Source organism: Eleutherodactylus coqui, chromosome 12 (genome assembly GCF_035609145.1).
Source record: "Eleutherodactylus coqui strain aEleCoq1 chromosome 12, aEleCoq1.hap1, whole genome shotgun sequence".
NCBI lineage: Eukaryota > Metazoa > Chordata > Amphibia > Anura > Eleutherodactylidae > Eleutherodactylus > Eleutherodactylus coqui.
In genome coordinates, this window is record NC_089848.1 from 80703322 (window position 1) to 80845418 (window position 142097).

General features: G+C 44.9%; 4 protein-coding genes across 8 annotated transcripts; 2 read left to right on the top strand and 2 right to left on the bottom strand.

The window, feature by feature from the left end:
• Positions 1-5605: 5605 nt before the first annotated feature.
• Positions 5606-56409, bottom strand: BZW2 (basic leucine zipper and W2 domains 2). 3 transcript variants are annotated; one of them, XM_066585736.1, is made up of 13 exons: positions 56330-56409; positions 30476-30540; positions 27963-28139; positions 23180-23283; positions 21113-21178; positions 19692-19827; positions 16626-16735; positions 14356-14526; positions 9677-9823; positions 9210-9348; positions 6877-6999; positions 6013-6070; positions 5606-5981 (listed from the first exon to the last, which is right to left on the bottom strand). In XM_066585736.1, the coding sequence occupies exons 2-12, from the start codon at positions 30531-30533 to the stop codon at positions 6042-6044; spliced, it is 1260 nt and encodes a 419-aa protein (XP_066441833.1). In that variant the 5' UTR covers positions 30534-30540; positions 56330-56409; the 3' UTR covers positions 5606-5981; positions 6013-6041. The 3 variants fall into 3 exon arrangements, with proteins under 3 accessions (XP_066441833.1, XP_066441832.1, XP_066441834.1); XM_066585735.1 differs by having other exon boundaries at positions 5606-6070; XM_066585737.1 differs by lacking the exons at positions 5606-5981; positions 6013-6070 and adding an exon at positions 7283-7374.
• Positions 56410-56656: 247 nt separating this feature from the next.
• ANKMY2 (ankyrin repeat and MYND domain containing 2) lies at positions 56657-102503 on the top strand. Its single transcript, XM_066585206.1, has 10 exons — positions 56657-56812; positions 72178-72242; positions 80462-80600; positions 87720-87818; positions 91290-91450; positions 92627-92835; positions 94557-94692; positions 95820-95948; positions 97111-97252; positions 101670-102503. The coding sequence occupies exons 1-10, from the start codon at positions 56749-56751 to the stop codon at positions 101861-101863; spliced, it is 1338 nt and encodes a 445-aa protein (XP_066441303.1). The 5' UTR covers positions 56657-56748; the 3' UTR covers positions 101864-102503.
• A 4433-nt stretch (positions 102504-106936) lies between these two features.
• On the bottom strand, positions 106937-129816 carry LRRC72 (leucine rich repeat containing 72). Of its 3 annotated transcripts, none has more exons than XM_066585208.1 (9): positions 129724-129816; positions 128765-128838; positions 126055-126124; positions 124245-124326; positions 118425-118538; positions 114461-114550; positions 109694-109846; positions 108589-108619; positions 106937-107386 (listed from the first exon to the last, which is right to left on the bottom strand). In XM_066585208.1, exons 1-9 carry the CDS (start codon positions 129733-129735, stop codon positions 107221-107223), a joined length of 792 nt encoding a protein of 263 aa, XP_066441305.1. In that variant the 5' UTR covers positions 129736-129816; the 3' UTR covers positions 106937-107220. The 3 variants fall into 3 exon arrangements, with proteins under 3 accessions (XP_066441305.1, XP_066441304.1, XP_066441306.1); XM_066585207.1 differs by lacking the exon at positions 129724-129816 and adding an exon at positions 129621-129715; XM_066585209.1 differs by lacking the exons at positions 114461-114550; positions 129724-129816 and adding an exon at positions 129621-129715.
• On the top strand, positions 129754-141126 carry SYF2 (SYF2 pre-mRNA splicing factor). Its single transcript, XM_066585210.1, has 7 exons — positions 129754-129888; positions 130408-130515; positions 134492-134617; positions 134749-134866; positions 135435-135525; positions 137166-137264; positions 140849-141126. Exons 1-7 carry the CDS (start codon positions 129862-129864, stop codon positions 141012-141014), a joined length of 735 nt encoding a protein of 244 aa, XP_066441307.1. The 5' UTR covers positions 129754-129861; the 3' UTR covers positions 141015-141126.
• Positions 141127-142097: the final 971 nt, after the last annotated feature.

Below are 142097 nucleotides of genomic sequence, written 5' to 3' on the forward strand. Positions count from 1 at the left end.
TTGTTCCAAACTTGTTCCATTTAAGAATTATGCAGGCCACTGGGCTCTTGGGAACTTTCAGTGCAGCAGAACTTTTTGTAGCCTTCTCCAGATCTGTGCCTCCACACAATCCTGTATATGAGCTCTACAGCCTGTTCTTTCCTCCTTATGGGTGATTTTGGCTCTGATTTGCATTGTGAGCTGTGATACACACCCCTGTCTACATAAGATATCTTAAAATTATGTCCAATGAACTCAATTTATCACAGGTGACTTCAATTAGGTGTAGAAACATATTGAAGATGACCAAGAGAAAAGGGAGGCCCCCAGAGCAACAAAAACTACATTTGGCATCAATGTAATTGTACGAACCCGCAGAGAAAAGTTATCATGTAACATATTGGAACACAGGTCCCAGTAGCAGCAAAGTGGATAAGAATTTACATTCACATGCTCTATAAAAAAAACCTGTGTGGAATCGGCAGCGAGTCAATTTATGCCCTTTGAGCAGCACATGATCAGGACAGGTCTTTAGCCTCTGAATGCAATCAGAAAGTTTTCCACTCATTGCCAGCAGGCAGAGATCTTGAATGTGGTGTAGAAGAGAAACACAATTTATATTAGGAAGATGCAGAACTTTCTATTATACAAAGTATAGGCAGCAAACAGTCGCTCACTCGGGTCCTTTACATCTGGACCCCTACACTTCACTTTAGAAGCCCCTCGGATCCATAATGGAATATAAAACTCCATAATTCAGGTAATAGTGAGAAAGTGCTCAGATTAGTATTGAGGGAACATCAGAAAAGTTCAGTTTTGCAGTTTGACTGAATTTTCGCAAAAAGTTCAGTTCAGTCCAAATCACCAATACCCCTAAAACTGGTGTTTAACTCTATCTAAGAGTCATGAACGCAAAGAAGGGAAAGGGCGAAGGCAAAGAAGGGAAAGGGCGAAGGCAAAGAAGGGAAAGGGCGAAGGCAAAGAAGGGAAAGGGCAAAGGCAAAGAAGGGAAAGGGCAAAGGCAAAGAAGGGAAAGGGCAAAGGCAAAGAAGGGAAAGGGCAAAGGCAAAGAAGGGAAAGGGCAAAGGCAAAGAAGGGAAAGGGCAAAGGCAAAGAAGGGAAAGGGCAAAGGCAAAGAAGGGAAAGGGCAAAGGCAAAGAAGGGAAAGGGCAAAGGCAAAGAAGGGAAAGGGCAAAGGCAAAGAAGGGAAAGGGCAAAGGCAAAGAAGGGAAAGGGCAAAGGCAAAGAAGGGAAAGGGCAAAGGCAAAGAAGGGAAAGGGCAAAGGCAAAGAAGGGAAAGGGCAAAGGCAAAGAAGGGAAAGGGCAAAGGCAAAGAAGGGAAAGGGCAAAGGCAAAGAAGGGAAAGGGCAAAGGCAAAGAAGGGAAAGGGCAAAGGCAAAGAAGGGAAAGGGCAAAGGCAAAGAAGGGAAAGGGGAAAGTCAAAGAAGGGAAAGGGGAAAAGTAAAGAAGGGAAAGGGCAAAGGCAAAGAAGGGAAAGGGCAAAGGCAAAGAAGGGAAAGGGCAAAGGCAAAGAAGGGAAAGGGCAAAGGCAAAGAAGGGAAAGGGGAAAGGCAAAGAAGGGAAAGGGGAAAGGCAAAGAAGGGAAAGGGGAAAGGCAAACAAGAGAAAGGGCAAAGGCAAAGAAGGGAAAGGGGAAAGGCAAAAAAGGGAAAGGGGAAAGGCAAAGAAGGGAAAGGCAAAGAAGGGAAAGGGGAAAGGCAAAGAAGGGAAAGGGGAAAGGCAAAGAAGGGAAAGGGGAAAGGCAAAGAAGGGAAAGGGGAAAGGCAAAAAAGGGAAAGGGGAAAGGCAAAGAAGGGAAAGGGGAAAGGCAAAGAAGGGAAAGGGCAAAGGCAAAGAAGGGAAAGGGCAAAGGCAAAGAAGGGAAAGGGCAAAGGCAAAGAAGGGAAAGGGCAAAGGCAAAGAAGGGAAAGGGCAAAGGCAAAGAAGGGAAAGGGCAAAGGCAAAGAAGGGAAAGGGCAAAGGCAAAGAAGGGAAAGGGCAAAGGCAAAGAAGGGAAAGGGCAAAGGCAAAGAAGGGAAAGGGCAAAGGCAAAGAAGGGAAAGGGCAAAGGCAAAGAAGGGAAAGGGCAAAGGCAAAGAAGGGAAAGGGCAAAGGCAAAGAAGGGAAAGGGCAAAGGCAAAGAAGGGAAAGGGGAAAGGCAAACAAGAGAAAGGGCAAAGGCAAAGAAGGGAAAGGGGAAAGGCAAAAAAGGGAAAGGGGAAAGGCAAAAAAGGGAAAGGGGAAAGGCAAAGAAGGGAAAGGCAAAGAAGGGAAAGGGGAAAGGCAAAGAAGGGAAAGGGGAAAGTCAAAGAAGGGAAAGGGGAAAGTCAAAGAAGGGAAAGGGGAAAGGCAAAAAAGGGAAAGGGGAAAGGCAAAAAAGGGAAAGGGGAAAGGCAAAGAAGGGAAAGGGCGAAGGCAAAGAAGGGAAAGGGCGAAGGCAAAGAAGGGAAAGGGCGAAGGCAAAGAAGGGAAAGGGCAAAGGCAAAGAAGGGAAAGGGCGAAGGCAAAGAAGGGAAAGGGCAAAGGCAAAGAAGGGAAAGGGCAAAGGCAAAGAAGGGAAAGGGCAAAGGCAAAGAAGGGAAAGGGCAAAGGCAAAGAAGGGAAAGGGCAAAGGCAAAGAAGGGAAAGGGCAAAGGCAAAGAAGGGAAAGGGCAAAGGCAAAGAAGGGAAAGGGCAAAGGCAAAGAAGGGAAAGGGCAAAGGCAAAGAAGGGAAAGGGCAAAGGCAAAGAAGGGAAAGGGCAAAGGCAAAGAAGGGAAAGGGCAAAGGCAAAGAAGGGAAAGGGCAAAGGCAAAGAAGGGAAAGGGCAAAGGCAAAGAAGGGAAAGGGCAAAGGCAAAGAAGGGAAAGGGCAAAGGCAAAGAAGGGAAAGGGCAAAGGCAAAGAAGGGAAAGGGCAAAGGCAAAGAAGGGAAAGGGCAAAGGCAAAGAAGGGAAAGGGCAAAGGCAAAGAAGGGAAAGGGCAAAGGCAAAGAAGGGAAAGGGCAAAGGCAAAGAAGGGAAAGGGCAAAGGCAAAGAAGGGAAAGGGCAAAGGCAAAGAAGGGAAAGGGCAAAGGCAAAGAAGGGAAAGGGCAAAGGCAAAGAAGGGAAAGGGCAAAGGCAAAGAAGGGAAAGGGCAAAGGCAAAGAAGGGAAAGGGCAAAGGCAAAGAAGGGAAAGGGCAAAGGCAAAGAAGGGAAAGGGCAAAGGCAAAGAAGGGAAAGGGCAAAGGCAAAGAAGGGAAAGGGCAAAGGCAAAGAAGGGAAAGGGCAAAGGCAAAGAAGGGAAAGGGCAAAGGCAAAGAAGGGAAAGGGCAAAGGCAAAGAAGGGAAAGGGCAAAGGCAAAGAAGGGAAAGGGCAAAGGCAAAGAAGGGAAAGGGCAAAGGCAAAGAAGGGAAAGGGCAAAGGCAAAGAAGGGAAAGGGCAAAGGCAAAGAAGGGAAAGGGCAAAGGCAAAGAAGGGAAAGGGCAAAGGCAAAGAAGGGAAAGGGCAAAGGCAAAGAAGGGAAAGGGCAAAGGCAAAGAAGGGAAAGGGCAAAGGCAAAGAAGGGAAAGGGCAAAGGCAAAGAAGGGAAAGGGCAAAGGCAAAGAAGGGAAAGGGCAAAGGCAAAGAAGGGAAAGGGCAAAGGCAAAGAAGGGAAAGGGCAAAGGCAAAGAAGGGAAAGGGGAAAGGCAAAGAAGGGAAAGGGGAAAGGCAAAGAAGGGAAAGGGGAAAGGCAAAGAAGGGAAAGGCAAAGAAGGGAAAGGGGAAAGGCAAAGAAGGGAAAGGGGAAAGGCAAAAAAGGGAAAGGGGAAAGGCAAAAAAGGGAAAGGGGAAAGGCAAAGAAGGGAAAGGGCAAAGGCAAAGAAGGGAAAGGGCAAAGAAGGGAAAGGGCAAAGGCAAAGAAGGGAAAGGGGAAAGGCAAAGAAGGGAAAGGGGAAAGGCAAAGAAGGGAAAGGGGAAAGGCAAAGAAGGGAAAGGGGAAAGGCAAAGAAGGGAAAGGGGAAAGGCAAAGAAGGGAAAGGGGAAAGGCAAAGAAGGGAAAGGGGAAAGGCAAAGAAGGGAAAGGGCAAAGGCAAAGAAGGGAAAGGGCAAAGGCAAAGAAGGGAAAGGGCAAAGGCAAAGAAGGGAAAGGGCAAAGGCAAAGAAGGGAAAGGGCAAAGGCAAAGAAGGGAAAGGGCAAAGGCAAAGAAGGGAAAGGGGAAAGGCAAAGAAGGGAAAGGCAAAGAAGGGAAAGGGGAAAGGCAAAAAAGGGAAAGGGGAAAGGCAAAAAAGGGAAAGGGGAAAGGCAAACAAGAGAAAGGGCAAAGGCAAACAAGAGAAAGGGCAAAGGCAAAGAAGGGAAAGGCAAAGAAGGGAAAGGGGAAAGGCAAACAAGAGAAAGGGCAAAGGCAAACAAGAGAAAGGGCAAAGGCAAAGAAGGGAAAGGCAAAGAAGGGAAAGGGGAAAGGCAAAAAAGGGAAAGGGGAAAGGCAAAAAAGGGAAAGGGGAAAGGCAAAAAAGGGAAAGGGGAAAGGCAAAGAAGGGAAAGGGCAAAGGCAAAGAAGGGAAAGGGCAAAGGCAAAGAAGGGAAAGGGCAAAGGCAAAGAAGGGAAAGGGCAAAGGCAAAGAAGGGAAAGGGGAAAGGCAAAGAAGGGAAAGGGGAAAGGCAAAGAAGGGAAAGGGGAAAGGCAAAGAAGGGAAAGGGGAAAGGCAAAGAAGGGAAAGGGGAAAGGCAAAGAAGGGAAAGGGGAAAGGCAAAGAAGGGAAAGGGGAAAGGCAAAGAAGGGAAAGGGGAAAGGCAAAGAAGAGAAAGGGGAAAGGCAAAGAAGGGAAAGGGGAAAGGCAAAGAAGGGAAAGGGCAAAGGCAAAGAAGGGAAAGGGCAAAGGCAAAGAAGGGAAAGGGGAAAGGCAAAGAAGGGAAAGGGGAAAGGCAAAGAAGGGAAAGGGGAAAGGCAAAAAAGGGAAAGGGGAAAGGCAAAAAAGGGAAAGGGGAAAGGCAAAGAAGGGAAAGGCAAAAAAGGGAAAGGGGAAAGGCAAAAAAGGGAAAGGGGAAAGGCAAAAAAGGGAAAGGCAAAGAAGGGAACGGGGAAAGGCAAAGAAGGGAAAGGGGAAAGGCAAAGAAGGGAAAGGGGAAAGGCAAAGAAGGGAAAGGCAAAGAAGGGAACGGGGAAAGGCAAAGAAGGGAACGGGGAAAGGCAAAGAAGGGAACGGGGAAAGGCAAAGAAGGGAATGGGGAAAGGCAAAGAAGGGAAAGGGGAAAGGCAAAGAAGGGAAAGGGGAAAGAAGGGAAAGGGGAAATGCAAAGAAGGGAAATTTTCTTTTACATAATAATCACCTTTATTTATATAGCACTTACATTTATTAAGGAGGTGGAGAAGGAGGATAATGAGAAGGATGCAGAAGAAACTTTAGTAGATTTGGTTGAGATTCCGGTTCATGTCAAACTGAACTTTTAGCAAAATTTGACCTGAAACAAAATTCGACTGTTTCGTTTCACTGAACACTACTCAGGATTTTAGCCCTGTGCAATTCTTACAAATGACCAAATATAATGCCGCTGTTCTATTCTTCAGCATCAGGAGCCTATGCGTCCCACGTCTCATAAAGAAGCATCTTTACTGTATGCCCTATAGAGAGAACACGGGCCGCACACGAAGAAGAAAGACATATGGCATAACAGACTCAACCATTAAGTTAAAAAGCCTTTATTCAAAAGGAAAAAAAGGGATTAATCTTAAATGACATCCACAAGCGGATACTGAGCTACGACCACACACTATAGACCTGTACACAAGAGTCGGGACTGTGCTGTTCATTTGGTGCTTGAAAATACTAACAAGTATGAGGAGTCCATTGAGAAGTGTCGCCTCTTCCTGAATGGCTCCCGGATGGATGGCTTTGCCTAAGATCACGAGACTGACCAGAGGTAGACTTCCAGATGAAGGATCTAATTGCCTGAGTGCACCAATTCTAGACCGATTCTCCTAGAAAAGACGGACGAATTGTAGCTCATATATTCCTGCTGCATTACCGCCACTCGCCTGCAGACCCCGTCGCATTACCGCCTCTCGTCTGCAGACCCCGTCGCATTACCGCCTCTCGTCTGCAGACCCCGTCTCTGCTCATCAGTTCTCTTCTCCTTCAGATTCTGATTCTAGAAGACAGAATTATACAATTTTTGATGGGCAAATATGAGATATCATCCAGAAGACTTTGGGCATGTGCTGCCGCCTGTGCTGTTTTCTTCAGCTCATTTAACCCCTTACAGACTAAGCACAGTAAGTTTACGGCGCTTCGTCCTGGGCTTTAATCCCAGCTGATAGCAAAAATACGGTGCGGGATTAAAGCCTCTCTCCTGCAATCACATAGAAGCAGGTCGGGTCTTCGGCTGTCAGACACAGCAGAGGACCCGGAGGAGAAGAAAGAAGCGCAGCAAACAAACACACCAATTGAAATGGGTAATTAGTTAGAGATGTGTTCAATTTCCAGCAGAATTACACAATCTTTCATGCATCTACTTGCGTATTCCACGCACATTTACGCCCCCCATTGACTTCTATGCACAGTAAGATAGAACATGCTCTATCGTTTTTTTGCACGGCCGAAAATGAGCAGGCAAAATAGGCAAATGTGAACAAACTCATTGAAATCAATGGGTTCTATTCAAGTCATATTGTGTGCGCAAATCCGTTTGTGTGAAGGGGCCCTAAGTGTCTGCTGTCAGGGAATGTTGTGCAGCTGTAGCTTGTTTAGGAAATGTTATTAACTGTGAGTACCACTAGGTGGCAGCAAACCACAACAGTATGCAATGTAGGAATGTACACAGCACATGTGGACCAGGCGGAATTTACTAAACTGGTATCTCTCACAATGCACTACAGCACATACAGCACAGTTTTCCACTAAAGGAGTGCCAGTTTTCCACTAAAGGAGTGCTCATTACTGATAATATATTTTTACCTTCTTCCGCATTTTGCAACCACTCGACAAATTTTTTCATCTGGTCAAGAAAGACGCTTTTCCCCTTGGCGACGTGCGCTTCCTTGTACCACTTCAGAATGGCTTCTTCTCCCAGGACATCAGCTGAAAGCCAGGACAACATTCAGTAAGCACATAGCATCATGTGAAATGGGTCCTCAAAGAGGTTTGCAAGACATGTTGGACAATATTAGACTGCAGCGATTCAACTCTTCTCTCTAGGATTGTCTACAGTGTTAGAAAAGAAAGCTGCAAATAAGACAACTGCACTCCACCCCCTGCCATACTGGCACTGGGGGGAGAAGGAGCGGACTCATATAGAAGGATGGCTGTTACTATTAGTTTACAGAAGAGAAAGATATAGGAGGAAGGAAGAGGAGGACGTTACCAGCAGATTTCTTTTTAGACTTTATTGGCCTTTTAAAAAGTTACATTGGCTCTCACATTGCGATCCGAGGGATTGTAAGGGGAAGGAACACACTGCAAATAAAATTGTGATATCTGGTATAAAACGGAAGTAGAAATGTAACATTTTCTATATTTTAACAGGGTCTTATTTAGAATAGTTCTGCAGCAAATAAACCATAATATAACAGCTGAGGTCATGACGTCTATTCACTTATATCAGAACTCTCTCCATTTATGTAGGTAAAGAGATTATGATTCAGAATAATGACCAAGAGTAATCTATCTATGCCGATCCAATGTACACGAATATAATATTACTATAATACTGCCCCCTCTGTACAAGAATATAACTACTATAATACTGCCCCCTATGTACAAGAATATACCTACTATAACACTGCCCCCTATGTACAAGAATATACCTACTATAACACTGCCCCTATGTACAAGAATATACCTACTATAATACTGCCCCTATGTACAAGAATATACCTACTATAATACTGCCCCCTACGTACAAGAATATAACTACTATAATACTGCCCCCTATGTGCAAGAATACAACTACTATAATACTGCCCCCTATGTTCAAGAATACAACTACTATAATACTGACCCCTATGTACAAGAATATAACTACTATAAAACTGCCTCCATATACAAGAATATAACTACTATAACACTGCCCCCTATGTACGAGAATATAACTACTATAACACTGCCCCCTATGTGCAAGAATACAACTACTATAATACTGCCCCCTATGTACAAGAATATAACTACTATAATACTGCTCCCTATGTACAAGAATATAACTACTATAATACAGCCCCCTATGTGCAAGAATATAACTACTATAATACAGCCCCCTATGTGCAAGAATATAACTACTATAATACTGCCCCCTATGTACAAGAATATAACTACTATAATACTGCTCCCTATGTACAAGAATATAACTACTATAATACAGCCCCCTATGTGCAAGAATATAACTACTATAATACAGCCCCCTATGTGCAAGAATATAACTACTATAATACTGCCCCCTATGTACAAGAATATAACTACTATAATACTACTCCTATGTACAAGAATATAACTATTATAATACTACTCCTATGTACAAGAATATAACTACCATAATACTACTCCTATGTACAAGAATATAACTACTATAATACTGCTCCCTATGTACAAGAATATAACTACTATAATACTGCCTCCTATGTACAAGGATATAACTAGTATAATACTGCCCCCTATGTACAAGAATATAACTACTATGATACTGTCTCCTATGTACAAGAATATAACTACTATAATACTGCCCCCTATGTACAAGAATATAACTACTATAATACTGCCCCCTATGTACAAGAATATAACTACTATAATACTGCCTCCTATGTACAAGAATTTAACTACGATAATACTGCCCCCTATGTACAAGAATATAACTACTATAATACTGCCTCCTATATACAAGAATATAACTACTATAATACTGCCCCTTATGTACAAGAATATAACTACTATAATACTGCCCCCTATGTACAAGAATATAACTACTATAATACTGTCCCTATGTACAAGAATATAACTACTATAATACTGCTCCTATGTACAAGAATATAACTACTATAATACTGCCCCCTATGTACAAGAATATAACTACTATAATACTGCCCCCTATGTACAAGCATATAACTACTATAATACTGCCCCCTATGTACAAGAATATAACTACTATAATACTGTCCCTATGTACAAGAATATAACTACTATAATACTGCTCCTATGTACAAGAATATAACTACTATAATACTGCCCCCTATGTACAAGAATATAACTACTATAATACTGCCCCCTATGTACAAGAATTTAACTACGATAATACTGGTCACCTTTATAGAACAGGACCACAATCTTCTGGAAGGCCTTCATGAAGTGGATGTTATCATAACAGTATTCTTGAACCTTTTGAAGCAGGACGAGCTCGGAGTGACCTTGGGTGCTGAATACAGCCAGCAGAGGAGCGTATTGCTGCAAGAGAAGGTGATGATGTGTGACCATCTGTCCCACAATACGATACTGGAGAGATACTCTGTGATTTCTATTATGTGATATTTTACACTATATAATATTAGAGCAGAGAAATAACAATATCTCTCTCCAGCATTATCTTGATGGATAGATGGCACAGTGCGGATATCAAGTCCTAGCTTAAGGTGCTTTTAGATGGAACGATGATCATTAAAAAAAAAGAATCGTTCAAACTGGTGAAAGTCAACCATAATCGTTGGTCTAAACGCGAGCCAAGGGGAGGTCATGGATGTAACATGAGGGGTGACGTTTGCCTTCTGCTCCTTACCTTCAAGTGCTTCAGGGCTTGCTCTGCCACCAGCTCTTCCTTCTTGTTCCACTCCACGGCGTTCATCACACAGGTCCACAGGAGCCCAATCACGGCAGGCTCTTGTAAGTCGTTACGTTTCATCTCCTCTTTTAGGTACACCACTATCTGTAGACAGCGAGACGGTCAGATGGTAAGTACAGACAGGAAAGGTCGGAGGAAAGAGTTCAATGAGTAAAAAGTACATTGATAGTACTAAGGGTGCAAAGAAGAGAAAAAAGAAAAAGGCTGCTGCTAGTGAGACAAGTGAGGTTGTCAGAGCAGATCCTGAGGTCCAGGCTGAGATAGCAAGAGAACGCTTGTTTGAAATTCAGGAGGTATTTGCACCAATGCAAGCTTACATAAAGTTTCTTGTGGAAGCATTGCAAACGGCTAATAAAAGATATGACACGCAGTTGGAGAAAGAAAGGGCCAACTTGTGTCTACTTGGAGAAGAGGCCAAGAGGCAAAGGCTGTTAGAGGTGCAGACAGATAAATTCCTAAAAGACAAGGAAAATATTCTCCAGGAAGCTCAGCAGCTGAAAGCAGAGAATGCAGCTCTCTTAAAGGAGAATGAGCACCTTGGGAGTTTGGCTAAGGGGGAAGCTAAACACAGGGTGTTGCTGGAACAGAAGAATGTTCAGTGTGAACAGAGCTTAGAAGAGACGAGAAGTGAGGAAAAGAAGTATGAGGGATGTCTTTTAACAGCCCATGAAGAGATACAAGACCTCAGAGATGTAGCCAGAGATGAGGCTGATCACAAAGTATGTCTGGAGGCACAATATGTGCAGTGGGAACAGGACTGTAAGAAACTGCATATGAAAACCCAAGAGTTGGAGATGATGTGCTGCAAGTTAGAAAGAGCTTCTACAGATGCACGGAATCAAACTACAGGTTTGCAGAATCAAGTTGCAGAGTTGAAAATGCAGTTAGCAAAGAAAAAAGGTGAATTGGAGTCCCAGCTAAGTGAGCTCAAGCAGGAGCTGGAAATAGAGAAAGCCACTTGCAGCCGGGCAGAGAAGCAAGAAGAGATCTTGAAAGACAATTGGGTTACAAGGAAAACCAGGAAGCACTTCATGAGCAAGTGGTGATCCAGCTACAGATGAGTCAGGACGAAGAAGCTGAAGAATATGAAGCTCAAATCCAGGAGCTGGAACTGAGTCATGAGCTAGTTGTGGGGGAACTGTCGAAGCAGTTGAAGCAAACTGGAAAGGTGAAAGAAAGCTCAGACTGAAGAGTCTCAGAGACTGGTGCAAGAAGAGACGCAGCAGAGGCTTGGTCTTAATGCACACCTGAAGATAATGGAAGATGAGAGAGATGTCTTCCTTAAGCAGTTAGAGGAAGATGCAGAAACTAAGAGGAATCTGTCAGAGCAGATTACAAACTTCAGGCGCAGGTGTCTGAGATGGAAGAGAAACTGGATGAGAACCCTGCATGAAGGGTCACGGTTGAAGAACAAGACAGTGAAATCCTAGAAGGAGTGGAAGCGATAAATCAGCTGTTTTGTCTTCAAACTGATGTCTATGATGAACTTGAGAAGTTTACAGTGAGTCTTCAGCAGGAAGTAGAAGACATTAGTGTGGAGCTTGGTTACCAATGTCAGATGGTGTCCAACTGGGAGAAGAAACAGAAGATCTGTGAACAGTGGCTTACTGAGGAGAAATCAGTCTCCTAAAGATGCAAAAGAACTGCTTAACAAGCGGGTGCGAACTGAAATGCAAGACTGGATTAGTGCCAAGACAGACGCTGAAAAGAGAACCCTGATACGGAAAAAGCTAAAAGGTGTGTTCCAACAACCGGTAGAAGGAATAGAGACCTTGTTGGAGAAGATTAAGAAAGAGACCGAAGCGCTAACCTTGACGCACACCCTGAAGGTGGTATCAGAAGAAAAAGTGGTATTTCAAAAGTCTGCTAAGAATTTAGGCGTGAGGATGAAACCCTAGGAATCAGAGGGTCATATTGCTGAAAAGAAGGTTCAGAGACTAGACAGGTCTAGGGCCCAGTTCAGACAAGTGAAAAGAAAGAAGATCCGGTTAAATTCTAAAAAGGAGATAAAAATTGTGAAATTCATTAAGAAAGTGAGAGCTGAGCTACAGATAGAGGGTGAGCAATCCTCTGAAGTTCAAGTGACCAAAGAGAAGGCAGAAGGTGAAACTGCAGTAGCAGAGAAGGCCACGAAGGTAGCAGAGACTGCGGAAAAGGCCTCGGAAATTACTACTATCCTGGATAAGGAAGTTGTGCAAATGAATGGAAGTGTCTCTGTGGTAGAGGGCACACAGACGGAAATAAGTGCACATGCCGCTACTGAAGTGCAGACTGAAGAAATGGAACCTGTAACAGTTGAACAGATAAGTGTTGTACAGTGTAAAGTATCCAATATGGAAGGTGAGAAGGTTGCTGTTTCAGATGAGATGCAGGATAAGGGAAAAGCCAGTACTGCTGTAGGTCAGGTCCAGAGTGAAGTTTCTACTGCAAATGATGTACACACTGAAGAAAATGTGAAGGTAGTTCAGGCTCAAGCAAATGGAAAGGTTCTTAGTGTTAGAGAACATAAAGTTGAGCTTGAGAAAGTGCCAATTAGCGCAAGAGACCCCTGAGCCTGAAGTTTTGACACTGGAGGGCCAAAAGAAAGTGTGATACGGCCTACGGCCTATATCAAAGAAGGAGATATGTAGTAGTGCAGTACACAGAAGGGCCTGTAGAGGGCTGCAGACAGGACTTCTGAAGAGATAGGGTTAACACCTGATGGGTGTGGCAGGAATTAGTTGCATAAAAGCCAGTTCCTGCCAGAAGCAAGGGAGAAGTTACAGCTCAGGTGAGCTGGAAGGGCTGAAAGCCTGGGGTCCAGTATGGACCAGTGGAAACTGTGGAGAGACCGCGTCAGGAACTGGGAGCCTGATCCGTGCGGACTAGTTCTGCGTCAGTCACACGTCTGACAGAGAAAGACTCCCTCTAGACACCCCGGGTGGGGTAGTGACGGCGAACCAGTGGGTGGTGAACCATGTATTACACAAGAACTGTGTTTGTATGCTGTTTGCTGTGAAAGAAAGGCTGGCAGGAGCCAGAACTAAAGCAAATCCACATCTCTGGAGCATTTCTACACGTGTGGTGCGTCATTTTTATGCATGAGAGGTCAGCGATCCGTAAGCGAGTGACCCCCCAACTTGCTACAAAGGGTACATGGGCACTAAATTGTGGCATTATGTAGACATGCATGGTAGTACTATAGTAGTAGTGAATTGTGGCATTATGTGGGCACGTATGGTGGTACTATAGTAGTAGTGAATTGTGGAATTATATGGGCACATATGGTGGTACTATAGTAATAGTGAATTCTGTATTTATTTACTGCACAGTCTAAGGTGGCATTTTGTAAAAGGGTAGTATACAATTTTAGGGTACCATGTGGGTATTGAATGGTGGCATTATGTGGGCACATGAGTAGTTATTACAGTGTAGCATTTTGGTGTTGCATTCGTGCAGGGTTCAAGTATGGCACCCTTCACGGACGTCACCAACACGTCAGACCAAGACGTAATCAATGTCTACCATGAACAAACAAAAGTATATTGTATCACGAAAATGCAGAGAACAGAAAATAGGGCAAATAACGGTAACAGAAGTACAGGGGTGAGAACGCTATCCCTAGCCACCTTTGGTGTGGAAGACCCTGCCTAGAAGCAGAGCCATTGCCCTGACAAGGGTGGCCGCACCTCAGGAACCTGGGGACCTAGTCTGTTCCTAGATGGGATGATAGAGAAGATGTTTAATGCAGAAGGAAACGGCAATGTATAAAACAAAGTTTAAGGTAGAAGTGAATAAGCCCCACATAGAACGGATAACCACAATTACTTAGATGACAGGAGTCTGCTGCCTCACCAAATATCTCAGGCAGCACAATAACTGGCGCCCATATAGGGGCGGGACCAGAATACATACTTCCCATTTGGCCAATTGGCTGGCTTGGCAAGGTTGTGAAAAAGGGCCACTGGATATTGAGTTCACTGAGGGATTCCCAGACGATGGCTTAGGGACCTTCAGCATTGCCAGGAATACAGCACTTCTCATCGCTCAGCGTGAAGCACAGGGTGCCTATGCCAAAAACAGTCACGTGGGCCGGGGCAGACGTCCTGACAGCTTCACTTCCTGATTGCAGTCAGTATGCCGCAACAATTGGCTTTATTGACTCTAGAGGTTGTTAGGTCATCTTATCAAAGTATATTTTGTGTACTGTGGAGTGGCACAGGGCACTCTTTGGTGGTATAAGAGTAGGCACTGTAAAATGATATTATGTGGGCAATCTGCATACTATGGTGGCATTATTTAAAGTAATATAAGGTTATACTATGTGGGCATGTATACAGTTATTAAATCAATACATAGTGCTAACATGTGGACAATCATGCAGTTACTACAGGATAAAGGGTACTGTATGGTGGCATTTTGTGGGCACTTGTATGGTTACCAGAATCACAGCATGTTGGCACTATTTTGGAACTTGTTTAGTTACTAGAGCCCTTTTGTGGCATTTTGTGGGCGCTTGTGTAGAAATTTCAGTTCTGTTTAGAAATAGTATGTGTCTACTGTATTATGTCGGCAGTGTATGGTGGTATTATGTGGGCATCTCCATATCGCTGTATAGTTATCAGTGAGAGGGTTACCTCTTTGATTGGACATTCTTGAGATAAACGTTCTTGTAGCTCCTTCTGCAGCTCCTTCCGTGTTCCCAGAGACTGCTGGACCCGCAGAAAATCAGAGAGCTCCTTCAGATCGGCATCAGTGAAATACTTAGAAAAATGTTCAACTGTCTGCCGATTGGCTGGAAACAGCTCCTAGGATATCAATGTGATACATTATTGAGAAAGCGACTTCAAGGAGTTATCCTTAAAGTTACAATATATTCTACATACAATCAATCAGCATGGACATTTCACTGGTAAAACACATGCATTACTGAAGTGCATGCACTGATTGGCAGTCTACTAGCGCCCCTCTACAGAACAGTGTGGTACTACATGTACTGAACTGCTGTCGATCTGTGCCAGGAGGAGTTGCTCCTTTAGACACCAGGTGACTGTGGCGACCGATAGATTTGGTTCACAGGGTTTACTTTACAGGACCCTCAAGATGCTCTTATCCTTTACATAGAAAGTGATTTACATCTTCCAGCAGCTCTTTCTGACTTTTTACTTATTTTTTTACTTTATGATGCATTTCTGAGCACACAAAATCCTAAAAGAAACATGAACTGAAATGTGCAAACCAGATGCAAGTTATATTCTTGTAGATAGGAGGCAGTATTATAGTAGTTATATTCTTGTACATAGGAGGGCAGTATTATAGTAGTTATATTCTTGTACATAGGAGGGCAGTATTATAGTAGTTATATTCTTGTACATAGGAGCAGTATTATAGTAGTTATATTCTTGTACACAGGGAGCAGTATTATAGTAGTTATATTCTTGTACATAGGGGGCAGTATTATAGTAGTTATATTCTTGTACATAGTTGTCAGTATTATAATAGTTATATTCTTGTACATAGGGGGCAGTATTATAGTAGTTATATTCTTGTACATAGGAGCAGTATTATAGTAGTTATATTCTTGTAAATAGTGGGCAGTATTATAGTAGTTATATTCTTGTACATAGTTGTCAGTATTATAATAGTTATATTCTTGTACATAGGGGGCAGTATTATAGTAGTTATATTCTTGTACATAGGAGCAGTATTATAGTAGTTATATTCTTGTAAATAGTGGGCAGTATTATAGTAGTTATATTCTTGTACATAGTTGTCAGTATTATAATAGTTATATTCTTGTACATAGAGGGCAGTATTATAGTAGTTATATTCTTGTACATAGGGGGTAGTATTATAGTAGTTATATTCTTGTATATAGGAGGCAGTATTATAGTAGTTATATTCTTGTACATAGGAGGCAGTATTATAGTAGTTATATTCTTGTACATAGGGGGCAGTATTATAGTAGTTATATTCTTGTACATAGGGGGCAGTATTATAGTAGTTATATTCTTGTACATAGGGGCAGTATTATAGAAGGTATATTGTTGTACATAGGGGGCTGTATTATAGTAGTTATATTCTTGTGCATAGCAGCCAGTATTATAGTAGTAATATTCTTGTACATAGGGGCAGTATTATAGTAGTTATATTTTTGTACATAGGGGGCAGTATTATAGTAGTTATATTCTTGTGCATAGCAGCCAGTATTATAGTAGTAATATTCTTGTACATAGGGGCAGTATTATAGTAGTTATATTTTTGTACATAGGGGGCAGTATTATAGTAGTTATATTCTTGTACATAGGGGGCAGTATTATAGTAGATATATTCTTGTACATAGGGGGCAGTATTATAGTAGTTATATTCGTGTACATAGGGAGCAGTATTATAGTAGTTATATTCTTGTATATAGGAGCAGTATTATAGTAGTTATATTCTTGTACACAGGAGGCAGTATTAAAAGTAGTTATATTCTTGTACATAGGGGGCAGTATTATAGTAGTTATATTCTTGTACATAGCAGCCAGTATTATAGTAGTTATATTCTTGTACATAGGGGGCAGTATTATAGTAGGTATATTCTTGTACATAGCAGCCAGTATTATAGTAGTTATATTCTTGTACATAGGGGGCAGTATTATAGTAGGTATATTCTTGTACATAGGGGGCTGTATTATAGTAGTTATATTCTTGTACATAGCAGCCAGTATTATAGTATATTCTTGTACATAGGAGGCAGTATTATAGTAGTTATATTCTTGTACATAGGGGGCAGTATTATAGTAGTTATATTCTTGTATATAGGGAGCAGTATTCTAGTAGTTATATTCTTGTACACAGGAGGGAGTGAGCCATGATGGTTTTCAAACTTTTAATTACATTAGGCTAATAGTAATATACTGACTAGTAATCTCTTATCCAGATTGGCTTTTCTTAAGGATGATGTAACAGAGTTGGCGTCCTTCTCTGACATCCAAGCTTTGAAGAGTTTTACAGCAAAAGATGCAGAAATACCTGAGGAGGGGAGAAACAGAAACACACTTTAAGAGAAGGCATGGACATCCTCTTCATATACAATAACTCAAGAGTGGGTCTTGCTGCATAACTAAATGCACAGTAGGCCCTATCCATGGATTAAAGGGTTCTCTGTGATGGAGAGATGATGGGTGACAGTATGTCATAAAAATAACACCCATTAGCGCCAATATGGTTGACAACAGTAGATTTCAGAAAGTTACATCTTGCCTAGAGTTGGGCGAACCAAGAAAGAAAAAGGGAGGAGGACAACAACTACATGGAGTTTGCATGTTCTCCCTTTGGTTGTGTGAGTTTCTTCTTCATAATAATCACCTTTATTCATACAGTGCAAACATTAATGAGGAGGAGAAAGCATGGTGGCTCAATGGTTAGCACTGTTCCCTTGCAGCATGGGGGTCTTAGCGTCAAATCCGACCAAGAACAATATCTGCATGGAGTTAAATAAAGGTGTTTATTGTGAAACACAAATAGAACATACAAACTCCATGCAGGTGGTGTTAGACGTGAACCTCGTACTGCAGCACTGCAGGGCAACCGAGCTAACCGCTGAGCCACAGGAGAAGAGCCGCCATCAGCATCACTGTCATTTGACCGGGATCATAATTATTGATGAAGGTTGGGTTAGAACTCATTCGGCTTAAAGGAAACCTCTTTTTTCCGAAATTCGGTGAACTGGTCAAACCGAACTTTTGCAAAATTTGCTCCTCTATAGTTGTGTTTACAAAATGTGAGCCACCCTTCTGCTGCCTTCGAGTGGATGAGCTTAAATAACAGCATGTAAGGAGTCTTGTGAGCACGCCATTTTTTTGTCTGTTAGCTTTAACCCCTTAAGGCACAAAATAGGCTTGTCTCTAAGGACAAAGCGATTTTCATCATCACATTGCAAGAGCCTTAACTCGCTGACATAACCATATGAAGGCTTGTATTTAGTGGCCTGAGTTGAATTTTCTAATGGCCCCACTCAAGGGTACATATAATGTAACTATTATTAGGCCGGCTGCACACGGCTGTGATGGGCTCCGCCACGGAATTCCGCGGCGGAGCCCGTCACGGCGCCCCCCCCAGAGACCCCATACTTACCTGCGGATCCGGCGTCTTCCCTTCCGCATGACGCTTCGGCGCGCATGCGCCGCAGCATCATGTGACGCGGCTGGCGGTGGGCGGGAAAGCGGTTTCACGCCATCTTCCGCTGTGCTACAGCAGAAGATAGCGTGACGGACGGGCTTCTATTGACTGCAATGGAAGCCGTCCGCGCGTACACCCGCGGCAAATAGAGCATGCCACGGGTGAGGACGGGTGATTTCACGGTGCGGAATTCCGCGATGGAATCCCGCACCGTGAGCATTGAGCTATTAGGTTCAATAGAACCTAATAGCTGCGGGCAACGCGGCAGAAATCCGTCCGTGGGAAGGAGCCCTTACTTTTTTTAGGGGGGGGGGGCTGTTTTTACAGTGTTCACCATTTGGTAAAAATACCATGATAATTTTATTAATGTGGATCAACACGATTGCTGCAATACGAAGTTTATATACAATTTTTATTTTTTTTACTACTTTTGTATCATTAAAACATGTTTATAAAGAAACACAATTGAATCTGCATCGTTCCATTCTAAGGGCTCATGCCCACGGCCGGGTCGGATACTGCCTGCGAAATCTAACAACGGGATCCGACCCAGTGGCCCCCCCCCCCCCCCCGAAGGAAGCCGTCGTGCGTTTTTCTGCACAAATTAGAACAAGCTGCGATTCTCTCCCCCCGCGAGAGGAAAACCGCTCTTGATTTCCGCTCATGGGCAGCGAAGAATCGTTTTACAGCTTGTCTATGGGTGGACATTCCTGTGGAAATCACGGTGGGTGTCTGACCGCGAATTCCGCAGCGATAACCCGTTTGTGGGCATTCGGCCTAAGACCCATAATATTTTTATTTGGTCAGTAATGTGAGGTCCGTTTTCTGTGGGAAGAGTTGTAGTTTTCATTGGTACCAGTTCGAGGTACATGTGACTTTTGGATCGCTCTTGATCGCATTTTTTGGGAGATGAAAAAGAAAAACAACAATTCCGGTATAACTCTTTTAAACTATTTTTACAATGTTCACCATGCGGCGTGCACAAAATATTCTCATTGTCCGTGTCATTATGAACGCAGTAATACCTATCGTGTGCTGATTTTAGAAATCTGTTTAAAATATTTTATCCATTAAAAATTGATTTTTTGGGGGGGGGGGAAAAATGTATATTGTTTTTAAACTGGAATTTAAAAAAAAAAATCTTTTAGACTTTATTATTTAGTCCCTGAAGTGGACTTGAAGATGCGATTGTTCGATCGCGAGAATAGTACACCGCACTACTTATGTAGTGCATTCTACTAAGCCTATGAAAGCAGCTTATTATACTCAGCAGGAGGCGGAGCCTAATCGGCTGAGTTACATGGCAGACATGGAGGCCTTTGTCAGGCTTCCAGCTGCCATGGGCACTCATTGGTACTTTGCAGTCATATTTAAGGGGAGCCGATGGGTGACAAAAGGAGCCCCCTCTCACTATCATCTGCCTACATGCTGCAGTTGATATGGACTGTGGCATGCAAGGATTGTGGCTGTTAGAGCCTCGCTGTCAGTAGTCAGTCAAGCCACCGCCTTAAAAAAGATGCATGTGCGGGTTTAAAGCCTATTCGTGAGGTCAGTAAAAAGGTGTACTGCGGTTCCTAATGGGTTAATATTTACAATGCATCATTATTTGCATATAATATGTATTCACGGTGCCAGACAACGAGCACAGAGTTTAATGCTATGCATAGACCTAGAGAATCAAGCTAAATTTGCCTGCAGCTTTGGATGTGACTGGAGTAGGACTGCTTTACGTTTCTTGCACTGATTTCAGCTATGTATTTTTACATTGACTCGCCGCGTTGCAAGGGTTAACCGCCACTTACTGTACCTTCTTTGACTATATTTTCAGTAAACAGGCTCGTTAAAATGGTGGCTGGGAGCGTTCCACTGGCCAGTAAGATCCCGGTGAGGACGGCCAACTTGGTTTGCTCCGCTTCGGAAAACGCCTTGAGAAAAAGCAGCAGCTGTATAGAAAAAGGACAAAAAGAGGCATATTAACGCTCTTGGGTTTTGGGCCGTGCGCCCTCCAAGCTCTGCACGTTGGAAAGGAAAAAGAGTTAAAACGATGTACTAATGAGGTCAACGAGCCCAACAACAACTCTACCTGTCGGAGCTCTGTGGACTCTTAACTCTATCCTTTCCAAAGCACCCAGGTTAGAGGAAATAAGAGGTTTGGGAAGGATGTGCAACAATGTCCTGGCAATGTGAAGGAAGTAGGGGATTTGGAGCTCTGCAGCTGTTAAACCTTAAAATGCCGCTGTCAGTTCTAATGATCAATTGGGATTTAATTGTCCTGAAAATCCCCCCCCCCCCCGTGATAAGATCATTTGGGGGCTGTCTGGGTGTCACGGCAGCCTGGAGTCTTCTTATGGCCACCAGGGTTACCATGATTGTTTGTCTATTATTAGGGATGTGCCTGTGGCATGTCTTAATAGGCAGCTTGTTAAAATACAGCAAAATGCAAATCGTTTAAAGTACTAATAAAATACTAATAAGAAAGTAAAAATAAGTAAAGCTATATAAATAAAAATATTTCAAAATGTTAAAAAGAAAAACAAAAGCCTTTTCCCAGTCGTTGCATCAAATACAAAAAAAAAAAAATCGGTATTGCTACATTTGTAAAGGCCCAAATTAATCAAATATCACATTATTAATCCTACATGGTTAACTCCGTAATAAAAAACAAAATAGAAACACAATGGCTGGATTGCGCTTTTTTTTTGTGTCCTTGTCTCAGAGAAAAAAATGTAATAAACAGCGAGCAAAAAGTTGTATGTTCCCCAAATTGATACCAATACAAACTAAGGGCCTAAGGGCTCCTTCACACTGGCAAGGGCAATATTAGGCTGTGAATCCCGCTCCCATATCACCCTCGCCATCCATGTGAAACCCGTGGATGCGAGGTGTTTTCATGTGAAAACAGCATTGCATCACTGCAGAGATGAAGGGAATCCCCACCTCGGCCGTCACAGCCCCGCAGCAGAGATCTGCAGAGTTCTCCCATTGTCTTCAATGGGGCGAGTGCTGCTGCCGCCGACTCCATTGAGAACAGTGGGAGATATCACAGAAAGACAAGATTCTTTTTTCCTGCATAGCATCACATCGCGGGGCCGTGCGGGGAAACATCGCTAATGAGGATTAACCCATTCAAAAGAACAGGCTTCATATTTGTGTGTCTTGCAACGCACAAATCCCGCACCATTCCCTCACCAGTATGAAAGCGGCCTAAGAGTTATGGCCTCTCCTTACCTTTTTAATTTCTTCTTCAAAGGCTTTCTCCAGATATTTGTATCTTCTGATCAGTTTGCTGAAGACCTAGAAAGAACAGTAATAAAAAGAGGAGTCCCATTGATGTGGACAGAAGCCGGTGGTTGGACTGGGTCACAAGTCCAGTACGGTGGGCACAGCCACTTCCTTACGTGGCCTTCAACTGTTGATCATCACACCACAATCCTTGAATGGTTAACGCTACAGGGACCTGTTACCTGACTATTTGCACCCATAGCTTTGGGATACCTTCCCGACCACAGTGCCATTTTTCAACAAGACAACGCCCGTGTTGGAATTGGTTAGAGGAACATGACAAATGCATTCTCCACACTACCTTAGCCTCCAAACTTGCTGGACTGTGACCTCATTAAACATGTCTGGGATATGCTGGAAAGGGCTGTGAGATCTGCTCCTACGTATCCACAAAATGTACCAAAAGAGCTGCTGCAGTGGGATTGGGCCAAATTGAGTATGGAGTTGGGTAGGGGTATGAGACAGGACTGCTCTCTGTCCCCTGCCTTGTTTGCCCTTGCTATACAGCATCTTGCGATCTAGATCTGAACATCACCGACAGCAAAGGGATTTAAATGGAGTAACTACGAAGAGTGCATAGCGCTGTATGTGGATGACACCCTCCTTTGTCTCCTGACTCTGCACTAGCCATCTTTGACGCATTTGGCCTGCACTCTGGCATTAGGGTTACCTGGGGCAAAATCCACCTATTGGCAGTAGACCCTGCGGCGGCTGGGCTTCCTCTGCTCGCCCTGCTGAGTTGGACAACTAATTTAGGCATAATGGGTGTCAGTGGAGGTCTCTACTTTTTACGACCTTAATCTAGCCCCCCTCCTCAGCTGGGCTGATTGAATGGCGGTGCGCTGAGCCTCTTTCCTGCTTACTCTAGTAGGCAGAATAAATCTGTCAAAAATGGAACGACTGCTGACATTCTTGTACGTCTTGCGTAACTCCCCTACGCTAATTTCAAATAACTTTTTTACCATGCTTCACGGGATTGTACTACGTATTTTGTGGAGGGGCACCCTACCCAGGATTAGACTGGAGACGCTATGCCATCCGGTGAACTGGGGAGGATTAGCCTTACCCCACCTCTACTACTATTATCTGGCCGGCCAATTGGTATACGCTGGATGATGGCTTTCTTCATCAGATTATAACCCAGTGGTGGGTCTGGAGAGCAGGATGGTGAGCCCTAACCAGAGCCTTAGGGGGCTGCTGATGTGTGGCCTCTCATTTTCTATTGTCCGCTTGCCCATTCCCATGCTGGTAGCACTCAATATTTGGCGCCAGGCCTTGCAACTGACCCCTGAGGAGAGAGCCACATGGTCCCCACATCCCCCTGCGGAATAACCCCAATCTGCCGCACCTGCAAATTTTTCCGGAGTCTGCTTTTTGTAGACTGCAGGGCGTTAACGTCCCTTTTGACATAGTCAGTGAGGGTATCTTCTGCACTTTCCTACAGCTGCAGATAACCCATGACCTGCCTGAGCATTCCTATTTTAGATATTACCAGCTACGGGATATAATCCGGGCTCAATTTGGGGGCCTATCCATACCGCTATCTCTGTCACGGTTTGAAAGCTTGGTTCAAATGTGTAACCTTGTTAAACCATTGTCTAGTTTCTATGCCCATTTAATGCAACAACTTGCCCGGCTGAGTGACAAGAAAAAAAAAAATTGAGTACAGAGTATGTTTGACAAGGCCTGTTCCCTGATGTCTGAAAGACGTAAACTGCCCAAAAAGGTGGAGTAGGCATTTTGAATGTAGTGGTCATTCAGTGTATAAAACTGCAAGGGCTATAAAAGAGTTAATAAGTCAAACAAACCAACAAGGAATGCTCACCAGGATGTAAATATGTAGTACAAAACCTACACAAGAGCAAGATAAAAAAAGATCCGTCAACAGCAGCATGATGTTGGTTTCCACATGAATGTTTGTCACTGCACAAAGTGACATAGAACGGCCTCTACTAGGAGCATTTGCCCAAATAGGGCAACAGACAGGCGGTGTACTGATGATTCAACCCCTACCTGGGCATAATTACGCATGGTCTCATAGTCCTCATTTGCTCCAAAGACACAGTGACTGGTAACCTTGGTTTTGTCTCCATCATCGATTCGTGTTCCTCCTGGGGCTAAGGAAAATAAATAAATCAAGGGGAATAAAAAAAAACTTCCAGTAGGTAGACAATAGTTACCAAATTCATAAACCTATAGCAAGCAGATTTATGGCTTAGCTGGGAGTCCGGGGGTGGTGAGACATTTGGCCTTCTATGCTGAGTTAAAGGGGCTCTCCAGATGTAGAAAAAACATGTTTACTTTTGTGCAGAAGAAACACCATCCATGTCCATGGTTTGCATTTGGAATGACAGCTCAGCTTCATTCAAAGGAACGGGTTTAAATTGCAATACTACATGCAACCAATGGACAGGTGTGGCGCTGTTTACAGAAGAAAGCAGCTATGTTTTTCGAATGTTGCAAAACCCCTTTAATGAAGAGCTGGAACTTATTTTAGATTGGGGGATAGGTCTTAAAGCATACCTGAGTTTTCAACAGGTTTCTTATTTAGAACCTAAAGAATGCTTGTGCCAAATTTCACGCTTATACAACACAGAGAAGTTAAAGAATTAGAATACATACATTACATAGGGGTGCCAATACTTTTGCAATTAGCACTGAATAATAAAGTTGTGAATGCTTTACTTCTCCTAGTTAGGACCTAAAGAATGTTCATGCCAAATTTCATGTTTGTACGACACCAGAAAGTTGGAGAATTAGATTAGGTACATTTACACAAGGGTGCCAATACTTTTGCACTTAGCAGTGTATAATCAAATTCTGACCCCTTTACTTTTCCTATTTAGGACCTAAAGAATGCTGCTGCCAAATTTCATGTTTGTACGACACCGGGAAGTTAGAGAATTAGTTGCGAGTCAGTGAGGGCTTTCACCTTTATACGCGCGTATATATATTAGATATAGTGAATTACATCATCACATGTAACTCACTGAAGGACCTGTGATGACAGTTGGAGTTGGTCAAAATATTGAGAGACCTGTGATCAGGGACGGTGTGTGAAGGACAGTTATGTGATCGGGGCAGAGCTCAGTGCTCCAGTGATTCAGCTGCTGTCTGAGGTGAAATCGTGGCTAAGATGAAGGACCTGTGATGCCGTCAGCAACATGTGATCGGGGCAGAGCATGTAACTCACCCTCTCGATGAATGACCTGTGATGATGCCAACGTCATGTGATCAGGGGCAGAGCATGTACTCACTCATTCAGCCACTCACAGACAAGTGGTCATTAGTACTTTGATTTGCTGCTGTTTGCACCCTGTTTCAGGTCTTTAAGTTCCGATTTTCAGGTGGTCTTCCCCGTCTTTCTGTTCTGCTGTTTGCAGCCCACTTTCAGGGAGGGTATATGTAGCAAGCCTAGCACTCTGTCAGTAGTTTACTGTCCTGCACTTCCTTGCTCTTACTTCCTATGCTGCACTGCATTGTCTCTGGTCCAATCAGCAGAGGGGCAGTATACAAATGCCCATCTCTCCATTTCCCCAGGATGATTCAGGCATTAAGAGGCAATATGGGCAAATGGTTAGTAAACCCACTATAGAGTAGGTGTAATGTGTAGTTTGGCAAAGTACTCATGTGTTTTCAACAGGAGAAAGCTACAACCAAGGAGTTCGGACAGCAGCTTAAATCCAGAGGGGACAAAAGGACAAAAATTCAATGTACCCAATCCTTCTATTTCCCGACAGATAAAGTTGGGTTCAGACAACTTTGAATAATAGGTAGGGGTATATTTACATAATATCAATAATGCACCAAGTCAACCTCCACCCAATAAACACAAAGACTATCCTGTGATTTTTTAATTAACCCCAAAACAAGAAGTTTCATAAATAATCACACCCGTCATCATTTAGTGACGATGCGCAGACAACTGTAATTTAAAAAATAGATATCCTGCTTTTTTCCCGGAGGATGGAGTGATAGATTCATAACTTGGTCTGCAGCTCAGAAATACTGTGAAAAACATCTCCAGGCCGTGTCAGACTTCCCATTACACATATTACATTATTACTGGCTCCCGGCTGTCACGTCTTCACTCTCCTTCCCCTATAAGTATTTTAGAACTGCAGCTCCATCTGCTTCTGACAAGGACATTAGTTTGATCTCACTCCATCTCTGGAGACACAACCTGCTTTAGCATAATTCCCAAATAATGTCAGCTGGACTGGAAATCTAATAGAAACGCAAAATGTTACAATGTACAAAGTAGAGAAGCTCAACAGACCAGTCAGTATATCAGAAGATAGCAAGTATAAGCAATGTTTCTACTACAGCATCCTAGTATTTATATTCTTGTACATAGGGAGCAGTATTATAGTAGTTATATTCTTGTACATAGGGGGCAGTGTTACAGTAGTTATATTCTGGTACATAGGGGGCAGTATTATAGTAGTTATATTCTTGTTCATAGGAGGGCAGTATTATAGTAGTTATATTCTTGTACATAGGGGGCAGTATTATAGTAGTTATATTCTTGTACATAGGGGGCAGTATTATAGTAGTTATATACTTGTACATAGGGAGCAGTATTATAGTAGTTATATTCTTGTACATAGGGGGCAGTATTATAGTAGTTATATTCTTGTACATAGGAGGCAGTATTATAGTAGTTATATTCTTGTACATAGGGGGCAGTATTATAGTAGTTATATTCTTGTACATAGGAGCAGTATTATAGTAGTTATATTCTTGTACATAGGGGGCCGTATTATAGTAGTTATATTCTTGTACATAGGAGGCAGTATTATAGTAGTTATATTCTTGTACATAGGGGGCAGTATTATAGTAGTTATATTCTTGTACATAGGGGGCAGTATTATTGTAGTTATATTCTTGTACATAGGGGGCAGTATTATCGTAGTTACATTCTTGTACGTGTGAAGTAGTATTATAGTAGTTATATTCTTGTACATAGTGGGCAGTATTATAGTTGTTATATTCTTGTACATAGGGGGCAGTATTATAGTAGTTATATTCGTGTACACAGGGGGCAGTATTATAGTAGTTATATTCTTGTACATAGGGGGCAGTATTATAGTAGTTATATTCTTGTACATAGGGGGCAGTATTATAGTAGTTATATTCTTGTACATAGTGGGCAGTATTATAGTTGTTATATTCTTGTACATAGAGGTCAGTATTATAGTAGTTATATTCTTGTACATAGGGGCAGTATTATAGTAGTTATATTCTTGTACATAGGAGGTAGTATTATAGTAGTTATACTCTTGTACATAGGAGGCAGTATTATAGTAGTTATACTCTTGTACATAGGGGCAGTATTATAGTAGTTATATTCTTGTACATCGGGGCAGTATTATAGTAGTTATATTCTTGTACATAGGGGGCAGTATTATAGTAGTTATCTTCTTGTACATAAGAGGCAGTATTATAGTAGGTATATACTTGTACATAGGGGGGTAGTATTATAGTAGTTATATTCTTGTACATAGGACAGTATTATAGTAGTTATATTCTTGTACATAGGAGCAGTATTATTGTAGTTATATTCTTGTACATAGGGGGCAGTATTATCGTAGTTACATTCTTGTACGTGTGAAGTAGTATTATAGTAGTTATATTCTTGTACATAGTGGGCAGTATTATAGTTGTTATATTCTTGTACATAGGGGGCAGTATTATAGTAGTTATATTCTTGTACATAGGGGGCAGTATTATAGTAGTTATATTCGTGTACACAGGGGGCAGTATTATAGTAGTTATATTCTTGTACATAGGAGGCAGTATTATAGTAGTTATATTCTTGTACATGGGAGGCAATATTACAGTAGTTATATTCTTGTACATAGGTAGCAGTATTATAGTACAGTGACATACAAGTTTAATCCAGTCCGAGACAGAGCTCTTAAGCCGAAAAACTTGTATGTCAAAGCACTTTTCCCCATTAAAATACATTGAAACGCCATTATTGCATTCCAATGCATTTCAATGGGGAAGCTAACTACAAGTAAAAATAAATAAATCAATACTCCCCTACTGCCGGCGTTTAGCGATGATCTGCGGTGCTGCCGCAGCCTGTTTAGCCCTCCTCCACGCTGACGGAGCATTGCTTTCTTTAATGCGGGGCTTGAATGCCCTACCTTCAGCAAGGTAATGCTCTGATTGGTTAACTTAGCGCCACGTCAGCCAATGAAAGCTGGAGCTGGATTAACCAATCACAGCCATTCAATTATGTCATTGAATGGCTGTGATAGGTTAATCGATTGCCGTCTTTCATTGGCTGATGCGGCGCTCAGTCAACCAATCAGAACATTAGCTTGCTGGGATGCGTGTTATTCAAGCCTCGCTACCAGGAAGAACTGCTCTGTCGGTGTGCAGGAGGACAGGGGAACCTGCAGCACTGCTGCAGCCCAGCGCGAAGACCTGAACGCCGGCTGCTAGGTGAGTAGTGTTTTTTTGTTAGTTTTTTTTTTTTACATGTACTGTTGCTAGGGCTTAAATTTCAGCCCCCCCCCCTCCCCAAAAATAAGGGTAGGGCTTATTATTGGGGAAACATGGATAGAAGGCAATGCTCCTCACAAACTTTGATACCAATGTCTGCAATGTGTACATGTAGCCTCTTGGTCACAGTGGGCGTATAGGTCTAATTTTTTTTATAACTTTTTTTCATGAAAGCCTTTGCTTTTACTCCCTGTAATTGAACAATGACAAAAAATGTGATCCCAGACACAACCCCTGCATGACAACGGTAATTACCAGATGTACATTCATAGGCTCTTACCCAGCATGCTCCCAGCTATGAGAATGTCAAACAGTGTATCGGCATAGCGGCGATAGTCCAATCGCGATCCGGTTGTATCAAGAAATTTGGCTACTGCTTCCAGTTCGTTCCCTGCTTCATTAAGTCCCTGGATGATGGTGTCCCGGAAAACTGTAGGTTCAAATTTCTCTTTTTCATCTATCAAGTAAACATTAAAAAAAAAATAGGATTTTTGTATGAAGCACCAGATAGACATCTTCCTCCTCTTCTATGGTCTGCAGGTCATTAGAAACAGGATGGTGAGGAGTGACACATGAGACTACAAAAGGGATGTTTGAAGTCAATTCATGGGCATAAGAGTAGCATGTACAAAACGTTGCAAAATCAAGTCACTGGATCAAGTAAATAAAAATTATTAGTTTTTTTAGTAATTAAGAGAAAAACAAACAAACAGAGTACAATGAAATGAAACCCCCCTCCCTCCTAATAGCTTCACTCCCCCCCCCCTACGAACTGTAAAAAGTCTAATAAAATTGAAAGACAAACAGATACATGGATAAGATACGGCGGCAGATTTCTTTTTCAATTAGCTTTGTGACATCAATTTTAAACAAATAAAACCATCCAAATGCTAATAACATCAGGCTGGTGATTGTCATAAAAAAAACTATTTCAAAGACAAAATTTGACAAAACCGAAAAAGGGATGGAAAAAAAATGCCTCCTATCAACCTTGTATCTGCGGAGCACAGCAGGAGGCGGATTGCTTGCGGGTATGTTTGGAAGATGAAAGCGACAGGCTAAATAAATAAATATATATAAAAGAAAACTAAAGGCAACAACATCCAATTCTGCAAAAAAGGTGGTGAGGCATGACTGCTCGAGATATGCAGTGGGCTGGAGAATGGCGCAACCTTGCAGCATATTGTATTCTGCAATATGGTGGCAGGACAGTGCAATCTTAACCTCTTAGACCACTCTCGCACACAGCGTAGGCAAACTGCACTGATTTTACCACCGTTCTGCGTCCAACAGCGGAGGCCCCATTAAAAAACAATGGGAGCGATCTACTGTGATTTGTACCGCGAATCGCGATACAAAGCGCATCTGTGAGAGCGGCCTTAGGCTGGGCTCACACAAGTGCAAGTTTACCGCGTATTACGCCCGATGTATGTGGTAGTTCGCAGGCAAATACACTTCCTTACTCTGTTTCGCTCACATTTGCGTGTATGCATTACGTAATAGGAGAACCCAAAAAAGAACGCAGCATGTTCCGTTTTACCACGTGTTACGCACAAGAGAGCCCATCGTTCTTTATGGGGCACAATCAACGCCGCCTATATGTAATGTCATTGTGTATGAGCTGAATATACACGCGCCATTACTTCTGCGTAGCAAGTATTTGCTGGATACTAACCAATCCCTAGCCTCAGAATCTGAATCCAGGGATTGGCCAGCGCTGGTCACATGTCCAACACACACTCGCTACCCAAAACGTAAGAAGGAACAGTCTGGAGAGGTTTGGGGAGTGCAACAGGTAAGTGTAGTTCTTTTTACTACCCAGTTTCCCTGAAAATAGGACATCCTCGAAAATAAGCCCTAGCATGATTTTTCAGGATTTTTGAGTATGCTGACGAAAAGTTGGTTAAGACCTGGCTACTTTAGACTTGCTGTGGATTGGAGAATGGTGCAAACTTGCAACACCCTGTAACATGCAATAAGGTGGCATGAGGGCGCAATCCCAAACCCTTCTGCAGCATTTCTAGCACCCGATTATTATTTAGAAGCATACTAGTACGGTAAAGAGATCACGGACTGACGGCACTATTACCGGTAAGGTGTCTCTAACGGACACTATTAGTGTGAGGAAATACAAAGGGCATGGCTTAGCAGAAAAGGGGTGTGGCCTAACAAAAATTGTTGCTGGGCGTTAACAAAAGTCGTAAGGCATAATGTTGCTGCATTTTTTTTTTCCTAGGGGGGGGGGGGGGGCAGACATGCCTTAATCTGGGCCTGCCCGTCAGCCGCTCCCATGTCGAGGACCTTGCCTGTTCCCTAATACATGGTCAACATGTCTAGGAGGAGGGGGCCAACTCATGACATCTTTGTGCTGGGCCCACCAATATGATAAAATGACCCGGGAGTCAGGAACAGAAATCCATGTCAATTACCATTGGTTTTATTGGTTTTCTAGTAGAATAACTTAATTTGGAGCAAATTTCTAATGCAATTGAGAAGGTTTTCAGGCACCATTTCTGCAGCACTGATCCTCTGTTTCCCCACTTCTCAGCCATCTGTTGTCACCACTAGAGGGCGATCTACATACAGCTGTATACGGCTTCTGCTGACCTGCATACAAGTCACATGAGATCCCTTCCTAGCGAGAGGAACAGGGAAATGCACTACAGAAAGTATATGGAAGCGTCTACTCCAAGTCATTTACACTGGAATCTTAGAAGAAAAGCTATTGAGATATAAAAATGTAGATGGAACAGAAAATCCACGGAGTACGGGTCACATCAACCGGGCACTTACCCCTCTTTCTGGTTTTAAACCGCTGGCCCGTTAGCACTGGCTTCTGGTGCTTATTCATAAAATATCTGCAAAAAAAACAAAAAACAATAAAATTTATTAGTATTTTAATAAAATCTGGAAAAAAATTGCAATTCTATCAGTGTGTATATATGGATATAGAATTCTTAAAAAGTATCAGAAACTGGGAACGCTGAGACCACCGGACGACGTATGGGGGGTCTCAGCAGGGTAGCTTGGTAAGCAATAATTAGAGGTGAAGGTTAAGGCTAGGTGCACATTCTTGTTCTGTCCTAAGGCTGGTCTCACATGGGCGATCGAGATATCGCGGCGAGAAAAATCGTGTCTTTGTTTCTGCGAAAGCATTGCTGCCGCTTGTGATTTTGCAGCACAAAAGTATATATGGCATTCCAATGTTAAAAATGCATTGCATCGCACAAACATCGCAAGTTCATGCGTTGCGATAAAAAGGAGGCGCCATAGGAAAAAATGGGCCATTTAAAAAAACAAACAAAAAAACAGAAAGATAGGACATGCTGCGATTTTTCTTCACGTCACATCGCATGAGCTCTGGTGTGCGATCGACTTATAATCATGGGGCGAATCTATCAAAAAAGGCACAACCCCCACTATATGATCTGAATGAAGAAATGCTTCATTCAATTACATTTTTTCCACCCATCTCATCCCACTTAATACATTTTTAAAGGTTTTTCAGTACATTCAAAAATGGTACCATTAAAATAATACTACGGCTGCGTGTGGGGGGGGGGGGGGGGGAGGAGTTATGGCTTTTGGAAGGCGAGACAAAAAAAAAAGCAAACTTTGGCTTTCAGAGGTTTAACCCTTTCCAATCCGCTGTCTGACGTCTGAAGACATTCTGATTGAAGGCTGTACAGCTCCGATGTCGGAAGATGTCCAGCAGGGTATTCTTACTGTATATTTCTGGACGCTCTGTTGTCGGGGGGCCTCTCCAGCATGTCCCATACCGTAGTACTGGCTCTAGCCAGCAGATGGCGCCATTGTATAATGGCAAAAAGAGAAAGCCCCCTAGCAAACCCTGAATTCAAAATTGGATTGCAAAGGGTTAAATGTAGAAGTAACGTGACCTGAGCAGGACATAAGAAAGGGGCTTATATCTATATGTAATAAAGTAATTTAGGCACATCAACAAGCGTATACCGTTCTCGGGCGGATTGGGCTCTGAGGCGTCAGGCGAAAGAGATTCAACGACAAGTCAGCATGGCTGATTGACACCACCCAATAGTGGACGCCTGCTCTGGAGGGGCTGACAAAACCTATAGACATCACCCATCAAACTGATTGCCGATATTAATATATTGTCTATGGGCAGTTTATTAGCGCGTGACACCCACAATGCACTGCTCTCCGGTAACTTTTTGGAAGTTCGCTTTGGTTGCGACTGGAATATAAAACAAGATGAGATTCAAAACCAACACAAGTTCAGAAAAGGAAAAAAAAACTACTCAAAATGTACGAAAAGTGAAGTTCGTTTTTAAATGGGAGACATCAAAAAACGTGAGCCACATCACCACTGCTCCCACCACCGCTGACCGGGAGACCTTCATTCATGTCATGCTTTGCATTCACAGTAATTCGCTTAGAGCGGCAACATCTTAAGCAGACAGTTTTTGTAATCCAAGGGCAAGACTATGAGACTGTTAATGAAGAGCGCGGTGAATGCATCTCGCACTTTAAATCAGGCAGATTACCGCCGGGACAGATAACACGATGTTCGACCCATTAACCTTGCATGATGTTACTTGTAGATCTTGTACAATGATACAAAGAACAGCTGGCATGGAAGCCAATCTGTACCAGAGAGTTTCAGATCTTACAAACTAGAAAGTCCTAGACATCTGTAGAGAACATAAGAGGCTGGGAGCAAAAGGGACAAATCCAATGTCCTTCCTATGTTTTCAGACAATTCCATGCACGTCCAGAGTTTCTCGGTACATGAATAGAATGATAGATCTACAGTGAAGACTGACACGTAAGCAAGCCAATAGAAATGATGGTGTGAGATATATAAAGAACAAGGGGAGAAGGCCATCTGCACTTCTGGTTGGTTTGAGGTCTATATTTAAAGGGGTTGTCTCGCGGTGAAAGCGTTTTTTGTTTTTTTAAATGGACCCCCACATTCTGCCCTGTGAAAAAGAAAGCATGTGTTAGTTTTTAACAAGCACATTGCACTTACTGCATCAGCGTTCTGCAGCTTCTTCATTTCTTCTTTTAAAGATGGCGCCGCTGGTCTTCTCCCACGGTGCACCGCGGGTCTTCCCATGGTGCACCGTGGAGTTTCTTCCGCGTTCCACTGCCGATACAGCCACCTCATTGGCTGATCGGCACCACGTGACGGAGGCGGAGCTACGATGACGACGCGGTGACCAGCTCTCCGGCACGAGCGGCCCCATTCACCAGGCAGAAGACCGCACAGCGCAAGCGCGTCTAAAAAAGCAAGAAGCCAGCTAAATTAGACGGAGCCATGGAGACGGGGACGCTAGCAACGGAGCAGGTAAGTGAATAACTTCTGTATGGCTCATATTTAATGCACGATGTATATTACAAAGTGCATTAATATGGCCATACAGAAGTGTATAACCCCACTTGCTTTCGCGAGACAACCCCTTTAAAGCGTTTTGTTTCCACTTTGATGAGCCGCCATCAGGATAGGTCATCAACAGCAGATTAGTGGGGATCTGCAGCTTGGGATCGGGGTTGGAACAGATAGTGCTTAGCTATTCATTCATGAATAGCTAAGATAGTGCTATAGTGCTATTCATGAATGAATAGTTAAGCACTATCTGTAATTGGCTGAACGTTCAGCCAATCAGCACAGCCCTTTCAGGAGGTGGGGATTTTTAAATCCCCGCCTGCTGAAAGTGCTGGGGAGCCAGCCGGAGGACGCGGCTGAGCGGTGGAGAGGTGAGTAATTTTTCTTTTTACTTTTTTACCACTTATTGATGATTTTCAGGGAAGGGCTTATATTTCAAGCCCTTACCCGAAAATCATACTGCAGGGTTTGCCACAAACCACTGCTTTCAATGGGACCAGCAGCAGTGCTGATCCCATTGAAAGCAATGGGATAGCATGTTGCACTTCTGCCACAGCTGTCACAGCTTTGACAGCTGTGGCAGAAGTCTGCGGTATTCTCCATATCTTTTCAGTGGGGCTAGCGCTGCTGCCGCTGGCCCCATTGAAAAGACTGGCGATATCCCGGTCTTATTTCGGCGTCTTTCTTGCGCTGCGAGGCGAGAGTTTTCACGTGCTCTTGCAGGGCAAGAAAGAAAATATCGCCAGTGGGTGTCAGCCCTTAAACCTTTGCTCTTATTACTGCTCAGATACACTGCAATACTTTTGTACTGTAGTGTATTATCACTTTTCATTTATATTGAAAGTTATGGCAGAGCCAGAGGTCACTGTTAGGCCTCCGATGGCAATCCATTCGCTCTCCGTGATTTCAGGGTGGAGGGCTGATGACCTTGCTTCCTTCCTCTGTGAACTCTGTACATGCGGCATGAAAAGGGTTAACAGCGGGGTTCAGTGTTCGCCGCCGATCCCCGCCTTTGCAGCAAGATGCCAGCTGACAGTCTCAACCAGCTCCCGAAGTAGAGGGCGCAGGTTCAGCTTTGAGCCTGCGGCATCCATATGTTCTAAACATATGGCATTTTACGGTAGCCCCTTCCCACACATAACGTACGTGTACATGATGGAGTGGGAAAGGCTAAAAAAAGAAAAAAAAAACTTAAAAAAAAACATTTTTTAAAAAACACATTTAAAAAGTTATTGCAGGATTAGAAAAACATGGATGCTTTTTTTTCCCAAAAATAATTGCATCCCTGTCCGTAGCTTGCATCTGGTAGAGGTGAATGGCTATATATATATATATATATATATATATATATATATATATATAATACACACACACACACACCACATAGGCCGCTGTTTTTGGAAGAAATCAAGCATGTTTTTTTAATTTGGGTGCAATCATGTTATGCTTTTTTCCCCCTTTACAAAAAGCAAAAAAAGTCCAGATGTTTGTGCAAACTTCGTAATCTGTGCTAGAGTGAAAGCAGCTGGTGGTCACCGGTGACTGGGGTGTATGCGGAGGGCTGTGTTATGACAGGTCTGTCTCCCGTTGTAATATTATTTTGAGCGAGCGGCATCTGCAAGCGGCTATATTTAGCTCACAACGCCGTGTCCTCTAATCTGCTCTGGAGTATCAGGGTCAAGCTGAGCAAGATGCCAGTAACTGCGCTCCACATTCAGGGAGGAAAGGAACGTTTAAAGGGCACCTCCAATCAAAGATAATAAAATAATAAATAAATCTGGGTATTTGTATAGCGCCAACTTATTCCGCAGCGCTTTCAGGTAATTATTACTTATTACCCCCCACCAAGCTGGGTTCTCATTTTACCGACCTCAGAGGGATGGAAGGATGAGTCAACCTTGAGCCGACTACCTGACGCATGCGGGGATCGAACTTGCAACCTTCAGGTCGTAGGCGAGAGATTACACTCTGCACCACACGAGGCTTGGCGATGCCCTTTAAACAATGAGCGTTTCCAGTGCCCCCATCTTCAATAAAAGGCCCCTAAGTAAAAGGTAAAGTCTTGATTTATCCTTTGAATTCTAATCAGTAATGATCGGAACTGGGCAATTTGGGCAACTACCAATTTGGTTGCCAAAAAAGTGTCAAAAGTGCTTGTCATTCAGCTCTTCAAGACCCCCGAATGGCAAATGCGCCTAGCTAAGTGGCCATATTAACTGCAGAGTGGGCCACGAAAAAAAGTATCCTGGCACGCCACACCCCTTTTTCCGTGGCCCACCTTGTAGATTGATTTGCCATCAGAAAAGCTGCGCCCCCCGCTTTGGGAACTGTATTGGTGACAATGTTTGGCATCACTCAGCCTTTCATAAAAAAGGCCAGAACAGAGAACAGCTCAACGAAAAGAGGGGTCTTTCTTTTTGGGGAGGGGGACAGCATTTTTTTTTCAATTTGGGGGTAAAACCCCCAAAATAAGATTGTGTGGGCTTTAACAGAAGACATGAACAGTTCTTATTAACAGTTGCAGAACCCATCAGTGACAGACGTTGTTCTCTTGGGCCCTTCACCCCCTCTCAGGTTCCCAAACACTCTCACGGACCGGCAGGCTGATATGTATATTTTAAGATCCCATTCCCAGAAGACATTCTTTCACACCAGCGTGAACCTGCCAGAGTCCTCATTATACTGGAGGAGCAGTACGTGTCTGGTGAGGTAGATGGCAGGGCGCACAATACCCTCCACAAAGACAAGTCCAGCGTGGCTGCATGTCATCCCCCCATCACCAAACCCCCCAAAATAGGGTTAGTTCTGGTCCACTCATGCTGTTTTTGCTGAAGTCATTCCATTTATTTAGGAAAATATTTTACAGTGGAGGGGAGGGTGAGAGCAGATATGTCTAGCTGGGGAAGGTAGGGGCTGCTAACGTGGCCAATGGTGGTGGTGGCAGGGGAGAGAGGATGGCACTACCGTGACTAGTGGGGGGCGGGAGAGAGCAACTTGAAATGGTTTGACAGTTTTCTCGACACTAGATCTTACATTAGTAACGTGCAGCTATTAACCCCATAAGAAATCACAGAGGTGGCAGTAACTCAGCATTTTAGGGGGGAGTAAACCAAATTCCCCACTGTGGCCTTTGTACTATGTGGCCCGTGTAAGCACTCAGGACACCTTAAGACTGGGGTCTCACGGGATGGAATTTCAGCGGAATTCTCGCAGAATGGCCGCACCGAAAAAACGTGAGATTTCCACGGGATAAGCGCAGCTTCATAGTCTGCAGCCTTTAGCCACGGGTTTTGGAGCGGTTTCGCCATCTGCGTTTGGCTGCGGCTTTCATAGAGAGGAGAGAGGCCGCTGCGGAAATGAGCAAAGAATTGACCTGCTGCGGAATTGAATTCCGCACCACGTGTCAGTTTTCATGTGGCTCGGCCACAATGGATTGGCCGAGGCGTGTGGACGAGATTTTTGCAAAATCGTGTCCACTTTGCTGGTTAATCCCGGGCTTAGGAGCCACGAGTGGAATTGCCATGCAGACTTTCCACACGGAAATTCCGCAGCAATTCCGCCCCGTGTCAACCCAGCCTAACTCATTAGTGACAAGAGCACCACTGGACTTGATGGCCTGGACACCAACAAGCTTACACAGCTGGCCCCAGCCGGCACATGCGCAGAGCGGAGCCATTGTGTCACCAGTGACGTTTCTGTGCGGGCTTCTGCGAGGCTCGCACAGAAATAGGACATGCCGTGATTTGTTTACCGCGCGAGATTTCACACGGTCAAATCGCGGCTGTCTGCATAGGATTGTATTATCTAATGCAATCCAATGGCAGCGGGCACGGGCGGAAATTCTGCAGGAAATCCCGCCCTGGAATTTCTGCCCGTGTGCAGGAGGCCTTAGTCTGTATCCATTTAGCAGCCATAGGTAATGTCTGCATGGGAAACACCCAAGACAATATCATTAAACATTGTCCTACCAAAACTATCGGAACCTCCCGTCAGTAGACTGTCACATAGGATGCAGACCCTTGGAGGTGTCAGCTATTTTGGGACATGAACAGCGCAATATTGGATGTATGGCTTTTACCGCTGCACGCAAGCCAGCCATCACGGAGCGCAATGCATCGGCCCATCTACAATGATGCAGGAGCATGGTCATTGGACAGTTGAGCAATGGAAGAGCATTCTAGGGAGTGATAAGTCACGCTACTCCATCTTCATATCAGATGGACATACCTGAGTGTGGAGGATGATGGGGAACGTCTTCTGCCTGAGTGTGTGGTGCCAACAGTTAGGTACGGCAGAGGTTCCGTTATGGTCTGGGGATGTTGTATGTGGCATGGTCTAGGTCCGTTGGATGTAAGAACCATGAACACAAAGGTGTACCTTGACATTCTAGACAATAATGTGCTGCCGACAATGTGACAATACTCGGGAATGGTCGGCCATACTTCCAACAAGACAACGAGCCTTGTCACAGATCCAACGCGAGCCTGGGGTGCAACTCATAGCAGACACCCCATCTGTGCGATGCCTAATCTGTTGGGCAGTAGATGTTGCATGTCCTACTCTCGTCCATGGAGGGAAAAAAAGGCTTGTTTGAATAGCTTCATTGGTTTTAATTGGTTTTAGTAGTTGCAAACTCTAACAAATCTCTCTCACGCCTCTTTCACACGGGCTACAAAATCATGGCTACAAAACGCATGTATGTGCAGCCCTTGGTTTCCAATGGGTTCTTTCAGGCTACAAAACATCTCTCATTGGAAATCACGGGCTTCACATACATGCGTTTTGTAGCGATGATTTTGTAGCCCTTGGGGATGCAGCCTTAGGCCTCATTTGAGCGAAATATTCAATTTGTATGGGTATTTACAAACTTGAACCCCATAGGAAATCTTTGGTGGGATGTGCAGAAGGTGGTTGCAGCATGCTAACTCAAGATTAGTGACCAGGAGGTCATTGGCCAAGAGGAATGGGTCAGAGTCTACCACAAGGGCCAAGTACTTAGTGCAGCGCTGTCTTGAAGGGAATGAACCAACTCGGGAAGCTACGGAACGGATCAGAGCGGCTGGGTTGTCCCATCTCAGCCATGAAAAGCACTGATGGGAATACCCTTTTAAAAGTGTCATGTTATGTTGAATTTGGAGAAAGCATTCGTAATATTAGTTGTGTTGATCTATTTTTTTTTCTTTTGCAAACAGCTGAAAGTTTGTAAACTTGGTAAATAAATCTAATTTGCAAAAGAGGTTGTATAATTTTGATAGCGACTGCACAACATCAGCCCCGATGGTAGCAAGTAGGTGGCCTTATTTCGGTCCTATTCCCCATATGACGTCCATAGAGGGCTGTCTGCTATGAAGAGCCGGTCTTGTAGAGGAATGCAATGTTAGTAAATGAAAGCTGCCGTCACTAAGTTTATTCTGGAAGACACAGCCCCCGGCCGGATGACTTGTGCCGCTCTTATGAGACCTAGTAGAAAGTAAACAGCTGCAGGCACCGTGCCGCATCCAATGACACTTGTAAGGCTGGACGCAAACATACACATGACAAAAGGGAATCAAAACCTGGCAAGTGGCAGAGAACATGTGCTGGTGACATCTCCGTGGACCACACACTAGGCTCCAAGGAAAGTGCAGTCGAAACATTCCACTTGTGTCTCCAATAAAGACCGGTTGTCCAGTTCATGTTCCTATTAAGTTAGAGCGGTGCACCTTCAGCGATGCAGGAAAAAAAATGGCTGTAATATACATCAGTAGTACCAGGTGCCGAATTATCAGATACGCCGAATTGCTGGACAGAGGAAAAAAAGTATAGAAAATGCAAAAATAACTCCAGATTATATTACTACTGGACAGAGGAAACAAGTAGCAGATTATCAGGCATCCTGGATCACTTTAATGCAGTGCTATAGACTTCAACGGGCAATTTAGGTCCATGATTACATACCATGCAGGGGAGTAGATAAAGGCTCATGGCCCCGGGTGCAAAACTTTATTTTCAGGCCCCCCATTAAGGGGTTGTCCCGCGGCGAAATCAAAAATTTTTTTTTTCCATAGACCCCTACATTATGCACTGTTAAAAAGAATGCATTTGTTTTTTTTTTTTAAATTCGCTTACCTGGATCCCCGTTCTGCAATTTCGTCTTTTCTTCTTTTAAAGATGGCGCCGCAGGTCTTCTCCCACGGTGCACCGCGGGTCTTCTCCCATGGTGCACCGTGGATTTTCTTCTCCAGTCTTGCGTTCCACTGCCGATTACAGCCACTTCATTGGCTGATCGGCACCACGTGACAGAGGCGGAGCTACGATGACGCGGAGAAGAGGGAGGAGCCAGGACGCCGCTCGTGAGCCCGGACACAGCCAGCAGAGGATTCTTATCTGCGCAAGCGCCGACTGTTGCGGCGACCAGAAAAGAGGCTTCATCGTCGCCATGGAGACAGGGACGCCAGCGTCGGAGGGGGTAAGTGTATAACTTCTGTATGGCCAATATATAATGCACAATGTATATTACAAAGTGCATTAATTTGGCCATACAGAAGTGCTTACCCCCACTTGCTGTCGCGGGACCACCCCTTTAAGCCCTTAATGCAGAAGCGTAACTTGAAGCTCCCGGGCCCCAATGCAAAACTTGTAACCGGGCCCCCAACTATAATGCTTTATTCATAGTATTGGGCTCCCTATATGGAGAAGAGAGGCCTTATGGGCCCCCTAAGGCTCCTGGGCCTGGGTGCAACCGCATTCCCTATAGTTACGCCAGTGATACTATGTATGGTATTCTGGCTTTGGCTTACAATTCCTAGTCAATGTTATAAGGCTTGTCTTAAAAGTCTGACATTGACTTGCAGGATTGTTGCCTTCCAATAGGTGGTGTCAAAGATATTGTTCCATCGGTACTGGTGTACCTTGACGCCACCGTGAGTGGTGGGTGTACAGCACTGTTAGGCTGCTTGACAGCCAGGTGACGCCCCCACTTCCTGATTGGCTGGGCACTGGCCACATTGAGAGGGAGGAACAGAGAGGAACAGGGGAGAAGGCACAGCAGGGGTGGCGCCAGGGATCTTGAAGGACCGACAGCGCCGAAGCAGCAGGGGAAAAGGCACAGCAGTAGCCCAACAGCGAGGGCCCCTGCTCCGGCCCTGGGGAGCGTGACAGCTTGGGACGGAGAGTGACAACGGAGAGCGGAGGATCAGCAGGGGAGATTGCACAGCATTACAGTTGATCGCCGACATCGGGATCACGATGCAGACATCGGGATCATTGGCGCCTAACTTCGTAGCCTAGGAGCGTGGAAGGAGTTTTGTAATAGATACAGGGTTAGAGGTTGTTTCACAGTTAGGTGTAAATTATGAGCTGTACATGCTTTCATGTTCATGTGAATACTCTACACCTAACTGTTAAACTACCCCTAACCCTCCATCTATTACAAAAGTCCTTCCACGCTCCTAGGACCTTGCAGCAGGCAGCAGCTTTTCAGCCAATCAGGAAGTGGGGCGTCACCTGGCTGTCAAGCAGCCTACCAGTGGTGTACACCCACCACTTCCGGTGGCGACAAGGTACACCAGTACCTGTTCCATCTTCTTATTTGTATATTTCCCAGAGGAGCATGCATGGTCTTATATGCCTCCTTACACACCTTCTAGGTACTCTCCTTAAGGAGAAACAATACCCTTCCTGACCCATATCAAAATAGGACATGCTGAGAATTCTTTTTTTACGTGGCTGGTCGGTGCGTGAAATAATGCTTATCTCAATGCAAATCAATGTGGTTTATGCGGTCCATATTACATCCCTAAAAAATATGGACACAATACAGACAGAAAATAAGCATACGTGCATGAGCCTATTCCTATGGTCGTATTTTCTTACCGTATTAGGACTGTATTTTTTATGGACGTAGAGATTTATACAATTTCCAGGAGTTCAATAAATTATATTGATGCCCTAATCAAAAAACAAAGCTTTGCCTTAGTGACAGGTTCCCTTTAAATGATAGGCACTGATAAATGACAGTGCGGCATCCAGCAACTTTACCACCTGTGCTCACAAAAATCATCAGACAGACGATATCCCAGAATCTCTTATAAAATAAATTTCCACCGTTTTCGCCAAATTGCCGCTGTCACACTGTCATTCAACAACATACGGAGCTTTTAAAATCCACTTTTCTAACATAAAAAGAACATCAATGTATTCATCCAAATCAAGGGAAATCTTTCCTTCTGATGGAAGCAGATGGCGAAAAAGAGACGTTTTTAGATTTCACCACATAAAGGCTTCTTCTCTGGAATGCCATTCCCTTTATTCTGTGAAACCTTCTATACCCGAGTCCATAGAAGAACAGTCACAGTCATTGGGGGGTGAGGGGGGTTTGTTTCACATTTATGTCAAAATCTACCGAATTTTCCACCACTCTACACACAAGACTAAATAAGTTTGCAAATAATTGTAACACTTCTGAGTTACGTTATCTCGTATACTCCGGCCACATCCGGAGCTGAAATCAAAATACTGCTTACTGCCACTTAGGATGCCACAGCGCTACTTAAAAAATTAAAAATCAAATAAAGAGTATGTGCTGGTTGCTTCAATAAACAGAGGAGTCAGGTTCAATCCATGACTCTGGTTCATTGCCAGAGGGTTGTGTCCAGTCCCAGTTCTTTCAAATCGATTCTGTGCCCCTTTCCAAAAATGTCGCGTCTCCTGGGCCAGCAGTACTTCAGTCAACCAACTGGCATCACGTTTCACTAACTGCCTGGCATACATGCCATTAGAAAAAAAAAAAAGGGAGAGCTCTACTGTTTTTCTCCTACTTTTAGAAGGCCACCAATGTGGCTCAGTGGTCTTCGAGCCAAACCAGTAGGGGTTGAGGCAAATGCTAGCGGGGACTCAGCTCAGAGACCTCCCACCCATGATATGCACAAAAGTAATTGGACATTATTAAATATTGTATACTTAGGTTACTCCATCTGCTGCATCGTATCCTGAATCTTGTATCGTCATATCTTCAACCACAACAGCCAGACAAAACAGGGGAAAAAAATGGGCACAATTTCAACCACTAGGGTCTTCCACAGTGCTAGTCAGGGTATAAGAACATGTTAGCCCTGTCCATTTTACCCTTAGAAAGAGGTTGTGTTTCATGGGACCACCTACTGGTTCCATTGAATAGCTGGCATGGAATTTTAGCTACATGGGAGGGTTACCGCTCTCCTGCCTGGCACCTTGTGGAGCGTCTAGCCATCAACTTGGCGGTCACTTTGTACTTTAGGCTTTGTTCAGGTGGATGGTGAATAAATGTCGACGCGTTTCGCATTCCTATGTAATGTCTTCTAAGTGCTGTTGGAAAGTCAATGTCTATTTCATACAAAACCGGAGCTTGGCTCTAAATGTCACTTATCTGCGGACACAAAGCGACGAGAGGAGCTGCAGCTGTCATCTCAGCTGTAAAAAGCCATTACACGAAAAAAGGAGAAGCTGGAGGTAATATGGCACACTTATCGGTCAACTTCTCCTTCCTCATAGGTCACCTTTCAAAGTCACACTCCAGGTTTGTGGGAACAGAAAGACAGGAAAAAGCCAGTCTAACCGCAGTCTAAGGGCGGTGTCGCACGGGCGTAAGCGTAATTACGCAATGGACGCTGCGTATTTACTGTGCACATTTGCGCGCCCAAAAAAGCCCCCCAAAAAACACACAAAACGTGCTCCCATTCATTGAAATGGGCGCTTAGTCGAATTAGTTCAATAGGTGCCCTTTTCCTGCGCAAATAGAGCATGCTGCGTATTCTTTTTTGCGCAAACAAAACACGCTTTTGTGAACGATCCCATTAAAATCAATGGGTTCTATTCACTGCTTATTGCGCACACACACATTAATAGTAACATTGCAGAAATCCATTCGTGTGAACCCAGCCTCACATGGGATATTTGTGCGCACGCCAGGTAGAGAACAGAACCCATTCATTCACATTTCCATATTTGGCGTGCATTTCGGTCCTGCAAAAAAAAAAGTAGAACATGCTACATCTTTCTGCGTATTTGCGCATCAAACGGTCCGGTCAGAAGACAATCGAGGTGTAATTGCGCTGGAAGAAGAACACATCTGGAACTAACTAGTCATTTCAATAGGTGCGTTTGTTTTGCCGCAGGTAAATGAACATTTCTTGAGGGGAGATAAAGTCCAGTAAGATGCCTGCAAAACAGCCTCGTTTATAGCGCAAAAATGTTGTGCTAAGGCGCACGCAATTACGCTTGTGCCTGTGCGAAGACCGGGCACACAAGTCCGTAAAGCATAACATGCTTTTGCAGATTACGCCATTCCTATACGCTAATGTGAGCAGACTTGTGTAAGGCAACGTCATTGATTTTGTAGCACCGCATGCGTGGATTTTCTGAATTTGTTCTGGCACCCCCCCCCCCCCATCATAAGAAAAAGAACCAAAACAGGCAACTATATATATTGAGCAGCAAGATAGCAGCATCCCCACACTAGAACACCTCACTGAATAAATACAGCACCAGAACCAAGTTCATAGCTTAAATACAGCCCCAGAACCAAGCTCATAACATACAGTAGCAGAACTAAGCGATTGTGTTATGAGGACGTCAATGGAGCATCTGAACATCAGAGAAGGAGAGAGCCAGGAGGAGAACGATTCATGTAGCTCCATAAGACATTGCCGCACATCTGACTGGGTGGATGCATAGAAAGTGATCGCCCCCAGCCTACCTCTGCCTGGTTACAAGTTGGTGGCCGGAGCCCTACATGGCGGCATCGGTTCCACGTAGCTAAGATCAGCCATGATGGAAACATTCCACTTTACATCATACTAATTAAACTACTATCAACCACTTGTCCGTCTGTGCGCACGTTACATGCTCCGCCCCTGATCCCATGACGGTGACGTCATCAAAGGTCCTTCATCCCGAGTTAGTGAGCTACATGCTTCGCTCCTGATCACGACAGTGACGTCATCAAAGGTGCTTCATCCCGAGTTAGTGAGTTACATGCTCCGCCCCTGATAACATGACGGTGACATCATCACAGGTCCTATTCCATAGTAACTGAGGCCACAAAGGTTTGTTGGGGATGTATAACTTACTCACTCGGGATGAAGGATTTGTGATGACATCACCGTCGTCATGTGATTAAGGTCAGAGCATGTAACGCACTCACTCCGGATGATCAGGGGCGGAGCAAGTGTGAGTGAGTTACATGCTCCGCCCTTGATCACATGATGGTGACGTCATCACAGGTCCTGTAAGCACACGGCTGCTGACCGGCTAGGTGTTCGTTAGTATTCCATAGCATCTGAGGCCGCGGGGGGTTAGGAGGGCATGTAATATTAATGAACACCTAAGGCAGCCGCATGCTTACAGGACCTGTGTGGGAGCAGCCTGGGGTCACATGACCAGTGGGTGATCAGTGTGTGTGCGGGACTCTGCTGCTTTTTATCCCTGTTGTATGAAGAATGTATGTAGCATAGCTGTATGTGACGTGCATGTAGCAGAGCTGTGTGCAATGGTACTATAATTTCCTTATAATTACTAGTACTTCTAATACATAATACTAGTACTGCAATTTATCACAGCTGAGGGGTTGCAATAATTCTAACCAATCTAGTGTGCATTCTGCCTACACCGTGATACCACGGTGTGCATTCCTCCTTGTGCAAGTATATAACATGTCCAGGTTGAATCACACCTGGGAATGATGATGTGACGAGCACATAGCGAGCCCGCTCCATGTGACTTGGTGGCGGAAAAGGGCCAGAAATGGAAGTTCTGAAAACGTAAGTCCGCTAAGGATTCTGCCTCCCTGGGTAACCCCTTTTATTTTCCAGAGAAACCCTACCTTAAGTGTATCATCTGGGACCTACTAAGACAGTGGTCTCCAGCCAGTTACTCTTCAGCTGTTTGTAACCCCTTAACGGCCAGGGTGTATCAGTACAAAAGGACCAAACACTTTAGGGATTTTACCCATCGGGTGGTTTTACAGCCCTATCTTATTTTATTCAGCTACCAAAATTATTTTCACTGCGCATTTTTTTCCCATGACATCAATGACTATTTTTTTTTAAATATCTGTTTTCACAGAATTTTTTTCCGTTTTACTATTAAGGGTAAAAATCCCCTCAAAAAAAAGAAAAAAAGATTTTTTTTTTAAATTTATAGTTGCTCATTTTAGCGTAAATATACAAATTTAAAAAATGAAGAACAGGCAAGGGTTCCTCATTATGTTTTGGACGTTTTGATATACAATTTGCATAGTCTCGGATTACAGGGAGCATAGGGTGACGCTTTAAATTGGCGTTGGGCTGATTTCTATATCATTTTTTTTTTAATTAGTAATTATTTTATTGTGCATTTTTTTATACTTATTTTTCTAACTATTTTTTTCTAACATCCATGTTGCCCAAACCTCTGGGGTCATTCACATTGGAAAAGTGTAATAAAAAATATGACACTATAACTGGGGCATCCCTAGGAGCCCCAGTTATGGGGAAAACCATCCCTATGTAGTGACAATAGTAATTAACAGAGCTGATCTGGCTCTGCTAAGACCCTGCAGCTCTGCCTTGGCAGGAGACACTCGGCGGTCACATAACCACGGGGTCAAACAGCTGTTGTGACACTTCCGTTTTCTCTTCTTCACTACATAGTGCTCATTGAGCTCTATGTGGCCAGCAAGAGAGAAAAGGCAGGAGGTGGTAAAAAGTTCTTTAGCCTTCTCCTCTGGGGCCTTGGCTGTGTCTAACAACCCAGGACCCAACCTGTTCCTGCTGCACTGCAGGAGCATAAATCCCATGTTTTATCATCCGCCAGGATTAAAGCCCAGAACCAGGCGGTACTGGTCCTAAAGGGGTAAAAGTACAATTCATGCTGGGAGTTAGTTCCACAACAGAATGCACTAGACAGAGGAGATCAGAGGCCTGGTCCTTGCCGAACAGAAGACACAAATGGAAGGAGATACAAGGGAAGGAATCCCTTTATATTCCCATCATTCCCACCTACATCATTGACTGGTGCAGCATGAAATGACTGGGATTAGTCAACGCGTCGATAGTTTCTCCAGGAGCAGAATCCCATTGTACGAGGATTTATTTGCTTTTGCTGTTAATTTACCTCTTGACAGCCTTCTCTCCGCTGCGCTGCAATTAAACCCGGATTCAGAATGTTTCAATACAGACAGGAGGACGGCAATTGTGACTGCATTATCGAGAGTCACACAGGGAGAAGGAAGGGTCATGTGCTCGGCAGACAAAGGAACGAGCTGGAGGCGCACGCTGCGCCACACAGAACAATCTCTGCCTCCACAAAAGTATTTTCGGGAACAGGTTTAAAAAGAAAAAAAAAACATTGATATAATTAGAAACTGAAGGCAGATATAGGAACTGAACATTATAGGAATACATAGATACAGAACAGGACAGGGTGGCAAGGAGGCTGCGGGTATGTTTCCAAGGAGAAAACTACCTTCATACAGACTGGAGATAAGATACCTGCGGTGCAGGCAAAATAATAGAATGGGCATATAGTGGACTCATTTCTACTAAAATAATGAAAGGCTTATGACATGACAATTCTTCACTGCTTAGAGGCTGTGACCTCCGCTTCTGAGCTGCAGGATTATATTAGTTGCTACTATAATACTACTCCTATGTACAAGAATAAAACTACTATAATACTGTCCCTATGTACAAGAATATAACTACTATAATACTGCCCCCTATGTACAAGAATATAACTACTATAATACTACCTCCTATGTACAAGAATATAACTACTGTAATACTGCCCCCTATGTACAAGAATATAACTACTATAATACTGCCCCTATGTACAAGAATATAACTACTATAATACTGCCCCTATGTACAAGAATATAACTACTATAACATTGCCCCCTATGTACAAGAATATAACTACTATAATACTGCCTCCTATGTACAAGAATATAACTACTATAATACTGCCTCCTATGTACAAGAATATAACTACTATAATACTGCCCCTATGTACAAGAATATAACTACTATAATACTGCCCCTATGTACAAGAATATAACTACCCTAATACTGCCTCCTATATACAAGAATATAACTACTATAATACTACTCCCTATGTACAAGAATATAACTACTATAATACTGCCCCCTATATACAAGAATATAACTACTATAATACTGCCTCCTATGTACAAGAACATAACTACTATAATAATGCCCCCTATGTACAAGAATATAACTACTATAATACTGCTCCTATGTACAAGAATATAACTACTATAATACTGCCCTCTATGTACAAGAATATAACTACTATAATACTGCTCCTATGTACAAGAATAGAACTACTATATTACTGCGTCCTATGTACAAGAATATACTTACTATAATACTGCTCCTATGTACAAGAATAGAACTACTATAATACTGCCCCCTATGTACAAGAATATAACTACTATAATACTGCCTCCTATGTACAAGAATATAACTACTATAATACTGCCCTCTATGTACAAGAATATAACTGCTATAATACTGCCTCCTATGTACAAGAATATAACTACTATAATACTGCTCCTATGTACAAGAATAGAACTACTATATTACTGCGTCCTATGTACAAGAATATATCTACTATATTACTGCCTCCTATGTACAAGAATAGAACTACTAAGTGACTTCTCCCTACTGATCCTCCTCGACCCCTTCGCAGCATTTGACACTGTTGACCACAAACTTTTCCTCGGTATGCTTCAGTCCATTGGACTAAAGGACACTGCTCTCTCCTGGTTCTTCTCCTGCCTATCTGACCGCTCCTTCAGCGTCTCCTTTGCTGGCTCTACCTCCCCTACTCCCTTGCTGTTGGGGTCCCCCAGGGCTCAGTCCTCGGCCCCCTCCTTTTCTCCATCTACACAGCCCCTATTGGACAAACCATCAAGAGATTTGGCCTCCAATACCACCTCTACGCTGATGACACCCAGCTATACACCTCCTCCCGGGACATCACAGCAACATTCCTTCACAGCGCCACCGACTGTCTGTCCGCTGTCTCTAACACTATGTCCTCTCTCTACCTAAAACTGAACCTTTAAAAAAACTGACCTACTGGTGTTTTCGCCCTCTGCTAACCGACCTCATCCTGACATCTCCATCTCAGTGTGTGGCACCACCATAATTCCCAGCACGCCCACTGTCTTAGGGTTATATTCGACTCTGATCTCTCCTTCACCCCCTACCTCCAATCTCTCAAGATCATCACAATAATACACCCTTTTCTCACTATAGACACGCTAAAAACGCTTACTGTTGCCTTCATCCACTCTCGGCTCGATTATTGCAACTCGTTGCTGATCGGCCGCCCCCGCACCAGACTCCACCCCATCCAATCCATCCTGAATGCAGCAGCCAGGCTCATCTTTCTGTCCAGCCACTGCTCGTACGCCTCTGCCCTGTGCCAGTCACTGTACTGGCTGCCCGTTAAATACAGAATACAATTTAAACTCACAACCCTCATCCATAAAGCTCTCCACAGCACCGTGCCGCCCTACATTGCTTACCTCATCTCAATTTACCACCCAGCCCGTGCCCTCCGCTCTGCTAATGAGCTCAGATTAAGTGCTCCTTCACTTAATGGGGGCATGGTCGAGGTGAGGAGAGCACGTCTGCGGCAGCCAATCAGCAGCTGGGGGCATGGCCTTCTACTGAGGACTGCCAAACCCTGTCTCCATCCACACGCCAGTACCTTGTGGTCCTAATCCTATATCCGTATGCACAACGGGGCCCAAACCGAAAGGCACATCAAACTTTAACTGTCTTTTGGATAACGGCGATCACGTGACCGGGGACTGCTCACTGCGCCCCTCGGTCACTGCTCCAGGCTCTTGGCTACCATTGGATAGAGCCGTCTGGTCTGCTGCCTACAGGGCTCTAATTCCCAGGGGAAGCGTGTTTTACGTCCTTGGGGATTAAAGACCAGCAGGACGTAAAAAGATAGAACAAATCATTACCCCACCCAAAACAATTAATCCTAACTATAATAGGGGCTCCAACCCACTAGCGATGGGTTTTCTTGCGATGCGAGAGTGAGTAAAAAGGCATTATTATGAAACCAATGATTTTCAATGGTTTCATACTCATTTGCATTGTGTGCACTCAGGCCTTGCAGCGTTAAGAAAAACCTTCACTATTACCCATTGTTTTCAATGGGGCCCCATTGGAAATATAAGAAGAACATAGTGCTCCCTCCGTGTATGTGGGCGGGCGCGCTGGCCGGGACGCCTTCTTCACATGCGCAGTAGACGTTTTTTTTGTAAATCTCCTGCTTTCCCACGGAACCCGCAGCACACCCGGAGTGAAAGTTCCGGGTGTGCCGCAAATCGGACGGCTTCTATTGACTTCAATGGAAGGTGTCCCCGCGGCAAAACGCAGCATGCGTTAACTTGTTTATCGGACTTGATGGTCCTGCATGCTTTGATTAAGCTGCGGATGCCCATGAATTGCCTGTGGGCGGCTTGAACTCCGGATCATACGCGCGAGTACACCACGAGGATCCCAGAATTCAAACCCGCCTGTGGACATGAGCCCTTAACCGCCAAATGCTTTCCAAAACCAATACTTCACCCTATAAAACAAATAACAAAAGAGTGGAGAGTGATCAGAGTCCGTGGGAGATAATCCACTCATAAGGAAGCATGGGTGAGTACTTTTCAGAGATCTATTCTAGAAAGTGTATTATGTGCACTGGAAGAAAAGGAAGAGTATTGTCGAACTTCTGGATTTCTCAACCTTCACAGATCACATGAACCTAATTCCATTAATAAACGTGCAAAAGTAGTTGGGAAAGGAGAAGCCACTATAGGGCATTTATTACCGTAAATACCGGCGTATAAGACAACCTTTTAACCCCGGAGAATCTTCTCCAAAGTCGGGGGTCGTTTTATATGCCGGGTACAAGCTGTAGAGAGAAAAAAAAACAATACTCACCTCCCGCAGCGCTGCTGCAGGCTGTCGCTCCCTACTCCTCGCCGACAGAACATTGCTTTCTGGATGCGGGGCTTGAAATCCCCACCTCCAGAAAGCTAATGCTTTGATTGGCTAACTCAGGCGGCATCAGCCAATCACAGCCATTCAATGACATCATTGAATGGCTGTGATTGGCTAACGCAGCACCAGCTTTCATTGGCTGACGCCGTGGGAGGTGAGTATTTTTTTTTCCCTACACCGTATTCCCAGCGTATAAGTTGACAGTTGGGGGGGTAGTCTTATACGCCGGAATATACGGTAAATCAATACGAACAATTATTAAAAATCGCCTACAATTAAGGTAGGAACAACAGGGAATATAGCCACAAATTCCATCATCTTCATCTTCTTAATATTCGCTGGAATATGGAGGGGGAATATATATTGCCACCAAAAAAATATTTATTTTGTGCAATAATACATGTAAGACAAATAAATCTCCCCGTGGAATCTATGAAAGATCACTCACATCTGAATGAGATATTCTGATGGCTCGGTATACTTCCTCCACACTAATAATACCAGTACATAGAAAGAAAAGAATGTGCCCATACAGAATGGTGAAGCAAGTGTACAGCATCTCCTGCTAAGTGTGTTTCTAACAGGCAAACAATAGTAGGTTGAAATTCTTGAATAGATAATAAAAACAGCATATTTTTTAGGTTTTGTCCCCTATACCCCGCACATTCCACAAAATTATACTAACTCTTGAACCACTGTAAATCATATTGATTATTTATATTTTACACACGCTAGCTGCATGACATGGTAGAGAAGAAGTTAGAATTGGGGAAAAAAAACACCCTGCCACATATCGCCTTAGCTCTCATACAGGAGTCTGTAAAAACAACGCTTTTCAAAACTGAAGTTTTACAGCATTTTCAAACACGTAATACAGCGCTTCATTGCAATGGGTGATGAGGTGCGTTAAACGCTGTAAAAAAACGGCCAGTGTGAGAGAGGCCTTAGGCTCTAATAAATCTAGGCGTAGTGATAATGGTTAAAAAATAAATAAATAAGAATATCACAGTAAGGTCACTAAGACACAGTTTCCCTGAAAATAAGACCTACTCTGAAAATAAGCCCTAGCATGATTTTTCAGAATTATTGAGGATGCAAAATGATTTTTCTGGATTTTTGAGGAAGGGCGGCTTCAGACGACCGTATATCGGCCGGGTTTTTACGCCCGGCAAATATACGGTGTCCCTGTCTGCAGGGGGAGGAGGCTGGAAGAGACGGGAGCAGCGCACTGAGCTCCTGCCCCCCCTTGCCACTATTTGCAATGGGAGGGGGCAGAGCTAAGTTCCGGAACTTAGCTCCGCCCCCGTCCTGCCCCTTCCATTGCAAATAGTGTCGAGGGGCAGAGAGGGGGCGGTAGCTCAGTGCACTGCTCCCGTCTCTTTCAGCCTCCTTGCTCTGCAGAGAGGAACACCATATATCAGCCAGGCGTGAAACCCCAGCCAATATACAGTCGTCTGAATAAGCCCTACTCCAAAATTAGGCCCTACTTACAGTCAATAAAAAAAAAGTCAATTTAAATAGTGTCCAGGTACCTACACATGTAAAAAAGTAAAATCTTTTGGTGCAAAAATCAATAAAAGACCATGTTTTATTTTTGGGGAAACGAAGTACTAAGGCCCCCTGCACACGGCAAGCGGAATCCTGCGATCCTGTACCACGGCTGTGGTACAGGCCGTTTTCACATGGATGGCAAGTGCAATATTTGGTTGTGAATCATGGCCCAATATCGCCCGTGTGAAGTTAGCCTAAGGAGAAGCTTTACCCCTCCTGATCCAGGTCATAGGCCTCACACCCAGCCAGCAACTTACTGTATGCTGATGACAGGCAACCCCCCCAAAACAGTCTGTCTGTACGTGGTGATCTTTTCCTTCTGGAGAAAAGATCCAGGAATCAACTGATCTTGAGGATCTGTTAGCCAAGGTCCTGACGATGATCTACTGATGACCTCCAGTCATCAATAGTAAAAAGTTAACCAAGTCCTGGAATTTCTCTTTAACACCTTAATGACGGGGCCCCCAATCATCGTTCGGGGATTTAAATGCCGCTGTCTGAATTGACAGCGGCATTAAGGGTTAATAGAGGAAGTCAGCTGCGAGGATGACTGCAGCTATTGCCCACGGGTGTCAGCTTATGCCTGCCCTGTATAAAGAGAGGTCGCCCTGCAATCTCTCTTCATACATACCCCGACACTGCATGGCGTAAATGTACGTCATATAACGGGAAGGGGTTAACAAAACAAAAAGTAAACATTTGTTAATTAACTGTTATATATATATATATCAGCTGTGCCTGCACTATAGTGAACAGTGCAGGCACAAGCGCAGCCCCCACTTCAGTTATGCAGTCACAGTACCTAGCTGAAAATGGATTTCTTCGCCTAGATCAGAGGTTCCCAAACTTTTTTGCCCCGTGGCCCCCCTGCCGGCCAAATATTGAATTTGCTTAACTTATTAAAGTTAAATGGGTTTTCCCAGCTGACACGGCGCGGCTCACTTAGATGGCGTTCTTTGTAGAGCGGACAATTGTAAAAAAAAAACAAAAACAATTTTTATTCAGATCTTTATTGAAAAGACACAAAATGCAAAAAAATATTTGAATTTTGGCCGAAAAAAAGGCAGAACCTGGTAAAATGCTTACATAAAACTAATCCACAAATAATGCTGTTAACGGGAGGGCTGGGCCTGAATGGGTTAATATCCGGCTGCACATTAGTGAGGTTTAGTCTCAAATCTCCCCAGCCAGTGATTTGCAATCGATTTTTTTTTTTCCGTAAGAAGATTGGCGACCGCGCTGAAACCCTTTACCACGAGGTATGTAGATGGAAAACCTATCAAACCTTCCCTGCGATGGTCCACAATGCAGGATAAGTAACAGTTCCGCGCACAATGCATTTCTGCCGGTATGAAAACGTGTAAGCAGATAGGTGTAGTCCGCGCAAAACTTCCTGGGCTCTGGTGGATCGCGTGAAAACGATGCGCAGTATAAACTTTATAGGTAAATTAGCGGCTGCGCAGGTCTGTTTCTCCATCCCCAGAGCCCAAGAGGTTTTGCGCGAAATCTGCAGAAACAAATATATGAAATATCAAAGAGGTACGGATTTTTCGCTTGATAAGATGCAGCGGGCGATAAGACGTACCCCTGTGGGAAAATAGGAGAAAATATCTTGACCTCACCCAGGGACAGCGCAGGGTTAGTGCCGGGCGACGGAGCAAAAGAAGCAGCGGAGCTCTGAAAAACCGGAGCTCCATGTCACAGCGGCGCTTGTGTGCGGCAGGAGGAAGGGAAGAAGCTGATTGGTGGAGGCGGGGAGCAGCAGCAGTACCCACCGGCGCCCACCACCAATCAGCGGTATATGGGCGGCAGTGGGGAGGAGAGAAAACTGCTAATCGCACATTTATTTGTGTGATCGCGAGTTCAACGCACGATCCCGCTAACTAAATCGTGGTCACGCATTAAAGTTGTGATCAATTTACCGCAAAATCGCGATTTTGCGTGATTGCGATTTTAACATTACAAGTCCCATAGACCCCCTGCAGAAAAAAAAACGCAGCGAATTTCGCAGTAAAAAAAAAACGCTAGTGGGTAGTCACCCTTAGAGAGCGAAAAATCCGGTAAGTATATCCTATGTCTATTATAAGTATTACGTATAAATCTGCGTGAGGTGCGTTATGTCATTTATAGAACACCTAAATGTTGATGATGACCTGCCTAAATGGGGTCCACTCTCGCGGACCCCCAATTACATCTCGTGCGCCCCCCAAAAATTTTTCTCACTGACATGGACCTCCAGCAAGTCAAAATCGACCCTGGGGGTCCATATAGACCACTTTGGGAACCTCTGACCTAGATGTACAAAAAATGTACAGAATAGGCCATCGCGCACGTGGAAAACGGAGGAAAATCGGATTCAAATTGTATTTTTATTCGCAAAAACACATCCTACATTAAAGCTGCAGTGACGTTACGAGTACAATGGGCAGCTATCACTGACCTATGGCACCTACGGGAGAGAACACAGCCTGAGGGCTTGGTCAGAGGAGCGTATTTTAACCTGCACTTGGTTCGCGTTTTGCAGGCAGCGCTAATGTATATCTATGTATCTACTCCCATGGCTGTATCTTTCACGGGCAGGTTTTGTATAAATGCCGAACCTGTGGGCCGGGTGAGTGGGATGCCTGTAGGGCTACTGCCCAGAGACCAATAGAGGAGGTCGTTATTACAGGGCCTACTATGGGGAGTCACATTACTGCTGGAGCCAGTGATATAGGGGACACCATGACTGCCAGAGCCACCAATATAGAGGACGCATTACTGCGGGAGCCACCAATATAGAAGACACTATTACTGCGGGAGCCACCAATATAGGGGACACTATTACTGCTGGAGCCACCAATATAGGGGACACTATTACTGCTGGAGCCACCAATATAGAGGACACTATTACTGCTGGAGCCACCAATATAGGGGACACTATTACTGCTGGAGCCACCAATATAGGGGACACTATTACTACTGGAGCCACCAATATAGGGGACACCATGACTGCCGGAGCCACCAATATAGGGGACACTATTACTACTGGAGCCACCAATATAGGGGACACTATTACTGCTGGAGCCACCAATATAGAGGACACTATTACTGCTGGAGCCACCAATATAGAAGACACTATTACTGCGGGAGCCACCAATATAGGGGACACTATTACTGCTGGAGCCACCAATATAGGGGACACTATTACTGCTGGAGCCACCAATATAGAGGACACTATTACTGCTGGAGCCACCAATATAGGGGACACTATTACTGCTGGAGCCACCAATATAGGGGACACTATTACTACTGGAGCCACCAATATAGGGGACACCATGACTGCCGGAGCCACCAATATAGGGGACACTATTACTACTGGAGCCACCAATATAGGGGACACTATTACTGCTGGAGCCACCAATGTAGGGGACACTATTACTACTGGAGCCACCAATATAGAGGACACTATTACTACTGGAGCCACCAATATAGAGGACACTATTACTACTGGAGCCACCAATATAGGGGACACCATGACTGCCGGAGCCACCAATATAGAGGACACTATTACTGCTGGAGCCACCAATATAGGGGACACTATTACTACTGGAGCCACCAATGTAGGGGACACTATTACTACTGGAGCCACCAATATAGAGGACACTATTACTACTGGAGCCACCAATATAGGGGACACGATTACTACTGGAGCCACCAATATAGGGGACACTATTACTACTGGAGCCACCAATATAGGGGACACTATTACTACTGGAACCACCAATATAGGGGACACTATTACTACTGGAGCCACCAATGTAGGGGACATTATTACTACTGGAGCCACCAATGTAGGGGACACTATTACTACTGGGGTCACCAATTTAGGGGACACGATTACTGCTGGAGCCCCCAGCATAGGGGAGCGCTATTACTACTGGGGCCACCAACATAGTGGACAACATTACTACTGGGGCCACCAATATAGGGGAAATTATTTCTTCTGCAGCCAGCAATATAGGGAATGCGATTACTACTGGGGCCACCAACATAAGGGAACTTTATTACTACTGGGGCCAGCAATATAGGGGACGCTTACAACTAGGGCCACTAAGGAAGGGGGGTAGGGGTAGGGGTGGGATGGAGGGAGGGTTTCACTATTATTATTATTGAAGTTACTATGGAGGTAACTATGACTCCTGGAGCCACTATGTGGGTCACTATTACTATACAGTCTTACAAATACAATCAACCCTTAAAGGCAACCAGAAAACTGGCGTGGCCCTCGGTGAAGGTGAGTCTGACACCCCCGCTCTACACCAATCAACATTTGGATGCTTTGTGTCAAATCCACCGTGGCGACGTCCAGAGGAGAAATGATGAACATTGTGTCGCTGTCCAAAAACAAGCACATAGTATACGGCATTCTATGTATTGGCTGGTGCCCATCAGATATGCGTTATATAGTACATGGGACTGAAGATCAGAACTACATATTATGTGGGATAGAATATATGGATACTAACAAGATACTCCTCCTAATAATCACCCAGGAGCTTCCCCAGTTCGGGCATCTCTTGTTGATGGGGCATGCGGGGAAGAACACTGAGCAAGGAGCACACAGTATATATAGACGTATAACGTACATACACAGCACTACGTATACAACACATACAGTGAGTGGCAGGGCAGTGCGTGCAGTGCGCCTCTTACCTATGAGCTGCTCTGGCTGCCTCCCTGGCACACACTGGCAGACAATAGGACACTGCTGAAGGGCAGACTGAGCTCTGGTATCAGGCAGCAGCTCAGTTCTGCGGGCGATACCAATTCAAACACACTAGGGGGGTGCCTTGCCAGCACGCACTACCTCCGCCGCCATTTCAGCCCCCTTATTTTACGTTCTTCTATATATTTTCACACATCTTAATATTTTTAAGCATTCTAGAGATTGCAGAGCGGTCGGTACACGGAGGTAGGTGCTGCCGGCTCCCCCCGCGGTGCAGCGTAGTGGTATGTGCCGGGAGCAGGCTCACACCGGGCTCAGCTGCCAGCAGTAGTAATGGCCGCCGCGTCTGTCATGACAGTGAATTGATCCTGTATTTGTCTAGGTTTGTGTCCCGTGTCTCCGCAGCATGGCCCCCAGGAGAGGAGAGCTGGCGGAGGAGGAGCGGCGGCTGGTGGAGGTCATCTCTAAAGGTGGGTGCAGAGAGGCAGAGCTAGCTGGGAGTTGTAGTCCTACAGCTAAGAGCTTCCAAGTGGCCTATAGTGTGCGGAACTGGGCGGCTCATAGTGGCGGGGCTCACACAACTGGAGATGGGGCACCGTGGGGGACGGGCGAGTATGAGGGGTGGTGCATCCCCTGCATGACTAACAGACGGGGACGGATCCGCAGCTGATAGGCGATTACGAGGGCTGGGATCTCCTCCTCCGCGCGGCCGGCGGGCAGTTACGAGGGCTGGCATCTCTTCCTCCGCGCGGCCGCGGGCGGTTACGAGGGCTAGCTCCTTCTCCTCAGTTGTACGGTAGCACCATGCCATCATGAGGGGTGGATCTTCAACGGGTCTGACGGGCCATTGCAGCGCCAAGCCATCATGAGGGGTTGGTCTGACGGGCCATTGCAGCACCAAGCCATCATTAGGGGTGGGTCTGACGGGCCATTGTAGTGCCACGCCATCGTTAGGGGTGGGTCTGACGGGCCATTGTAGTGCCACGCCATCGTTAGGGGTGGGTCTGACGGGCCATTGTAGTGCCACGCCATCGTTAGGGGTGGGTCTGACGGGCCATTGTAGTGCCAGGCCATCGTTAGGGGTGGGTCTGACGGGCCATTGTAGTGCCAGGCCATCGTTAGGGGTGGGTCTGACGGGCCATTGTAGTGCCAGGCCATCGTTAGGGGTGGGTCTGACGGGCCATTGTAGTGCCAGGCCATCGTTAGGGGTGGGTCTGACGGGCCATTGTAGTGCCATTCCCTCATTAGGGGTGGGTCTTACTGGCCATTGTAGTGCCACGCCATCGTTAAGGGTGGGTCTGACGGGCCATTGTAGCGCCAGGCCATCATGAGGGGTGGGTCTTCCGCGGGTCTGATGGGCCACTGTAGTGCCACGCTGTCATGAGGAGTGGTTCATCTACAGGTCAGATGGGCCATTGTAGTGCCAGGCCATCATGAGTGGTGGGTCTTATGCGCCATTGTAGTGCCAGGCCGTCATGACGGCTGGGTCTGATGGGCCATTGTAGTGCCAGGCCATCATTAGGAGTGGGTCTGATGGGCCATTGTAGTGCCAGGCCATCGTTAGAGGTGGGTCTGACGGGCCATTGTAGTGCCAGGCCATCGTTAGGGGTGGGTCTGACGGGCCATTGTAGTGCCAGGCTATCATTAGGGGTGGGTCTTCCGCGGGTCTGATGGGCCACTGTAGTGCCGGGCTGTCATGAGGAGTGGGTAATCCGCAGGTCAGATGGGCCATTGTAGTGCCAGGCCGTCATGAGTGGTGGGTCTGATGGGCCATTGTAGTGCCAGGCCATCATGAGGGCTGGGTCTGATGGGCCATTGTAGTGCCAGGCCATCGTTAGGAGTGGGTCTGATGGGCCATTGTAGTGCCAGGCCATCGTTAGGGGTGGGTCTGACGGGCCATTGTAGTGCCACGCCCTCATTAGGGGTGGGTCTGACTGGCCATTGTAGTGCCACGCCATCGTTAAGGGTGGGTCTGACGGGCCATTGTAGCGCCAGGCCATCATGAGGGGTGGGTCTTCCGCGGGTCTGATGGGCCACTGTAGTGCCACGCTGTCATGAGGAGTGGTTCATCTACAGGTCAGATGGGCCATTGTAGTGCCAGGCCGTCATGAGTGGTGGGTCTTATGCGCCATTGTAGTGCCAGGCCGTCATGACGGCTGGGTCTGATGGGCCATTGTAGTGCCAGGCCATCGTTAGGGGTGGGTCTGACGGGCCATTGTAGTGCCAGGCCATCGTTAGGGGTGGGTCTGACGGGCCATTGTAGTGCCAGGCCATCGTTAGGGGTGGGTCTGACGGGCCATTGTAGTGCCAGGCTATCATTAGGGTGGGTCTTCCGCGGGTCTGATGGGCCACTGTAGTGCCGGGCTGTCATGAGGAGTGGGTAATCCGCAGGTCAGATGAGCCATTGTAGTGCCAGGCCATCATGAGGGCTGGGTCTGATGGGCCATTGTAGTGCCAGGCCATCCTTAGGGGGTGGGTCTGACGGGTCATTGTACTGCCAGGCCATCGTTAGGGGTGGGTCTGACGGGCCATTGTAGCGCCAGACCATCATGAGGAGTGAGTCTAATGGGCCATTGTAGCGCCTGGTTTTCATGAGGGGTGGGTCTTCCGCAGGTCTGATGGGCCACTGTAGCACCAGGCTGTCATGAGGGGTGTGTCCGACGGGCCATTGCAGCACCGAGCCATCATGAGGGGTGGGTCTGACGGGCCTTTGTAGCGCCGAGCCATCATGAGGGGTGGGTCTGACGGGCCTTTGTAGCGCCGAGCCATCATGAGGGGTGGGTCCTCTATGGATCTCATGGGCCATTGTAGCACCGGGCTGTCATGAGAGGTGGGTTCTCCGCAGGTCAGATGGCCTATTCTAGCACCAGGCCATCATGAGTGTGTCCTCTGTGGGTCTGACGGGCCATTGTAGCGCCAGGCCCTCATGAGGGGTGGGTGTGACGGTCCATTGTAGCGCCATGCCATCATGAGGGATGGATCTGATTGGCCATTGTACCACTAGGCCATCGTGAAGGGTGGGTCCTCTGTGGGTCTGATGGGCAATAGTAGCGCTGGGCTGTCATGAGGGTTGGGTCCTCCATGGGTCTGACGAGCCATTGAAGCACCTGGCTGTCATGATTGGTTGGTCCTCTGCGGGTCTGACGGGCCATTATAGCGCTGGGCTGTCATAAGGGTTGGGTCCTCCATGGGTCTGACGAGCCATTGAAGCACCTGGCTGTCATGATTGGTTGGTCCTCTGTGGGTCTGACGGGCCATTATAGCGCCGGGTCACCCTCCTCTGCACTATGGATGGGCCATTATGAACGCTCCTGTTGTGTTTTCTCAGTTCTGGGTCCTGTATTTTGAGGGCGGGTGTGATGCGCGTGGGATATAGGATCTGCTGCTCACTAATCTGCACTAGACATAATTACAGCGATAATCTGCAGTGATTACAGCCGCAGGCGGACAACACGCTGTTGGGATTGGGAAGAGGGAGAATTACGTTTTGTTACTAATCTCTCTTCTCTGCGGGATCGCCCCCAGTAACTGGGACTGACAGACGAAGGAGAACCTCCATCACACGCTGCTCCTTAAAGGGATGCTCTAGGCAAATCTGATATGTGTAGCACAGGACCTGAGAGGGATGGTTCTTGATGTTCTTAAAGGGATCCGCCAGGCCTGGACCAACAAAGATGGCGGAAACGCTTCTGAATAACTGATGCGATCTGTGTGTTATTATACATCGGTAGTCTAAAGGCTCTTTTAGATCGCTTGTTTGAACCATTTTGTTTTGACCGCTTGCGTGAGATACGCGGTCCTGCGCAGTGCACTCGCTGCCGTACGCAGCTGACCGGTAAAACACTGCGTGCCGCCAGCCCCCATGTGCTCATATTATGCACAAAGATAGCGCATGCTGCGGTTTGTTTTCTGTTGGGGTTGAGAGTAATACGGTTGTGAAAAATGGGCTATTGGCATCGTATGATGCACAGCGAGTACACCCGTGTGGGAGCGGCCTTAGTAGGTACAGTTAGTACTTCCTCCCTGTCTCATCCTGTAAATGAAGTAGGTAATGATAGTACTGCCTCATTGCGTCTCTATGTTGGTGATGTGGGTACAGATGGTACTGCGACCCTGTCTCTCTGTTGGTGATGTGGGTACAGATGGTACCCCCACCCTGTCTCTCTGTTGGTGATGTGGGTACAGATGGTACCCCCACCCTGTCTCTCTGTTGGTGATGTGGGTACAGATGGTACCCCCACCCTGTCTCTCTGTTGGTGATGTGGGTACAGATGGTACCCCCACCCTGTCTCTCTGTTGGTGATGTGGGTACAGATGGTACCCCCACCCTGTCTCTCTGTTGGTGATGTGGGTACAGATAGTACCCCCGCCCTGTCTCTCTGTTGGTGATGTGGGTACAGAGAGTACCCCCGCCCTGTCTCTCTGGTGGTGATGTGGGTACAGAGAGTACCCCCACCCTGTCTCTCTGGTGGTGATATGGGTACAGATAGCACTGTCTTTCTTTTTATAAATTATATAGGTACAGATAGTTCTGCCTCCCTGACTCTGTCTTCTTGTAAAGGACGACGGCACGGGTATCGCAGCCTCCCTGTCTCTGTTAAGGTCGACGGCACAGGTGGCACCGCCTCCTTGTCTCACTATGTTATTAATGGAGGTACACTGCCTCTCTTTATATTGGCGATGTAGGTACAGATAGTTCCGTCTCCCTGTTTCTCTCTCCCTGTAAATGATGTAGGCACAGATAGCGCCACCTCCCTGTATCTCCCTATAAAGCTCCTGTCCTATATCAGTCGGCCAGTAGTTTTACTTTGAAGCTGGGCACAACTGATGCCACTTTGGCACAGGTTTAGCATCCACTGCCACATAGGAGAACACTGCATGCAGAATTTTTCTGTCTGGTGCAGGGGGGCATCTGCTATCCAAACGGATGTGTGCCGAATATGTTGAGCTCCCCAATGGGATCAGTTAGTCTACAGTGCTTCACCATAACATCGGACGGCAGGGTATATGTAAATGCAGCGGGCACAGATAGTGCTGCCCTCCAGTAGAACATACCGCCTTACAGCACTTCATTCTGTATCACAATATTGGTCACACTGTTGCCTTCTCATGATTAACTGGCTTGGCGCTGTCTACAGATCTGACCCCGCTCTCCGCTTGTTGGACTCTTCAATTACACTTGTCTTCACTAATTACAAGACGTCGTTAGTTGTGTTCCTCCCGCTTACTTGGTGAGGTCTGCCGCAGCTGACTGCTCCTAATTTACCTTCTTCTCCGTAAGACACCATGGCAACCAGAAGTCTTGTGATTCCTCTGCGCTTTGTAGGAAAATGTCACTCAAATAATTTTTTTGCCACGAATATGCGCAAAAGTGTCGCACAGCATTGTGCCACGTCTTCTACTTACCCCAAGCGGGCGAGGAGTCAGGTTTGTGGGTGAAAGATCAGTTCTTGTTTTTGTGTATACCATGAAAATGGATATATAGGGACTTAACTAAAGGGGGTTACCAGATTGTATTACACACCAGGGCTGCATACACAGTTCTCCTGGTATCAGTGGAAACAGTCAGCAAGTTGGTCATCAGACTCCTCTAATAGCTTAGTTGAGCTCTTATATTGCAGGGGGGCACTTAGTTGTTTTTTTGTTCATCACATGACTATATGGTACCTGGTGTAAATATGAGGCCATGTTCACACACTGAAGTTTGTGTTGGGATTAAAGAGTGGAAACCGGGGGGCGTGGCCAAGCAGCCGAGCTGACCGGCCGCATGTAAGAAGGGCTCCTGCTCGAACCGACCAGCCAGCAATCCTGCACCCATTCTGAGGACTCCCAACCCCGACATAATATCACCGGAGGAGAGGGGGAAGAGACCGGACCGTAAAAATCCAACTCCTGGCAGACAAAATGCAGGGGAAGCAGCGCAGAAGAAGGGACCGGAGAAGCGGAGGGCGCCGCCATTACAGAGCACAAGATACCAGCCAGCCGACAAGCCCTAGACCCGACGCTGCACATAGCAGACAGAGAAGAATGAGAAGCCCGGACCACCGGCGGCGCCGCGGAGCACTGAAACACTTACAAGGGGCCCGCAGAGAGAAAGCTACGGAGGCAAACGCTTGTAGCCGCAGCCGCCATCTTGTGGAGGAGACTGCCGGCCGGTGAGTAACCATCCAGGCCCGGCGCACTCCTACTGGCAAAGAGGGGGAGAGGTTCGGACGCCGGGCGAAGTAGCCGAGACACCGGCGGTCAAAGCAACGCTAGAGGCGGGGTGGTACCGCCACGAGAGATACAACAGCCATTTTGCAGACGGGGCCAACGGGCCGAGTGGAGAGGCCGCATAGAGATACCCTTCCTGGAGGAAGGGGGCAGAGGGCGGAGAGCAAAAAGCCCGGACTACTGGCGGCGCTGCGGAGCACTGCATTCTCCTATACAACACCCGCAGTGAGAACGCTCCGGAGGCGAACACGCGGAGCCGCAACCGCCGCTGCCACTCTGTGGAGGAGACTGCCGACCGGCGAGCGATCACCCGGGCCCCACGCACTCTTACCGGTACAAAGGGGGAGAAGACCGGACGCCGGGTGAGGTATCCGTGGTACCGGCAGGCACAGCGACGCTAGCGGCGGACCCGCAGCACCGTAACCGATACAGCCACCATCCTGTGAGATCTCCCTTCCTGGAGGAGAAAGGCAGCACCAGCAGTGACAACCAGTTAAGTGCACAGAGGGAAAGGGAAAGGAGCAGCTGCCACCGTATCCTAGATAAAGAAGGAGCAGGGAACAGAGCACCTCTCCCCACCATACCTAGGGGGAAAAACATAGAAGAACAGAATAAACCACCAAATACCCCTGAAAGAACAGTATGGGGCTCACCAGGCAAAACGCTACAGCTGAAAAATTAAAGGCGTTCGCCAGAAATGAAAACCGTAAAGACCCAAGCTCAGAGCCCACGGGGGACACGAGCCTGACCCGCCTAGCCTCTATGATTTCAGTAACGGGGTGGCTAGATCTATGGCGAGTGTTCCATCCCCACCAGCAAGAGTTTTCCTGTTACGCAGCCCACAACCATGCGCTGAGCCGAATAGATTATATATTCGGATCCCCCTCACTATTCCCCAGAGTTGAATCCATAGAATTCCTCTCAAGAGGAGTCTCAGACCACTCACCAATCCGTATGACCCTCAAAAATCCAGGCCCTCCTGCCACTAAGAGACAGCAAATACAACAATTCTGGCTTTCACTGCTAGGCCCAAACGATCGTATAGCAGATCAAATTCAAATATACTACGAAGCGCACGAAGCACATCCTGACATGATGCTAGTTTGGGAAGCCTTTAAACCATATCTTAGAGGCTGTTTCTAATCCTCAATCTCCTTTATTAAAAAAACCACAGCAAAAGAAGAACAACTAGCGGAACAATGTCAACGCCTAGAAAAAGAATTTATTTCAGACCCCTCAGACTCCCGAAGAGACAAATGGTTACAAGCAGGCAGGGAGTACCTATTGTACTTAAAAGAGAAGGCCCAGAGAAAACTGTTCTTTACACATCAGTCCTTCTTTGAACTGGGCAACCAGTCCAGTAAACTACTAGCCTTTATGGCCCGACAAGAGACAGCCTCTCCGCCTATACTTAGGATCAAATCAACGGAGGACACAATAATTACGGACCCCAAAGACATACTAAGTAGATTCCAACAATTTTACCAAGACCTATACCAATCCCAAACCAACTACGCCCCCGCAGAGCTAGAGACCTATTTAACCAATATAACATTCCCAGTACTGCAAGAAACACACAGATCTCTACTAGACTGCCCCATCACAACAGAAGAGATAGAGGAGGCAATGAAGGACATGGCAAAAAATAAAACCCCGGTTACAGATGGCCTACCGGTAGAGGTATATCTACACTATAGGGAAGAAATCACACCACACTTACTCTCGTTATACGAACAGATACTTGAAAAAAAAACACCTTCCAGAGTCAATGCTAGAGGCCAACATAGTCCTTATCTTAAAACCAGATAAAAACCCAGAGGAGTGCGGGTCATATAGACCCAATCTCCCTCCTAAACACAGATTATAAAATCCTTACCAAAATACTAGCTTCCAGGTTGAATCAAGCAATTAAAGACATCATACACCCCGACCAATCCGGCTTTATCCCGGGAATGTCTACTTCAGACAACATTAGAAGGACGCAGGTGGGGTGGAGGTGGAGGTCGAACTGGGCCTTGGCTTCGCTGGACGCAGCTAAAGCATTCGATTCAGTAGAATGGCCATATCTGACAGAAGTCCTGCGAAAATTTGGATTCGGAGAATCATTCATTAAATGGGTCTCTATCCTGTATAGTGCCCCAACGGCCAGAATAGTGGCGAACGGCCTGACCTCCACTTCCTTCCCACTTTATAGGGGGACCCGACAGGGATGCCCGCTCTCCCCCCTCTTATTCGCAATCGCCATAGAACCCCTGGCCTTTAAAGATCCGGCAAAATACACGATACGAGGGAATTCAGATAGGACCTAGGGAGGACAGGATAGGGCTATATGCAGATGATATAATACTTTACATGTCAGAACCCAAAAGTACTCTACCGCTGGCCATCTCCCAAATAGATGAATTCGGAAACTTCTCAGGCCTACGTATAAATTGGCAGAAGTCCACCTTTATGCCACTAAGAGCAGAGGAATGGCGGATGGGGGAGGTGTTCCACAACCTACAAATAGTCTCCCAATTCAAATACTTAGGGATCTACATCACAAGAGACCACACCCAAAGCTTTGATCTAAACATCGCGCCCCTGATGACAACTCTACAAACAAGACTAAAAGCCTGGAGCCCCCTACCCTTGTCTGTAGCGGGCAGAGTAGATTTATTTAAGATGATAATACTCCCCAAATATTTATACCATTTAGAACACGCAGAAACAACGGTACCACAGAAATTTTTCAAGAAAACTAACTCACTAATAACATCGTTTGTTTGGGGGAAGGCCAGAGCCAAACTCCGCATGGAGACACTACAAAGACCCAAAGAACTAGCGGGCATGGCACTACCAGACTTCAAAATATATTACCTGGCGGGGCAGGTCAGATATATACGTCACTGGCTGTCAGGCTCCCCTCTTCCGAACTCCGAGCACCACCATATGTTCTTCCTTTCAGAGGCCTCGCTATGGATTCTCCTGGAAAAACCAGGACTGTTGACCAGACAAACACTGCCCATTCATAGACTTGCGACAAACGTATGGAAGGCATGCAAACAACTAACTAAACAAGAAGATACCCCCTTGGAAACCCCTTTATGGAACAACAGGGCACTACCGCACTTATTGAACCTTCCAGATAAACAGTACTGGGTAAACGTGGGAATCACCACGCTAGAACACCTATATATCGATGGAATATTGGCCTCCTTTGAACAGCTACAACAATTATACCAGGTACCTAGAACGGGCTTCTTTAGATAACTACAACTTAGACACGCCCTGACAACACAATTCCCAGAACCCAGACGACCCTTCTCTACATACCCATTAATAGGTATATTGCGTACCCAAGGCCCTAAGGGCCTAATATCGACGCTATATACTCACCTACTATACTCTAAGATTCCCGACACACAAATGGCAGTGTTGGAGAGATGGAGAGAACTCATCCCATCATTGACTAATGAGGACTGGGAGACCGCAATGGCAACGTATACCGAGGTCTCACCGGCCGCGAATAATAAGTTAACCCAATTATATATACTGCACCAGTGCTATTTGACACCGTCCAGACTCCACAAAATGAATAGATCAGCTACTAGTCAATGCCACCGCTGCCAAGCACCAAACGCAAATTTCAATCACCTGATTTGGAACTGCCCGATGGTGCATACGTATTGGGAGGAGATCACAGAATTTCTAACCCAACTAATGGGAATACCAATTCCACCAGACCCAGCGGCGTGTCTGTTAGGCATCATAGACGATGAACAATGGCAATACCACGATAAAATATTTCTTACCAAGGTATTATTCTATGCCCGTAAAGTTCTAGCCCTGTGATGGATGGATAGGCGCCCTCCCACAATCACAAAATGGCAGGGTATCATTAACTCCATCCTACGATATGAAAAAATAGTCTATAAAAATAGAAAATATCCGGAGAAATTTGATAAGGTATGGGGGATTTGGTGCGGGTCAACAAACACAAACCTCACACAAGAAATATTCCAAAATTTATTAAGAACCACACCCAGGCTTGACATGTAAAAACAAACAAGGACACCAACGTCATGGAAGCACGTTTTAACATATGCTTGGTAAAGAGAAAATGTAACGTATTTGCGTACTGAACATCTGTACTAAAGAATTTCCGGATGCATGCAAAGTTATGTTAATTTTTACTGTATGTAATGCATACTGTTTAATAAAACGAGTTTAAAAAAAGAGTGGAAACCATCAGCAGTGCCTGAAAAAAATCGGATTTTTGCATCCACAATGTGCGTTATTGCCAAAGATTCCATGCCGAAAAGCTGCGGATTGGCTCCATTGAATGCTGGTGGGACTAAGTCCTGCACAGAACCGCTGGCTAGTCTGTGTATATGATGCCGGCCTAAGGGCTTATTCATACGGACAGTTTTAATGTCCAAGTTTGAAACAGGCATAAAAGTCTGTGTGTGTATTCACATAATCGCAGCTTGTTCTAGTCTCCTATTCTGGTTCGATTCTCTGACCAGAATCTCCCATTCAAGTCAGCGGGTACGGTCAAAGAAAACAGAATGCATTGGCATGGCATGTGAGTGCACTTTTTTTCACCCTAAATAAAATTGCTGCCTAGAAACCATCAGCAAGCAGGTCAGCTGCCGCTAAAAACTGTTAGTATAAGTTCTATGAATACTGAGGGGGAGATTTACTGTAGTTTTTTGGTATAAGAAAAAGTTGCAAAAGTTTTGCAACTTTTTGAGAGGTGGGCCAGTCTACTCCACCTTCCTGAAAAGGAACGTAGACGGTTAGTAGGGGGTTTGGTCGCCCCAAACCAACAGATTTATGTATAACTTACATCAGATAATGGGAGCTGCGACTGCAGATACCAGCGCTGGCCACTTCACACATGGGAGTGATTCCACCTCGTACCCTGTTGCTGGTGACAGCGGGCATCTGATCGGTCAGAGCATAGAGTGGTGGACTCCTGCTAGTAACTATATATGATCTATCGCTCTGTGAGCCATTCGTACGTCGCAATCAACATTGATCGTGGCATATAAAGGTGTTCACAGCGGGGATCGTTGTTCTCGCTGATCTCCGCTGTTGCAGCGAGAGGCTGGCTGTCAGTCACTGCTAGCTTTCGATGCAGATGGCACAAGCTCAGCTTCTGAGACTGCACCATTTATTGGATACACATCATAGGGTGAAAAGGGGCTGAAATTCTGCTCACATACCTTATAACAGTGCAGTGCCCCCTAGCTGCACAATACAATCAGGCATCTAATATATACTCATTGTTAAAAAAATAAATAAATAAAAAAAACAATCCCTCCCTTAGAAGGAGTTGTCGGAGTCAAATAAACTTTCTCTGTGTGATTACAGTGATTACAATATCAGAGCGAAAGGAGAATTTATTCCATAAAACTGACCCTTGAAGGGAGGCTCTAATACCCTGTTGTACCGCCTCTAGCTTAGATACAAGATGTGATACAGGCAGGCATGGAGGCTCTAGTACCCTGTTGTACCACCTCTAGCTTGGATACAAGATCCCAGCCCTCTGCGCATGTGCATGGCGTAATGACGTCTGGCGCACATGCGCAGGCGCGGTGTCGGGTCCTGAAGGAGCAAAACGCTGCGGGACATCGTGGAGGACGGGGGTGAGTATTCTCAGCTCCCCTCACGGATCCGATCTGTGAGGGGAGTTGAAACTTTAACTGTATTTTACTTTGCATTGACTTTAATGCGATCGCCGGTATTAGACGAATACCAGCAATCGCGTGACTGGGGTGGGGGCTTCCTGTGGCCCCTCCATGACCACTCCAGGATGTCAGCTACCTCCGGTAACCAACAGCATGGAGGTGTCACGTTCTAACCCGCAGGGCTTTAATCCCCAGAGAAAGCCTATTTTTACGGCCCTGGGGATTAAAGTGCAGCAAAGCAGGATGTAATAATGTAGTGGCCTGCAACATAGATATCTAACCCCTCCATAACTGTCATACATGTATTGTCTTATATGTGGATGCACTGTGCAAATTGTCTTGTCTCTAGTTATGTGTATTGCACAACTGCAGCATTTAAGAGGTTAATGTCTGGAAAATGTAACAAGTTTGTCCTGTCATGTGAGCTGCTCATATAAATGTGATTGTAAGGAGTGAGTCTCCGCTCTCCCTTGCTCACCACCGCAACTCACCTCTCACCCCCGCCGACAGCTGAATCTTTAGAGACGAGCTGGCAGGTACTCAAATAAGGCAATACTCACTCGAGTAGTTTGCCTTTAGCGAGTATGCTCGCTCATCTCTAGTTCCTTGTCTTCACCTGCACGAGCGAGTGATCCGACTACTACCAAACATACAGTTAAGATTACCGGTCATTGTGATTGTGTTTTTCCATGCTTCAATGTGTGAACTCTTTATTTCAATTGCCGAAGTTATTGGTGGGAAAGGAATGGTGGCGTCACGTGTGACAACTCGCACAGTCCACTACTCTTATTCAAGTAACCGCCACCCGGCGTCGCCTGGAAGAGACCTAGCGGTGCCTTGGCCGCGGTTGCATGTGTCCCTCCAGGGTGGAGTTTGGTAGAGCCACCGTGACAAGTGCCATCTCTACCCCGCCGGCCTCTCAGCGTGAGCCTTGTGCTTTGGTTGCTGCGAGACGTTAAAGTAACACTATGGGGTGGTCACTAATGGGTTAAGCAAAGCGTCTGGAAATGGTTCCGACAGACACAGAGGTGTAACGATGGCACCACCTGTCTCTGGATGGTGGACAACAAAACAGTTGGAACTGCTCGTGCTTGTTGGAGGATCAGACGATTCTCTCTACTGGTGGTCTGTAGGTGGCATCCTGAGCCCAGTCACCTTGTGTGCCCTCACACATCCACTGGTCCCAACACCCCTAACATTCTGGTTAGAGCGTCCGGTGGAGGACAATTCATCGCTACGACCATCCAGCTTCTCACATCCCAAAAATGCGCTCCTCTCAGACTCTGGTACGGGGGAAAATCTCTTCTCTGCGTCGTAGAGGCGTCTAGTGGTCAACAAGTTTGTACACAAGCGGGCGGAGAGGTCACTACACACAAGGAGCCTCCGAGAGCCTCTTATAGGCCAAGAGGGGGAACCACTTTTAGGCTGCCTGCAGACGGCCGGGTCGGAGAAATCTCGCAGCGAGACCCGACCCGTGCCCCTGCAGGGACCAATGCGGCGCTCACCTCTCCCGCAGCTCCAGCTCTGTGATGTGCCGACTGCCGGCCAGCCAGCGCATGCGCAGAACAGATCCGGGAGTGACATTTCTGTGCGGGCCTCTGCGAGACCTGCACAGAAATAGAACATGCCGCGATTTGTTTTCCGCATGTTATTTCACACGGACAGATCACGGCCCACCGCAGAATTTCCGCCTGTGGGTCTTAGGGCCTCAGGTGACAAGACCGTTCATCTACTTACCCCACAGCTATAACAGGACAGAGCCATCAACATCATCTTGTTCACGGTTTTCAATTTGTTAAAGGACATTTTTGGTCCAAGCAAAAGCCCCAAAAACTGCAGTTCCTTATGATTAAAAGCCAGATTTGCAGCCCACAGATGTCACACAATGTTCCCTATAGGCTGAGTTTTTATGCCCCCTTCCCCGAAAGAGAAGGGTGTAAAATCACTTGTGGTGGCAAATACTATGGAGATTACGGTAATGCGTGCGTTAGAACGGGCACACTATCCTCGTTACGGCACTGAATAGAGTTGGCACTAGCTTATTGCTCCCAGTTAATTGCCATTAGTCTTCCTGAGCTCAGTCTCTCGGGGATGTCTCTCCCTAACGAGCTGCAGCCGGCTCGTGTCCGGGGACTCATTAGTCATTCCTTTTTAGGTTCCTCATTAAATAAAATTTATGTGTAAATTTTCTGAAACGTTACACGTTCATCTTCACCTTAAAAATACCACTGCAGCACCGATCCTGCTGTGTCCCACAGACGGACCCATAATGTCCGGCGTAAGGCCAATCTCAGACCAAGTTGTACGTATTTACCTTCTATACCAAACTGTCTGGCAGACTACAGAAAAAGGCTAGCGATATTCCGCCGCGGGGATGAGGGGGGAGAACTGACAGGTCTCTGATAGATAGGCTCACCGTGGAGAATCGCAGCATGCCACGATTTAAATCCCACGAGCGGAGAATCGCTATGATTCTCCGCTCGTGGGCGCCAGCGCTGCGCTTTCCATAGCAACCCTATGGAAAGCTTCACACAGTATGATCCGCCGGCGGATTATCGCCCATAGACAGGCGGCCTTAAAGAAATGTGGTCCTATATATTGTCTTACATTCCCAATAATTTTAAAAGGTTGGAAATCTACCTTCTAATGCATGGTGCTGCCAACGCATTCAAATCTTCCATCTGTATACAAAATTACTGATCCTGAGTTACATTCTGTATTCTACTCCAGAGCTGTACTCACTATTCTGCTGGTGGAGTCACTGTATACATACATTACATTACTTATCCTGTACTGATCCTAAGTTATATCCTGTATTATACTCCAGACCTGCACTCACTATTCTGCTGGTGGAGTCACTGTGTACATATATTACTTATCTGTACTGATCCTGAGTCACATCCTGTATTATACTCCAGAGCTGCACTCACTATTCTGCTGGTGGAGTCACTGTATACATACATTACTTATCCTGCACAGATCCTGAGTTACGTCCTGTATTATACTCCAGAGCTGTACTCACTATTCTGCTGATGGAGTCACTGTGCACATGCATTACTTATCCTGTACTGATCCTCAGTTATAGCCTGTATTATACTCCAGAGCTGCACTCACTATTCTGCTGGTGGAGTCACTGTGCACATGCATTACTTATCCTGTACTGATCCTGAGTTACGTCCAGTATTATACTCCAGAGCTTCACTCACTATTCTGCTGGTGAAGTCACTGTGTAGATACATTACATTACTTATCCTGTACTGTTCCTGAGTTACATCCAGTATTATACTCCAGAGCTGCACTCACTTTTCTGCTGGTGGAGTCACTGTGTACATACAGTACATTACTTATCCTGTACTGATCCTGAGTAACATCCTGTATTATACTCCAGAGCTGCACTCACTATTCTGCTGGTGAAGTCACTGTGTAGATACATTACATTACTTATCCTGTACTGTTCCTGAGTTACATCCTGTATCACACTCCAGAGCTGCACTCACTTTTCTGCTGGTGGAGTCACTGTGTACATACAGTACATTACTTATCCTGTACTGATCCTGAGTTACATCCTGTATTATACTCCAGAGCTGTACTCGCTATTCTGCTGGTGGAGTCACTGTGTACATACATTACTTATCCTATACTGATCCTGAGTTACATCCTGTATTATACTCCAGAGCTGCACTCACTATTCTGCAGACTTCATTGCTGAAATATTCCAGAATTCTCTACTTGTTCGGGGTCTCTATACATCTTGATGGGAGTGCTTTCTAAAAAGTATCACCCTTCACCCCAGGCATTGTACAGATGTGGGAATCTAACTGCCCCAGCATTGTAGGAGCTCAGCTAAGCTGCTGAGGTTGGGGGGGCTGATGAGAATCTTGCTGACTGTTTCTAATAGCAAACAGCAATTTTTGAAGAGCATTGATTTTATTTCTTTCCTTTTGCAGGAAATGTCCAAGAGGCCGTCGCACTACTGGGGAGTAAAGAGGTTCGCGTCAACTGCTTGGATGAGGTAAGCGTCACATGATATGAAGTCCAGGCAACCATGAATTAAAGGGGTTTCCACGCAAATACTATTGATGACTTGTTCTTTTTTTGAGTTGGCTTCCAGTCTGACCCCTGTGTATTGCAGCCTGATTGGCCGGGGGCCCCAGTGGCGGACTCCAGCCCATCAATTTGAGCACAGATCATCAATAGTATTTGCATTGAAAACCCCTTTAATCTCTTAAGGTCCTTTTAAACGTAACGAATGTGTAAATCACTTCTATGTTAAGGCAATGGAGGGGGTGGGGGAGCGAGGAGAGAAATCTCCTGCAGCCGATCCCTTGCTGGCCGCTGTGTGAGCGTGCAAGCACTACTAGGTCCCGTACAGGGACGAGTGTCGGGCATCGTTTGCAAATGGACCCTTACTGTGTGGAGATGGGGAAAAAAAGTAATCAACCGGGCGTTCATTGCGTAAGGTCGTCATGTTCCATTTAAAAAAAAAAACTTGAAAAAATTAGACCACTTTCTCAAAAAAACACATCACCATTGTAAGTACACTTGTAGCCGTGCATCCTCCTTGGTCTCCGCGCTATCTAAATAAATATAATGTTCCTGGAAGCTTCCGTTGAGACTTGGCCGCACTCCAGTCACCATTGTGGAAACAACAAACCAAATAGAAATTAATTTAAAGGGGAAGTCGGCCAACTCTTCTGTTGCATATTTATATTCTTGTACATAGGGGGCAGTATTATAGTAGTTATATTCTTGTACATAGGAGCAGTATTATAGTAGTTATATTCTTGTACGTAGGAGGCAGTATTGTAGTAGTTATATTCTTGTACGTAGGAGGCAGTATTATAGTAGTTATATTCTTGTACGTAGGAGGCAGTATTATAGTAGTTATATTCTTGTACATAGGGGGCTGTATTATAGTAGTTATATTCTTGTACGTAGGAGGCAGTATTATATTAGTTATATTCTTGTACATAGGGGGCAGTATTATAGTAGTTATATTCTTGTACATAGAGGGCAGTATTATAGTAGTTATATTCTTGTACATAGGGGGCAGTATTATAGTAGTTATATTCTTGTACATAGGGGGCAGTATTCTAGTAGTTATATTCTTGTACATAGGAGGCAGTATTATAGTAGTTATATTCTTGTACATAGGAGGCAGTATTATAGTAGTTATATTCTTGTACATAGGGGGCAGTATTATAGTAGTTATATTCTTGTACATAGGGGGCAGTATTATAGTAGTTATATTCTTGTACATAGGGGGCAGTATTATAGTAGTTATATTCTTGTATATAGGGGACAGTATTATAGTAGTTATATTCTTGTACATAGAGGCAGTATTATAGTAGTTATATTCTTGTACATAGGGGACAGTATTATAGTAGTTATATTCTTGTACATAGGGGGCAGTATTCTAGTAGTTATATTCTTGTACATAGGGGCAGTATTATAGTAGTTATATTCTTGTACATAGGGGCAGTATTATAGTAGTTATATTCTTGTACATAGGGGGCAGTATTATAGTAGTTATATTCTTGTACATAGGGGGCAGTATTATAGTAGTTATATTCTTGTACATAGGGGGCAGTATTATAGTAGTTATATTCTTGTACATAGGGGCAGTATTATAGTAGTTATATTCTTGTACATAGGGGCAGTATTATAGTAGTTATATTCTTGTACATAGAGGGCAGTATTATAGTAGTTATATTCTTGTACATAGGGGGCAGTATTCTAGTAGTTATATTCTTGTACATAGGAGGCAGTATTATAGTAGTTATATTCTTGTACATAGGGGACAGTATTATAGTAGTTATATTCTTGTACATAGGGGGCAGTATTCTAGTAGTTATATTCTTGTACATAGGGGGCAGTATTCTAGTAGTTATATTCTTGTACATAGAGGCAGTATTATAGTAGTTATATTCTTGTACATAGCGGGCAGTATTGTAGTAGTTATATTCTTGTACATAGGGGGCAGTATTGTAGTAGTTGTATTCTTGTACATAGGGGGCAGTATTGTAGTAGTTATATTCTTGTACATAGGGGGCAGTATTGTAGTAGTTGTATTCTTGTACATAGGGGGCAGTATTGTAGTAGTTGTATTTTTGTACATAGGGGGCAGTATTATAGTAGTTATATTCCTATACATAGGGGCAGTATTATAGTAGTTATATTCTTGTACATAGGAGCAGTATTATAGTAGTTATATTCTTGTACATAGGGGGCAGTATTATAGTAGTTATATTCTTGTACACAGGGGGCAGTATTATAGTAGTTATATTCTTGTACATAGGGGCAGTATTATAGTAGTTATAATCTTGTACATAGGGGGCAGTATTATAGTAGTTATATTCTTGTACATAGGAGCAGTATTATAGTAGTTATATCCTTGTACATAGGGGGCAGTATTATAGTAGTTATATTCTTGTACATAAGGGGCAGTATTATAGTAGTTATATTCTTGTACATAGGAGCAGTATTATAGTAGTTATATCCTTGTACATAGGGGGCAGTATTATAGTAGTTATATTCTTGTACATAGGGGGCAGTATTATAGTAGTTATATTCTTGTACATAAGGGGCAGTATTATAGTAGTTATATTCTTGCACATAGGGGCAGTATTATAGTAGTTATATTCTTATACATAGCGGCCGTATTATAGTAGTTATATTCTTGTACATAGGAGCAGTATTATAGTAGTTATATTCTTGTACATTGGGGGCAGTATTGTAGGAGTTATATTCTTGTACATAGGGGGCAGTATTGTAGGAGTTATAATCTTGTACATAGGGGGCAGTATTGTAGGAGTTATATTCTTGTACATAGGGGGCAGTATTGGGGTATGCTTACACAGCGGAACTCTCCATATGATTGCCACCTCTTAAAAAAAACCAAAAAAACCAAAAGCGTCTTTTTGCTGTGGTTATTCGCAGATCCGCATGCGGTTTTACTGCAGCACAGACTTTCATAGCATTGAATAAAATGCTAAAATGATGTAGAACTCATAGCAAAATTGTGCAGTGTGAATGGGACGTAATACAGGTTCAGCATGGTTGATACAACGTTGATGTGTTACTGCAGTGATGGAACCATTAAGCACGGGGCGGTGGTATTACTCCAACACGAGCCCCGCAGACGGGCTGCGCACGGTGTCACATTGATCGACCGCTCTGCACACATGTTCCCAACATTAATTCTCCGGATCTATAACTCTCAGCTCTTACCAGGATCAATAACTTTGTTCGGTTACTCAAAAGATTTGCAGTTCGGTTGAAATGTAGGTTTATTATTTGTGTGCGAGACAGAAGAAAATGACCTTATCTCTGTGTACATTATATAAACCGGGGGTTCTGACAGCGGTCCAACCATGCACGCCCTATTAAAGTTTGCATCTCACAACCAATCTTAGAACGGATCTTGGGTGTTAAAGGGCAGTGTCCAGTATTAGAAAAATGACTGCTCTCTTCCAAAAACAGCGCCAAACTTGTCCACAGGTCATGTGTGGTATTGCTGCTCGGTTCCATTCATGTCCAAAGGGCCAAGCTGTGTCATACATAATCTCAGGCAAAATCACATATTTGCAAGTGCAGACAATATCGCGCTCGCCCGTGTAGGTACGGCTGGAATCTACAGCAACATTTTTCCAGGTTTGTACGCACTCTAAAGACTCCAGAGCCATATTCGCCGGTCAAAATTGGGATTTATCACATGTCAATGTCTCAAATGTGTGAGAGGGTTAATCATCGGTCCAGGCAGTGTCACATGACCACATATTTATCATAGGGAAACCTCATAGGGGGTCCTACAGAGCCAGAACAGGGTCATTCTGTATAACTGCAGTGGGGTCTAGTGAGGAGGGGGCAGTGACCGAGATGACAATTAGGCAATGGGTTATAATACACTCAATGTAAAAAAAAATCAGGCCCTAGAAGAAGTTGTTCTGATACAAAACTCGGCACGCAGTTCCATCTAAGGCAGATATGTTAATGATGAGGGTTGTGGTGATTAGATGGACGGTCTTGTCACCGGAGGCCCTAAAAGTGGTTCCCCCCTTGTCCTATAATGCGGCTCTCGGAGGCTCCTTGTGTGTAGTGACCTCTTCTTCCGCTTGTGTAGAGCTTGTTGACCACTAGACACCTCTACGACGGAGAGAAGAGATTTCACCCGTTACCAGAGTCTGAGAGGGGCGCATTATTGGGATGTGGGAAGCTGGATGGTCGTATCAACCACTTATCCGCCACCGGGCCGTTCTGACCAGACTGCTAGGAGATGTTGGGACCAGTGTATGTGTGAGGGCACACAAGGTGACAGGACTCAGGATGCCCCTGACAGACCACCAGTAGAGAGGAGCGTCTGATTGTCCGACAAGTATGAGCAGCTCCAAATGTCTTGTTGTCCATCATCCAGAGACAGGTGGCTCCATCGCTACACCCCTATGTCTCTCTGAACCATTTCCAGGCACTTGGCTGATGTACACTTGGTCTTGCGGCACCTGTTATTATCTGGGATGCCAACTTTGACAGTCTACATGTTTGCACGATCTAGAGGCTTGGTGGACAGACATACCACAGGATGCCATACAGAACCTGTATACCTCCATTCCTGCCCGTATCACTTCTTGTATGCTAGTTAGATGCGGTACAACAGCGTACTAGAGCCTTCATGCCCACCCGTATCGCATCCTGTAGCTAAGATAGGGGCACTACAAACCAGGTCCTAGATCCTCCATGCCCGCCCGTATTAAAGCCTGGGACCAAGTGACGTGTATTTATGACACTTAGTCCTTAACGGGTTAATGTTGGGCTAAAGGATTTGCAACGGGTAACCTTTTATATTTTGTTAGCTGCCCGCTTAGGAGCGGGCACTTTGGTTGCTATGTTTCAGTTACCTTGGCAACTTGCGGCCATCATGACCTCTAATTGCTGCTTTCAAGGCACAGAAAGCCATCGCTGCGTCCGCCGGAGACCATCGGGAAATAGAAACCTGCGGAGAGAATTTAATCTGACTTTAGAGAAATAAAATATACTGAGAGTTGTGAAAAAATGTCTTAAAATCCTGACACATTCTGATACAATGTCGGCGCTGGTTGTATCTAGCGGCTCGTATATGTGAGAGGCTTCTATGTTCTGTACGCTACATGGCCAATATATTCATCAAGTATTGCGTAGAACCGCAGTGATTCATCCCCAAAAGAGTCAAATTGCCAAGAAACAAGAAGATTGGTAGCGCTGCCGCTCGGTTGCGGATGCAGTGCGCCATCCTAAGGCGTCACGCCATCATGGACTCCATAGACGACCAAAACCTAAGAGAATTGGACAGCCGACTCTGAAGAGGAGCCTGCAGAACAGTGATTTATGGGTTTATTCAAGAAACTTCCATATATACACAAACAAGTACAGACAGACACTCTCGGCGCCAGGAGGCGGCACGTAGTCGCCCATACGGGCACAGAAATTGCAATATATAATAGCTGGAAGGCACTGAAGGAGTATGAACAGCGGATCCACGGTTGCCACTGGATCTTGGATCCCTTTTCCGTACCCCTTTAGTGCCTTCCGGCTATTAGATATTGTGACTATTGTGCCCGTACGGCTGACTACGTGCCACCTCCTGGCGCCGAGAGTGCTTGTTTGTGTATATATACCATTGTATACTAGCTCATCTGTCCAATTCTTTGAAATGCGCCAAGAAAACCTTTCCCACACCATGGTTCCACCTCCGCAGACCTGACAGGAAGGGTCATGGATTTGTGCTGCGTGCGCTATATTCCAACTTCCCATCATTACGGTGCAACAGGAATCTGAATCCCTCCGACCAGGAGATGGTTTTCTGCTCCTCAGGGATCCAATTTTTGTGCTTTTTTTTGCACACTGGAGTCTCCTCTTTCTGTTTCTCTTATACACAATGGCGCTGGAACTGTTCGGCTACTTTTATCGCCCATCCGTGTTAAGGACCAGCAAGTTGGGTATTCGAACACGTTAGTTGGAGCACCAGCAATGTCTTCAGCTGAAATTTGCTTGATTGTGCAGTGCCTGTCTGTCGTAACGATTCCTGACATCCTCCTCTGACCCCTTTCATGAATGAGTCGTTTACATCCACAGGGTTCCCTCTTGCCGGATGTTTTTCTTTGTTCTCGGTACACTCTCCAGACTGTTGTATGAGAGAACCCCACAAGGTTGGCAGTGAGGTCCCGGCTAGTCTAGCACTGATGACCGGGTCTCACTGGAAATCGCTCAGATCGCTGGATTTTCCCATCTAACGTGGATTGACACTGAAATTGATCCACGGAAAACTTGTCACGTGATTTTATGCCGCACTCCGGGGTCACGTGTCTGATTTCCATTACAGGGAAGCGCCAAGGGGACGGGGGCTCTTCTAAAGTGGCGTGTGTGTGTGTGTGTGTTTTTATATATACACATACATACACTTACATACACTGATGACATGGGGTACAGAGACCACACCTAGTGGTCCTTTTACACGGGACGAGCTGTCAGGCAAACTATGCTCGGCACTCATCCCATTCTCGTTCAGTTTCAGCAGGCGTTTACACGGGAGTGCGGGAATCTGAATAATTGTCCCGTGTAAAAGGGCCATAAGCTGCGTTGTGTCGCACCTCTCAATCCATAAGAAATATTGGTTTTCAGAGTAGCTACCAATAGATGGCGCTAAAGTTTTTTTCCCTCTGGAGAAGAGCTAATTTGCATATTTTCCCCAGAGAGCATTGCTTGTAAGACTCCACAGTGGACCAGTACCTTCCAGTAGGTAACCCATGGCATAATCACAGTGCCTGCATGAGCGTCACCCACGCTGTCCTCTCATCTGGGTCCGTAGCAGCACCTCTAGAACAATGACCATTCCAACACCCCTGTTCCTCACGACGAATGTTCTCTGACCGTTCTGACTACCTGTCCCCATAGTAGGGGTCCGCTTACATTTCCCACAATGGCAAATGCTATGGTAACCTAATAGTAGGGTAATATACAATGTCCCATAGCAGTGTCAGGCACAGTACCCCCATAACGGGGTAAGATGCAGTGTCCCATAGCCGTGACAGGCACAGTACCCCCATAACGGGGTAAGATGCAGTGTCCCATAGCAGTGTCAGGCACAGTACCCCCATAACGGGGTAAGATGCTATGTCCCATAGCCGTGACAGGCACAGTACCCCCATAACGGGGTAAGATGCAGTGTCCCATAGCCGTGACAGCCACAGTACCCCCATAACTGGGTAAGATGCAGTGTCCCATAGCCGTGACAGCCACAGTACCCCCATAACTGGGTAAGATGCAGTGTCCCATAGCCGTGACAGTCACAGTACCCCCATAACGGGGTAAGATGCTATGTCCCATAGCCGTGAGAGGTACAGTACCCCCATAACTGGGTAAGATGCAGTGTCCCATAGCCGTGACAGCCACAGTACCCCCATAATGGGGTAAGATGCAATGTCCCATAGCCGTGACAGTCACAGTACCCCCATAACGGGGTAAGATGCAATGTCCCATAGCCGTGACAGGCACAGTACCCCCATAACGGGGTAAGATGCAGTGTCCTATAGCCGTGACAGGCACAGTACCCCCATAACGGGGTAAGATGCAATGTCCCATAGCCGTGACAGGCACAGTACCCCCATAACGGGGTAAGATGCAGTGTCCCATAGCCGTGACAGGCACAGTACCACCATAACGGGGTGAGATGCAGTGTCCCATAGCCGTGACAGGCACAGTACCCCCATAACGGGGTAAGATGCAGTGTCCCATAGCCGTGACAGGCACAGTACCCCCATAACGGGGTGAGATGCAATGTCCCATAGCCGTGACAGGCACAGTACCCCCATAACGGGGTAAGATGCAGTGTCCCATAGCCGTGACAGGCACAGTACCCCCATAACGGGGTAAGATGCAGTGTCCCATAGCCGTGAGAGCCACAGTACCCCCATTATAGCTATGATGTCTTGCTGTCAATTGAACGTACACAATCTGCTTACAGGAAACCAGCATCTGATTTGAAGCTTTGGATGTGTCTAGAGGATAAGAATGGATGTAACTCAGGATCTGTCCGTAAAGCAAAGCTTCTGCTACGTTTCTCTAATACTTTAGATGAAAACTGAAATAGTATTTTTACAGAGGCGGAGCTGCTGTTTAAAGGGGCTACGTCCTTTTAAAGTCTTCCTGCTGCAGTCCTGGGTGTTACGTCTCATCTTTTCCCCCTTTGTGTCTCTCCAGCATGGGATGACTCCTCTGATGCACGCGGCCTACAAGGGGAAGGTAGAGATGTGCAAGCTCCTGCTACAACACGGAGCGGACGTCAACTGCAACGAGCACGAACACGGATACACGGCGCTCATGTTTGCTTGTCTGTCAGGTACCGACCCTTTAATCTGAGCTCACACTGACATTAGTGCAAAGCTGCCGCCACACTGCAACAGAAAGGCAGCGGCCACGTTCCATCCAGGGGAGGGAAAGATGTTGTTTTCAAAGGTCCCGTTCCCATTCTATATTATGGGTTATAGGGGTGACGGCTCGTTATCTTGGGTTTCAGGGTCAAACACATTGAAAAGTGTCACGACTTTCTAGTATGCTTTGAGTTCCTCACCATTTTCAAGATCTCTGCTTACTGTCGATGAAAGGGAACACTCGTAAAGGGGTTTCCTGGGACTTTTACTATTGACGACCCATTCTTATGATAGTTGATCAGAGGTTGCAGGGGCCGCTGTCAGTGCGGACAGCATTGGCAGCAGTGCGTATAGCAGCAGCCCAGGTGGGTAATGCAGGCTCCGTTCCCATTGAATTCAATGACAGCTGTGCCTGCAGTACCAACCCAGGCTGCTGCAATGCTGACTGTGCTGTCTGCTTCCAGCACTGACAGCGGGCCATCCAGCTGATCATCCAGAGCGACAGACCTCTAATCAACTACTGATCACCTATCATGAGAATATATCGTCCATGGTAAAAGTCCTGGGGATCCCTTTAAACTCAGAGACTTAAAGGGAATTTGTCACCTATTTTTAGCCTATGAGCTAAGCTTATGGGCTGTAAGTAGGTGGCGTGCTGAGTCCGGGAATGTAAGTGTTATACTTACCTTCCCCATCGTTCCCCCGTTTATTACATTTGAGGGATGCGCTATGTAGTCCACCCGCTCTAATTTATAATGGAACGAGTACTTTTACATGAGCAGAGCGATGACAGGCGACTCTCATCCCTTGTAAACCCGGGACATGACAGGGCAAGGGAGTGAGAGTCGCCTGTCGGGGGCACTTGGTTTTTAGCTCACTTAAGAACTAGACAACTTTCGATCATGTAAACAGGGAGTCGGTGTAGTTCTGCATAGCAGCTGTATAGACACAAAGGCAGGAGATTTTTAAATAAAAGTTGTTGAATAGGCTTGCATCCTCTTAATATATCACATTTCCTTGCTGGTAACATAAACTACTGGAGAAATGTATTTTTTTTTCTCTGTTTTTGCATCTTCTCCTCCCACAGATCACTTACTGCATGATTATCCTTATGCTCTGGCTTATAATGGCTCTCTGAACCTTCACAGCGACTCTTAAGTGGCCCATTATCTGGTTAGTCAGAGTTCTTGGCCCTAAATGTCACATCTAGCGAGTAGTATTTACGTAGCGCAGCGGCTGGTAATAATATGGCAGCGTGGAGCCGCCTACACATGGAGGTTGTCTGTGTTTGGATGTACGAGATGCTGAAAAGAAGTTAAAGGGACGCTCCGTCGCAGACAGCCAGGCTCCGCCGTCCCCCTGTGGGAAGCAGAATCAATGACTTTCCCCAAAGGTCGCTGGGACCGCCCTCCCTCGTGCTTTATAGGCTGGCTGTTATAATGCACTCGGCGGGGCCCTTTTACACTGAACGATTATTGCTACTACATCATCTACACTTATAATTGGTCGGCGCTGCCCATGTGAGCAACATCGACCAGTCAGCAGCATGGAGTGTCTTAGACTACTGATCCATACTTATGTGGCCATCTTTGTTCTTCCTGTGCGTTAACCCTTTCCAATCCACTGTCTGACCTCTGAAGACATTATGATTTAAGGCTATACAGCTCCGATGTTTGAAGACATCCATCGGGGTTCTCTTACTGTATATTGCCAGCCTCTCTGCTGTCGGAGCCTATCCAACGTGTCACCTCATGCAGTACTGGCTTTAGCCAGCAGATAGTGCTGTTGTATAACTGTAGAAAAAGAGTAAGCCCCTTAGGAAAACCCGGATACAAATTAGATTGGAAAGGGTTAACTGCTTGCTGACCAATCACAAGTATGCTTACTACAAGTGGCAGGCAGTTGCAGCCCTTACCTTGTATGGCTAGACATCCCACAGGCCTTTCTAGGACCCAGGACTGTCCAACCGTATTACCTGTTGGGACATACTTGGGTATGCCCAACTAACTGCCCATTTACTAGTGGTGTATAAATATATACCGGGACATTATAGTTCAATAATACAGATCAAAATAAAAAATCCCTCCCTGGGATTAAAAAGGGGAAAAAAATAAAATTTTTGTTAAATAAACTTCATTCAATATAAGTTTTGAAGACCTAAAATAATATGCATTTGGTATTTACAGAACCGTAACCAGCTGTGTAATAAATGTATAGCAGGTATGATGACTGCTGTATGCTGTAAAAAAAACTGTAGTGAAACTGCATTTTTTGGCATTTTTGCCAAAATAAAAAATAATAAAAAATTAGACGCTAACGTATGAGTAGCAGAACATCCGATCGTCGAGTAATTGCTTAGAAGAGTGATTACGGACGACTCTCGCCCCGTGTAAACGTGAGACCCGACTGAGTGAGTGAGAATTGCTTGTCGGAGTCACTTGGTTTTTAGCTCACTCAAAAACCAAACAACTGTCGGCCGGTAAACAGGTAGTCAGTCATCTGTGAGCGACTGCCTGTTTACTGTGAATGGAAGAGATCTCAGTGCGCTTCACCTCCATTCAGTGAGCGATTATTAGTCCTCTGTGAAAGCAGAGGAGCGATAATTGTTGGGACGGCTGTCGGGGACATTAGCGCCTGACAATCGTCCCCTGTAAACGTACCCTATATAAAAATTATATATATATTGGTCCTCAAGGGGTTAAAGGACTTGTGGAATGTTATGTAGATGAAGCCTAACTGTTGTGTAATGAGATGATCTGCGGGTTGTTCTTCCCTTAGACTGGGTTCTTCCCTTAGACTGGGTTTCCACCGGACCGCATGGATGTCCTACGAGATTTCCGCAGCGCAGAGGCTGCTTCAAAACCTGCGCCATTTATTTAAGGATTAACCCCTTGAGTGGCACGCCCGGAAATTTTCCGGGACGAGCTCCACTGCTCATAGCAACATAGCCCGGAAGATTTCCGGGCAATGTATCACTATGGGAGCTGCAGAGCACAATGCCACAAGCTGTGACAGTGTGCTCTGCCTGCACAGACCCACAGAGAACAACGCAAGGGCTTTGAAAAACCAGCAGAAGATATTGCCGACATGTCGGCAATGTCCTGCTTTGTTTACAGGTTGCCATAGAGACCATCGGCTTGTCAGAAGCAAGCCGATGGTCTCTGTGGCAGGGAGAGCTGGTTGTTAGCTGTCAGAGGACAGCTAGGTACCAGCTCTTACAGCAGAGATCAGAGAAAACCTCCGATCTCTGCTGTGTTAACCCTTTACATGCTGCAGTCTATGTGACTGCAGCATGTAAAGGGCTGTCACTGCAGCATGTAAAGGGCTGTCACCATCGGACCCCCGGAATGTGATCAGGGGTCCTGATGGGTCCTTGTAGAAGTCCCCTAAAGGGACAAAAAAAAAAAATTTAAAAAATTTAAAAAAAAAAAAGGAAAAAAATTATTAAAAAAATAAAAAAAGCACTTGTCTCCCTTTACTTTGTAAAAAAAATCAAAAATACAATCACACATGTGGTATCCGTGTGCGTTGTAATGACCCAGAGAAGGAAGTTAATACATTATTTAACCCCTTAATGACATGGCCCCTTTTTTTCTTTTTTCCCCATTTCTTTTTTTCCTCCCCCCTGTTTAAAAAATCACAACTTGTCCCGCAAAAAACAAGCCCTCATATGGCCATGTCAATGGAAAAATAAAAAAGTTATGGCTCTTGAGACGTAACTGCAAAACTAGTTGAAATTCAATGATTAGACCATTTTAAAAAACCTGCCCTAGTGGGCACGACAGGGTGGTAGGAAACCTGCCACTCAAGGGGTTAAGGCGTTTTTTCAGCCTATATTCCGCTGCGGACATCTCCCCATAGAGAGAAGAGAGACGCAGCGGAAACGGCAATATGATTGACATGTTGCGGATTTGAACTTGCCGCATGTCCGTTTCCGCGCGGACTGTTCAACCGTGTGTGAAGGAGATACTTGCAAATCTCGGCCACTTTGCTGCTTAGTCTCCGGTTTTTAAAATGCCAGCGGAATTTCCGTTTGGAGGGTCTGTAGCAATCCTGCCCCATGTGAACCCAACCTTGGGCTGTGAGTACACAAGTGCTAGGGCTGTTACCGAAGCGTTCATGGAGCTTGTATAATAGCAGTCTTCAACCCTTAGGACATAAACTTACGTCCTATAGCGTCATCTGTGGGGTACTTAATGCAACAGGACATAAACTTATATGGATGGTGCGGGATGTGAAGCTGAGCCAGCGGGGCTACCCTAAGAACAGCAATCCCCAGATCGCGGCATTTAAAGGGTTCATAGTGGGAGCGCTCTCCCTCTGTGACGTCATCAGCCCTCAGGGATGTAATCGCGGAGGGCTGATGGGTTGCCATGGCAACACGGCTCACCTGATACTGGTGTCCCAGACTGCCATTACCTATGATTGCTCTTGTAAGCAATAAGGCATTGTAGTACAGAAGTACTGCAGTGCATTATCATAGTGATAATTGCTATGGTTCAAATCCCCAACAGGGACATAAGAAATAAACAGTGTAAAAATTGTAACAAAAAAACACCTTTTTTTTTTGCGCACATTCCCCTATTTGTATAAAAATGTTGAAAAATTAATCGAACACACTATTTAAAAAGAAACCTAATTATTCGCTTCGCCTCCCAAAAAGTGCAATAAAGATAATCAAAAAAGCTTTATGTATTCTAAAATGATACCATTTAAAAACTGAAGCTCCTAATGCAAAAACAGCCCAGACTATGGAAAAATGAAGAAGTTATGGGGCTAATTGTGCTGAAGTAGAAAGAAAAAAGTTTATAATTTTGTCATCGTCGTAATCTTACCGACCCGCAGAAAAAAAATTGTGACTTCTGCTGCATGATTAAGACTGTAAAAAAGAAGGCAAAATTGATGTTTTGTTTCTCTGCTCTAAAAAAAAAAAAATAGTTGTCTTTTGGGACAAAATAGGCCGTGACCTTAAGGGGTTAAAGGCAAGTGTTTGATAAGAAGGAAATCATGTACTCTACGCTGATGGAGTGGAACAGCGCCATCAGCTGGAAGAACAGGACTGGGTCAGGCAGGGGCCATTTCGGCAACTGAATGTTGCTATTAACTGACCTCTAACAGAAATCTTGAAGATGGTGACGATTGACCTACAAAGTAGATTAGAGAGATGCAGGGCGGCTGTGATGTGCTTCTGGGGGGGGGGGGGGGGCAACGAGGGCACTTTTATACAGTCTGCATAATATATCCAATAGCCAACCTTCTAGCAATTCTCGTCTTTCACTGAGAGATGCTCTAGTCACATCCAGAGCTGCATTCAAAATTTATCTATACTATTCTATAAGGCATGGGGCCAGAAATCTGAGCAGCTACAATGCTCTACACTTTATAAGCAGCTTTGTATGTGAGCAGAGAAGCTCAAGCGCTTCTATATAAATACAATGCTTTACAATCCACATCCCTGGGGAGTTCTGGAGTCATTGAAGAAATGGCTGATACCAGATAACAATAGTCTCCATTCCACTACAAAGCAAATAAAATATAAGAAAAACCCTTTTGGTGTAGCGTCCCTTTAAGTCCTGCCTCCGTGCCATATATTGCCGGCAAACCGTTATTTCCAAAATTTGCAGTTCAATCTGTCGCACGTCTCGGAAGGATTTCAAAAACAGATTTTTTTTGTACAGCACACACATGAATGAAGACTTACACCCAAAATGATCCCCCCAGTTTTCAGTGACATACCCGTTGTTGCCCTAGTCTTATATCTTTATGTACAACGGGGCCAAAACCGAAAGCAGCATTACACTTCAATTGTCTTAACTTTTACATAATGACCATTATCCATTGGATAACGGCCATCACATGACCGGGGACTGCTCACCGCAGCCCTCAGTCACTGCTCCAGGCTCTTTACTACCTTTAGTAGGCGGGAGCAAGGAGATTTTAAATTTCCCAGGCCCTTTCCAGCTTCTGCGCTTGCATCCACCATTTTGGCAACGGGTGCATGCGCCAAAGTTGGGGAAAGGTTCACGGATCAAGATCCCATATGGAGACGTCGCCAGAGGCCTTAGGTAAGTAATTTCACCTCCCCTCATGGATCAGATCCGTGACGGAAGGTGAAACTTTAATTTATTTATTTTTTTACTTTAACTTGATCGCGATTATCCTTTTGGATAGCAGTGATCACGTTACCAAGGGCGCGTACCATGCCCTCCCCCCCCCCTCCCCCCATGAAATGTCCAGGCTCTTGGGTACGTTTGGTAGCTAGGAGTGGGGAGATTTTAAATTACCCCAGGCAATCCGCGACCTTTGCGCACATGCGCCCGCCATCCTGGCGACGTGCGCAGAAGCTGGGGCAAGGTCTGTGGATAAATCTGGGGGCCTTGGGTCTCATCTCCCCTCACGGATATGATCTGTGAGGAGAGATGAAACAAACTTTTATTTTATTTATTTATTTATTTTTTACTCTTTTCTACTTTTTTTTTTTACTTTTACATGATTGCTATTATCCATTGGATAACAGCAATCATGTGACTGGGAACCAGTGACAGCAGCTCCCGGTGACAGCTCCCTGCTCTTGGCTACTCATACTAGCCGGGAGCAGAGAGTTTTAAAATTTCCTGGGCTTCTGCATGTAACGTAATGACATCTGGCTCGCATGTGCAGAAGACCGACGTAAGGTCCTGGAGGACCAGTACGCCGGGGGACATCACAGATGATGGGGGTGAATATCCTCAGCCCCCCTTATGGATCCGATCCGTAAGGGGAGCAGAAATTTTAACTTTATTTTACTTTACATTGACTTAATTGTGATCTCAGGTATCCGACAAATAACCAGCTTCCCGCAGCCCCCATGACAGCTCCAGGTTGTCCGCTACCTCCGGTTACCGGCAACATAGAGCTGTCACGTCCAGAGCCTGCAGGGCTTTAATCCCCAGAGGAAGTGTGTTTTTACGGCCCTATGGATTAAAGCCTAGCAAAGCAGGATGTAAAACGTCTATGGGGTGGTCACTAAGGGGTTAAGTGACACCGCGCTTGGTATAAATGGCGGCGGGCCTCTCAGAGGTATTCATGCAAATGTTACTGTGTTCTAGGAAAAAAGGAAATCGTCTGGATGATGCTGGAGGCCGGGGCCGACACGGACGTGCTCAACTCTGTGGGGAGAACCGCCGCGCAAATGGCAGCTTTTGTAGGTAAAACCCTTTAGCATTCTGTTATGTTTCTATTTTTGTCTTTTTTTTAAAAAAAAATATATATATATTTTTAACTCCGCAATCCCTTCTAAGAGAGAAAAATGATGGGTACAAAACGGTGGGAAAAAAAATAAATCCGTACTCGCAGTTCCAGTGAGCTCCGCAGCCCGCCTCCATCGGTCTGATCCTGACTGTGACTGCAGCGCTCTCATAACTGTTCATGAATGACACATGACCGCTGAGGCCTTGGATTGGTGAGTGGTCATGTGACCTCTGCAGTCACTTCAATTGGGCCCTCTTGTTTGTTTTTTTAATTTGCTTTGATGAAAAACGTAGGGAAACGGTTGCAATATGGATGGGAAAACCGCGTACATGGTTCAAAAATGCATGAAACGCACGCTAAATGTCCGATTGTTCTTCAAAAATCGCTCCTCTATTTTTTATTGGAGCGTTAAAGACAAAACGCGGGACACTCGCAACCAATTTTCATGTGAGTGCGATGTGTTTGACACAGGTTTGACTGGGGGGGAGCACAAATATTTGAGCGCATGGGTATTTGAGAGTAAATGTGCGACTTTTCTTATTTCTGCATCGGCCATGCCACTTTTTTTTTTTTTTTTTTTTTTTTACGTAGGCAGAGCTAGTCAGAAGAGGGCATGGCCGCCACAGACGGATTAGATTTTTGTATAATTTACATCAGAAACTGGCATAAATTATACTAGACGTGTACGCCAGGTCAGACGTGACTTACATTTCTTAGAAGGTGCACAGAGGTGTCAGGGATGCGCTCAATACACAGAGAGATGTGGGTCTCATCGTGTATTCGGCGCACTGTGTGAAGTTTTACTAAACTTGGCATTGGAAATGTTGGACTTAGTAAATTTTCCCCCACTACTGCAGCCACCACTAGAGGGAGCTGTGGAGATTGTGGAGTACTTAAAGGGGTTGTCCCGTGAAATCAAGCAGGGTTATACACTTCTGTATGGCCATATTAATGCACTTTGTAATATACATTGTGCAGTAATTATGAGCCATACAGAAGTTATTCACTTACCTGCTCCGTTGCTGGCGTCCCCGTCTCCATGGTGCCGACTAAAGCTGCTTCTTTAGTCGCACGAACAGTCGCGCTTGCGCTGTAAGGATTCCTCTTCTTACTCCCTCCGGGCTCACGAGCGGCGTCCTGGCTTCTCCCTCTTCTCCGCGTCATCGTAGCTCCGCCTCCATCACGTGCTGCCGATCAGCCAATTAGGTGGCTGTATCGGCAGTGGAACGCAAGGAAGGAGAAGACAATCCATGGTGCACCATGGGAGAAGACCCGCGGTGCACCATGGGAGAAAACCGTGGTGCACCATGGGAAAGGACCGGTGGCCATCTTTAAAAGAAGATGCTGCGCGAACGGGGATGCAGGTTTTTTTTTTTTTTTTTTTTTTTAAATAACTAACGGAATTGATTTTAACGGGGCAGAATGCGGGGGTAAGTTAAAGAAAAATTTGGATTTCGCCGCGGGGCAACCCCTTTAACTGAACTCAGTTTCTGTAAACTCTTCAGCTCCCTCTAGTGGGGGGTGTAAACAAGTGGAATTATACTATGTAAGCAGAGGATTTGGAGCTCTGTGTCAGCAGACAAACCCATCGTACGAAGTCTAAACAATCGGCATGTAGGTAAACGCAGCAGCCGCACAAATCTTTTTCCTGTCCTGATGGTTTATTACTAGCGATGAGCGAGCATTGCCCTTAGCGAGTACCTGCCCGCTCGAGAGACAAGGTTCGGGTGCCGGCGGCGTGCAGGGAGCTGCGGGGGAGAGTGAGGAGGAACGGAGGGGAGATCTCTCCCTCTCTCTCCCCCCCCACTCCCACTGCTGACTGCCGCTACTCACCGCTCCCCCGCGCCGGCACCCGAACCTTTTCTCTCGAGCGGGCAGCAACTTGCTAAGGGCAATGCTCGGTCGAGCAATTGCCCTTAGCGAGTATGCTCACTCATCTCTATTTATTACCAAGTATCACTGCGGGTGAAATGTATCAGCACAGTGTCCAAACTACTTGGCTCACAGAGGATCATCTAGACTGGATACAACTGTAACAAACCTTCAGCTGTGAGAGGTGTATTAGGTGATTAAACCTGAATGTTCCCATTTAGGGCGGCTTCACAAAAACATAATTCTCTGCCTGCATGTGACAGTCTCGTGGCACGCAGCAAGTGCGCAATGACATTCGCCGATCGCCATGCACTATCTCGGCGTGTATGTGCGTGTAATACGCACCAAGATAGAACATGCTGTGATCTTTCTTTCGCACAATATGTGTGAGTGGCAACAGGGGAGCCTATGGCATGTTGGTATATCATATTCTGTGTGCAAAACCCACTCGCGGAATACGCTGGAACCATATGTTTGTACGAAGAGCCCTTACTGACAGCAAGCGGAGATGTTAATGAGAACCTGTCCGGTCACGTATGCACAATGTAGTGACTGACTGATTTCAGCAGCCTGTCATTTAGGCCGGGCGGACCAGATTCCACATGCAGGAGGCCTGCAGCGGATTCCGGCTGTGAGCCCGGCCGGAAACCCCGCGTACCTGAACTTTCCTACATTACGGATAATCGCCGACTGTCATGTGCAGTTTGTTTTTGTCTGCATTTCCTGCACCATTGCTAAGCGATGACGCAGATACCTGCGGGCCTTATGCAGTGCTAATTGCGTATGGGCTGCAGATCAGACAGCCTCCATTGCCTTTAGTGGAGGCCGTCCGCATGGAATCCGCAGCGGAATAGAGCATTTCCTCCACTTGCGGATACGAATTGCGTATTCCCCGAGTGTGAGCGAAAAGCGATTATTATTATTATTATTTTTTTTTTACACATGGCATTTTGAATAGCCGCAGTCGCCGATTATGGATTCCACAATTGGAGTCCGATCGTGTGAGCCCGGCCTTGTGTGGATCGGTGTAATAGCTTTTGAGTACGAAGACTGGCAATACACACATCAGATCTCGATCGGCTAAACCCAACAATTTAGTCGGGTCAGGATGATCATCTGAACAGCAGGCGTCCTAGTAGAGAAGGATCGGACAGTAGGCTTTTGCTCTCTGGTAGCAGTTTTCTCTGCTCTTTGCAGTTAGGACACATACATGCCTGTATGTGTATGGGGGTAACAGACAAGACAGCTGAATCAACCGACCGCGATCTTATCTGTATCTTACATGTTAAAGGGAACCTATCAGATCCCTCATGGTTCCCACGCTGGTCCATCACTGGGACAGGACAACCCAGTACTTGTCACCCCCTATCCTATACATTATACACAGGCTTGTATCTCGTATTGGTGCCTATAGAGAGGGGGGAGTCCTCCATGTGCAGCGCAGGACCTCTATGGCGGTGGCCTCATAAGATTGCTCTATGGTATATCTTCAGTGTGGTCCTCGGAGACGGGACTTCTCTCTCGAGTTCTCCTTCTATTCTGCTTTTATCTTCCAGGCCAGCACGACTGCGTCACCGTCATCAACAATTTCTTCCCTCGAGAAAAGTTGGATTATTACACCAAACCGCAAGGATTAAGTAAAGAACCAAAGTTACCAGTTAAATTAGCGGGACCCCTCCACAAGATCATAACCACCACCAACCTCCACCCGGTTAAGGTGAAGCTTGCGTAGAGGTTTTTATATAATCCCAACGTTCTGTCTACTATCTTCATTCCACCATGTTTATAATAAAGTGTCCCGGTTCCCTCGCAGCCGCTGTATGATGTATATTACATGCAGAGCCATCAGGACTTTTGTATACATGGTCTCGCATTGGAACCTCCGGTGCTGCATGCAGCGCCTTTTCTTCCGTCCAGAAGCCGGGCAGCTGGGTGGAAAGTGGACGGACCCGATTTATAGTCAGTGGGATCCATCCGGCGCTGTTCAGTTCTGTCCAGAGACGGAGACGTTCGGCCGCAGAGATTTTTCCTTTCCTGCTCCCCGAACAGACAGCTCAGTACATTGCATAGTGGCGTAAGTTGGTACTGCAGGCTGGATCTTATTGAAGTTAATAGGACTGAGCCTGCAGTACCAACCCGAGCCACTGGGCAATGTACGGAGCTGTCTGAAAACAACTAGAAGAGGGAGAATCCCTTTAAGGTACTTTTTACACAGATCGTCTATCAGCCCAAAAATCGCTCAAAGAAATGATTTTGACAGATAGTTGTCACGCATCAGCCCGGCGGGGTACTGAGTGAGAAATTGCCCATTAGTCGCTAGTCATTATGTTTCAGCTCACTAAAATCAAGTAACTAGTGAGCCACTTCCGGCTTAGTATAAATAGGCAGTTTATGAACAACTGCCTGCTCACGGTGAATGGAGGCAGGCAGCTGGGGGAATACACTGTATATTAAAAATAACCACCCAACTCCAGTCCTCAGGGACCACCAACAGGTCATGTTTTCTGGATATCCTATAGTAAGAACACCTGTGGTAATGTCTGAGGCACTGACAATAATTACATCACCTGTGCAATACTGAGGAAATCCTGAAGACCTGACCTGTTGGCGGTCCCTGAGGACTGGAGTTGGGGACCCCTGCCCTAGGCCACCAGGGATATTAGATAAGTATTTGTATGAAGTCACACGTAAACATAATTCTCCTTTTTAAAACAAAAAGGGTCAGCCCAATAGACAGCTGGTTAAATGACATTTTAAAAACATTTTTTATGACTATGAACATCAAAGTATCAATCTTTGTATAATGTGAATAAAAATGTGGAATTTTTAAAAAATTGAAAAGTATAAATTTATTAACATTTTTAAAAAAAATGTGTCCCAATCCGCTCTCCAGATCATTTTCCTGATAAAAGAAAACCCTCTGCTGTTGGAGCCGGAAGCTCTTAAGAAATGCAGCGCGGTGCTGGATCTGATCTGCGAGAAGTGCATGAAGCAGCGGGACATGAACGAGGTCCTGGCCATGAAGATGCATTACATCAGCTGCATCTTCCAGAAGTGCAGCAGTTCTCTGCAGGAGAATACGCTGGACGCTCTCATTAAAAGGTACAGAGCCATTGTGTTAGCAAGAAGTAGGGAAGGTGATAGGAGGGAGTGCAACTGCAGGATCAGACTACACATGGTGTGTTTGTAGTCTGTTACCATGGAGACACATAGGTTTGCATAGGAGCTATATGCACAAAATGAGAGGAGATTTTTAATGGAAGAGTAAATGCAAGTTAGCTTTATTCTTCTACTGTAGATGCATTGTGATGATAAATGGTTTGTTGTATATACTCCATATCGTCTGAAGGACAGGATGTAACTTATAGCTTCACGTTTACTTCACACATACAGTAATGGCGTCCCTTATCTCGTTCTGGTCTTCAGTTGCATTGAGTCCTGTATTCCAGCTGCATTCATAGTTCTGCTGGTTTCCTGCTAGTAAAGTTGAGCGCACTATAGGACCTTGGCTGTTGGGTCACATGACTGTCTTTTGAATACAGCCTACAGAATTCTGAATGCAGCTCTGGATGTGACTGGAGTATAAAGCAACTCAAAATCAGTATAAGATAAAGACAAGTAAGTTGTTTGCAAAGTTGTTTAATATTAATATGGAGTGCACCCCCATTTCATAACGAATGAAGCCTGTCCATCAATCAGCTGACCGGTTGCTGAAGCCACCAGGGATTATCCAGTATCGCTAGGAAAATATGTATGCTGCCACACATTCCCCTGCTGGGGAAAAGTAGTATTGCATTGCGCCCATTCAAATGAATAAGCAACCATTATTAGCAGGACATATCCGCCGTCTTTGTAGTAGCTCTCCGCCCTGGTTATTAGAGATGGATACAGAGCAGGGGACCCCCTGTATGACATCCATACGCCCTATTAGGAAATATGGAAATGGGTAATCCAGTTGTAATTAACTTTTTAAAATTACAACCAAATGGGTGAAAACAATAAAACAAAAGAGCACCTACCTTCCTCCACTGCAGCTCCACAATTTCCCTGATCTTTGTTGACGGCAGAAGTCAGATCGGTGTGAGGCCGCAGCGCCACAATTTGGAGTTCCTGGCATCATTGCGCCCAGGATGTGAGTGCTGATGCCAGGAGAACAAGAGGTGATGCTGCAGGCTCTGATTCGTAGGCAGCGGTCACCTGACTTACACTGTCAATAGAGCCCAGGGGAATGGCAGTGCCGGATCACCAGGCCTGAGGAGGGTAAAGGGGCTAGCAGCACTGTCTTTTGTCACATCAGTTTTACATATGGACTTCCCAAGGGTGTCCACGGATCTCCAGACCTGGACTCGGAGCATCATGATGCTCAAGATTCGGGTCCGGAGACCCGTGGTCAGGCCAGGATACTTGTGAAGTCCATACATAAAACGGATCAACAAAAGACAATGCAATTAGCCCTTAAGTACCGCTTGTTTTATTGTTTTCACCTATTTGGCTCTAATTTTCAAAAAGTTAGTTGTAACCGCAAAACCTCTTTAAGAAAATAAACTTGAGAGTTTCTATAATGACCAAAGAAAGCTGCTCTTGATGAAGCGACAGATTCGGCTCTGCTACATCAGTGTGAACTGGGGAATGGTTTACAACATTGTAGGCAATGGTATTATCAGTAGGCTTTCGTGGAGCGGGGTGGATATACACGGTTACTGGTCCTACCTGAGCGGGCGTTCATCTGTGAAATTGATTACTAGCTCCTCAAAGCGATCCTGAAGAGATTTGTGAATTTGCGGATTCGTGTGATGATGATGATCTGTTATGTTATCGTTTAGTTTATTGAAGGGTCGAGACAGCGACTGTTTTCCGGTTTTCCAAGAAAAGTTCATCAGGGAAAGTATCCGGAAGTTTCCATACTGTGAGGCCACACTCCTTCAGCAGTTGGTCCGAAGCATCGCTCCTGTGGACATAGTAAGGAGTATTACATGTAAATGCTCTGGATAGACCGCCATCTGTCTGCTCGGAGAGGCATGTTGGCCCTTAGACTGGTTAGTGTCTTTGGTCCCCAGAGACTTCTCCCCTCTCGCCTATCCAGTCGCAGGGGGGAGACCCTCACATCTCCCTCACTCTGCAGAAATCTGAGCTTGTAGATTGTGAAACATTATGGTGTTGGCAAAATTGGAATCCCACGTTGTAAAACGGCGACGCACGGAGGGAGGACGGAGCGATCCTCTCATCTTACTTCGATTGTAGTAGAAATACAATATTCTCAGTTAATATCAATCCTTAAAGGGAAGCTGTCATCAATTCTAAGCACCATAGGGTAAGTTATGGTGCTTATAGTTTAGGGGACGTGGAGTCCAGCAATCCTCTTTTCATACTCGCCCGGGGGCCCCTGCAAAAGCAGCATGAGAACAGCAGTGTGTGCACTTCCATAGAGAAGAATGGGGTTGTGCACCCACCGCCTTCTGAAGAGTGAACATGACTTTGCTGGGGGACACACTGGAACTGGGGACCGGGTGAGTATGAGGGGCTCCCCGACTCCACATCACCTCAACTATAAGCACTGTAACTTAGTTTATGGTGCTTCTAGTTGATGACAGGTTCCCTTTAGTTTTCTTCTCTTCTGTAGTTAATGGGGTTTTCCCCCTTTTTAAAAACCTCTATTTCCTCCTAAAGGCATTAATCCCATATCTATAGGATGGGTCGTAAATGTCTGATTTCTGGGACCCCCAGCGATTCCTGGAACAGTGCACCTCAAATGCCTCTTGTGATAGGAGTGGTGATGCAGTTGGATATCTCTGTTCCATAGAAGTGAATGGAGTTCACTCATGCTCATCACATTCGGAGTTTGGCGTTTTCAGGGTCCTCCACGTTTATCCCTATGGATAGGAGATAAATGTCTTTATTAGGAAAACCCATTTATTATATTCTGCCCTTTTTCTTGGTTTCATCATCTTTTAGGAAAGCTGGGCGATGACCCACAGAGTAATGACCTCGTTACTCCTGCTTGCCTATGTAGAACTAACTTATGTCCTTGCATTGAATGTTCTTAGGGTTTGGCTGCTAGTAATGCACTTTTATTTCTCTTTCTTTAGGGCTGTGACCCCACCGCGTTCTCCGTGCTGACGCAAGCCATTACTGGCCAGGTGGGCTTTGTGGATGCAGAATTTTGCACTACATGTGGAGAAAAGGGTGCAGATAAGCGATGCTCTGTCTGCAAGCTGGTGAGTTCTCCTGATTACCCCATCATGTCACCAGAACTGAAAGAAACAAGACAGAGTGCTACATGGGGTAATAACCAGAGATGAGCGAGCGTACTCAAGTGAGAAGTGCCATATGCGAATACCTGCCCACTCGTTTCTAAAGATTCGGGTACCGGCGGGGAGTGACGGGGGAGAACAGGCAGGAACGGGGGAAGGGAAATCTCACTCCCCCCCCACCCCCACCCCACCCCACCCCACCCCACCCCCTGCTCACTCCCAAAACTCACCGCTCTCCGCCGCCGGCACCCAAATCTTTAGAGATGAGCGGGCAGGTACTCACATAAGGCACTACTCGCTCGAGTAGTTTGCCTTAGCGAGTATGCTCGCTCATCTCTAGTAATAACTGAAAGATCAAATGTGTCCGGAGGCAAGAAATGTGCTCAACTGAGGTGGGAGTCGCATGGCGTAACACCCAGATTTGCATGTAGCATAATCCTTTAAAGTGATCCTCCAGTCCTGGACAAAGAAACATGGCCGCACTGCTTCTCGGACTACCTGACGTACAATCTGTATTAGTCTAACACACTACATGCTGCTCACGTGGAGAACAGTGGCCAGTCAAAGCAACATGTGGTGACTTTTGCAGATCTGCAGCAGATTTCGACCCTTCCAATTGACATGGTGAAATCTGCTGCAAGTCCACACCAAAATCTGCAGCAAATCAGGCAATGTGTCAACTAGCAATGCATACTCCCCCCAAATGCTACATATCGATGCTCAAAAATTTGGACTGCCTTTCTTAGACTGTCCCACAATTTCTCAGCTTGTGGTGGTTTCCACAGAGCCTGCTGATTTTAAGTAGGGGTGGGCTTTTTGACTGACTGATCTGCAGGGGTGGGGTCAGAAAAAGCCTTGTTCTATATTGCTCTAAGCTGCAGGCTCATTTCCTGATGCTAAGTACTTACAGGGGTTGTCCAAGATTGGAAAAACATGGCTGTTTTCTTCCAATAACAGCACCATATAAGCCCACTGGTTGGTTGTGGAATTGCAGATTGTCTCCATTCATTTCAGTGGAACTGAGATGCAATACCAGACACAACCCATGGACAGGTGTGGCGCTGTTTGAAGAAGAAAGCAGCCATCTTCTACAGTATACCGACCGTTCTGTATCATCCTCTTTCAGGTCATCTACTGCGACCAGAATTGTCAGAAGCTTCACTGGTTCACCCACAAAAAAGTCTGTAAAATCTTGAAAGACAAACGAGAGACGCAAGAGTTGGAGGCGGCCAGAGAGAAGAAGAGGCAGGAGAAGCTGGCTGAGAAAGGTCAGTGGGGAATATGACTCATAGCATTGTATCCATCCGACTTTGCCCCAACCTGGTTGTATTTCATCTCTGCTTGATGTCAGTGAATGGGAGATATCTTTAAAATCCAGAGGTTAGAAACATAAATACTTCTCACTGCTGAGGGTTTGTTACAGCGGTATCCAGGCTAGACAATCCTTTATCGGCTAGAGAGATTTGTGCTGCTGACTGGATACAATTGTAACAAACCATAAGCTGTGAGGTGTATTGAAGGGCTTGTACGGTTAGCGAACCATTTATTAAATTATAGGTGCGTGTGTGTTAAAATAACAAAACCAGCCGTACTTGCCCGTCTTCTGCCCCAGTGATCCAGCGCTGCAGCTCCACAGTCCTCTCGGTCTTGGGTGTGGAACGGCTACCACTTGACCGCTGCAGCAGGCAGCTGCCATTCACCTGACATCATGGTTCCCGGAGTCCCCTAGTAAAGGTATCCACATGATGGCAATCCTCGTGGGGTCGGGGTTGGTCATGCAGCACCCTACGGATCAGTATCTTCATGATCTCTTGATTTTTTTCAGCCTCCCTTCTAGTTGAGTATGCCACATTGTTTTCCAACAGCCATTCCATGGCTACAGGACTATATCTGGTTGGGATTTTCTTTCTATGCTGCCCTGTGAAGGGTCATCGGCCGCCAGGTTTTGCATGTAATCTCCGTTTACCAGTGTTCTTCATTGTGGATGCTATTGCTCCCCACGTAGGGCCGCATCACTGACCCCAGCGATTGTCAGGGTTCAGTTGGATCTGTCGTTGTCTTTTAATGTTTTTGTACTAATATTTATGTAATAAAGATTGATGTATTTTTGGAGTGTGCATTATTTTAGTTTTTTTTGTCTACTTTTCTCTTATTAGTGTGGTCTCTGTTAGACACTATGTGGCAACACCCTATTTGCTTCATTTCGGTAGTTCCTCATCCTATTTCTTCTGTGTGATATGTGGCTCCCAGCATCTGATTGGTGGTGCCAGGAGAACAGCCTCTGACGTTGCAGCTTCTGATTGGCTGCAGCGGTCAGGTGATAGCTGTTCAATAACAAAGACTTGGAGGACTGTGGTGCTGCAGCGCTGGATTGTGGGGGGTGTGGAGGGTGGGGGGAGCACAGGCACATACCGCTGGTTTTGTTACTTGCACCTATAATTATTGTCTAGCAACAGGACAACCCCTTTTAAAGGAATTCTGTCACCAGGATTATGAACTTTAACCCGAGTCAGTTTGCATGATGCTAGGAGGGGGGGGGGGGGATGGGAGCCGCTGCGGCCCACGTCCATGGCTCGGAGCTCAGCTTTGAGCCAATTTTCATAAACCTGGTGACAGAATCCCTAAATTCTGTACATGATTTCAACCAAGGATATTCCCATTCACTGACAGTGCCATCTACAGGGAAGATGTAGAATTACATGCCAGTCATTCATTTAAATAAACCATCATGAAATACAAAGACCACCAGAGTTGGAGTCATTCTTAACTATCGCATCTAAGCCCTCAATAATATAAAGGTGTCCAAAGCATGGGAACCCCATATTTGATGTCCATATACCCTTATAAGATATATTTAAATAAATAAGGTTTTTTTCTTACACAAGAGAAAAAAAAAACGTGTGAGGGGAAGGGGAACCCTTTTAATATTTATTCAAGACCAATCCAACCGGACCTTGGTCTCTTCAATCTCCCGGTGGTCAGACCCCCGTGATCATAATGTTATGGTTTATCCTAATAATACGCTACAACATTCTCAGCTGGAGTTTATCCCTTTAAATTGCGCTCTTTGATGTATCCGCTTTTGTGTGGCGCCCCCCATGCTATCTTATCAAGATTTCTTTTCTTGGCGTAGCAGCGTGAGGATCGCTCCACATCTCCCATTATCACACGGCTCTGATATTTTAAATCTATTTCTCTGGCACTGGAACAACGTGTAAGAACACGATTGTGTGATGGCTGCTTAGCGGGGGAAGCCTTTGTAGCTGTCGCTCAGAGGCGGAGAATGAAGGACAGCAGGAAACTCTGCATTCTCCTCCATTACCCAGCTGTACTCCCTTCTATGGAGCGGCGGGAATCCTCCGCACAGAGCAGATCTGGGAATTACGGAAATTTCTCATTATTAGATTTACTTTTGTGGAATTGGAAGCAAAATGGAAAATTTAAATTCTATTCTGAATAATAAAAAACAGTTTCACTGTCTGTGCTGAATATATGGGTAAAGCAAAGAAGGGATTCATATTCATACTAATGATGCATTGAAATAAAATTGGATACACATATTCTGACCTGATACTCCCTTATCTCAGTATGGAGCACAGGATTATATTCTCTAAATGATTCTGGGAGTAGTATAATACTGCCCCCTATGTACAAGAATATAACTACTATAATACTGCCTCCTATGTACAAGAATATAACTACAATACTGCCCTCTATGTACAAGAATATAACTACTATAATACTGCTCCTATGTACAAGAATATAACTACTATAATACTGCCTCCTATGTAGAAGAATATAACTACTATAATACTGCTCCTATGTAGAAAAATATAACTACTATAATACTGCCCCCTATGTACAAGAATATAACTACTATAATACTGCCCCCTATGTACAAGAATATAACTACTATAATACTGCCCCCTATGTACAAGAATATAACTACTATAATACTGCCCCCTATGTACAAGAATATAACTACTATAATACTGCCCCCTATGTAAAAGAATATAACTACTATAATACTGCCTCCTATGTACAAGAATATAACTGCTATAATACTGCCTCCTATGTACAAGAATGTAACTACTATAGTACTACCCCCTATCTACAAGAATATAACTACTGTAATACTGCCCCCTATGTACAAGAATATAACTACTATAATACTGCCCTCTATGTACAAGAATATAACTACTATAATACTGCCTCCTATGTACAAGAATATAACTACTATAATACTGCCCCCTATGTACAGGAATATAACTACTATAATACTGGCCTCTATGTACAAGAATATAACTATTATAATACTGCCCCCATGTACAAGAATATAACTACTATAATACTGCCCTCTATGTACAAGAATATAACTATTATAATACTGCCCCCATGTACAAGAATATAACTACTATAATACTGCCCCCATGTACAAGAATATAACTACTATAATACTGCCCCCATGTACAAGAATATAACTACTATAATACTGCCCCCATGTACAAGAATATAACTACTATAATACTGCCCCCATGTACAAGAATATAACTACTATAATACTGCCCTCTATGTACAAGAATATAACTACTATAATACTGCCCCCTATGTACAAGAATATAACTACTATAATACTGCCCCCATGTACAAGAATATAACTACTATAATACTGCCCCCATGTACAAGAATATAACTACTATAATACTGCCCCCATGTACAAGAATATAACTACTATAATACTGCCCTCTATGTACAAGAATATAACTACTATAATACTGCCCCCTATGTACAAGAATATAACTACTATAATACTGTCCCCTATGTACAAGAATATAACTACTATAATACTGTCCCCTATGTACAAGAATATAACTACTATAATACTGCTCCTATGTACAAGAATATAACTACTATAATACTACCTCCTATGTACAAGAATATAACTACTATAATACCGCTCCCTATGTACAAAAATATAACTACTATAATACCGCCCCCTATGTACAAGAATATAACTACTATAATACTGCTCCTATGTACAAGAATATAACTACTATAATACTCCCTCCTATGTACAAGAATATAACTACTATAATACTGCCCCCATGTACAAGAATATAACTACTATAATACTGCCCCCATGTACAAGAATATAACTACTATAATACTGCCCCCTATGTTCAAGAATATAACTACTAGAATACTGCCCCCTATGTACAGGAATATAACTACTATAATACTGCCCCCTATGTACAAGAATATAACTACTATAACACTGCCCCTATGTACAAGAATACAACTACTAGAATACTGCCCCCCATATACAAGAATATAACTACTAGAATACTGCCTCCTATGTACAAGAATATAACTACTATAATACTGCCCCCTATGTACAAGAATATAACTACTATAATACTGCCCCTATGTACAAGAATATAACTACTATAATACTGCCTCCTATGTACAAGAATATAACTACTATAATACTGCCCCGATGTACATGAATATAACTACTATAATACTGCTCCCTATGTAGAAGAATATAACTACTATAATACTGCCGCTATGTATAAGAATATAACTACTATAATACTCCCTCCTATGTACAAGAATATAACTACTATAATACTGCCCCCTGTGTACAAGAATATAACTAGTATAATACTATGTTTTTCTCTACAGAGCGTATATCTGCTGACTCCAGTGCGCTGCAGGAGGAGAATGATGGTGAAACTGAAGCTTCCAAAGAAATAGAGCCTGCACCCCCGACAGAGGATGGGGACCGAGTGACAGACGAGACGGAGACCTCTGCAACAGCAGAAGAAACCTCCACTGATCCAAGTCAGCCGGCCCCACAGGAGGGAGCAGGGCTGTGATCTTATCAGTGCTCTGCTAAGACTGAGCACTTTCTGCTGACTTGAACTACTTGAGGATGGTTCTACAAGGTGGGATGGACTTCCAGCGATAAGACCCTTTTGAGTTGAGTACCAAAACGCCCCCAACCCACCCTCCATCCTTTTCCAACTTCTTACTACCACCATAGCTCTACGTGACTCTGGACCTCAGATCCTGTGACCAAGATGAGAAGTGATGATCTATATATCCATGGTAACAGTTTCGCTGCCATGGCTCCTTATGAACTTGTCACGGGGGCCCATTCAGGAGACAACTGACACTCTCTGCGTATGGAGCAGGCTTGGATCTCGATCCCACTTCATACAAACCCGTACGTGTTCATCACGTGTCTTCAAGGGGTGACGTGCAACCATTAAAAGATACAACTGGCCCTGACGAAAACACCTGATTCGATTTAAGCAGTGCTGACCGTTCAGATCAGCATGTAGTGTCGAACTGCCGCCATATACGAATACACCGTGTGCATCTGGTAGTCGAAGGAGCGGTGTGGCCATCTTTCTTTGCCCAGGCCTGGAGGGAGGCTTCAAGGAATCTGATAAAGCCGTGTGACATGTCATGTGAGAGTTGTAGTATATATTAATAAACCTAATTTGTACCTTTTTTTGGTCCTGTTGAGTGACTGGTTAGCAGTGCAGCTCTTACTGCGAATGTCACCCAGCTTTCCTAGGCTTCTGTATGAGGAAACTGCACACCGGGAAAACTTGATGACTGCTGTAAGAGCTGTGTGGTGGCCATATTGATTGTCACCCAGTTTTTTATATTTCTTAAAGGGGATCTCCACATTTTAGTTTGTGTGAATCGCATCTCATAGAAAAAGGTTAGTCACTTTGTAAATGAACTACTGCTGCTATAACTAAGTATGAGAGCTATAAGGGGCTTGTGTATACCCTATATATTACTGAGGATGTGAAGACCTAAAATAACTTATCAGCAATTAAAATATAGGCACATACAAATATACAAAAACCTACATATAGAATGGTCCAAGAACCAAACTGGTTCTCTACAAACAGCAGTGTACTGCCACCAAGGTTAACGGAATGGGAAAAGCATGCAGGGAACAGTTGTGAAGTCTTCGATAACCTGCCCATCAAAGGCTCCCTGTAGACCCTTGATTATACAGAGCATCCGCCCTGATAAGGGTGACCCTGTCCAGGATTATTATTCTATAGTAACAAACATCAGTGCCAACGCTTTTCCCTTACAGATGTCATTTCATCAAAACTAAATGTATGCAATGTCAAGGGTCGTAAACGGCTAATTATATTGTGGATTTTGGTGAGGATCCATACGAAAGTCAACAATGTGTACAGGAAAAAGTCCCTTTTGTGCAAGGACCAAGTCATGATCGACCCCCCCCCCCTAGGGTCACGTCACATCGTGACGTATTCTTGGCAGACTGTTTTTGGGGGGTGGTTTGCCATGGTTTCCCCAAGTCATCATTTTACCCCCCAGCAAGCTGGGTACTCATTTGTGTAAACGTACCCTAAAACAGATCCTTCATTTCTGTTTTAATTTAGTTTCTGGGCTTTAAAACTGGAACACAGAGAATTGTAATTGACAGCTCTTCGGGGTTGGAAGACCAAAGGGTAGAAGGAAGTGATGGACAAAGTCATAAACAAGGCACTGAGGAGCCTGAAGACCCAAACAGAAGACAAGACCTTTAGGAGGAACCTGATGATATGGTCAGAATGAGGCAAACGGCCTGGACATCTCATAACATTCTGTACAGTTTACTTGTTCAATGACACAAATTTCCCGACCTCTCACACAAGCTGCTATGTGCGGTAAGGAAAGCTACGTTTGTGCTCGCATTTCCAAGAAGCTTCGTGAAAAACTAAACCAAAGCAATGTCAAAATGTTCAATGTGTAAAGTTTGATTACTTGTTTTAACATTGCTACAAAGTGATGTGTGTGTGCCTCTGTCATGTACACGTGTTATAGTCCAGAGACCGTGGGAAGCAAACACAGCACTGCTACATCACAGGCACTGAATCACTTCTTACTGAGGTTTTAAGAACGTTTTCAGAATTTTTTTTCCTGACAGTTTTCATCTTTGTAAGGGCTCCTTCACACTGGCGAGGGCAATATTGGGCCGTGAATCACAGCCCGATATCACACTTGCCACCATGTGAAAGTCCCGTAGATGCGAGGTGTTTTCATGTGAAAACATAGGGGGGCAGTATTACAGCAGTTATATTCTTGTACATAGGGGGGCAGTATTGTAGTAGTTATGTTCTTGTATATAGGGAGCAGTATTATAGTAGTTATATTCTTATACATAGGGGGCAGTATTATAGTAGTTATATTCTTGTATATAGTGGGCAGTATTATAGTAATTATATTCTTGCACATAGGGGCAGTATTATAGTAGTTATATTCTTGTACATAGGAGGCAGTATTATAGTAGTTATATTCTTGTACAGAGGGGGGCAGTATTATAGTTATATTCTTGTATATAGGGGGCAGTATTATAGTAATTATATTCTTGCACATAGGGGCAGTATTATAGTAGATATATTCTTGTATATAGGTAGCAGTATTATAGTAGTTATATTCTTGTACATAGGAGGCAGTATTATAGTAGTTATATTCTTGTACATAGGGGCAGTATTATAGTAGTTATATTCTTGTACATAGGAGGCAGTATTATAGTAGTTATATTCTTGTACATAGGAGGCAGTATTATAGTAGTTATATTCTTGTACATAGGGAGCAGTATTATAGTAGTTATATTCTTGTATATAGGGGGCAGTATTATAGTAATTATATTCTTGCACATAGGGGCAGTATTATAGTAGATATATTCTTGTACATAGGGGGCAGTATTATAGTAGTTATATTCTTGTTCATAGGGGGCAGTATTATAGTAGTTATAGTCTTGTACATAGGGGGCAGTATTATAGTAGTTATATTCTTGTACATAGGGGGCAGTATTATAGTAGTTATATTCTTGTTCATAGGGGACAGTATTATAGTAGTTATATTCTTGCACATAGGGGGCAGTATTATAGTAGTTATATTCTTGTACATAGGAGCAATATTATAGTAGTTATATTCTTGTCTAAGAGGGCAGTATTATAGTAGTTATATTCCTGTACATAGGAGGCAGTATTATAGTAGTTATATTCTTGTACATAGGAGGCAGTATTATAGTAGCTATATTCTTGTACATAGGGAGCAGTATTATAGTAGTTATATTCTTGTACATAGGGAGCAGTATTATAGTAGTTATATTCTTGTACATAGGAGGCAGTATTATAGTAGTTATATTCTTGTACATAGAGGGCAGTATTATAGTAGTTATATTCTTGTACATAGAGGGCAGTATTATAGTAGTTATATTCTTGTACATAGAGGGCAGTATTATAGTAGTTATATTCTTGTACATAGAGGGCAGTATTATAGTAGTTATATTCTTGTACATAGAGGGCAGTATTATAGTAGTTATATTCTAGTACATAGAGGGCAGTATTATAGTAGTTATATTCTTGTACATAGGAGGCAGTATTATAGTAGTTATATTCTTGTACATAGGAGGCAGTATTATAGTAGTTATATTCTTGTACATAGGAGGCAGTATTATAGTAGTTATATTCTTGTACATAGAGGGCAGTATTATAGTAGTTATATTCTTGTACATAGGAGGCAGTATTATAGTAGTTATATTCTTGTACATAGGAGGCAGTATTATAGTAGTTATATTCTTGTACATAGGAGGCAGTATTATAGTAGTTATATTCTTGTACATAGAGGGCAGTATTATAGTAGTTATATTCTTGTACATAGAGGGCAGTATTATAGTAGTTATATTCTTGTACATAGAGGGCAGTATTATAGTAGTTATATTCTTGTACATAGGGGGTAGTATAGTAGTTATATTCATGTACATAGAGGGCAGTATTATAGTAGTTATATTCTTGTACACAGGAGGCAGTATTATAGTAGTTATATTCTTGTACACAGGAGGCAGTATTAGAGTAGTTATATTCTTGTATATAAGAGGCAGTATTATAGTAGTTATGTTCTTGTATATAGGGAGCAGTATTATAGTAGTTATATTCTTGTACATAGGGGTCAGTATTATAGTAGTTATATTCTTGTACAAAGAGGGCAGTATTATAGTAGTTATATTCTTGTACATAGGGAGCAGTATTATAGTAGTTATATTCTTGTATATAGGAGGCAGTATTAGAGTAGTTATATTCTTGTACATAGGAGGCAGTATTAGAGTAGTTATATTCTTGTTCATAGGGGGCAGTATTATAGTAGTTATATTCTTGTTCATAGGGGGCAGTATTATAGTAGTTATATTCTTGTACATAGGGAGCAGTATTATAGTAGTTATATTCTTGTACATAGGGAGCAGTATTATAGTAGTTATATTCTTGTACATAGGGGGCAGTATTATAGTAGTTATATTCTTGTACATAGGGGGCAGTATTATAGTAGTTATATTCTTGTTCATAGGGGGCAGTATTATAGTAGTTATAGTCTTGTTCATAGGAGGCAGTATTATAGTAGTTATATTCTTGTACATAGGGGCGGTATTATAGCAGTTATATTCTTGTACATAGGGGCGGTATTATAGCAGTTATATTCTTGTACATAGGGGGCGGTATTATAGCAGTTATATTCTTGTACATAGGGGGCGGTATTAGAGTAGTTCTATTTTTGAACATGGGACAGTATTATTCATCATTAGTAGTATAATAATAGTCTAGTATAGACTATATTTAATAGTCTAGTTGGATAATAGATGTAGGTTGTGTTACTTCACGTAGAAAGGGAAAAAAAGAAACAGCATTTCGGTGGTTAGTTTTGATCATATAGAAATACTACAATGGTTTAACAGGCATTAAGGGGGCCAAACCCAGAAGCACACAACGCAGTTGTCACTTCCCTCCAATCTTATTGGTAGCTCATATAAATTTCTTACTCTGCAGGGATAATAGTTAGCTGAAGAGAGAGTTAAAAGGAAAAGAGGCGTCCTGTGCCCCATCCTGGGGCGATTATACAAAGCAAAGCCAATATAGATTTTATAACTTTATTATCTGTCACGTGTAGCTCGGGGCTGTTTATTGCACCATTCAGGATAACAGCAGATATGAATAGGGTTCCTCTTCAATACGTATCCTATATAGAGATATTGACAACTGTACTGACTTTTGTGGCAGATGAAATACTAGTAGGATTGGGCTGACACTGCATACTGGAATCCGGTGCTTTCAATCAGCCGTTGAGCCTCAGCAGCCCTGACAGTGATTACAGGGTTGAGTCTTCTCACATCATTTCCATTTGGCTTATCAGTCTACCATCACCGAAATGTGACAGTTATTAACTGAGGCTCGTCCGCGAACTTCTCTTCTGAGTGATCCAGTTTGGATAGAAGGATCTTGTTCCAATCAAAGAGTGTAAATTGCATAACCGATCTTTGATATCCTCTCAGTAGAACTTTATCTTCAAAGGTAATTGTGTTATTCCTATGAAAAAAGTTGAGAGACTTAATAATATCCTGTACAATAAGGAATAATGGCGACTCGTGCGGCAAAATTCCCCTGATCCCGACTCCTTTGATCCCATTGAAACAGACCAGCCTGTGAGTTGTAGTTAAATTGTGGCGCTGCGGGATAAATTGGCGCTATACAAATAAAGATGATTATTACCAAACGTGGACAATGCCTGCGATGTCCCACCTGGGTGAAAACGTTGCAGTAAATGTCACTGTGATGTTTATAGGATGCAAGGAACTATCCCACGTTGAAACACTGAAGTTGGCGACAATTTGCGGTAATACCATGATTTACCCAGCATTGTGGGGGTTTCTGGGATGAACCTTAAAGACACTGTCCGTGTTGTAAACTACTGATGGCCATCAATAGTAGATCAGTGAGAGTGTGCTACCTGGGATCACCACCGATCACATATTAGCCAGGTATGCTGTCAGTGCGGACACAGCCAGAAGCAAACAGCCCTGTCCATATTGCAGTGACCCAGGTTAGTATTGCAGGCACAGTTTCTATTAACCCCTTAACGAAAGAGGATGTACATTTATATTCTGTGCATTTAGGGTTTGTATGGAAGGGGATCAGGAGCCGATCCCACTCCATACAATACTGGTGCTGGCTGCGATCACCCTGATTGTGGATTGTAATGCTGGCCTTTAAATCACCTGGTTAGTTTTGCAGGGTCCCAAACAGCCCCCCTGCGATGAGATCACATGGTACTAGTCAGTTAGCCCTGAATGCTGATAGACTGCCTGTCATATTGCAGTATGATGTCTACAGGCGGCCAAAATCACATAAAAATTATGGAGTGAAAATTGTGGTGTCAAAAAGAAGCAATTTTAGCGCAAGTGGCAAAAACTGCAACTTTCTGAAGGTTTATAGGAATGTCACCACTAACTCATCAAGTGGTAGGCCTAATGTTAGAGGACATGGCCGCTCGTGGTCCATCACATTCAGATTCTAGCCTAAATTACAGCTGAAATCTACAGCAGCTCGTAGCTGGCATAGATTTGGGCGTGGGCGTCTGATGAATTCAACGAATGTATTAAGTGGCTTGTTGCCACTTATACCTTACTGAGACCTGAGTATGAAACGTTGGTCTAGGTCTAGGTACCCTCCGGTGTCTGCGGTTGGGTTCACTGTCGTTAAAGTCCTGGGAAGAACAACAGTTTTCTTACCTGTTTGAATTTCTTGTAATGGCACGATTTCCTGCAAAGACAGAAGGTTATTGGAAATCCAATCATACGTTCACAGATTTAACCCTAAAGTGTCACACAAGTTATAAATCTCATGTTCCAGATTTTTTTCTGTAGCGTCTGCCGCAGGGGAGGAAGAGCCGGCGCACAGCGTCTGCCGCAGGGGAGGAAGAGCTGTGGCACAGCGACTGCTGCTGGGGATAAAAAGCTGGCACACAGCGACTGCCACATGGGAGGAAGAGCCGTGGCACAGGGTCTGCCACATCAGGGTGGGGGAGCTGGCGCACAGCGACTGCCAAAGGGAGGGGAGAGCCGGCGCAAGCAACTGCTGTAGAGGAGGAAGAGACAGGGTAATGAAAAACACTGCAAGTGGAGCAGCAGTTGTGATATTTTAGGAGATTGCCAACAACAACCAGGGCACTTTTTGATATTTCTTTTTGAAGGGGGCATTAAATTAGCGAGTAAAAACTGAACCCCATATTTACACGTCAGATGTGTGCCGGTCTTTAGAATAAGACATTTATCATTTCTAGTAAAACAGCTCAAATGACAGTCACTACCTGTCCCCTTAGGGGATAAGCAGATATAGGAAAGCCGAGTTTGTCATTTGGCAGGACTTACTATGTTTTCTGTAAAAACTAACCAGAGATTTTTTTTAATTAATTTAGGATATGCCACCAATATAAAATCAGTAGTGATCCGACCAAAGAGACCCTCCCATTATTATTCGGCGAAGGAACCGCGTCGCTCAAAGAATCGCTTTTCATGAACATATGAGCATGTCTGGTGATACGGATGGGCCTACTTCATCTGAATGGGACCATACGGAGCTGCATTTAGACACGGTTGTATGGATACAGCTAGTAGGGTAGAGAAGAGTCATGGAGCACTGCTGGGCAGTGGGGGCTGCTGTCAGACCCCCAACTGATCATACTCCATGTTAAATCCTGAAAACCCTTAATTGAGTGACGTAATACCTGTAAATGCTCCTGCAACTGGCTGCAGTGATATATCATGACTTCTGGTCCACTGAAGTTATATTACACGGCAGAGCCTCGGGGTCTATTGCAGATAGCACATAACTTACTCTTGGATGACCTGTGGCCTATGGAGCTCTGAGCTGCAGCTCTGCTACTGAGGACCGAGTCCGTTCTTCTCCCAAAACCCAGAGACTGTATAACGGCCGTTCTGTGAGGATGAAAGAGCTGGAAAGCTTCTTCTCTCTCCTTCTGAGTGACGTCTGCAGAAAGAGACATTGACAAGCCATGAATATCATTTCCATTCTCTCTTACTCTTTCATTATCAACAGTTAGGGTCCCTCCCCATGGGACGACTATTGGGCGCCTAAAGGCCCTTAGATAGACTATATCAGTGATGACAAATCTTTTAGAAACCAAGTGCCAAAACTGCAACCCAAAACCCACTTATTTATTGCAAACTGCCAACACATCAGGGGGCGGGGCTTATCACAATACCTCCGTCATTATAAAAAAGGACAGGGTTGTTTCAAATAGAAGGTCGTGTGTTTTTTCTAGCTGGAGCACTGGAGTACCAGTAGTGTGGATTTTGACGGATATCATACTATGTGGCACTCCCCCTCACCTCCTCCGCAGGCTTCTCGCTTTCAGCGCTCCCCGGCTTCTGGTTTCCAGCGGCCTGTAGTGGCCACACTTGACCAGCATCAACTGACCAGCAGCGCCGCACCTGACCAGGCTGCTGAGAACGGGAGTCTGGGGAGCGCTGACAGCAGGAAGCCTTTGGAGGAGGTGAGGGGGAGCCCCGCATAGTATGAAATCAGCTGCGGATACACGGCTGATTTCCAGTCAAAATGGTGCGGCTTTTGACAGGTTTTTTTTCTTTGAGGAAATGCTGCGGAATTTGCTGCAGAAATTTCCATTGCAGACATTCCTCGGCATTTTTGCCACGTGTAGACATATCCTAAGTCAGGTATGCTGCCACATGCAGAGTGGCCTCAGTAGTAACAGTGACCCCTATATCGGCCTCAGTAGTAACAGTGTCCCCTATTTTGGCCTCAGTAGTAATAGTGACCCCCACAGTGGCCCTCAGTAGTAATAGTGACCCCCACTGTGGCCTTAGTAGTAACATTAACCCCTATATCAGCCTCAGTAGTAACAGTGACACCTATATCGGCCTCAGTAGTAATAGTGTCCCCTATTTTGGCCTCAGTAGTAATAGTGACCCCCACAGTGGCCCTCAGTAGTAATAGTGACCTCCACAGTGGCCTTAGTAGTAACATTAACCCCTATATCAGCCTCAGTAGTAACAGTGACCCCTATATCGGCCTCAGTAGTAATAGTGTCCCCTATTTTGGCCTCAGTAGTAAAAGTGACCCCACAGTGGCTCTCAGTAGTAATAGTGACCCCCACAGTGGCCTTAGTAGTAACATTAACCCCTATATCAGCCTCAGTAGTAACAGTGACACCTATATCGGCCTCAGTAGTAATAGTGTCCCCTATTTTGGCCTCAGTAGTAATAGTGACCTCCACAGTGGCCCCCACAGTGGCTTTAGTAGTAACATTAACCCCTATATCAGCCTCAGTAGTAACAGTGACACCTATATCGGCCTCAGTAGTAATAGTGTCCCCTATTTTGGCCTCAGTAGTAATAGTGACCCCCACAGTGGCCCTCAGTAGTAATAGTGACCCCCACAGTGGCCTTAGTAGTAACATTAACCCCTATATCAGCCCCAGTAGTAATAGTGACCCCCACAGTAGCCACAGTAGTAATAGCACCCCCCTGGAACACATACTTACCTCCTCCTTGTCCTCAAAGCTTCTCTGCTCGATGCTACTGTGGGCGGAAGAGTGTGCGCCCTCACTCCTCCTCCCATACCTTCTTCTCCTGCGGAACCAAGGAGGAGAGGTCATGGGAGGAGGAAACTAGGTGCACACACTGCCAGCAGGGTTCACACACTACCGTCAGTTTGTGCACCTGTAACAGTGCCGCTGAGCGATTACCAGCTGGGAAGCTGCGGCACCCCGGCTGGTAATTACTTTCAGATGTCGGCATGTGTGCCCACAGAGAGGGCTCTAAGTTCCCCCCTGTGGCACATGTGCCATTTTTTGCCACCACAGGACTATATGGCCAAAAGTATGTGAACATCAGTTCTTATCAGGTTTGAGCCACACTCATTGTAAACAGGTGCATGCAATCCAGGATACAGCCGTGTAATCTCCATAAATCGTAGATATTAGATTATGTCGCCCTGAAGAGCTCACTGATGTCGCACACATTTATTTCAGTTTTAAAATCCATGTAAAGAAACACCCCACATTTTAAGCATTTTTGGTCCTTTGTTGCATCACTCACTTCAGTTTACAAACTGCTTCTGGAAGTGACGTCCGTACAAGATGCATCAGGAGCTTCATGAAATGGATTTCCATGATGGAGTAGCTCCATATGAGCCCAAGACCAGCATGCACAATGCCAAGCGATGGCTGAAGGGACGTAAAGCACGTCGTCACTGGACTCTGGAGCAGTGGAAAGGTGTTTGTCTGGTTCTCTACACTTGCCCACCCCGGACACTTTGTATAGAGGTGTATTCCAATCATAACCATGATTGGCTCAGATGAGAATACTCGTTTCATGCCGCAGCAGACAAAGACATATCACATAACAGTTACTTCCACCTCTGTGGTAACAGTTTGAAGAAGACCCCATCCTGTTCCACAATGACAGCGCCCCTGCGCACACAGCGAGCTCTATGTAGACATGGGGTGATCAGTTTGGTGTGGAGGAACTTAAAGACATTTTCAGGGCAAATTGTATTGAAGGGCTATCCTCAGGATAGGTCTTCAACAGTTGACAACCAAGGACCCGCCATTCGGAATCCCCAACGGTCAACTGATCGCCCAGCCCACTGGCAGTGCAGAGGGGCTAAATGTCATCATCAGGGTTGGAGGCAGATGCACCATAGAGGGCATCACTCCCACTGAAATCAATGGAAGCTGAAGGCTTCTATTATACTTCAGCGGCTAACCCCAGTGCTGGAGCCGGAAGTATCAAAAGTGTAACAGGAGGCTTCAGCTCCCATTGATTTCAATCGGCGTGAAGCCCTATACAACGCTTCCACCTCTGACCCTGATGATGACGTCTGACCCCATTTCACTGACAGCAGGCCGGGCGATCAGCTGGGATCTTGAGTGGCAGGTCCCCGGTGATCAACTATTGATGACTTATCCTGGGTCATCAATAAGTGGCTGCACAAAGTCCTGATCTCAACACTTCTTAGATTAAATGGAGCGCGGATTGTGGATTGGACCTTCTCTCCCAACATCAGAACCTTACCTCCCAAATATACATAAAATAGGTCAGCACTTCCCAACAGAAATCCAAAGGGAAACCCATGGATTTCTATTGGGAAGTGCTGACCTATTTTATCTTTTTTCTATAAATGTTGTGAAGTTTTGTCTGCCTTCACTGGGTCGTGCACACCTGCCGCCCATTTACCTTCTGTCCCTCCTCCTGGACGACATCAATGGTATCCTACCTTCCCTGGTTTTATTTGTAGGCTTAGTCCCAAGAGAGGAGCATTCTGAGAGGTAGGAACCCAACTTTCCCAGGTTAAGATTAAACCACCTGGTATTAGCGTTAGGACTAGAGATGAGCGAACACGTTCGGCCCCGCCCCTTTTTCGCCCGAACACCGAACTTTGCGAACACTTCAGTGTTCGGGCGAAAAAGGTCGGGGGCCGCCGTGGCAGCGCGGGGGGGGGGGGGGGGGTGCGGCGGGGAGTGGGGGGGAGAGGGAGAGAGAGAGGGCTCCCCCCTGTTCCCCGCTACTGCCGCCCGCGCCGCCGCGCATCTCCCCGCCCCCCGGCGGCACCCGGACCTTTACGCGCGAACACTGCAGTGTTCGGCAAAGCCGGTGTCCGGGTGCGGATGTGTCCATAACGGACATGTTCGCTCATCTCTAGTTAGGACCCATCTGAAGCTTGGTCACCTGGACCTGATGGGCCAAAGTAATTTGATCAAATTATACACCAAGAACCTTGCATTATTTAATGTGGTTAGAGTATTGATTATAGGCATGTATACTTCTAATAGCAAATGTATTTTGAGTGCTGTTGCCGCATTTTGGTTTTTACCTCACAAATATGGCATAAATTCCCAAAGACAGCGCTCCATTCATAGTGACATCACTGTGAGGGAAGATATGACAGAAGAGCGGGACATGGGAGTTTTGTTCTCGAGACTGGACCCCCAACAATCAACAAGTTATTCCCTATGCTATGGATATGGGATAACTTGAAATTCTGGTACAACCCCTTTAAGGCCCATGACTCTGAAATTGGATGTCCAACAAGATCATAAAGGCACGATGGTCAGGTGTTCCCATACTTTCCCCCATACAGCATAGCTGGATTGACCTGCTGGGACCTATCCTTCTCCACAGCTGGTTACCCTTATACTAGAATCGCTCAGTATTTTGTTGTTTCCACATTCTGTATATTTTTAGCTTGTTTTGTATTTGTTTCAGTTCTACTAAAACTTCCAGTTTATATAACTTTCTACACCCCCGCTGCTCTTTAAACCTCCGTGTGGTGCGGAGCCCGCCCTTTGGCCTCATAAAGACAGCGATGTAAATTTGCTGCCACACATGATTAAACAACAGAAAGCAGCCGCCTGGAATTGTGCAGATTTTCTGCATTCTGACTTCACAAATCTGCCGTAATTTGTGACTGCAGTTTGTCATTTGTTTCAGAAGATGGCAGGAAATATGCGAACTGCGGGCAGCGGGTCTGTTTCCATTTAGACACATGTGGGGCTTGTCGTGGTGCGGATTTACATCTAGGAAAAACTATGCATCTGGAATAAGTAACAGACGCACTAACTTTCACGATCGAGCAGCTGTACTGAAGGAAGGTGGTGGAGGACGGTATGGCGGTAACTGGCGTCTTGCTCCAGTGGGTTATGGAATAAACCTGAAAAGGACGAGAGAGATGGAGATATAAAGCAAATATGTTATCCGTTTTTTTTCTGCCACGTAAGGTTTTCTAATTATGGGGAATGATGTAATCCACTTGCTGCTGTACTTTATTTTTTGGAAATCTACCTATACAAATAATCCGGTCGGCTCGCTATTAACCTGCTTAATAACAAGAATAACAACAGTGATTGTGCAACTATTTCGCAATCCCTGTTACACACCGTGTGCTGACTGAACACTATAAGGGTAGGTTTATGTAACATATAGGGTATGTTTCCTCGTGGCGTAAACACTGCGGATCATCCACCAGTAAGCTGTAATTAATGAACTGTGCTTTTACAAGTCAGTGGTTAGACTAAATAAAAGAATCGAAATCGCAAAAAAAATTTACATGTTTGATATCACCGCGTCTGTAAAAGCCCGATCTATCAAAGTAATGCATTATTCACCTCGCACGGTGAACGTCGTACGGAGAAAAAAAAATAAGAATGCCAGAAATGCGCTTTTTTGGTCATTCTGTCTCCAAGAAAAACTGCAACAAAAAAGTGAACCAAAATTTGTATGTATTCTAAAATGGTACCAATGCAAACTACAGGACGTCCCGCAAGAAATGAGCCCTTGCACAACTATGTGGACGGAAATATTAAAAAAGTTATTGAGCGCAGAAGATGGCGGCAGAAAATAATTTTCAAAAAATTAAACGTCTTTAAAAAAAGGTCAAAGTAGTACAGCAAAAAAAACAAAACACTACATAAGTTTGGTATCGTAGCAATCGTACTAACCCATAGAATAAAGTTATCAGGTCATTTTTGTTGCAGTTTGTGCGCCGTAGAAACAAGATGGACTGAAAGATGGCGGAATTTTTTTTTCATTTCACTCCACTTAGAACTTTTTAAAAGTTTTTCAGCACATTATATGGTACTTTAAATAGAACAATTGAAAAATACGACTCGTTCCGCAAAAAACAAGCCCTCATACAGCGCCGTAGATGGATACATAAAGGAGTTACGATTTTTGAAAACAAAAAAAATGCTTGCTCACTAAGGGGTTAATTAAATAACTTGAAAACGCGACGTGCCGCTGTTATTCAGCTTTACCAGTATAATCGGCAGGTTTTAATTTTACCTTCTGTTACGAAAATGTTTTAAAAATTTGTTGCACAGGAGCGATAATCATTCACTGAATAGAGGTGGAGCGCGCCACAATCTCCACTGGCCACCCGCCTCCATTCAGAGTAAACAGGCAGTCGCTCGTAGATGGACTACCTGTTTACACGGGCCGATCCTTGTTTGATTTTCATGCCTGCATAAATGGAACAGTGAGTGATAAGCGAAGGAATTATCGTTCGTCATTCAGTCGCTGGCAGGGTTTAGTTATTGTTCGGTTTCGCATGATCCAACAATTAACCAAACGATAATCGTTCTGCGCACAATGGCCCTTACTGTGAATAGAGGTGGGTGGCTGGAAGAGATCTCTAGCGCGCTCCGCCTCCATTCAGTGACTACCGCCCCTGGGTGAAAGCACAATAGCGGTAACCGTTGGGATGACTGTCAGGCGCTTAAGTGCCCAACAGTCGTCTCGTGTACAAAAATGCATAAATGTTTTTAATTGGGTTACTCTGCATGGGATAGCGCAGACCTGTGCAATACTCCATGCAGTAGAAAACAAATAGATGAAATTACAGATATTACCTGGATGGAGGCGTACATGGGAGTCAATGGTTCCATCTATGCTATGCAATTTGGTGCATACAGTAAATGTACACTAAAGGTGTAATGTGAAAGATGCCTACACACATGGGCGGGTGCAACTTCAGTCAGTGAAAAACTGCGATTTCACTGCGAGTATCTGTGTGCTTTTACATCAGTTTTTGCATTTTTAATGCAGGAGTGTCATGTGAGTGCCATCCGTTTTTCATATGTGTCAAAAGAAATGGAAGGTGGCCTGATTAACTTAATTTGAAACTCTTACCAAAGTCAATGGGTGTGTGAAAAAAACAAGAATGCGCAGCGTGCCATGAGTGCATTACACTCTTTTAATGCACCCACTGACTTGAATGAGCGATTCTGAGAATCACATCAGAATAAGACATGCTGCAATTTTTTTTATACGGACCATCAGTCTGTGAAAAGAAATCACATATGTGAATAAGCCATTATAAGTCCCCTGCTCTCTGGCTCAAAATGCCGTTCCCCGTGTGTCAATAGTGACTGTACCTTTGGTGTTATATTCATGAACCATTAATATCAGGATGAAAACTGCTGCATAGTATGGGTACCTATTATGTGTATATGCAGAATATATAAGGTATGTGTCTTAAAGGCTCAAGTCTGGACACAAAGCCTTTCAAGATCCCCAAGACCATTTCCTTAATGATAGGGCAGATCACTCAAAAAACGCTCAGCCCAATCACAGAGATGGCTGTGTGGTAGTCCCTGCCCGGCACTAATATGTACAGAGAAGTGCAATAGCGATGTGTTCAGCTCCCTATCAGAGACCGGATATAGTAAACATCACTGACACCTAGGAGGGAAGGAAACCATGGGTATTAACCCTTCCACTACCCTAGACCAGCAGGAAAGCTAACAATCAATCCCTTACCTCTAGACAATCAAAGAAGCTAACGTTAACCCTTCCACTATTTTGGAGCGCTAGGGAAACTGGTGTTAACTCCTCCACTAGCCTAGACCACACAGTATTTAAAGGGGTTTACCAGGACTACACCATTGATGACCTATCCTCAGCATAGGTAAAGCTCATTGCAGTAACAGTCAATTTAATCAATCAGCGTACACTATCCTACCAAAAGTAATTGGACATCTGAGCAAGAATTAAACTTAGTATTTATTTCCATATGTTAATACTTTGTGGGGCTCCTTTTGCCCTAATAACATTGGGTACTCTGTATGGTATACTTTCTACTAACGTCTGATCCACTTCAGCTAGTATTTCCCCCCATTCAACCTGCAAACGTCTGGTAAATTCTCTCAAAGAAGATGCATCGGTCCATCTACAATGGTGCAAGGACCATCAATATTGTACAGTTGAGCAATGGAAGAACATGCTGTGGATTAATGAATCACGCTACTCCATCTTCAAATCAGGCAGACATACCTGGGTGTGGAGGAGGCTTGAAGAACGTCTTCAGCCTCAGTGTATTGTGCCAACAGTAACGTACGGTGGAGTTTCCTATATGGTCTGGGGATGTTTTACGTGGCATGGTCTTGATTCATTGGTTGGTGTGGTAAGAACCATCAACACAAAGGCGCACCCTGACATTCTAGACAATAATGAGCTGCTGACAATGTGCAATACTTTGGGAATGGTCAGCCATACTTCCAACAAGACAATGTACCTTGTCACAAATCCAACACTATTTACATTGGTTTGAGGATATGGATGTTCCTCGATTGCACCGGCTGCACAGAGTCCCGACCTGAACCCTACTTAACATCTTGGAAAGTCAGGTCAGTAAATATGAACAGTGTTCATCTTTTTTTGAGGGAACTTGCCAGACGTTTGCAGGATGACTGAAGGGAAATACCAGCTGAAGTGTATCCGACATTAGTATGCCAGAGAGTATACAATGTCATTAGTGCCGAAGGAGCCCCACTAAGTATTAACACATGGAAATAAATATTACTATGGATTCTTGCTCAGGTGTCCAGTTGCTTTTGGTAGGAGAGTGGATACAATGGAGGAACTTTATCTACAGGCCCTGTGCTAGGACAAATCGATGTTTGGGAACGGCACAACCAACATAGGAAGCTACGGGGTGTAAACTGTGGGGTGTACCACGCACTCTGCAGGATGACTGGCACCTGCTCTTATTTATAGCAGTATGGCTGCTGAATGCAGATGGTGATTACTTAGGATGCGAAGATTTGTCATTCCTTTCAGTTCCTTCATGGTTGCTTGAAGATTTGTCAGATGATTGTCATTCAACATTAGCGTATGTAATGAAGTTAAATGCTTCAGAGATCCTGGAATTAAGGGGGGGAAAGAAAGGATTACTAGTAATGGTGATATCTCTGGAGAATGCTTCAAAAAATATTAGTGTGTGAGAGGCAAAAGAATGTCCTCTGTAACATCGTCATATGAGTGCAGAGACCACCGTAAGATCAGCCCATGAGTGCAGAGACCACCGTAAGATCAGCCCATGAGTGCAGAGACCACCGTAAGATCAGCCCACGTCCTAACATACTCTGCACCACTGGCCCCTGCGCTCCGTCCACTATGTATGCTTCAGTCTGTGACCTGCCAGAAGACCACAACACTGCGCTCCTGAAGTAATCTGCGCTGCGGGAGCGCCTGCTCTTCCCACCATATATAGGTCCTTTTATATAAGCCAATTATCGGACACAAACATCCGCCCAAGCCTTTACTTTTCCAACGTGTGGCATACAAATCCAGCACATGATGGGTGTCATTGCATATCAAGCCTGATTCATACATGGCGGGTGTCGGCCATCTTTGACAGATGAGACCTGCCAGCAACAGCCGTTGTTAACCCCTTGGGTGTCAGGCTAGCTATGAATGTTTGCCTGTTAAAACATGCCTGTGGTACGTCTTAACAGATTGCAGGCCAGAATACAGTATACTACAATACTATACTATTGTATGAGCAATCAAATGATCACAAGTTCAAGTCTCTTAAGGGACTAATACAAAAGTAAAAATAAGTGAAATAATTGTTTTTTTTTTTAAATTCTTAGGAAAAATAAGTTTCTTATTCGTATCATTGGAGAACACAGCTTTGACCTTCGGAATATAGCAACTGCTTATTGGAGATAGACACTAAATAGAAAACAAGTTGGCTCCTCCCACTTGCTAAATACCCCCTGCAGGCACTCAGCTAATTGGTTTTAGCTTAGTGTCTGTAGGAGACAGACAAGCACTGGTCCTTCTGGGCCGCTTAGAAGAGGCTGACAGAGTAGTATCACTCTCTGTTCTACCCCCACACTAGGAAGGTGAACGGCCATCCGATTCCTGCCCATTGCCTTCCCTGCCTTTGAAGACAAGGTGGCATGGCTTGGTTCAAGCACATGATCCGCCAACTATAGGGTCCTCTTGGAGCCACCCTTCCCCCACCCTGTGGATTTCTATCTTTAAGGGAGGAGGAAGAACAGGTAAGTAAGCAGCGCTAGCGACGTCTGACATCCTTTACACCCTCCCCCTAAATTTATGCTAGGGGCGCAGCTCCTGGCACTTCCACTTGAGAATAATTCTGTCCATATACAACGCAATGCTGAGGCCTTTCCTCTGGCAGTTCACACGTTTCTGCTGCAGGGCGTGATAATCCCTGTCCCGGATCACCAGCATTTTGAGAGGTTTGACTTGAACATATTCCTGATCCCAAAAAAAGATGGATAAATATGTCTAGCATTAGCTCTCAAAGGCCTAAATCGGTGCGTAAGGGTAAAACCGTTTCATATGGAATCCCTCAGAATGGTGGTGGCATCTATCTTCATCAATATCTTGATGAAGGCCCCATCTTGCTCGGCCAGTCTGGAGAGCCTGCATATCACCCTAGACATTCTATCCAGTTTCAGGTGGATAGTCAACTAGCACAAATCTTCCCTAATACCAGCTCAGAACTTCATTTTTTTGAGGTTCAAGTTCGACCCGGACAAGGCCCGAGTTCGTCTTCCGCCAACGAAGTTGTGTCAGCTTCAGGTCCGGTCGCATTCCCTGATGACGAACTGTCCAGTAACTCTACGACATTGTATGAGCGTGCTCGGGCTGCTGGTCGCCGCATTTGAGGCAATGCCTTTCAGCCAATTCTATGTACGGACATTGCAGTGGTTCATTCTTCCAAGTGGAACAGGACTATAGCCTCCCTGTACCAGAGGATTTGGGTTCCCATCTTCTGTGGCGGGTATTGACAGCAGATGCCAGCCTCTCGGGTTTCGGGGGACCATGGTAAGGTTGGTAAGCCCAGGAGACGTGGGCCGCACAGGAATTAGCTCTTCCCATAAACATCCTGGAGCTGTGAGCTGTTCTTTGTTCCCTCGACTATTTTGCCCCTTAAATAGAGGGTCATCCAGTGCTGATTCAAGTGGACAATGCTACGGCTGTGGCATGTGTAAACTACCAGGGTGGAACCCACAGCGTGGGGATCATGGCAGAAGTGGCCTAGATCCTCAACTGGGCCGATTTCCTATTGGCTCTCTTGGCAGTTCACATTCCCAGGGGGGAGGGGAATTGGATGGCCGACTTCCTCAGTGAGAAGGCTGTCGACCCAGGGGAATGGGAACTCTACACGGAGGTCTTCCAAAGGATATATCAGAGGTGGGGAAGCCCAGAAGTCGACCTAATGGCATCCAGGTTCAATCACAAGCAACCAGTCTTCGTGTCACAGTCTCGAGACCCTCTAGCTCGGGCAGTAGATGCCCTCGTGATTTCATGGAGGGACTTTCGGCTCCCTTACATCTTTCCTCCCTTTCCCCTGATTCCACGTCTTCTCAAAAACATCAAGACAGAGGATCGCCTAGTTATTCTGGTGGCTCCAGATTGGCCCCGGTGCACATGGTATGCAGATATAATCTAGCTGCTGGACGAAGCACCCTGGTGCCTTCCACCTCGAGTCGACCTACTCTCGCAGGGCCCCCTTTTCCATCCCAATTTACCTTGACTGCATTTGACGGCATAGTGGTTGAGACCATGGTTATGAAAAAGCATGGTTTCTTCCAGCCACTAATTCATAGAATGATAAAGGCCAGAAAGGCCTCATACTCCCAAGTCGATTATCATGTTTGGAGGAGTTATTTTCGTTGGTGCAAAGGCCGCAGCCTGAACCTATTTGATTTTTCTTTGTCTCACTTCCCGGAATTCTTATAGGAGGGTCTGGACCTAGGCTTGAGTCTTAGCTCATTGGAGGGGTAAGTGTCCGCCCTATCTATTCTTTTTCAACATCTGTTGGCAGCTGAGGCGGACGTATGTACCTTCTTCCAGAGGGTTTTGCACACTGCCCCAACTTTTCAGTCTACCATTCCTCCATGGGACCTTAATTTCATGCTGGAGGCATTACAGTCACATCCGTTCAAACCATTAGAGTCAAAATCTATGTGTCTTTTGACCCTCAAGGTGACCTTGTTGGTGGCAGTCACCGTTTTACATTGAATTTCTAAACTCACAGCCCTCTCCACGAAGCCACCCTTAACCGTGCATCAGGACAGGTAGTCTACCGTCGTTGTACCGTCTTTTTTTCCTGATGTGGTTCTTCCAGAAGAACAGGCTCTGCACAAGTTAGATTTAGTACAGGTGCTGCGGATTTACCTGTCCAGGACTGCTACCCTGAGGCACTCTGGATCTCTTTTTGTGGTGCCAGATGGCCCAAGGATGGGCCTTGCTGCTTCCAAGGGGGCCATATCACGTTGGATACGCTCTGTCGTGGATAAGGCATATCAGGCCAAGGGTGAGATTCCGCCCTTTCACATCACAGCACACTCCACTCGGGCATTGGGGGCCTCGCATGCAATATGAAATGGGGACTCTGCTGCCATGGTTTGTAAGGCTTCAACGTGGTCATCGCTGCACACTTTTTCAAAAATTTACCAGGTGCAAACCTCTGCAGGAGCTGATGCGGCCCTCGTCTGGACAATTTTGCAAACGGCTAAGGACCGTTCTCAGAAGTCTTGAGCGGGTGTTCCCACCCCGGGGGTCTGCTCTGGGACATCCCATGGACAAGCTGTGTCCCCCAATGATAAGAACGAGAAACCTAGATTTTTTTGTACTCACTGTAAAATCTGTTTCTCGTTTCGTTCATTGGGGGATACAGCACACACCCGATAAGGGTCTTCTTTCTTTTGCTTTTGGGTTCTTTTCCTTGGCAGGGGTTTTTCTTTGTTGTCACACAAGCACCTTCCTAAGGTAGTTCCTGCGCTACTGTATGGTATCAGGCACCACGGGGGCGCTCCCCCTGCTTGCGTACAAAACGGATGAGCTGAGTGTCTGCAGGGAGTATATAGGGAGGAGCCAACTCATTTTCTACTTAGAATTTCACTGACTAGATGCCTAAAATAATACATTTTATTAGATACTAGCTAAAAAATGGGGATTATAGAAAAATCACCCATCCATGGACAAACAAACACAAAAAACAACCAGAAGGAGGCCAGTGTTATACACATTGGGCCCTGTGAATAATTCAGCAATGAAGCCAATATGCCTAGGGAAAAAATGAGGAAATGAAAAAATTATATTTCAGTTTAATAGCCGATGCTTGGGTCTTCTAGTCCAACACACTGCTGGCTGGAATTCCAGACCCTACTAGCGCTTCAAAATTTGTTTCGGTTATTAAACTGAAATATAATTTATCCATTTCCTCATTTTTTTTAGCTTTTTTGGCTTTTTTTAGCTAGTATCTAAGAAAAGGTATTATTTTAGGCATCTAGTCAGTGAAATTCATATTGAAAATAGGTGGCTTCTGCCTCAGTGACGGTGTTTTCTACTTGGTGTCCATTTCCAATCAGCAGTTGCTATATATCCACGGTCAAGCTGTGTCGGCCAATGAACGAAACGAGAAACAGATTTTACAGTACAAAAAATCTAGGTATTAAAGTTTACAAAATCCTTTTCCTGATTGTTGCAACAAAAAATAAAAACATTAAAATTTGTTATCACCGGTAAAAGTCCAAATTCTTAAAATATCACATTACTAATTCCGCATGATGAAAGCTGCCTAAAAAAATGCAATCCTAGCGTTGCATTTTCTCCATCTGCTGGAAAGAATTGTATAAAGAGCAATCAAAAAGTTGTATGTACCAATAAGAACCACAGCCAACCTGTATTATACTCCAGAGCTGCACTCACTATTCTGCTGGTGAAGTCACTGTGTACATACATTACATTACTTATCCTGTACTGATCCTGAGTTACATCCTGTATTATACTCCAGAGCTGCACTCACTATTCTGCTGGTGGAGTCACTGTGTACATACATTACTCATCCTGTACTGATCCTGAGTTACATCATGTATTATACTCCAGAGCTGCACTCACTATTCTGCTGGAGGAGTCACTGTGTACATACATTACTTATCCTGTACTGATTCTGAGTGACATCCTGTATTATACTCCAGAGCTGCACTCACTATTCTGCTGGTGGAGACACTGTATACATACATTACTTATCCTGTACTGATCCTGAGTTACATCCTGTATTATACCCCAGAGCTGTACTCACTATTCTGCTGGTGGAGTCACTGTTTACATACATTACATTACTTATCCTGTACTGATCCTGAGTTACATCCTGTATTATACTCCAGAGCTGTACTCACGATTCTGCTGGTGGAGTCACTGTGTACATACATTACTTATCCTGTACTGTTCCTGAGTTACATCCTGTATTATACTACAGAGCTGCACTCACTATTCTGCTGGTGAAGTCACTGTGTACATACATTACATTACTTATCCTGTACTGACCCTGAGTTACATCCTGTATTATACTCCAGAGCTGCGCTCACTACTCTGCTGGTGGAGTCACTGTGTACATACATTACTTATCCTGTACTGATGCTGTATTATACTCCAGAGCTGCGCTCACTACTCTGCTGGTGGAGTCGCTGTGTATATACATTACATTACTTATCTTGTAAAACTCTGAGTTTGAAATTTCCCTTCAGCTATACAGAATTTTGCACACTCCAGGATGACAACTAGAGCCTCTTTCGGTACAGTACCTGTAATATCACTTAGTTCATTGCTGTTCAGATATAACTCTGCCAGCCGGAAATTATTGCCTAGAAAGTTTACATTTGATATCTGAAATACAAATTAAGAATTTGAAGAAAACACATAAAAATAGATTTTTGGATTTCAACTGGGAACCTGATGAAGGCGCCAAAGACCATTTGTTATTGCAATGGGAATCTCAGTACACAATGAATCTGTAGGAAATTAAAACACAAAATTCTCATATACAGACCTCCAACCATTGGCCAAAGAGGTCACATGGTGTTATAGCAACGCAGTAACTATCACTTTTTTTCCCAATGAGGCTCACAGGAAGCTCTTTATTTACTGCTAAACAGTAAAGTTGTAACTTTTTAAGGGCCACTCCGGTGATTTTTTTTTTTCATTCATGATGTAGCTATCCCCCAGTATATATAAGTGAGCTAGTGTTACCTTGGTTAGTTATTTCTATCTGAAACTCCTAACCTCTTTTTCCTTGGAAGGTCATGTGATCTCAATTCCGACCAGCTCAGATCTACTTGGGGTTATGTGTTCCGTTTCTAGTCAGTTTCCAAGTCTGTGTGATGCTACATGACAGTGCTATCAGAGTTACTGACGATGATCACACAGCTCCTGTCACACAGTTCTAATAGAGGAGATCACAGCTCATCTTCCTAACTGTATACTTATGGGCTATAGCTTATTTAGGCGAATATAGTAGTTAAGGATTAAATTTCCCCCCAGCAGGCGGATAAGTTATAGCCTCAGATAATTCTGCGCTGATGCATCATGGAATGGATTTGAAATTGAAAGTAAAAAAATCTCACTGTCAAAGATGGTGCCTGATAAGCATCAGATAGGAGGCTGCACTACATGGAAGTGACTTCTATACACAGAAGATACCTCCAGAGTGTGACAGGCAATGAGGTGAGGGGGCAGACACGGAAAAATGTGTTTTCGCTAAAGTGGCCCTTTAGCGACGTCAACTGGAGATGTGATAGATGTACTGAAATCTCATGAATTGTGATGGGGGAGCCAAAGCTTTTTGTTAAGGCCCAATTGAAGTCATTTTTTCCCTACTGTCTCCTAGCAATATAAATTTAAAAATGCAGTGAATAAGCATGCAGCTGCGTATTTGCTGTGTTTTTATGCACTCCCCAAGACTTTAATAGGCAATTTTTGTCCATATATACCAAACAATCGGGCCATAAAAAAGAAGCACATCTGAATCTATCAATGCAAAATAATGGTGTTGTTTGCTGTCTGTATTAAAACTGCTAAAAATAGAGACACTATACAGACAGAAAATACGCCGATGTGAATGGGGAGCAGAGAAAGCTACTATTACAGAGGGCTGTAATTCACTCTGGGTAAATTTTCTGCTCCTATCAGCAGTGTGGAGGAATAGACCAGCCGTACTCAAGAGGAGGATGAAACAGACAGAGAGATAGCTGTAGTATTGAGTAGGCGTGGTTATGCTACACAGCCTCTGAGTCTCTTAAGGCCAGATTCACCCGACTGTATTTGTGCATTTCGGCCATTTCAATGTCCGGGACCATGGCTGTGCTTTTTTGGGGCAGAATTTCCATGAGCATAAAGTACAGTAAAAATGCAGGGTAGTGCGCAAAAACACATCGCCCAATGCACAAAAATGAGACAGAGATTCACATGTAAATGCACAAACATCAGTGCGAATCCGGCCTAATTGTGTGGATGTCTGCCACAGTTTCCATTCTATGAATATACCCTTTAGAGAAAGGAGGCTAGTAGGACTCTGCGCATGATATAACCCTGTATCGCACGGAAATATTCTATTACCTTGTTATGGTTCAGCCACAAATATTTTAATAAGCGAAACCTTGACAAGTCTGAGACGTCCTTCAGCCCTCTGCGGAGATAAAAATATATGTGAACTGTTAATAGATATGTCAATAATGTAACGCCACATACACTGGTTAATACAGAACACAGCGCTAAGATATGTGATAAATGTCCGATCAGTCAGATACCGATCCCCGACCAAGCCTAGAGCTGAGGAGCCGCAGCTCTCTGTCTATATAGTGCTTCTCTAATCTGGCCAAAAGTATGTGAACCCCTGACCATGAATTCACTATTGGACATTCCACTCCAGCTCACATGAGTCCTTGTCAAGTCCGAAACGTTGTAAGAGTCCACATGTGGTGCAGAAACCAGGATGATTCTTACCAAACTCGTCAACTATAAATCCTGGGAGATAGCGCTCTCCGGACATCATGGAACCCAGATTCACCAATCCATCCACAGAGCACCTTTCTAGAGTTCAGCGACGATGTGCTTTACACCGCTCTAGCTGCCCTTTGGCATTGTGCATGCTGCTCCACTATGGAAACCCATTTCATGAGCCCCCGTTTGCGCTATTGTTGTGCTGATGTCACTTCCAGAGCAGTTGGGGACTCTGAAGTGAGTGATGTAACAAGATAGGCAAAACCGCCTCATATCACCTCAGGGAAGTAGAAATCCGCAGTTGTCAGCATGTTCCCATTCATTTCAATGGACAATTAAGTTTAATTAGTTTAATATGTGCTATTTTTGTGCGCAATGCGAACAAAAAAGGGGAACGCTGCGGAGGGGGGGTTTGCGTGATCAAATTGTGCACACGAAAAACACACATATGGCTGAACCCATGGAAATCAATGGGTGCTATTCGCTGCCCCTAAGGACTCCCACACACTTGCGTTTTTTTAACGCTGCATTTTTTTTAACGCAAATGTCAATGGGACTTTCTAATGTTAAAAACGCATCGCAAGTTTGTGCTTTGCGATTTTTGTGCGATGCGTTTTTAACATTAGAAAGTCCCATTGACATTCGCGTTAAAAAAAAATGCAGCGTTAAAAAAACGCCAGTGTGTGGGAACCCTAAGGGCTTCTTCACATAGGGCATGCGCTAATACGCTCAGCGCTACGGTGTGTAGTAGTGTATGCACTGTTTAGTTGTTTTTTTGGACCATTCAAACTAGATTGAAAGAAAAAACAGAGAAAAGATGGCTGTTTTGCCATAAAAATGCCTCACATCCCTGGGGAGTTCACATGGTGGGGAGCGCGATATGGGGGCGATATTCACGGCCCCATATCACACTTTACTGAATAAAGTTAGTCTTAAGCCACTTTCACATGGCTGAGAAAATCGTGAAAGATTTGGGTGATGCGAGACGCACAAATCTCACATGAATATGAATCCCAATCTTTTGAATGGGGTCATTTACATGAGCGATTTATTTTTATTTTTTTCCTCCGCATTGCATTGCAGCATGGGAAAAAAAATCGCGGCATGTCCTATCTTTAGGCGATCCCTCAGAACGCCTCACATCGCATCACCAGCTTTTCAATGGAGCCAGAAAAAACATTGCACAGCGTGCGATGTGCACTCGAGTGAGATGCAAGGTTTGCCATTGAAAACAGCCACGTCAGAGGATCGCAATCTGACCAAAGTGATGGGAGGCGTGTGGGGACATCGCACGTACACAAGCGCAATATCGGGCTGAGTTTCATGGCGTGATATCGTGCGCGGTTGTGTGAAACTAGCCTCCGGGACCTTTTACAAAGAAGGGAATATTCCGCAACAGTGTTGCATGATGTACCTTCCTGCAAAATATTCAGCCCCAAAATTGGGGCCAATTCACATGGGCATATGCCATTTTTGGGCCGTGAAATATGCATGTTATTCACTATGAGTTTTTTGCGCGCACGTATTCACTGTGTTTCTACCACACGCAAAAAAAACTGCAAAAAGGCCCCATTGATTTCATTTATGCGATCTCATTGACTTTAACGGGCTATGTCGATCTGTAATACAGCCCAAAATGCGATATGATGTGATTTATTGTACGAGCGTGATAAACGTGTGACTGAATACCCTAATGCAAATCAATGGGGTTTCAGCTCTCCGTATTACGCACACAAAAAATATGCATGTAATGCGGAGCACAAAAACGCCCATGTGAATAAGGTATGTTCCCACATAGTAGGTACCGCTTGAGGCTGAAAACCGTCCAGCCATGGCTGCCAATTACCACATGATCTTACTGACCTTATCGGCGAGATCACGATTCCATTGGTTGCCGTGGCTGGGCGGAGTCTCTGCAGCAAGCAGTACCGGTTACGTGCGAATGCAGAGCGTTCACACAAGACGGGTTTGCTGCATAAGGTCCACAGAGGATATTCTGCAGCAGATCTGCAGCGGAAGGTCTGCATCTAAACCAGCACCATTCGTTGTGGATTTTGACACGGTTATTAATGCATATTTTGGAGCGTAATTCACCCCTCATTGAGAAGAGGTGGATTCCACAGCCTATCCGGTGCGAACATTAATGTGCGGCGGATTTAAATTCCTCACCGCATGTTAATTAGGTGCAGTCTGTTTCCGCAGCATGTGGACGAGATTTTGAAGATCTCATCTACTTTTCTGCTACTGTAAATGTAAAGGCTTATCTCTACGGGGGAAGAAGGGGTGTACGTTGTAGATGTCGTCTTATTCCAATTCCCCTACTTACCTTCTCCCCAGGTACAGCTCACACACATCACTGTCCATCTTGTAGCCACATCTGTGGATCTGTTCCTCTATGACCTGCAGAAATATAAGCGTCCGGTCATTATCGCCATATATATTACAGGGCTGGTATATCACTAGGATATAATGTCATGTTATAATAGTTGGAGCCCCCCAATGATCCTGGGAATGAGGGGGGCGCAGAACTGATTCAGTCCCATTCACTTCACTAAAGTTGACCGGTAATACCAGAGACAACCTAAGGACAGCTGTGGCGCTGTTACGGGATGCAAGCAGGCATGTTTTTCTTAGCCTGAACAACCTACAGCCTCGTCTCCTTGTGTTACTCCCTAGAAGGGGGATAAAGGAGCAGGAAGCTGAAAATGTATGAATTCCCTATGAATAGAGTAAAATGGCAGCTTATGACCTCCCGTGTGTCGCTGCACGTTTCTGATATTACAGAGACCACGGCCATCACCGTCTGGAAGGTAAAGTCCTACTGATCCACCAAGTCCTGACTGAAGGACTGATATCAGACGAGCAGATGGAAACATGTCCGGATTACGGACGGGTTTCCGATGACATCACAACTGCGGGTCAGCAGTATTTACCTCCGTATATCTTAATTTCTATTTGGAGAATTCTGATCCATATTTACCCAGTAGAAAATAATACAAATATAGACACAAATACGCAAAAGATAGTTGTTTTTTTTCTTTTTTTAAAGCTATATAAAATATGGCCATGAAAAAAGTGCTGTAGATTTACATTAGCTCCGTATTATTATACTGATAAGCTCTACTTCCAGATTACTGGACTTTTGGATGATTATTACTACTTCCCATAATTATATTATTAACCTTCTCCATAGTAACTTCATATTTGACCCTCCTCGCTAAGCTAGCTCCGCTCTTCCATCCCGGCTTCTTATTGCACACACTTTGCATTATTTCAGACACTCACCATGGTTGCCATGTTAGCTTCTCCCGTTGCTAGGGAACACCGGAAGAGCAGTGACGCGACTGTAGGCCGCACCGGAAGTACGTCACCCGCCCACTGACGCACGTAGTGAGGGCGGAAGTTGTTGTTTTTAGAGTAAAGATGGCGACCGAAGCTGAGAGGGAGCCGGTGAGTAATTATGTTGTAAAGTATGTATTCTCTCCCGTATACAGCTGAGGACATGGTGGGGTTAGTACTGGGGGGACTACAACTCTCAGCAGGTCCTGTTTCTGGGGCCTCATATATTGTTGTGTTTGGCCTCTATAGTAGATGATTGCATTGCCTGGTAAATCATGCTGGGACTGCCAGTTCTTTGCTGTCATCTCTGGGACTCTGCTGGAGCTTGTAGTTCTCCGACGTGGTCTGTCAAAAACAAGTGGCTGTTGGGCTGTGCTGGGACTTTCAGTTTCTCACCGGGCCCATCAGGGGACTTCTAGTTTCTTATGGGGGGGGGTAGTTCCTGTTATTCCCTATTAGATCCATGTGGTTCTCTGTGGGATCTTTCTTCTGTGTTGATGAACACTCAGTTTCTCTGTCGTATGGAATGGCTGATAACAGGGAGCAATAGATTGTGTTCACCTGCACAGATAATGGAGTTGTGGTTTTCTGTCCGAGTGAAATAATCAGTAGTTTCCTGAATATTCGCAGGTCTCCTCGGAGGAGGAAGAGGAAGAGCCGTCTACATCAGCGGATGATCCGGCCGCGCAGAAACGGGAGGAACGGCTGAGGAAATTCAGAGAACTTCACCTGAAAAGGGTGAGAAGTCGTGTGATGTACAGATCGTTCATATGTGACGTGTCCGGGCCGCCGCCGCCGCCAGCCCCATGGGACGTGTCCGGGCCGCCGCCGCCGCCAGCCCCATGGGACGTGTCCGGGCCGCCGCCAGCCCCATGGGACGTGTCCGGGCCGCCGCCGCCAGCCCCATGGGACGTGTCCGGGCCGCCGCCAGCCCCATGGGACGTGTCCGGGCCGCCGCCAGCCCCATGGGACGTGTCCGGGCCGCCGCCAGCCCCATGGGACGTGTCCGGGCCGCCGCCAGCCCCATGGGACGTGTCCGGGCCGCCGCCAGCCCCATGGGACGTGTCCGGGCCGCCGCCAGCCCCATGGGACGTGTCCGGGCCGCCGCCAGCCCCATGGGACGTGTCCGGGCCGCCGCCAGCCCCATGGGACGTGTCCGGGCCGCCGCCAGCCCCATGGGACGTGTCCGGGCCGCCGCCAGCCCCATGGGACGTGTCCGGGCCGCCGCCAGCCCCATGGGACGTGTCCGGGCCGCCGCCAGCCCCATGGGACGTGTCCGGGCCGCCGCCAGCCCCATGGGACGTGTCCGGGCCGCCGCCGCCAGCCCCATGGGACGTGTCCGGGCCGCCGCCGCCAGCCCCATGGGACGTGTCCGGGCCGCCGCCGCCAGCCCCATGGGACGTGTCCGGGCCGCCGTCCGCATGGCGGAGGTGCAGACAAGAAGCACATGGGTTTTTTCCAAAAACTGGATGAAAACGTTGCATCCAGAGGCTATAATGGGTTTCAGGCAGAGGCGTAACTTGAAGCTCCCGGGCCCCAATGCAAAACCTGTAACAGGGGCCCCAACTATAATGCTTTATTCATAGTACTGGGCTCCCTATATGGAGAGGAGAGGCCTTATGGGCCCCCTAAGGCTCCTGGGCCCGGGGGCAGCCGCATCCCCTGCACTCTCTATAGTTACGCCCCTGGTTTCAGGTTTCCTGCTTCGTTATGATAAAGCCTCCAGCGCACACGTGACCTTCGCCTCATTTATCTGCTGATCTGTTTCAGTGAGCATAAAAACGTTTCAATCGGCGCTCATTAAATTGGATGGCGATTTCTAATAGGAGCTTTAGTCTTGACGTTTGCATCTTGAAGGTGATGTCAGCAGCTGCTCTCACACAGACCGCTTTTTACAGCGCTTAGTGTGGCATTTGTAAGCGCTGTCTGGGATGATTAGTGAATCCTGCACTGAGCGGGGGGGTTGGACCTGATGACCCTGGAGGTCCCTTCCAACTCTACCAGTCTATGATTCTATGTAAAACGCTCCCATTGATTTCAATTGGGCTTTACAGACCAGTATTCGAACGTGACGATTTATCTAGCGCTGTCTGCTCTATTTTTGTGTATTTTAGCGCTCGTTAACGCACCTAATCACAATGATGTGGTGCGTAAAAACCACTGTAGAATGCGTTTGCCGATCGCAGCGCGAAGTAAAACGTTCCGGTTTCGACCGCAGTGTTCTGCGAACACATAGTTGAGAGCAAGTAAGAGAGTAGAGGGGTGCAGACAGCACAACCTTTGTGCCGTGTTCAGCCGGGCAGGAAATATGCAACAGCCACAGGAGGAACCCGATCCTAATAGATCCCTTAGAAAGAGATCCCTATTTGAAAAAGACTCCACGAGTTGAAACGTAATTTTTTATTGCTTGGGAAGAATGAAGATTTTCTTTGAGCTGCACCTTGGATGCTGCCACTTCTATATCGGTATACACATAGTTCAGAGCGGCCTAAGGAGGAGGAACCTACCTCAATATTCTTATTTTGCACTGGGGCTATGACGGTGACGGCTGTGGGGATCCTTATCTCCTCTCTGCAGGCAAAATAGGGACAGTCCAGCCTTTATAAACACTGATCAGCAGAATTGTAATTTTTTTTGCACCCCGCAGTATAAAAAATAAGTTTACTTTTATTTTACAAGTTGAGAAGATTGTAGAGGTAGAAAATCTTTTTTTCTTTTTTGGATGAGAAGAATGGGTTAAGCTTTATTTTATTATATTTTCGGGGTGAAGACTTTTGTTTTTTTATGATACTTTTGTTAAACTTAACCCCTTAAAGGGGTTGTCCCGCGGCAGCAAGTGGGTCTATACACTTCTGTATGGCCATATTAATGCACTTTGTAATGTACATTGTGCATTAATTATGAGCCATACAGAAGTTATAAAAAGTTTTTCACTTACCTGCCCCGCTGCTGGCGTCCTCGTCTCCATGGTTGCCGTCTAATTTTCGCCGTCTAAAATGGTCGAGTGGCCAAATTAGACGCGCTTGCGCAGTCCGAGTCTTCTTATCTTCTCAATGGGGCTCCGTGTAGCTCCGCCCCGTCACGTGCTGATTCCAGCCAATCAGGAGGCTGGAATCGGCAATGGACCGCACAGAAGAGCTGCGGTCCACGGAGGGAGAGGATCCCGGCGGCCATCTTCAACCGGTAAGTATAGAAGTCACCGGAGCGCGGGGATTCAGGTAAGCGCTGTGCAGGTTTTTTTTTTTAAGTCCCTGCATCGGGGTTGTCTCGCGCCGAACGGGGGGGGGGGGGGGGTTGAAAAAAAAAAAAAACCCGTTTCGGCGCGGGACAACCCCTTTAATGACACAAAAAAATCATAACTCCTTTATTTATCCATCGATGTCGCTGTATGAGGGCTTGTTTTTTGTGGGACAAGCTGTATTTTTCAATGGTGCTATTTAAAGTACCATATAATGTACTGAAAAACTTAAAAAAAATTCTAAGTGGAGTAAAATGAAAAAAAAAACATTTCGCTATCTTTTAGTGCGTCTTGTTTGTACGGCGCACAAACGGCAACAAAAGCTACATGATAACTTTATTCTATGCGTCGGTACGATTACTACGATACCAAACTTGTGTTGCTTTTTTTCTCACTATACTACTCCTTTTTTTTTTTTTTTTTTTTTTTTTTTTCAAAGACGTTTAATTTTTAATGCTTTAATAGCATTACGTCATACTGCAATTTAACAGGCAGTCTATCAAGCCACCCCACGGGGATGGCTTGATAGGCAGCCCTGGGACCTTTCATTAGGCCCTCGGCTGCCATGACACCTGCACGGCTCCCCCGATCTCACCGCGGGGGGCCGTGCAGGCATTTAAATGGTTAATAGCCGCGAACGGCCGATAGCAGCCATTGCCCGCGGGTGTCAGCTGTTATAAACAGCTGACGCCCGCATTGTATTGAGAGGTTGCGTGGCAACCTCTCTTTATACATACCCCGCCGCTCCATGACATACCAGTACGCCATGGAGCGGAAAGGGGTTAAAGCTCACCTGTCAAGTTATCGATGAAGTGAACACGCAGGCAAATAGCTTTTATGCCTTAGACTGTGCAGTAGTGTGCCTCGGGGCACATACCTTATATTCCTGAAATTAACGATTATCGTTCAGAATGGTTTAAGCTCCCGTAGGAATATGAGCGGTAGTCATCCCGATTAAATACTTGCAGGAAAACTGAACAACGTGCCATTCAGTGTAAACAGCAGTTGTTCACTTCCTACTGTGAATGGAAGCGGGCGGAGGGAGAATGTTTCCCAGCTGCTACGCCTCCATGACGGCAGCGATGCCAGCAATACTCACTCCTGTGTATTGCTGCAGGAGCGAGTATCACTGGGACGCGCTGCTGACATCGTTGGCCCAACACCTCGTCCCATGTAAATGGACCATTAGTGACGGTGCACAAGATCTTCCTGTGTCTACTTCTGACGTCCGGCAAGGTAGAACCACCGCAGCATGTGCTTTTTTTTTTTTTCCCTTGGATAATTTTACTTTCAGTGGGATGTCTGTCAAACATTTTAGATGCTGGGGTTACTGTTGACGGCGACATGTAAGGGGTTAAGCTGCTGGGATCGGGGTCCTCTTTCATCTGAGGAGTTGTTAAAGTAGGGTAACTGTGCATATGTCAAACTGCTACCTGTCAGTCTGTCCCGTGGGATAAGAGTCTGATCATTTTACAGAATGAAGCGCGGAAACTAAATCATCAGGAAGTTGTGGAGGAGGACAAGAGGCAGAAGTTACCCAGCAACTGGGAGGCTCGGAAAGCTCGACTGGAGTGGGAGCTAAAGGAAGAGGAACGGAAGAAGGTAGATATATACGAATAAAGCCCTTAATGACACTCTGGCCCCTTGGAGGCCCTATATACACCATGTCAGGGAGCAAAGAAAGTCTATATTAGAATCTGGTTCTCATCTTTTATCTTTCTGCTCCAACCTAGGAATGTGTAGCCAATGGGGTCGATTACGAAAGAGCAAAACTACTGGAGATCAGCGCAGACGAGGCGGAGAGGTGGGAGCGGAAGAAGAAGAGAAAGAACCCAGATATAGGATTCTCAGGTAGGTTGCTGATGGACACTCACTATAGGACCAAAAAAGGCAGATATGGGGAGAGCATGATTTCACTGTGTATTTGTATGTATTAAGCCCACTGCACCATTCAGTCCTGTTCCCTGAGCCATAGGGCCTGTGCAGTCTGCAGGTTATTGCTAGAAATCTAGTCCAACAGAGCCCTACCTGTATCCTGTCAATACAGAGCAGACACTGGGGTCTGCAGCCTTGGCTCCGCAGATCAGTAAGCACTTCAGTTCTTTGGAGCATGAAACTTGGGAACATGGCTCAGTGGGTAACACCCACCAAAGACCACATCTGCATGGAGTTTGTATGTTCATGGGTCTCCTCCAGATACTCTGGTTTCTTCCCACACTTCAAAAATGACATATGTGAACTCGGATTGTTAGCCCCAATTGGGGTATGAAGTGATGTACAGTGCTGCGGAATAAGTATGCTCTATATAATAGTGAAAACTTACATGTACATTGTGCCCCCTATAATGTGTAGTAAGGGATGTGCTGTCCATTGTACTGTGATTTTCATATGTTCATGAACCGTGAATTTTCTTCGACAGACTATGCGGCTGCACAACTGCGCCAGTACCAGAGGCTGACCAAGCAGATCAGACCAGACATGCAGGAGTATGAGAGAGAACGAGATAAACAGTAAGTGCAGATGGCCTCCACCTTGTAACGCCAATTTACAGTTCATGGATCCTGTTTACTTATCCTGTACTGTTCTGGAGTTACATAGTATATAAGGCTGAGAAGACACATGTCCATCCAGTTCAGCCTATTACTCCTAATGTTGATCCAGAGGAAGGCAAAAAAAACCATAAGTGAAACGGAAGCCAATTTTTCTCATTTAGGGGGAAAAAATTCTTCCCTGACTCCAGTCTGGCAATCGGAATAATCCCCGGATCACCGACCCTTCTGAAGTTATTAGTGATTATAATATTGTATCGCTCAAGTAAGATGTCCAGGCCGCCCTTGAACTCTTATGAAATTTGCCATTGTCACGACCTCAGGAAGAGAGTTCCACAGTCTCGCTGCTGTTACAGTAAAGAACCCCCTTCTAGGTTGGTGTAGAACCTTCTTTCCTTTAGACGCAGAGGGAGCCCCTTTGATAACCTCTCTGGGTACGCCAGAAATGCACTTTTTCAGTCCCCCTGTCTCCCAGAAAAAAATGCAATTAAAAGCGATCAAAAAGTTATATGCATTCTGAAATGCTACCAACGTAAACTACAGGACGTCTCGCCAAAAAGGAGCCTTTGCACAGCCAAGTTGACGGAAAAATAAAAAAAATTTAAAAGTTTTATTGCGCGCAGAAGATGTTAGCAGAAATTATTTTAAAAAAATTAAATGTCTTTGAAAATAAATACAAGTACTACAGCAAAAAAACTATACAGGTTTGGTATTGTAGTAATCGTACTGACCTATAGAATAAAGTTATCAGGTCATTTTTGTTGTAGTGTATGCACTGTAGACACAAGATGTACCCAAAGATGGCGGAATGTCGTGTTTTTTTTTTTTTTTGTCACTTTACTCCACTTGAAAAACTTTTTAAAAATTCTAATACATTATACAGTACATTAAAAACACCATTGAAAAATACAACTCGTCCCACAAAAATAACCCTCATGCAGTGACGTTAATAGATAACTAAAGGAGTTACAATTTTTATTTATTTATTTTTTAAGGGGGGGGGGGAGGAAAAAGCGAAAATGGGGGGAAAAAAGGGCCGCATCATTAAGGGGTTAATAAATATATTAAGATTAGGGCCCAAAACTGACCCCTGTGGTTCCCCACTAATAACGGTGAGTATGTACCATTTATAACCACCCTTGCTTTTTATCACTGACCAGTTACCTACACACATTCCCACCCAGACCAAGCATTCTCACTTTATACACCATCCTTTGATACTGTGATGCATACAATTATTTGGAAAAGTCCAGATACGCAAGATCCAATGACTCTCACCGGTCAAGTCTAAAACGTACCTCCTCGTAGAAGCTGATCAGGTTGGTTTGTATTATACTCCAGAGCTGCACTCGCTATTCTGCTGGTACCACTGTCTTCAACCCACCATTAGAATAGTGAGTGCAGCTCTGGAGTATAATACAGGATGTAACTCATCATTACTTATAAGTACAGGATAAGTAATCCTACACAGTGACTCCACTTTATATGTAATAATGGCCAGAGAACTCTTTTTTTTTCATTTTTTGTCTTGTTTCCAGGCATATATAGATGTTACTTTGGTATATAAAACGCATCATAATCTCTCTGCTTGTTTATTCCAGAGGTGAACACTTCTACCCCACATCTGACAGCCTGTTTCATGGAACACATGTTCCATCCAAGGAAGGTGTCGACAGAATGGTTTCCGACCTAGAGAAACAGTAAGTACTCCTAGATGTCACTGTCTTGCTGCTGCTCACTCTGTTATTTTGTGGGGGCCTGATTGTATTTTCTCTATTTGGGACATCTCATACATTACCATAGCTTTAAATAACTTGCTTAATTGTTTATCTCCATGACTTATACAATACACTTTCAAATGGTTTTTCTTCCTGCCTTCATTTGCCACTAGGGGGAGCTCACTGTATACAGATATATACGTTTGACATTAAATTTCCTAATAAACCCATCTTACTTAAGATCCTAAGCGGACTTGATAGATACACTTAATGGGACTGCGTCCTTGAAAAGAACCCCTTTCCATATGTCCTATTGGGGCATTTGGAAATCTGAGACGGGTCACTCACTTGGGAACTTCATCTAATAGTGAGAGTGGATCTCTGCTTGACAAACCTTGCCCTTCCTAGTATCGTATGGCTGGCTAGTGTTTTTCTTGGCGACAGCAACTGATCTTTTTTCAAAATAATGTGGGGTTTTCTCATGAGACGGTCCTTTTACATCCCTAATGAATTCCAATACACCCCTCTTATGACAGCTGATAAAGGGCATTATTTCACAGCACTGTGTTTTTAGGGCGCTGTAAAATAAGCCATGTACGGGTGTCCTGTACTGGGTGGAGCAGGTCGCTGGTTATCTAGTGACAGCTGAACTCCTGTTCTAATGGTGAGGATCAGAGAATGCGCTGCTACCTCATTTTTAACACCTTAGATTCTGCGGACAATATTGACCATAGCATTTAACTGGTATCATCTCCTCTATAACAGACCGAACCATAAAGCTATGACATTATATATATCCAACTTCGGTGAGAAACAATGCCAGAATTTCTGATTTCGTTCATCCTAGCTTTACAAAAAATTAAAAGGGGTTTCCAGGCTAAAATATTGATAATTGCACACTGGCAGGGGTCTGCCCATCAGTTGGTGAGAAGCCGTTGCTGGCAGCCAAAATGCTCGGGGCACCATCTGTAGCGCAGTGACCCGGTTTGGGAGTGTAAATCTCTCCTGTTTAAGTGAATGGGAGAGAACTGCAGTACCAAACATGGCCACTGCATTATGGATGGTGTTCTAAGCATGCAAGTCTTCCACATTAGCTGATCGGCAGACCTCTGCCAATGTGCTATTGAAGACTTATCCTAAGGATAGATCAGCACTAGCTTTAGCCTAAAACACCTTTAACCCCTTAGTGACGGCCCAATAGTGTTTTTGCGTCCTACCGTTGCAGGACGTGTATGGAGGGAGATAGCACAGCTATCTCCCTCCATACAGTGTGGGCGTCAGCTGTTTATTACAGCTGACACCCGCGGGCAATAGCCGCGATGGGCCATATAGCCGATCGCGGCTATTAACCCTTTAAATGCCCCGAACTATGTTCAGGGGGGGTCCTGTATGGCTCCCCCGCGGTGAGATCGGGGTAACCCTGCAGGTGTCATGGTAGCCGGGGGCCTTCTAAAAGGCCCCAGGGCTGCCTTGGGAGACCGCTTATCAAGCCATCCCAGTGGGGTGGCTTGATAGACTGTTAAAAAGCAGTATGACGTAATGCTATAGCATTATGTCATACTGCAGGAGCAATCAAAGCATCGCTGGTTGTGGTCCTCTAGGAGGACTAAAAGAAATTATAAAAAATTTTTTTTAGCGTTTTACTCATTTAAAAAAAAAAAATAAAAAAAATTAAAGTTCAAAAAACCCCCCTTTTGCCATATTTGCAATAAAAAAAATCAAAATATTAAACCTAAAATACGTGTTTGGTATCGCTGCGTCCGTAAAAGTCCGATCTATCAAATTAATGCATTATTTTACCCGCACGGTGAACGTGGTATACAAAAAAATGAAGAACTCCAAAAATGCACTTTTGGTCACCCTATCTCCGAGAAAAAATGTAATAAAAAGCGACAAAGTGCTATGTATTCTAGAACGGAAACTACAGGACGTACCGCACAAAATGAGCCCTTGGACAACTATGTCAACGGAAAAATAAAAAAGTTATTGTGCGCAGAAAATGGACAGAGAAAATTAAATATCTTCTAAAAAATTAATACATAAAAGTACTACAGCAAAAAAAAAACAAAAACTATACACGTTTTTGGTATCGTAGTAATTGTACTGAACCATGGAATAAAGTTATCGGGCCATTTTTGTTGCAGTTTGTGCGCCGTAGAAACGGGACGCAACAAAAGATGGTGGAATGTCGTTGTTTTTCAGTACATTATATGGTATAATAAATAGCACCATTGAAAAATACAACTCGTCCCGCAAAAAACAAACCCTCATACAGCGACGTCGATGGAAAAATAAGAGAGTTACAATTTTTTTTTAAAAGGGAGGAGGAAAAAGCGAAAAAGCTCCGTCACTAAGGGGTTAATCATGTGATCAAAAAGTCCTGATTTATTTAAATGGTGCTGATGAAAACTACAACCTGGCTAACAAAATGAGCCCTGATATAGCTCTGTTGATGAAAAAGTAAATCTCTTCTTCGAATGCGAGGACACAAGTTTTTTTTTGTTTTATTTTTTTTGTTTTTTAGAGAAGTAGTAAAACATAAAAATTTGTATGAATATACAAATATACTGACCTCCAGAATACATTTGCCATGTTTATATGACATTATGAACACTTAAAAAAAATCATTAAAACCACAAAATGAGTGTCTGAATAGTTGTTGTTTTTGTTTTTTTTTTCTTTATTTCCATCCCTACCCTCTAAAAAAAATGCACCAAAGTTATAACAATACATTATATACCCTAAAATAGTTAGCATCCAACAAGCTCTCACACAACTTTGCTAACAATAAATAAAACATTTGTGGCTTTTGGAATGTGGCAATGAGTAAAAAAAAATATATATTTATATATATATTGCTTGGTCATTTAAAGCAGTTGTACCAGAATCACAGGTTATTCCTCATCCACAGGATAGGGGATAACCTGCTGATCAGTTGGGGTCTCGCCACTAAGACCCCTACCGATCCCAATAACAGGAGTTTGATGTCCCTTGTCCTTCTCATTGTGGATTTACTGCACCCCCACAGTGAGGAGGAGATTGAATGGAGTGTCGATCGCACAAGCCTGCTGCTGCTCTATCCATTTTCAGTGGGAACACCCAAGCCCTTGCTGCTTGAGCATTTTCATCAGCCCTATTGAAATGTAAGGAGCCTCGCCCACACATATTCAGCCAGCGTGCCATTCTGCATAATGTCACTGCAGGTGGGAGAAACATTCCTGTAGTGACGAGAAGAGGGGGACACGGGACCCCCACTGATCAGTAGGTTATCTCCTACCCTGTAGATAGGGGACAATTTTAAAGTCCTAAATAGGATGGTCATTAAGGGGATAAAGAGTAAGCACTAAAATAGTGAGAAGTGAAGACCAAAGAGGAGAAGCAGCCAGTATTGAAGGAGGTGAAGCTGGCACATTATGGTAGGAATCTCCCCTCCCCGGTTGGGTAATACAAATTACGGAGGATCTTTCTATCTAAAATTTGCTTCTAGAACATCATTGATCGTTCTGTTATCTGTGAACCTGGGATGTGGAACTTTGCTTAATACTCTTTTATTTTTCGTGTTACAGGATTGAGAAACGCGAGAAGTACAGTCGCCGGCGTGCGTACAACGACGATGCGGATATCGACTACATCAATGAAAGGAATGCGAAGTTCAACAAGAAGGCCGAGCGGTTTTATGGGAAGTACACAGCCGAGATCAAGCAGAACCTGGAGAGAGGCACTGCCGTCTAGCTGCGCTACTCTTCTCTTCTTAAGTCGTCTTTGGCTTGTTGTATTTTATATCCTGTTCTGCTTTGTACATATAGAAATGAGTGTCTATAATAAATGTGTTCCTGGAAAACGAGGACTACAAGGTCAGTGTGGTTCAGGTGGGGGTAGACCACAGCCGGCAGCACCATGACACACGTCACTATTTTTTTTACCATGACGAGCAAACTGTAGAAAAACATTTTTTTGCAGTTTCCTACTAATTAAAAATACCTGTGCAAATGGGTTGGAGTGCTAGCCCAAGAAAAAGCAGGAGACTACTAAAAGGGCAATCGCCTACTTGGTTTTTAGACCATTATGGATAGATGAGCTCTGGAGACCTGTTCACATGGTGCCGTGCCGTATGGTTATGGTGGGGTGATGTAACCCAGAGTCATGGGGGTTGACTCTAGCGGTGGTCGTGGCGGCGGCAGCAGGAGTTGCAATGCGTTGCTGTGCTCAGTGGCGTAGGGACCCACTAAAAGAGGACACCGTGAAGTGGCTAGCGGACTTATACAATTTGATCAAAATGGAACGTAAAACCTCATGTTAAAAATACTGCTGAGAAGCGTTAGATCAATGTATAATATGTGGATGTGCGGTCCATTTCAGTTTTTTTTTTTCCCCCTACAGTTTGAGGTACTATGGTATATTGCACGAGGCAACCATCCGACCACTATGTAAAATTTGTCAATTACTTGAGCATGAGCATGGCACTATCTGCCCACTGCCTTACCTGCCCATCTCTTACTCCCACTCATCCACTGCCAGTACAACCCTGCCTTTAAAGATATTCAGCAGAACCAAAATAACCCCTTTTTTCAGAACATACCCTGTAAGTGTGAAGGTCAGTGGTGGGGGCTGTTGTACCCCCACAACCATTGTTGGAACACACAACCATTGAATTTGACTCGCAAAAAGATACCCCTTTCAGTGATGTGCCCCCCCCGACCTCTCACGATATTACGGAGCTTTCCAGCGTACCAGCGCTATCTTGCCGAGCTATATAGAGGGCCCCAGTGTGAGGAGCTGTGAAGTAGGAGCAGCTATCCGCAAGGTTTTGTGCTT

What these genes read in the sequence shown, in the direction of transcription:
- ANKMY2 (XM_066585206.1), top strand. Translation starts at nt 56,749, where the DNA reads ATGGCCCCCAGGAGAGGAGAGCTGGCGGAGGAGGAGCGGCGGCTGGTG. An exon ending in GCAAATGGCAGCTTTTGTAG is followed by an intron (nt 87,819 to 91,289) that starts GTAAAACCCTTT and finishes TTTATCTTCCAG; the next exon opens with GCCAGCACGACTGCGTCACC. An exon ending in GATGCTCTGTCTGCAAGCTG is followed by an intron (nt 95,949 to 97,110) that starts GTGAGTTCTCCT and finishes ATCCTCTTTCAG; the next exon opens with GTCATCTACTGCGACCAGAA.
- SYF2 (XM_066585210.1), top strand. Translation starts at nt 129,862, where the DNA reads ATGGCGACCGAAGCTGAGAGGGAGCCG. An exon ending in GAGAACTTCACCTGAAAAGG is followed by an intron (nt 130,516 to 134,491) that starts GTGAGAAGTCGT and finishes ATCATTTTACAG; the next exon opens with AATGAAGCGCGGAAACTAAA. An exon ending in AGGAAGAGGAACGGAAGAAG is followed by an intron (nt 134,618 to 134,748) that starts GTAGATATATAC and finishes GCTCCAACCTAG; the next exon opens with GAATGTGTAGCCAATGGGGT.
- LRRC72 (XM_066585207.1), bottom strand. Translation starts at nt 129,707, where the DNA reads ATGCAAAGTGTGTGCAATAAGAAGCCGGGATGGAAGAGCGGAGCTAGC. An exon ending in ATGAAGTTACTATGGAGAAG is followed by an intron (nt 128,839 to 129,620) that starts GTTAATAATATA and finishes ATATTTCTGCAG; the next exon opens with GTCATAGAGGAACAGATCCA. An exon ending in TGTGGCTGAACCATAACAAG is followed by an intron (nt 124,327 to 126,054) that starts GTAATAGAATAT and finishes TTTGTATTTCAG; the next exon opens with ATATCAAATGTAAACTTTCT.
- BZW2 (XM_066585736.1), bottom strand. Translation starts at nt 30,533, where the DNA reads ATGAATAAGCACCAGAAGCCAGTGCTAACGGGCCAGCGGTTTAAAACC. An exon ending in TTGAAGAAGAAATTAAAAAG is followed by an intron (nt 19,828 to 21,112) that starts GTAAGGAGAGGC and finishes TTTTCTATACAG; the next exon opens with CTGCTGCTTTTTCTCAAGGC. An exon ending in GTTGCAAAATGCGGAAGAAG is followed by an intron (nt 6,071 to 6,876) that starts GTAAAAATATAT and finishes TCTGTCTTCTAG; the next exon opens with AATCAGAATCTGAAGGAGAA.